The following is a 144,179-nucleotide window of genomic DNA, read 5'->3' on the forward strand; positions in this document are numbered from 1 at the left end:
CATCCACCCGAGTGCAGCCACACGCCTACAAATGAAAGCTACACAGCGTTCTCAGAAACTACATATGTAAATAAAAATTCGTCGTGGTAGTGGGATCGAACCCGGGGACCACCGCTTAACCGGAGCAGTCACTCTACCAACTCAGCTAACCGGGACGATCAAGCTCATGGCAGCTTTCGGGACGGCAAGCAATCTACTCTACCTTGGGGATCCCCCTAAAGCATTTGAGACTCTCCCCAAATATGTAGCGAGAAAACAACAGGCGACTGAGGAAATGCCTGGGGGATGGGGGCAGGAGGGGGATATAGTTACTCTGGAACCTCAACAACGAAAAAAGGATTAGGATTACACGCTGGCCCTGGGACACTCTGGCCAAAAATGTAGAGAAAAAAGAACAGGTGACAGAGGAAATGCAGGGTGGGGGGGATGTGGTTATTCTGGAACCTCACCAAAGAAAAAAGGATTCCAGGCTGGCCCTCGGACACTCACCCCAAAAATGTAGAGAGAAAAAAAGTGACAAAGAAAATGCGGGGGGGGGGGGGGGGGGCAGGGGGAGAGGGAGTGGATATGGTTACACAGGAACCTCACCAACGAAAAAAAGTTTACACGCTGCCACAGGGAAGCTCCCTCCCCTGTGGACGACATGTACGCGGAAAGAGGGCTGAGGCTGTCCTAGCAAGGCCGCCGCTGCATGAAAGCTTCGGATGTTCATGTGGAAGACGTCGAATCTCGGCTGTGGGTAAGTGAAATGGGCTCTTGAAATGTTTTCAATAATCTTGCTAGCGCAATTGTCTGATTACATGCTCCTGTTTCAGTAATTATTTCCGCACTTGTACCTGAAGAGCACGAGGAATCACCTGAACCAGCTTCTGGAATAATAATAATAATTGGTTTTTGGGGAAAGGAAATGGCGCAGTATCTGTCTCATATATCTTTGGACACCTGAACCGCGCCGTAAGGGAAGGGACAAAGGAGGGAGTGAAAGAAAGGAAGAATAGGTGCCGTAGTGGAGGGCTCCGGAATAATTTCTACCACCTGGGTATCTTTAACGTGCACTGACATCGCACAGCACACGGGCGCATTAGCGTTTTTCCTCCATAAAACGCAGTCGCCGCGGCCGGCTTCTGGAATGAACCTCTTTTTAACTAATGTCCTGCGCATGCGCATAGCCTCATCGCCATCAGCGACCCGCCGCGGTGGCTCACTGGTTAGGGCGCTCGACTACTGATCCGGTGTTCCCGGGTTCGAACCCGACCGCGGCGGCTGCGTTTTTATGGAGGAAAAACGCTAAGGCGCCCGTGTGCTCTGCGATGTCAGTGCTCGTTAAAGATCCCCAGTTGGTCGAAATTATTCTGGAGCCCTCCACTACGGCAACTCTTTCTTCCTTTCTTCTTTCCCTCCCTCCTTTATCCGTTCCCTTACAGCGCGGTTCAGGTGTCCACCGGAATATGAGACAGATACTGCGAAATTTCCTTTTCCCTAAAACCAATTATTAATATTTGCTGGGCATACTCTGCAAAACGTATATTAAGATTACTGCGCTAATGGTTTTCCGCGAATGATGTTGTCTCAACTAAAGATGCGATGGACTGCTGGGCGCGTTGCTCCAGCATCCACCCTGCCTCCAGCGAGAACACTCAATCGGTTTCTCAGGTACCATATGCTCTTGCGACTAGCTGCACTACAAGAAAAAAAGTCAATTTCAGTCATTTCCTTTTGCGTACACGTACACACTGGATATTTTCCAAAACACTCGATTTCCCACATCCTCAAAAATATTCGTAGTCAACACGTGCGTCGAATGTGATCATGGATTCTGTCGGGCACTTCATTGTCAATGTCATCATTGGCATTTAGATGCAAAACCGTCGCGAGGAGTAGCGATTTAGCAGCGCCCTTTAATCTATGCACACCCACAGCGAGACCAGCAAAACTCAGGGCGATGGAAGCTGCCTGTGAAAATGAAAATTGACCAAGGAGCCCGACAAAGATCCGGAGGGCTCATCATTGCATCTCTGCGGGGTGAGGCTACACCAGTCAGGCTACGTTACGTTGAAGGGACCGGAAGAAAGGCCACTAGAAATTAAGCCGCGAGGAAATAAATATGGAGGAGGCTTAAGCTTCGTCTTTATGAATGTGACGCGACAGCGTGTCGCAGCGTTGACGAGGTGTACGCGGAACTCCATCGCCCGTACGGCGCGACGCGTATTCCGTTGGACAATATAAGGAAAGCACGCCTGTCTCACATAACTCGGCAGACACCCGAACGGGGCCGTAAGGGTAGGAAAATTAAAGAATTGCTTTTAAGGAAAGGAATTGTCGCCTGTCTCACATTTCTCGCTGGACATTCGGATCGCGCCGTAAGGGAGCGAAAAATTGCTCAATCAATCAATCAATCAATCAATCAATCAATCAATCAATCAATCAATCAATCAATACTTGACGCTGTCGCGTTAAAATTTCTTCCCTTGCGGTGCGGCTCAGGTGCCCACCGAGATGTGCCATTTTTCGCTCACGGACAAAGACGCCGAAGCCGAAGACACTGGCTTTTCTGCGACACGAGCTCCTTAACGCTGTCGCGTTAAAATGAGAAATGAGAAGGACCCGTGTGCTAACAGGCACAGCAAACTTTTTTTTTGAGCGAATGTCAGTGTAAGCGGATGCGAATATATGCCACTTTGATTGAGCCGAGTTACCATGATTGGATGAGAGGAAATTGATAATTACTTACGTGAAAAAGGAGGTGGCATGGTGCTCGGTGGTGATCGACTCCGTGAGGACGCACAGATGTCGAAGAGTGGAAACGGTTGCGAGGCCCTCGGCGAACTCGTTCTGCCTTAGAGGGGTGTCGCGGGCCTCGATCGTCAGCTGCCTGAGCCTCGGGTTGGATCGCAGAAGTCGACTCAGGCTAAAAGGGAAGCCGGCAGCGTCCGTCGACTCCTGCTCGAGGCTGCGCAGGCTGAACTGTAGCTCGGTGACGCGACACTCATTCAGGAAAGTTAGCGATGACATCTTGGCCGTATCATCCAAACTCAGCCGGCGAAGCATGGTCGTCCCGTGCAGCTCCTTGAAGTCCGCTTCGCTGAAGCGGAGAGGTACCCTGCAGAATTCACACTGGCAAACGCGATTCGAATCACGCTCCGCACGGACATCTAGCTCCTCGAGGTGTCTGCATCCCCGGGCCAGCAATGTGAGGGAGTCGTCCTGGTTGACTCCACAGGGTGCGAGCGCCAGTGCCCGTAGATGAGGCAGCGCGGAGGCCACGATCTCGGACCCATTCGTGTTGTTGCAGTCGAAGTGAAACGACGCCATGTTTAATTCTATGATATTGGACACGCACGTATTGAAGAACAGCTTAGTTGCTTCGATGTGGCACCTACAGGCGGTCAAAGTTTCGAACGGCTCCTGACCACGCGGTGCTGTCAGGACAAGGCACAGGGACGAGACTTGACTCCAGAGCCCCGGCTTCGAGACGGCTTCGGGAAGTCGGCGATGGTCTGTGTGTTCGTTGCCTTGCATAACCGAGACTGCTTGCTTAACACCCCTTAGCTGCTCGTTCTGCGGTCCGTCCTCGAATGTGACCAGATTGCTTGAACACGCCGGCTTCAGCTGATAGCTCCTGTTGCCGATCATGACGTCTTCAGCATGAATAGGGTTCGGACTTCGTCGGCTAGGCCATTGTATTGCTTGGGGAGCCAGGATCCGTTCGCAGGTATATTTGAATGTTTTCAAGTTCGGCACTAGACGACTGAAGCGCGTGCACCGTTCGGCGAGCTCATTGCCTGAACCTTCTTTCTGAACGGAGTGGATATGCAGGTTTCGCAGCAGCCCACACTGCAGCAGGATTATCGTTAAAGTGCAAGTATTCTCTCGCGTTGCTACCAGCTCCATGTACATGCTTTCTAGTTGGAGCTGTACGTTTGGCGACCGGATGTAGGGGACCGGCCACGGGTCGTAGTACGAGCCATCGTGCAGCGACCATTCTAGCTTTCGAACTTTAGTCAGCTTGACAGCTAGCAATGCGAATAGCTCGGAAGGTCGAATGACGCAGTTGACGCAGTACAGTTCTTGCAATTGACTGCAGCTGGACACGCAGCCTAGCAGGGTTGCAGACGAAAGGCCAATGCAATTGTTGAAGTACAGTTTTTTCACATGGCTGAAAACGTTTGCTGCGTGAAAGACCTCTATGGTGCCCTCGTCGGCGTCATGCGCAAATCTGAGCTGTCGCACAACATACTCATGGAAGACGAAAGACTCGAGGTTGGGAAAAGCTTCGGCGAGTGCTGCCAGGGACCCCGCGTCCAGAAATGACAATATGGTCTCCCATGCTAGAAATGGTAAGGAATCAAGATACCTCAAGATGTCGGAAGGCGTCAGCATCGTGAAGAGTTTGTGGGAACGAAGATTTCCTCGCAGCACAGGACAGACGCAAATTCTTGAAACACAGGACCAATGCCTCCGCTACCAAAGTCGGGCAGCACAACAGGAAACCACTAGTGCACTTTGCAATCCTGGCGAACCCTAAAAGAGAAGGCACGCACGCAACAAGGAGACTTCAGTGAACGAACTGCTGATTTCACAGGCGGAGATCCCTTTTGTAGGCGGCAAGAGACGCACTCTGACAGGAGAGAGAAGGAAGGGCTTAGAGAAAGAAAAGTTTGGAGGACGCTCAAGCTTCGTCTTTAAAGCTGGAACCGCATGGCGCGTTTTCCGCGAGCGAAACACGCGACGCGTGGTGGAAGCCCGCGTTGCCGTCAACGCGCGAGCACCCGCACGAAAAAAAGGGGAGCGGCGCCTTCGCGGCGCGTTTTCCGGGTTGCCAGACAACGTAACTCCCAACGACATGAATTGTCCCTGCTACCGCATATGTAATATGCACCTAAACTTACACAACACTGTAATAGAAATAATCTTAGTGTAATTACATAACGCCATTTTTTTCCGAAGTATATTTATCAAGCTTAATTTCAAGCAGGAAGAGTGTGTGCGAAACTGCGACTATGTACTTTCTGCATGCCAAGAGGTCGCTGCTTGTTTACAACTCGACATAGAAAATGCAGTGTCGGGCGCTTACTACAGAGCAGAAGAGGCGATTGCTACTGTTAAGAGGGATGCTGATTCTGAAGCAAGACTGCTTTCTCCATTTTCGATGAACACGATGCGCGCACGAAACAGTAGCACGTGTTTTTCACGTGCGCGCCGGTTCTGCAGAGCGAAAAAAAAATGCGCCGAAGAGGCTCCGTCGAGATGCGCAGAGAGTAGGGCCATCTAGTGGCAAAACCAAAAACCAAAAATGCCACGTGACCAAATACCACGTGACTTACTTGAAATCTGATTGGCGGACGCGCCGCGCGAGGCGTTTATTTCTACTCCGAGCTAGGGTGGCTAGAGTGGGCAGGTGTGAAAACCGGCCGGGGAAGCATGGCCCCGCAGCGCGCCGATGCCATGTGGCGGCGCTGACAGCAGAGGCGCGGTAAGGCGCGCAGCCGAAATGAGCGCATCGCGCAGGCTAAATGTTTACCACTGAGGCGAAAATGAGGCCGTTTCGCTAATCCCGAGTTTTCTGCGAGTGTCAAAGAATGAATCTTTACCATAAAATAATGTTTCGTGAACTCGCATCATTATTCCCGTGAAATATGCTGCTTCAAAGCGCAGTTTGCGTTGCGCAGCTGGACTGAAGCGCGTATTGTGCGTGCTCATTTCGAGACGATGCCCAGGACGTGAGCGACGCCGTAGTGGAAGGTTTCGGAATGATTTCAACCACCTGGGTTTCTTTAATGTGCACTGACTCTGTGCGTTGCGCCGCTATCGAAACGCAGCCACTACGGCGAGAAGAGCACGTTGTACCGCGTGCCGTAGGACCTCGCAACTGCAGTCGCATTGGTTGAAAGCGCCCCAATAATAATAATAATAATAATAATAATAATAATAATAATAATAATAATAATAATAATAATAATAATAATAATAATAATAATAATAATAATAATAATAATAATAATAATAATAATAATAATTGGTTTTGGGGAAAGGAAATGGCGCAGTATCTGTCTCATATATCGTTGTACACCTGAACCGCACCGTAAGGGAAGGGATAAAGGATGGAGTGAAAGAACAAAGGAAGAGAGGTGCCGTAGTGGAGGGCTCCGCAATAGTTTCGACCACCTGGGGATCTTTAACGTGCACTGACATCGCACAGCACACGGGCGCCTTAGCGTTTTGCTTCCATAAAAACGCAGCCGCCGCGGTCGGGTTCGAACCCGGGAACTCCGGATCAGTATCCGAGCGCCGCCCGAACACACACAAACGAGTTTTTGTCGCCGCTTGCGAGCCTGTAGCATGTATGCCATCTTGACGCTCATGTAAGCTGTTAGCAATCTCCGACGATTCTAGACAGCGAAGCAACACATCTGGCCATGAAATTGTTGATTTACAACTGAAGGCCCCATTTCAACAAGCAGCAAACCAGAATTGGCTCTCTTCTAGGACCAGCAGACCCCAGCTCAAAACCAGATCGAAGGCTTCCTTCTGGGACCAGTAGATACAAGTAAAACACCATTCGGTGCCCTACAGGGACCATTTCAACCAGCAGCAAACCAGATCTACGGCTTCCTTCTGGGACCAGATGAAACCATTAGAAAGCAGAATCCTATTAACAAATTTTCACCTCGGGGGGGGGGGGGGGGGACTTTTGCAGAATTTGATCTACAACACACAAGGTTTCAGTGTTTTCCGTTTCTTCTCACTATCCTCATACCCTTAAGCAAGAGCTCAATACTTGTCAGGCAATAAAAACGTACACCTGATGCTGTCAGCGCAACAGAATGCTCAGAACAACCAATTTTTGGCACATCACCAATTGACTGTAGAATCTCTGCCGCAGCTTCGGCATGCAAGAGCGCTTGGCTGAACGCAAGTTTGTTTTCCAGGACGTTGACAAGATCGTAAAATGAGACTGACGAATGTAAAAGGCCCCCAGGGTCCAACTCGTTAGTTGCCTCAGCTGGAAGTTTTTTTGGGTAGGCTGCCTTTATCACAGAGACATGCTGTTCTGCTGGGACTGCGTTTTTTTTTTTTCGAGTGGTGGGCAGGTCTTCGAGTTTTTTAGTTGTTTGTCTGTTTATTCCATCTTTTATTTAAATCTTTAATTATTTTATTTCGTTTTTGTTAATATTATCATATTTCGCTGTCCAAAAGTATATTTGTAATGCATATAAAACCTGAATTGAAATGGGCAAGTTTACATATATATAAAAATGTACAGATGAGGAGTGATCGACTGCATTAAAAAAGTTTGTTCATACCTTTTCAATGCTAGTAGTCATGCTCATGAACAGAGCTCAGTCAATTAACCATTTCTGCTGGGACATGATTGGTTTAGGTTACTGATATTAAACGTTTTAAGGCTGGGTATGAAGCGAACGAGCTCAGCCTCACTGTTCTTTACATTTATGACATCCTGAAATTGAAGTATTTGTCAGAAATCGCATCTGAGTGCAAGAAGTTGGAGACGTGGGTGGGGGGGGGGGGCGCTGCCCCCTCTGGAGAAATGCTGGGGGGCAACCGTCCCCCCCCCCCCCCTCCTGTTCCGGAGTCCCTGGAGCTTCTGCAGGCTTCACAATGAGTTGTCAAAACACCCTTCTTAGCCACATAGCCTGCAATGTAATATATCAGCCGCGCACGCTTTGTCGCTCAACGTATAGCTGTGATGGCCTACAGCCACATCCACTTTTTCCGCAGCCACTTTTGCTGTTGAAGGCATCTCGCCCTCGCATAAAAAAATGCTGCTATAGACACTCCAATACAGGCGACGAAACGAACTGAACTGACTAAAACTGCAACGACGTGTGCAAAAACTGAAAGACTAAAACTGCAACGACGTGTGCAAGGCCGACGCGGCTGAGCGGCTGAGCTTACCGCGCCGCTAGCTGCAGCGCCGCATTCCCCCTGACGGCATCGGTGCGCAGAGGGGTCACGCGCGGCCGAGGGAAAGCGCCGCGATCTTCACACCTTCCCAGTCTAGCCACCCTATCCGAGCAGCAGCACGCGGCGGCGCGATTTCGTGCTGGGCACGCGTCAAAACGACGCGCGCGTCCCAGTATCCGCGCGTCAATCGCGCCTGAATCGCGCCATGCGGTTCCGCCTTTGTCCCGCCGCGGTGGCTCAGTGGTTAGGGCGCTCGACTACTGATCCGGAGTTCCCGGGTTCGAACCCGACCGCGGCGGCTGCGTTTTTATGGAGGAAAAACGCTAAGGCGCCCGTGTGCTGTGCGATGTCAGTGCACGTTAAAGATCCCCAGGTGGTCGAAATTATTCCGGAGCCCTCCACTACGGGACCTCATTCTTCCTTTCTTCTTTCACTCCCTCCTTTATCCCTTCCCTTACGGCGCGGTTCAGGTGTCCAAAGATATATGAGACACATACTGCACCATTTCCTTTCCCCGAAAACCAATTATTGTTCCGCCTTAAGAGTGCGACGCGACAGCGTGTTGCAGCGTTGCAAGGGGTCCACAAAATGCCAACGCCCGTTCGGCGTGACGGGTTGCCCAATGGACAATTTAAGGAAAGGACGCCCGTCTCAAATATCTCTGTGGACGGCTGAACCAGGCCGTGAGGGAAAGAAAATCAAATGAAAATATGTTTTAAGGAAAGGAAATGACGCTTGCCTCAGTTCTCGCTGGGCAGTCATATCGCGCCGTATGGGAAGGAAAATTCCTTCCCTTACGGCGCGGTTCAGGTGTCCACCGATATGTGACATATACTGCGGCATTTTTCGCTCAAGGCCAACGCTGCTGACGACAGCGGCTTTTCTGCGACACGGGGCCCTTAACGCTATCGAGTTAAAAGCGATGTTTCGACGAAAGTGCCCAAAGCGTCGCTTCCAGATGTTGTGCCACGTGAGTCTCCACTTCACCCGTGCTGTAAGGCGAGTTGGTTCAACATTTTCAACGAAATTCGCCAACAGGGAAAGAAGAAGAAACCCGCAAGATACCCGTGTCGGCGCGCTAACAACTGATAATTAATAATTGGTTTGTGGGGAAAGGAAATGGCGCAGTATCTGTCTCATATATATCGTTAATTTCGCGTTTGAGGAGAATATATTACTACGGCCAAGCCCCAGACATCCAAAAAAATCCTAAATTAAGGCACACAGAGGGGCACCTCCCCCTCCAACCCGCCAAAAAAGTAAAAAGCGATAGACATCTTTTTCCTTTAATTGATTTTCGTCCATGCACTGGCCCCGTGGCATGCCAGCTTCTTTGTCGATGAGATCTCAATTAATGCCTCTAATATCTCGCTCTTTTTTACCTTCAGCGCTGTCTAAAACGTCGGAATTTTTTGAGGGTTGTTGCTCATTACTGCTCCCTGCAGTGAATGCTCAGATGAATTCAAATCTAATTGGCCCACCACTTCTTCCCATTCTTATCTTTTCTACCTTAGCTCAGTACAGTGATGAGCAGCCCTGTCTAGAGCGCACCGACGGTGCTCTGCGGAGCAAGTCAGCGCCATCTAACGTTAGGATCTGGGCGTGAGTTATGCGTCCGTGCGCAAGCGCGAAAAAAACAGAGGGATGCCTGCTCGTTGCTTCCTTGTCCAACCCCCCCCATGCGAGTTCATTTCGTGCCGCCAAGGACGCGCTGCCTGCATTTGTGACGCTGTGATGGTGGCCAGGGCGTTGCCATGCCGCCGTGTCCCACGAGTGTAACCAAACGCCCAGGAAAGCAACCGCGAGTGATATAGCGGGTGATCGCGCGTTTCTGAATCCAAGTTCCTTGATCTGTACGGATGCCAAATGAAGCGTCCCTTGTAGCTCATAACGCAGCGCAGACACATGTTCTTCGGTTTCTATAGCCCGGCGCTGAAGTCGCTTGGTCGCATTTCATCGTTCATCACGGGCCGTCTTCAGTGAAGCAGGACTCGGGTCTCTCCTCCGGCTGCTGTCGCTGCTGCTAGCGGTCGAAACACCGGACGTTAAACGTGCCTGTCTCACGGCGGCATATTCACGGCGGCGTTTAGGCAGTCGTTCGGCGCGCTGTTCGTCTGTTCCCTGGGCGATTCGTTTCCTCTTCATCTCGTTTCGCTGTCGATTCCAGGCCTCCTCCAGCTTATCAAAATTGTCGCCGTCCATACTGTCGCCTCAACTGTGGTTGCGGCGCAGGCCAGCTCTCCTTTTCAATCCGGTGACATCTTATCACGCACGCGACGCAGCTGTCGAAGCGAGCGGAGGCGAGCGCAACGACGAGGAACGCGGTCTCACGTCCTACTAACGGCGGCGGTGGGGAGCGGTGCGGTGTGACGTCATGCCAGATGGCGCGGCGAGCGCGCGAAGCAGCTTCTGCAGCGAGACGCGCATTGTGACGTCACGTGCCTCGATGGAGTACCGCCAAGGCGAAATTGCGAGATTGCGGCCAATAATGCTGTTGCTTTAAATCACGAGAGATAATAAAGGCTTTGGAGATAACAAAGCACAGCGAAATGATTGACTGATTAGTTTTCCTATCCGCAAGGGCTTACCGCGAGTCCAGTGCATAAACGGAAAGGAAATAATAGAAAACAGTTACTATAGCGTCCATCTCAATTTTGTTTTGTGTATCATGCATGGCTACACAAATAGTGCAGATTTATTTATTTATTTATTTCGGTTTCCCTCATGGCTAGAGGTATTATAGAGGCGAGTGGTTACAGAAAAAAATAAAAAAATTAGAGTGGATTAGCTCAGCTAATCCAGGATATACAAAGCGAAAGATGCCGGCGCTCACTGTGTTCATTGGCGTCGGCGTTGGCAATGTTCTAGATGGCGATGGCTTTGAGGAAAGGAAGGGCGCATAACTGGCTCCCTGGATATGCGGACGCCTCATTCGTGCTTTGATACATGTGGCGGTGGTGAGAGAGAGATGTGGCCTGAATGCATTAGCGCTGACAGCGTTGTGGCTGGCATGTGACCCTGAAGCAATAGCTAGGCCGCAGCGTTTATTTCGTGACAATCTCCCGCGATCAACCATAACTGCAGGCCACCTCCCAGGGTGGCAGGGAGGGCGTGCTGCCTATCCGGTCTGCGGAACGCAATCAAAGCAGGCTTTTGCAGTTAGACACCAACGCCACGTACATGATAGCGAGATTGAGGTCTCCACTGACCCTCGAAGCCGGTTGTGCGCTTTTCCTTTCGTGAAAATGAACGGCCTTTGCAAAGTTGCAGACGCCAATGAAGTTTATGAACGCCGTCGGCTCCCTTGTTTTGTTTCAATTTTGAGGAAAGGAAATGGCACAGTAAATGTCTCACATATCTCGGTGGACACCCGAACTGCGCCGTAAAGGAGGGAGGGACAGAAGAAAGAGAAAAATGAAAAATTGAAAGTTTGATTTTGAGGAAAGGCGCGGCGCTGCGATGCGGCGGAACACCTGTGGCTCGGTGCTACTAGTGGCGCATGCGCAGTAGTGACTAGGGAGCGAGAGAGAGAGAGAGAGAGAGTGTGTCGTGGTGGTAGTGGTTTTTTAAATAAATAATAATTAGAAAGGAAGCATAAGATTTTTTCTAGCCTAGGCATCTGCCATCGATACTGAAGCACTTGAGCTGGGGCAACGGGAATAAAGGATAGCAGGCAGAATGGAGAAATGAAACCTCAATGAATTGACTGGATATATTTCTCTCCATAAGTCTACTTTCGATTTAATTGCTTTAAGTGAAACTTGGTTGAGGAAAAATGAGACCATTTCAATCCCCGGCTATAAATTATTGTCACTCCCACGGGAGTCGCATGCAAGAGGAGGTGGTGTAGCCTTATTCATTAAACAAAACATTGCATTTCGGGCCCTTTCTACAGCATCTGTTAGCGACGATTGTATAGAAGCTCTCTTTATCAAACTGGCAAATGGCATAATAGTTGGAGTGGTGTACCGCCCCCCAAGTTCATCACTGGGGTCTTTCACTGAAAGGTTTGAAACATCCCTTACTTCGTTATCGCGTGGGCCTAACGGTAGGATTATTATTGTTGGTGACCTTAACATTGATGCCACATCAGACACACAAAATGATTATACATTGTTGCTGGAATCCTTCAACTTACATAATCTAATAGCTGAACCTACCCGGATTACCACCACCACAAGTACACTGATTGACCATGTCCTTTGTAGCAGGGCTGACATTGTTTGTGCTGGTGTGTGCTCTGTTCCAATTTCTGACCATTTGCCTAGATTTGCTGCCCTGGAAAATAAGGCTCCAGAGGGTGTGAAGCATAATCACGCTAAATATCATAAAAAAATATATCATGGCTTACTTCGCAACTTACTGGAACAAACAGATTTCTCTGCTGCATGTGACGGTAATGTTAACACAGAATTTAACAATTTTATTGACGCCCTTCAAAGTATAATTGCACAATGTAGTGAGAAAACATGCATAAGAAACTACAAGAAACCTGTTTGCCCGTGGATGACAAAATCCATTCTTGATGATCTAAAGAAAAAATGGTACTGGTATAAAAAATGGAAACAGAATAAAAGAAATGAATACTACCTAACCCAATTTACGCTCCTTAGGAATTCCACAGTCTCCATGATGAGAAAAAGAAAAAAGGAATATTACTCCTTCCTTATTCAGCAAGCAAATGGAAATACAGCGAAAATGTGGAACATCGTAAAGGATGCTATTCGCTCCACCTCTAAGCAACAAGTACAACCTGATGTAATTGATCAGGATGTGGTGGACATATTTAACAATTACTTTGTAAATATCGGGCCTCTCTTAGCCCAGCAGCTGATCCCGATAACTGATCCTAGCAATCTTATAAACCCTGTTATAAATAGTTTTGTAATGAAAGAGCTCGAGCTGGGCGAAATCGTTAGTGTGGTAAGCACACTTCAAGTAAGCAAATCCCCGGGTCTGGACGCCATTCCAGTAAAAATAATCAAAGATAATATTGACATATTAGCCATGCACCTATTACACCTATTTACGCACTCTATAGAATTTTCAATATTTCCTGCAAGACTAAAAGTAGCTAAAGTCGTGCCTATCCATAAAGAAGGGGAACTGTCGGAACCGAGTAATTATAGGCCAATTTCAGTCCTTGGTGTCATCAATACAGTTTTTGAAAAAATACTATGTATACGCATAAAGAAATTTATAGGTAAGTTTAATATTATAGGCCCAAGTCAGCATGGCTTCACGCCGCATAGATCAACAGCATCCGCAGTCCTTGTCCTATCGCAAATGATAAATACTGCCCTCAACGATAATAAGATTGCCATAGTGGTGTATTTAGATATTAAAAAGGCATTCGATTCGGTTTATCATACAATCCTTGTTGATAAACTCAGTAAGTATGGCTTCCGAGGAAAAATGTTAGATTTTTTCAATAGTTACCTTACAAACCGCGTACTGCATGTTGTAATGAATAACGTGATTTCTGGGGCGCAGGTCGTGCTGACTGGGGTACCACAGGGCTCAGTTCTGGGACCAATGTTTTTCTCGCTTTATGTAAATGACCTCCCGTCTATACTAAAACATTCTCAAGCAGTGATGTACGCTGATGACACAGCTTTAATATTTATAGGAGACACAATCGATGAACTCAACAAAAAGATAAACGAAGAGATGGAAATGGTTCTTAACTGGTTTACTAACAACCACCTCTCCGTTAACATTCAGAAAACCAAATATACTAAATAAAAAATTAAACTACCAAAATGTTGCTTTGTATTTAAATAACCAGCCAATACAAGAAGTAAGCAGTTTTAAATATCTTGGCGTATATCTTGATTCTGATATGCACTGGAAGAATCCAGTAAAGCAAGTTTTCTCAAAGCTGGCATATGGTTGCCATATTTTATTACAAGCGCGAGAATGATTTAATTTCTCTATACTCCGAATACTCTACTTTGCCTTTATACAAAGCCAGCTAATCTACTGCATGGAGTCATGGGGTAACACATACCCCACATATCTCGAACCTGTAATCCGATTGCAGAAGAGAGCGATAAGAATAATTACTTATTCAAAATATACTCACTCTACTGAACCACTTTTCAAGTCCACCGGCATTCTACCTTTCCATTCCATGTATACATTAAAGATAGCCCAGACAATTCATAAAATACTACAGCTCAATGAACCGCTTCCCCATAGTATCTTTATAACTCCTAAAAGGGAGACTAGGGCTGCTAGTGCAAAACATTTCAATTTGCCCGCCTGTCACAATACTTACGGGCAAAGATTATTAGAAATCAATGGAGTTTTAATCTGGAATGGCATTCTAAATGAGGTTAAAACAGAAACAAATTTTGTACAATCCCTCAAAATGTTCCTGATGAATATGTGAAGTATATGGTATGAATTTTTTACTTTTTGTTTCGAAGAGAAATATGTTTTTTGTAAGCGTTTTGTTTGTATTCCTGTATTTTTTCTCCGCAAATCTTATAACGTGTTAATTTTCATTTTAGGAATAGAAATGTTCGTTTCCGCGTGCTGCAAATATGTTGTATTGTATTGTGTTGGACCCGAAACAAGCCCCTGGCTATGGGTCCAGTTATTATTGTACATATTGAATTTTGCTCAGTTTCATTTTCGAATAAAAAAAAAAAGAGGTGAGGGGGCAGGAAGAGAGGATAGAGAGAGAAATAGTATATAAAAACTATTTACAGAATAAGAAATGTGTGCAGGTTGTGCGCGTGATTTGTTCATATATATATAGAGAGAAATATCAGCGGCGAGGCGCGCGCTGTGAGGTCATGTGCCTCCTCGGAGCACCGCCACGGCAAAATCGCAAGTTCGCGGCCAGTAAAGCTCTCGCTTGAAAAGAAACAACATGCAAAGCAGCAAAGAAATTACCAATACAGAAATGATGGCTCCTAGTCATACAATATTATCTAATGGGATCTTGATGCGCTGATTAATAGAATATTGTCACCGATAAACGGTCGAAGGCCAGACCAGGTTTAACTAAATATTGATGTGCTGGGCGGGAAAGACAGCAGGGCCCTCCAGCGAGGAAGATGACAATACTCTAGCCCCTCGAATGCGCAAAGCATGGCAAGTGCAGGCTAAAACAGTTCGGACGCGGTATGGCGCCACTGAATGGATTGGTACTGTGGCATTACTCCCCCTCTCTGAAGGGCGACGACTCGGTGCCGCAGCAATGAGAAGCAGGAGGACAAGGGACGCCGCATGTGTCTGGCGGCTGGTGTAGACACGCCTGAAACGCTAGCGGGCGTGGTACGGCTTCATCCGTGCGACATGGACAGCTTCGGAGGTCGGCCGTCTAGAGGAGTGAACTGTTTGTTCCTGGGGAAGAACTTCATAGTTCAGCTCACTGACTTGGCGGAGTACATCGTAGGGGCCAAAATATCGGCGCAGAAGCTTTTCGAAGCGCGCACGCATGCGGATTGGGCTCCAAACCCAGTCTTATTCGCCGGGATAGTAACTAACAGGTCTGTGGCGGAGGTTGTAGCGGCGGGCGTAGTGGGCTTGCTGGTGCTGGATGCATGTCGGGCGAGTTGGCGGGCGGCCTCGGCGTGACGAACAAATTTTGCAGCCCCCATCACAGATGAGGTACTACTAGTCGGAAGGGTAATGGCGTCCAGAACGGTTGTGGCTTTGCGACCGCTCACTAAACTAAATGAAATGAAACGAGTTGTTTCTTGTTGAGCAGTATTATAGGAAATTGTGACGTAAGGGAGTACATATATGGCGTCCCAGTTCCGGTGGTCGACGTCAACATACATGGAAATCATGTCGGTGATCGTCTTGTTGACCCGTTCGGTGAGTCTGTTCGTTTGAGGGTGGTAAGAGGTTGTTTTGCAGTGACTTGTGCCGCCTGTGCAGGCTGTGCAGCCTGTATATAACTGATGTTATTTTAATTGGTCGGAAGTATTTTATGTTCGTCTTATCACCTTTCCCTTTATAAATCAAATTCATTTTTCAGTGTTTCCAGCTGTGCAAAATTTTCTTATTTGTCTCTAATGCTTTTATCAGCGTTTCCTTGGCTCTTGGGATAAGGCCATTATTAGCTTGATTGCAATTTCGTCTATCCCTGCGGATGTACATCTTGGAATATTTGCTTCCGCCTTTTTCTATTTAAGATTGGTCAGTTCTGCGTTGTTTTCTATTGCGCTGTCCTGCGTCGCTCCCTATTTGGGGTGATTACTCTATCGTCTTTCTTAAATGACGCAGCTATAACTGACGAAATGCAGTTCACAGCGTCATCCCCCTCTAAACATTTTCCCTCGGCATCATGAATCTGTTCCTGCTTTCTGTGATTCGCTTTGCCCCGCCAGCTTATATAGTTCCGTAATTTTCTTGGCCCCCCTTTAGTTGCATCGTGAACTTCATCCAGCCAGCGATCAGAGGACTGCTTTATTTTAGCTTGGAAGAGGGCCTGCACTTGCTGTTTCTTTTGTCGATAAGATACCCATTTCCGGCCTATTTCTTCTTCAGATAACTGCATCCTCTTTGCTTCTCTGTGTTCCCGTGATGCCAAGCGTCGTTGTTCGATGGCCTCCCCAATTTCCTTATTCCACCAACATCGTGGCTTCCTCATTCCTCTCCAGCGGTTTGCTCCTTTTTACCCCTTTTATTTTTGTACTAATGAACTGACTATAATCCCACTTTTCCATGGGATGTGTCTCTATTGCTTCCTCTATGCCGGCCGCTATTGGCGCTATTTGTTCGTCATTTAGTTTTGTGTAATATTTTTGACTCCCCTTCTTTTCTCTTTTGAGCAGGGCTTCCAACTGTAGACTAATACACTTATGATCACTACCGAGGCTGTACTTCCCCTCTTCGTCTATTTCCATTATTGCGAGCTTGCTATACATCCCCTGCGAGATTAAGCAGTAGTCAATGGTCGTTTGCCTGTTACGGGATTACCACGTGATTTGTCCCTCACACATTTCTCTATTTACAATAACTAGGTTGTGTCGCTCACAGAACTCTAGAATCAACTTTCCGTTACAATCCGTGTATCCATCCCGCACCTCTATATGGCCATTTAAGTCTGACAGCAGAATAATACCGGCGCCTTCTCCAAACTACTTTATATCGTCATTGAGACACTTAACTAGATCCGTGTTCTCTTGCCTGCATTTGTCCCCTGTCCCTAAATAGACTACTCCTAGCCATGTACTTTTACCGGCAGTTGTAACTGATAGCCAGGCATGCTCTTAGCAAGTTGACTTTATTCTTTGCCAATTTGTCCCTTGATGTATCAGCATACCTACTCCTCCTCCCTTCCTTTCCGTTGTTCTGTTGCTTCCTTGCCAGACATACCCATCAATAAATGGTGGTCTTCTAGATCCCTGAGATGTGTCTCAAATAGCGCGTATACACATACTTCTTCGTCCTTTAACTGCTGTTCTATCTCTAACCACTTCGGTCTCTTTCTACCGCCTTGCATGTTGATGTACCTGATCCTGGTGTTAAATTCCTTTTTTGTAGTTCTCTTCCTAGACCTTCTAGTTGCCATTTTATTGGCGTCAGCCTCCGTTGTTGCACTTTCTACTTTGCTTCTATCTACCCCTACGCCCTGAGCAGCAGTGGACCCCATAAGAAAGCTACTGCCCGGCCTGCCTGGCGCCACCCGATATCGGCTCCTAGCCTTCCATTAAAGTGGATGCCATCTCGTGTAAAGCCTTCGGCAAAGCCTGCTCTATGCACTTCCCTGCTTATGTCTGCCACTTCAAAGCCTTTCTCCTGGCTTGACTTCTTTATCTCCCGATTAACAGCCACAATGTCATTGGCAATTTCTCCGTATCGTCCTTGCACTTTTGGCACTGTGCACACCACGATCTGGACATGCTGTGCTATGGCCTTTAAGTCGTCAACTCCCTCCGCTAATCTTTCCACTACTTTTGCGGCTTCACCATTGAAGGCATAATTTAGCCATGCCGCTACCACTACCAAATTGCGCCCTGGAACATTCTTAGAAAGTTCGTTTTTTGTCTCTCTCAGTACTGCGTCTATTTTCCTGCCTGGGAATGCCCCGACTGCTACCTGCTTCTCACCATTTACTCGTTCCGTTATAGTTATTTCGCACCTACTCATATTTGAGTCACCACCGATAAGCACTAGGCTATTTCCTACCTCCATCCTAACTTCCGGATTATTATGCTGCCTCTTATCTGTGAATGTGACCTTATTCCTGGGAGTTAGCTTGTTCCTCTTCTCTCCATCTCCTCCAGGCATCCTAGCAGCCACGTGTGCGTAGCTGTTCCTGTCTGAACGTGCCTTACCTAATTCCTTATCGGTGTCCATGCGAGGGCAGGCGCCATCCACGTGGGTGGCGCTGGACTGTCCGCCAATGTGGCATCGCTTGGCGGTGTCAGCCATTTTTGTCTCCAACACTTGACTAAGCTGTTCTTGAAGTTTCCGCTTCTCTGCCCTCTCCACCTGTAGCTCTCTTTCTAGAACACCCACACATAACGCTAGGTTGATGTTCACTTTGTCAGCCCTGTAAAGACGTGCACCTAATACGCAGCATTTGCACATAAAATTCACGCCTTCAGCCTCCTCTACAGATTCGAACCGCGTTTCCTTGAAATTCACCGACGCCACACACTCCTTACATTTAAACTTCAGTTGCTTGACCATCTTAGCATCACTCTATTATTACTACCACAAAATGCAAGAAAAGAAAAAACCACGTGCAACCACGTGCTCAAATAAAACTTTGCTTACCGCAAAAGCCAATTACCTAGAAAGAAATACTAACTCCCTGTCTAAACCAATTAACTAACAAATGAGCCCTGCAAATCTATAGCTTCCGTCCGGAAAAGGCCCGGCCGTTAGGGCACTGGCCTGCTCTTTCGCCTGCATGGTTTATGGTTTATAGGGTTTAACGTCCCAATACAACTCAGGCAATGAGGTACGCCGCGGTGAAGGGGTCCGGGAATTTCGACAACCTGCGGTTCTTTAACCTGCACGGACATCGCACAGTACACGGACCTCTAGAATTTCGCCTCAATCGACATTCGACAGCCGCGGCCGGGATCGAACCCGCGTTTTTCGGGCCAGCAGCCGAGCGCCATAACGACTGAGCCACCGCCGCCTCCTTCGCAAGCACTTCACCTAACTAGTCTAGATCTACAACTAGCCTAAATTTAAGCTCTCAAAATATTAAAGGAAAGAACTCATCGATTTGTCGTAGTCACGGCGCTCTCGCAGTCGTCCGTCCATCAGGTCCCGGTCACCACGCGTAATCGGAAGAGCACCGAAACAAGCGTCCGCACCGCACGCTTGTCAATTGTCAACGGACAGATGGATGGATGGATACGGCTGAACCCTTTAAATCGGGCGGTGGCTCAAGCCACCAAGCCATGACATGAAAGTTTACTCTTCTCTTGATTTTAGCCACCAATCAGATAACCTTCTCTTGGTTACTTCTACCCGCTTAAAATCTACTTCCCCTTCACTGTTCTTAAGCCCCAATGCCTTAAATAAATCAGCCCCGCTGCTTTCCACTGTAGGGTGAAGCCTTTTACAGAAAAGTATCAAGTGTTTAGCCGTTTCCTTCTGCTCTCCGCACGCAACGCACAACGTGTCTGTCCCGTGGTACCTGGCTCTATATGTCTTTGTACTCAAAACTCCCGTCCTGGCCTCAAACAACAAAGTGCTTCCCTTACAATTATCATAGATATTTTCTGTGGAAACTTCCTGCTTAAAAATCCTTCATGTTCCCAGTGCTGATTTCGTCAGCATCCCTGTTTTCCGCAGAGCTCTCTCTGTTTCTTTTACCTTTTTCTTAACCGATAATTGCTGATTTGCATTCCTACTGCTGTCCAGATATTTGCTTGTCAATTTTCGTTAGTTCGCTTTCTCCATTTCGTATTAACATTCCTTATATACAGGCATCTGAAAACGTCCATCGTACAGCACGCCGCCTATCATTGAATTTACAAAACAGTCCCGGTCGCCTCGGCGAGCTCCGCTCAGACTTTTCGGATTGCCCGCTCGGACGAAGTGATTTCGCGCAGTTTGCTTTGCCAACGTTGTTTAGGATGGCTTGGTCATACCTAGCACGACGGAACTTTGTGCTCGCGCTGCTTGTGCGTCGTCTGCGGTGCAAGGGCTCCATGTACATTTGTCAAATTTTCACAGTTGTCCTTTCAGCGGCGAGTACCACTACATAGTGCAAGAGGTGCGGCACTCCAACCCGGAATACCACTTCACTTCAGGTAAATAAATCCATGCCTGCGGTGCGCGTTTCAATGACCAAACTTGTGGCAGTAGTGCAATGAGCACCAGGCGTCAGCGGCATTACATACTGAGCCAATCTTGCACTCTGGATTTGAAGTAGTGGGTTAATTGTTGTTAATGAAAAGAGTAATATATTGATCGAATGCTCCAGTTCTTCATCATTTGTTGATATTTTACGTACAGAATGACCAAATGATCCTTTGACAAGCTGCTGCAGTTGGTCTATACTACAGAATTCTTCGTGGACCAACCCGCAGGAGGCCTATCTACCTTTAGAGAGGCTGGCAGTTTCCCTGCGGTAAATAATTTACGTTGTTTCATTCATAAAAAAATTACAAATCATATGATTTAGCTCTCTTTACAAATTTTTTCTTTAACATTCTTTAGGTGCCATGTAAAAAATTTAAATCTGTAATATATTTAGTTACGAAGAGACTCTGAATAGAAGATGGAGCTCTTGATTTGCTTTTGAATGTTTACTGAGCCACCTGTCCTTTTATTTGCTTGCGGTTGTATAATACAACACTGGTATACCCTAAATGGTCGCCAGTAGGCATCCCAAACTAAGTTATCTTGCTTTGGGGCCATTAGTGAGTTACGTGCGCTGTATGCAACAGAACAATTAGTACTGCCGCATGCGAAGCATCATCATGTTGCCGTTAAAGTCTCAGTGCTGTTTTGTTTTTGCAGGTTCCTCGCTACAGGCGGATCTTTGCAGGACATAGCTATGAGCTACCGAATGCATGCGTCCACAGTGTCGCGCATCCTCAAAGAGACGTTGCACTCCTTATGGGACTGCCTTGCTCCGGTTGTTCTTAAGACTTCTTCGGCAGCCGAGTGACGAGCCATCAGGGAGAATTTTTCCTCATAATAGAACTTTCTAAACTGTGTGGGAAGCATAGATGGCAAATATTTTACCATAACATGACCAGAGGACAGTGGGTGCGATTGTTATAACTACGAAGGACATTATTCTTGATTAATGTTGGGCGTTGTAGATTCCAACTACCGCTTCATTATGGTAGACGTTGGGGTCCAACGCCAACTGTCCAACAGTTTTTTTTTTCACGAAAAGCACGATAAAATCCCGCACAGATGCTGGCGCGCTGAATGTCCCGTCAGGTGTATCAATTGGGCGAATTTTTTTTGTGGGAGACGTTACCTTACCCTTGAGAACGTATCTCATGCGGCCTTATCCTGGCCTCATGATTGGCCTAGCATTCTGGCTTATTTGCCTGTCTGGTTGGGTTTGAACACTTGTAATAAACTCTGCACTACTGCAACCAAAAACTTTAGTTTGAAATCCAACGTTTCGAAGCCGGCTCTGTTCCTTCATCAGGGGTTACTGGGGCCAGTAGCTAGGGTCTTTAGCATGTATGGAGGGGAGGAGGAGGTCAAAAGAACAACAGCTGTGATACGAAAGTCGTGGGGAAGGTTGGAGGAAGAGAGGATTAAGGCTGGGAGTGACGTTGTCGCACAGTGGGGAGGCGGTCAATGGCGACTTTTCTTCTTTGAGTTGCAGAGCACAGTCCCTGGGCATATACTGGGGGCAGGTTTCCTTTTGTGCGGTTGGTGCTGTTCGAGGTAGTTTGGATGTGCAGGATTCGAGTAGGAGCCTTTTCAGGTAATTTGTTTCGGTTTCGAGCACGCTGGTTTCGTCGAAGTTGAATCTGTGGCCTGAGTCTTCGGAATGGTCGGCTACAGGATTGCGCTTTGTTGCGAGGTTGCGGACGTTTCACTAAATAAAATAGTGGGGTTAAATAAATTTTGCGTGCCGAGGACGTTTCTTCTGCTGAAGTTGTGGCTTGTACGACATACCTCGCTGGAAGGTCGGTCAAATACCTCGGGTGAGAGGGAGTCAGGTGAGGCTTTTCGTCATTACCTGTCCCCTGAGCAGCACTGCTGTGTCGGGACCACCGTGGTCGGGACGGACGGTGGAAAAGGCTCTTTGTGGCATTGGCGCCTTTCGGTCGGACATCGCCTGTCAGCGCCTTTTCCTTCGCCTGTAGACGCCTATCCCTACCGAAGGAATTGTCTGCCCCTCCGGGAGCCAGTAGACGGCGCCTCACTGTCTCCTTTTTGTCGACGCGATGCGTGTATGATGACCCCAGTTCAAGGAAACCGCGATGAAAGCACGACCAAGTGAGGGAGCTAGACTGAATGAATAAAGCTTTTTTTATGAGGAAAAAAAAGTGAGTGGAGTCATTAGTCCAGGACTTCATTGGAGATGGCCGCCTGTTTCGCCTGTTGCACCAGTTCTTTTGTGGTCCTCAAGGCGTGAACTGGTCATCTCATCCAACTGCTCAGTTGTGGGGTTTCTGATGATAGCTAGCTCCGGTTTTTTTTTTAACGTACCCACACCATATGAAATAGATTCGAGTATTCTTCACAAAATGAACCTTTATGTGAATATAACGCAGGGTTAATCCTATGCAGAAGGCTGTGGTGTGGGTATGTATTAGTTTGTAGTTTGCATAACATTACTTCTTTCTCCTTAATGAGTTCTTTGTGATCCGGTGGGTATGTTTTCCTTTCCAGCCTATAATGCTGTAATAGCTCCTGGTAGGTGGTCAGTCTTTCCTTCTTCTCCTCACCGACCTTGGATAACGACCGACAAGCAAGTGCTCGGGCTGCGGCGTGGGCGCCAGAGTTACCTTGAGTCTCTGTTTGGGTCTCTGTCTGACCTCTTGGTGGATTCCCACCTGCTCGGGTGACGTCCGAGATTGCTTCCACCTCGCGACCAATTGAAGACCAATTATAATTTTCCCTTGTATTGAAGTGTCACGCATGGACAATGTTTTTGAGAGGTCCGAGAATCTGAACCTAGCATCCGGTTGACGCTTAGTGTTCGTTCGGGGAAATTCTGCTTAATTTGAGAATGATCTGAGAGGGATCTCTGCAGCGCAATAAGTTTTGATTTGGTGATGGTCTGGCGGGACAAGTGGGCTGCAGACGGCGCTTGCTTTTGTTGTGTGTGGCTTGGCGTTTGTGGTTTCGTTCGCCTCGCCTCGCAGAGAAACTCCCAGAGCTGGAGTTCAGACACCAGGATGCGAAAGGCCTGGAGGACTGTGGAACGATGGACCATTCTCGCACGTCCAGTCAGCCGAGCTGCGTAGGAGCAGCTAATGCTCCGGACGTATTGTCTGGCGGCGGGGGTGCTGTTATGAACGGCATGCACGCCCACCGAAGAAGATTAATGCGAAGATTCAATCGACCGGAATGATCACGCGTTAGCTGCAATTTCGGCAGGTCGTTTGACCCCACAAAGAACCCGATTCCGGAGAGACACCTGTCTCTTAAGACTCCCTTTTACTGAGAGGCACTCTCAGTTGCTCTCACTTGTACAGCATGTAAATAGCCTGTATAAAGTTTTCCTTTCTTTTTTTTTCGTAACCACGTCTCCGATTCTTATCGTCCCTTCTCCGGCCCGACCACGCTACCTGAGTTCCAACAACTGGTGGCAGCGGTGGGATGCTGCTACCTGAGTACCAACAGTGTCCATATTACGGTGACCAATTATCCTTTTGGAATCTTCCTTCAGGATTGTTGCCGCCTTCTTGGCAACTCTTCCTTTGACGAGGTTTCTGCAGGTGGCTTGCTAGTCTGTGAAGTGCATCAGTTATTGTACTAAAGGTAACCAAATTTTATATTTACCACTCTGTCAATTTATTTGGTATTGCCTCATAGTTTCATGTCCCACCTTCGCACATTAAGATGGTACTGAGCTTATAAAATGTAAATAACGAAAGCAACTTTTGCAGTTTTTTTTTCGAGTACAGTTATATTTGAACCCAGCAAAATACAAAGCGATATATCTGTTCGAAAACAAAACACTGTAATGAATAATAACATGAAATTATATTAATATTATACATCAAAGAAAAACAAACCTATTCATGAAATATTGAACAGAGTGACAAGAAAATAAATAAAAACTGCATGCTTCATAATTTTGTACATGAAAAAACACGGACAGCTGTTCATTCAACCTGGTCTTCATAATCTGCCAGTAGTTCCATTATTTTTGCTTTTTATCTACTCGCTATCTTCCTGAGCATCTTATCCAAACTCAGATCAAGTTATATCCCGAAAGCTTCATTTTCGCTAATTTGTTTCTGGTGATGGCCAATAAGCTCGTTCTGGAAGTAGTTTGCTTTTTTTTTCTTTTTGTGCCGTTTTTCTTGGTTGCGGTGCTGCTGGTGGTGATGCTGGTGCTGGTGCTGTTGACGGTAACGGGGTGATCTCTTGCAGCATATTCAGTGGGGCGCGGAAAGTCTGATGTCCCTTCTTGAATGCTATTGAACATCTCCGTACGTGTCCGCAGATGACTATGCAGCACCCTACCTGCATGCGGTTCTGCAGTGAAAAAAAAAATACAGATAGCACTTTGGTGATTTTAACGGCGCAAGCGAAAGCCTTTCTGCGCCCACTTTGGCTGCTTCTTTTATTTCTTAGTGTTTATTTTTATTATTTTTCTTGGGATTAATATTATTTTAATTTATTATTTTCAGTTTAGAAACTGACAAAAGGCATCACACCACGACCGTGACACAACTCTTTCGATCGCTAGTCAGCTAGTCTCCGCTAAAAACCGCCGATATGTGCGACCGTTCTCACTACGGACTGTGATTTTTACCTCCTGATATTTGAAGAGTGCTCCCGTTGAAAGTTACGCTATACCCAAACGTGAAATAACGATTTCAGAACAACGACGCGATTCGCATCTAGAATTCTCGGAGCCAAGGACACGGGACTAGAACAAGCTAGGTTAGCAATACATATTCAGCCGTTTGTAATTACAACCGGGAAATTCCCATAGCTAAGATCAGGTACAGGTTATATCATCAGTTTTTCTAACTAGCACACTGCAGTCCTTTTACATGTGTTTAATCGCCTTGATTTTGTAGCTTTTTCAGTAATCCATGCGCACAATTGATGTCATCTATAAATGTTGGTTGTCACCGTAATGTACACAGGCCATCTTGCTGTCTCCTCCATTAACTGTTTTTACAAAACACTTTTATCAATTGATTGATATAAGAATTGTGTGTCTGAATTACGCATGTATTAAAATTCTATATTTTAGCACACTGCTGTCGAATAGGAATTCAAATAGAAGACGACATTCCCAGTAATTTGGAATATGTAATATCAGTTGTAGCTGCAGCAGTGTGGATGTCTGATCCGTTAAGGCAACGGTTTGGACCAAAACGCTTTTCTCAAGCATATCGCCCATTAAGAGCTCAGCACCAGGCCGGGGGAGATTTTGTGTCCATTAAAAGACCGATGGGTACCTGGCGGCAAAGCTGATTTGAGCCCTGCACCTTGCGAATGCGAGGCGGATGCTCTACCACAAGGCCAAGCTTAATGGCACAGTGTAGTGACAATTAAAGGGGCCAAGCCATGTACCGCTGTGCTGAAATGCACGGCTTTGTTTTTTGCACAGTGACTGCATGCCACCAGTTTTATTTTAGCAGTCGTTCCTGAGCTCATATTGCAATGAGCATTGCACAAGCCGGAATGCAGCAGTGCAAACAAGCCTTGTGTGTTGTGCTGAGAGACGGTCAAAGTTGACACATGCAGAAACAAGCTGGCATGTTGCCTGTACAACTCCAAAAAATTCTAAAAGTGCCCATTGAATTAATACAAAGTGGTTGCTTAGCACTTAGTAAAAGGCGAGACATGCAACCTTCAGTGTAAACATAACATGATGTTGGAGTTGATATACTGGCTTACATCTCCTGGACGGCTCCTGGTTGAGGCTGGGAAAGAATACTTTGTATAATGAGAGAAACAGGATACACTGACGATGTATAATGCTTATCTCAAGCAGAATAAGTAGAAATATATTTACAGGGTGAAGTCTATGTTGTCGCAAAATACAACGAAATAAAAAAATAAGCATTTAAGTGTGTGTGGGGCATACATGCTTACGTCCTCTTGTATAGCTTTACAGTTTTTTTTCTGACGAGGAAAAAAAAAAGAAGGATCGTAACAGCGACTCTGCTTCCCAAAACAGCGGTAAAAGTGAGCATTGTCTGCACCTCTTGTCATATATAAACTCTTAGAGCGTGATATCTTACTTATTAGTAACACCTTCAGCAGAGTAAAGCTTATTTCATTGCCTGTTTGGTTTTGAAACTGCCAAAGTTCTCTAAGCATAACTTACATTAAAATGACTTTGTCGTTAACCTAAGTTGCTTCAAGACATTGGCCTATATGCTATGCCTACTTTTCTGCTTCATACCGGAAGTTTATGGGAATTTAAACCATGCTATAATGGCTGCATGTAATTATGCAGACAAATCTCTTGTTTTGTGGCCTCCTCTATAAAATGTATGGACCAAAATAATAATCCTTTAGTGCCTTAAATGAAAATTTGTGTTACTAATGTAAGGAAAACATCTGTATCCATTCAGGACAACAGAATTGTATGCGCAATTTCGCCTTATTCCAGAGGAGAAGGAGGCAATCTTTTATAAGCGCTGCAAATGCTGGTCCCATTGCATACCTGACTGGCCATTTGAGATGAGGATAAGGGTCAAATGACACACCCACACAAAAGTCACATGCGTAAACATATGCACATAGCATTTTAACCAGGTCGCATAATGGAAGTCTGCGTTACTGCTCTTTACACCGGGTTGGATAGAAGCAGGAACGAAATACTGACACATATCGACTCGTAGTAGAGGCGAGTATGGCTGACAGCAAAAACTGTTAGTGTAGGCCTATTTAAATTGGCAAATAGGCCAATTTCGACCACGCAGACGGTTGTTCTGGAGGGTTGGAATGTTGGTATCGATAGCAGGATTTCAGACCACATAGCTATCAATGAATACTAGTTAAATGAAACACTGAGAGGAAGGTCATTAAGGAATGTAAGAAATATAAGAAAAAGGGAAATCCCAACTACAATACCTTTGGGATTGCTTGAGATTAAAAAAAGGGGGCAGGGTGAGTAATGGTGAATTCCAATCGCATGCCCGAAACGTTCTGTGACAGAGCGCCTGAATGCGGCGCAGAGCGCGGGACCTGAAATTGCGATTGGAGTACATTTGCTCTGGCCAGAGCATGTAGGTGGCGCTCGCGAACTGCTGGAGGAAGTACCCGTCATTCCTTGCGCTTGCCCGCGCTTTTCGCGCGATTCACTTCTGAAGCTCACGGTCGAAGCTGATCGTCTGCTACGGAGCGCGGATTGGAGCCGGCGCGGCGGACGCGACAAGCCGCCGGAAATGGAGGGCGCCGCTAGCCTGTCTCCTGTCTCCGATTGGAAGACGCGATCCGTGGCTCAGATCTGCGTTGGGAATACAGTTGCTCCGAAAAGAGCAAGTGCTCCAACTCTGCGTTTGGAAGTCACCATAAGAGTTATAATATAGATGGGCCAACTGGGCAGACTGCCAGCAACGATCATTTAATCCAGCTCAGAAGAATAGGATGCAAGGCATTATTTTATAAATCATTTTGTAACATGGTTTCTCAATTAGACCAAGGGACAAGTGTATGGTACGAAGAATGACAAGTTGGCTATCACAGGAATGCTTTTTAAAAAGCATGCAGATTTGGATGGAACAATTAAATGTGCCACAACAATCTAGAAGTGTGAGAGCACATAATGTTTTTCTTGATTAGAAACACATGCTTGTCGTTGAAATGGGGCAATGGTTTGGTGCTTGTGACATTATCAGAACTAAAAAAATTAATACACTTCCCTATATGCAGCCATGCCTCATTCCAAGTGTTCCCGCCTCTAGCCATCTCTTTCAGCCGTTCCGACTGCCTTGCAAACACCTCTTTTGCATCTATTGTTTATGTATAGCTCTTGGATCATCATCATCAATCATCATCATCATCATCATTCATCACCATCATCATAATCATCATCATCATAATCATCACCACCAGCCCCAGCAGCCTGACTACGCCCACTGCACGGCTAAGGCCTCTCCCATGTCTCTCCAATTAACCCTGTTCTTGGTCAGCTGCGGCCACCGAATCATAGCAGTTGCGAATTCTCCACCTTGCCGACGCATAAAACTGGCGCTATCATTGATCACAAGCACGGAGATTAACTGAGCGTCCCACCAACTGCCGCAGGCACCAATATAAAATACAAACAAACAAACTTGCAGCGCGTCCAGAACAAAGCTTGCTGGAAGCGCCACCACACCCTAACCCCCAGAAAACGTTGACGGAGGCATGCTCGGGTTTGATTGCGAGTTCGATGACTGGAATACGATTTGAGAATTTTATGGATATGGGTGTACATTGGCAGTAAATAATGCCATCGAAGCCGTGCATGTGTATCTAACCGCGAACAACAAAAAGCCCCATCACTCTGAAAGCCCGCGATGATGACAATTTCTGCATCAGCGCGTGTCGCCACGTTCAGAAGAAGACTTCGCGAGCTCCGCGCGCGTTCTTGTCGTTTCGCCTGCTGTATGCGGTCGCCATTTTGCTCTTTCGTAATTCTTAGTACTGCGGGAACTACGGGAGGTACCACTTCGCTCCACCCTGTTAACAAGACTGCTGACCATGGACGAGGAGTCGCAGCGCGGGAAGGATGCAGGTGAGAATTAGGTTTGATGATTCTTAATGTCGTGTCCAACCGGAAGGTGTCTAACGTAAAACAAGACCTGATGTACGCCTTCTCGTATGCGGAACAGTCCCATTGTTGAGGCCGGGATACATGGAACCTTTTTCCGCGATCTGGACCCGCCAGTCTGTACCCCTCAGATATCTCATCCGCGGTTTCCGGTGAGACAGGCAGCGGCGGCCCCTCCGGCCCGGCCTGTTTGCATGTGCTTGCGCTTGCTGCCGCCAACATGGCCGCCATGGCCGATGAGCTAAGCTACGCTACGCAACGCAGTGAGTGTGGCACGGAAATGTCGTTTTCGTGAAAATAAGCTCTTAATCGGGCAATAAATGTTTTTTTTAGAACATGGCCTAATTATGGATCTAAATGCCTGTATTTGCATGTATGCCGGAAGCGAAAGATGTCGAGGAAAACCGCGCCGCTATGCGCGGCATTGCGGGCATATCCCAAGGTACGCGACTTTATGCATTTGAGAAGGCAAGTCCTTATAGGTACCTGTGCCCTGTACTTGTGCACGTGTGCTAAAGTTAGTACAGTGGTGTCGAAATGAAGAGAAGGTCAGCGTCGCCGCTCTTGAAGACCTCCTCGTTCAATGGTGTTTGCCACTTGATCACATTTGCTTTCGGGTATGGTGACACACGGTGGTACCCGCCTCTTCTTCGCTCCATGTGTCTCCGGACGGGCGCCGCGCCGCTGGGGCGCATTCCCCGCACGAACTTCGCCGGTGAAAAAAAAAGAAAACGCATGTACTCCGGCCTTGAACGGCAACTCTGATGTTTTTTACACCTCCTGAGATTTTGCTGAAATCTTCACGATACATTCCCCGCAGTTTTCTGGCCCTTTGCGCCGAATTTAGCAGCGGGTTGGGGAGTGTTTGTTGCGGCGCAAATGAATTTTGCAATTTCGCATTTCGTGGACTCAGTCAGAGATATTTCTGCGGGCGACCTTGCGTATGCGACGTCACTGGGCGTATGGCCGTTCATGTTCATTCATGTTCGTTCATGTTCATTCATGTTGTATCTGTGTTGCCTGAACGACAATATTTCGAGCTGGCTTTGATCATTTCAGACAGTGAACCGAGCTCTTACTTACATTCGCCAGTTTGGCTAATAAACGTGCACACGATAGATTTTGTAGGTTTTGTTACAGTATCCTCACCGTCATAAGAAGGTCTGTCGTTACATCATCGGTTGGTTGCAATGTAATTTCGGGTTTCACTTCCTGATTTTTGCTCTTTGTAAATACTTTACTACGTACTTAGAACAACGTTGTCTGTACCGGGCCGAAGGGACACTCTAGGATTCGGATTTGGACTCCAGATGGTGGCAACAGGAGTTGACTATTTCATTTCATTTCATTTATTTCATCCTTAAAGGACCGAAGGCATTACATAAGGATGGGCTTACAAATGATGTGTAAATGCACTCATGATGAAAACATAGGCACAATGAACTTAACACAGGAACTGTAAACACTAAACAAAACACTAAAAAATGAGGATCAAGCGGTTACAAAAAGGGTAAGCAAAAAAAAAGAGAAAAAAGCACGAAAATACAGGGAAAAATACAGAAAAAAGTACAGGGCAACTACAGGTTCACGTGTTCTGAAAATGACTACTGAGTTTCGCGCGAAATGTTTTGCGATAGTTGCAAGAAACTATGTCGTTTGACAGGGCATTCCAATGGGTTGTTGCGTGAGGAAAAAAGGAACTGCTCATTGCTGACGTACGGCTCTTTATGCTGGCTATGGGGTGGCTGTGGCTGAGGCGACTGGAAGTTCGGATCGGTGGTTTCAGCAGGGGGTGCTTTGACGTCGGATGGTGAAAAAAAAAAGCTGTGTAGTAGGCAAAGGCGTGAAATAATGCGGCGTGACTCAAGTGTAGGGAGGGAGATAGAACGGTTGAGAGCAGTGATGGTAATTTCTTTTGTGTATTCAGACGTGATAAAACGGGTCGCGCGGTTTTGGATGGCCTCAAGTTCGGCGGTGAGGTAGGATTGAGAGGAATGCCGGATGGATGATGCAAATTCAAGTTTCGGACGAACAAATGTTAGGTAAGCAAGTTTTTTTACTTCGGGAAATGCTGATTTGAGGTTACGTCGTAGATAACCTAAGACACGGGAGGCATCTGAACATATACTTTGGACATGGTTTACCCAAGATAGTGAAGATGTCAGATGCAATCCGATATACTTATATGACGTTGTTGGGACAATCGGGACTGAGTTTATAATGTATGAATGATGAATAACTGCGCGTTTGCGAGAGAACGACAACAGTTGGCATTTATCAAGGTTTAAAGGCTCTTATAGGTGATTGAGCTTGCAGCCATGCAGATCAGTCACGTGTCAGGTATGTGCCTTATTTGTGGACCATATTCAGCATGTAAGTTTCGCTACGGTGGGGCAGTTGCCGGCAGAATTCGCTGGGTTGACCTCGCCAGTGGCTGCAACAACCTCAACCTCGAGGGGACTGCAAGAAATTTAATGTGATTATGAACTCAGAATGTTCAAAACAAAATCCCTCGGAGTTGCGAAGGTACTGAAAGGGAAACATTTACCATGTTTTACAGTCGTATCGCGTCTGTTCTGATGCTTAGTATTCAGGACTAAGACGCGGCATGAAGGGAGGGAATGCAGACACGGACCAGTGTTTCAAGCTTTCATCGCGGCGCCTTTCGAGCGTAGGTGAGGGCCAAGTCGTCCCGGAGCCACTGCTTCGCTCCCAGTCCATCTGTTCGGTGAGAGGGTCGTACATCTCGACGGTCGAAGAGAATGACGAGTGCCACAGCCTGTCTCACCTGGGAGTCCTAATACCGCTCTACCTGCTGCCTCTTGTCTTCCTGGGCCTCCAGGTGCGTCGAGCGAGCTCACATAGCCCCTGTTTTATGTGTTCCTTAAAGCTTTTGCACAGCTGTGCTGTGTCTATTCACATCGCACAATCTCAGTAGTCGTAAATCTTTGCAGCGTTTCGCTTGCCTATCTGTATAATGCTTTGCTTTAATGGTGAGAGCCCTTAGTGTCAGCGCCCGCTTCTGTCAAAGTTTGAACTGAAGTCTTACACGCCACGTCAACGTAATGACCGCCAACAAGCGAAGTTATTTCCAGGGGTCGTTACCTTTTTTGAACATATGTGATAATTCATATTCCATGTAAACTGGGATATTACAATTGCCATGTGCTCGTTCATAATCAGTCCGTCTTCAACAAACGACACATTTATATTCCAGTTTATGTTTTTGCTATGTTACCACAAAATTTGTTGCCAATGGAGGCATGTCGACAGTCCCGGATGATGCGGTCGACAAAATAAGGCCGGTTTGTGTTACAATAAACTTTGATAGGGTGAACTCGTGCGCAGAAACAAATGAAAAATTGGGTAGCGGCGACAGCGACGACTTCACTTCGCGGCGTCTAAGATTAGAATAATCGCCGCTCCTGGCCGCACTCAATGTATGCAGTAAAGGTGTCAGAATTTTCAAGACAAAGTGCAGAAAACAGCGATAACAATTCTGAATGTCGTTGAAACTGTTGCCCACGACTACACGCCACGTCACGTCACGCCCCGCCACGTGTCACGCCACGTGCGACAAGTGATAAATCCTCGTGCCGGCGCTGAAGAAAAAAATCTGAAGCAATTCATAAGCATAATTCTTAAGATGAAAAAATTCATAACCAAATTCATAAGCAAGTGCAATAAGCAATTGTATTTTCTGTGAATTTTTCTTGCTTAAATATACGAACCGTTGTATCCTCTTGTGCGCTGAGCTCGCGCCACCCATCCTTTCTGGCTCGTATACAACAGACAGCGAAGAATCTTGAACGTGCCACAAATATGGAATAGAGATCATGCACGTATTATGACCCACAGTTCCTTTCTTGAAGAGCTGCTGCGGCAAATTGGTCTCCACCGTCTGCTCTGTATACCCTGCTCTTCTGTACAATGCGGTGAAAGCTATTTAGAAGAGTGCGGTGAGGGGCTAGTTGGTACGACCTTATGGAAAATATGAATAACTGCGCAAAAAGGACGGGACAAGAGAGAAGAAGGACAGAAACACACGAGACAAGCGCAGACTAACAACTGGTTTATTGCACCAACGCCTCCTTCCTTCGACAACAAAGCGAATGTGCACCAACTGCAAAGACAAAAGCCATAATCATCACGCCAAACCAAGAAACTCCAACTCCTTGCGGTACAGGTGTATGGAAGCCTCGCTAACACATTTGTCAGTCCCTAATCTCGCGATTTTCAAGGCTTCCATAACTTCACGTTCTTTCTTATCCCTGGCGCGACCGATAATCTTAGTCCTGCCGAAAAGTGGAGTGCAATCTTTATCGTCATGCTTGCAGATATTGCAATGGCTAGGCAGATGCTGCCCTCTGGAATCAGCTAAGGAATTGGCATGCTCTAATAATCTAATGTTGATGCAACGGCCAGTTTGCCCTACGTACAACTTACCACAGCTCAGCGGAATCTGATAGATTACATTCACTCTGCATTGCACAAACTTGTTCCTGTGGTTGGTGCTACACTCAATCTTCTTTTCCTTATCTGGTATGACCAAATTGCACAAACGCGACAGCTTGCAAGGTGCCGAAAAAAAGACCTCTACGCCGAATTTACCGGCGACACTCTTCATGCCGTGCGAGACCCTGTGAACATAGGGAATTACTTCATACTTCCGCCTCTCCTGTGCATCCGCCCCACGAGGCTTTGAGTTTGGGCGGAAAGACTTCAACAGGGACTCGGCAACACCCCGAAGGAGGGCCAGCGGAAAACCGGCGGACCGAAGGCGATCCACCTGTACATCAAAGCTAACCTTAACCATGTGAGGGCAGGACTTGGTTAAAGAAGCCCTTAGGCAAGTTGACGAAATACCCCACTTGACCAGCTTCGAATGGGACGAGTTGAAGGGCAGGAGTGCCTTTTTTGACCTAGGCATGTACGCCCAGCATAAGTGGTCAGGATTGTTAAAGAATAATCTTAAGTCTAAGAATTGCAAACAAGAATTTTCAGGAAGTTCAATGGTAAAATTAAAACTGGCAAAAGCAGACTTAAAGGATTCTAAAAGAAAGCTATTTACAAGAGAAAAATCCCTTAAATTCTTGTAACATAGTGCGTAAGTTAGAGAACCTGTCGTAAGAGCATAGCTGTGTGCTCATTCGGGAGCAGCATGCCACTCAATACCACCTCCCCAACTCCACTCATTGCATTGTGAACACGCACTCTCGCAGTTTGGGAGCTGCCTGTACTCCCTACTCCTCCCGCTGCTGCTGTGGACCTTCAACGCGGTGCCCAAGCCAGCCGCTGCCCTGGTGCACCTCGTCACCCTGCCGCTGCTGGGGCTCATGACACCGGAGCACGTCGCGTGCCATTACCTCGCGGTGTGTACCATGCGTTTGATGAGGCGAGGGTACAGGCCTTTTCGCAGTGCTCGTTAATTTCTTAATTAACCTACGTCGTTGAGGTCAGTTAGGGTAAAATCAATTATTACGCCTCACTAAATTCTTTTAGGAAAAGAGTTACGGAGTACGAATGCAAGTCAATGCACATCGGACGACGTATAGTGACATTTCAAGACCTTTCTATGAGGTGTCATTTGGCGTCCGCCTGGAAAAACCTGCTTGTGTAAACACATGAGTGGAACTTAGTCTATTTCTTCACACAGAGAGTATGGAGTGCTATTTGCTTTTTCAATTTCCTCTGGTACATCAGAAGTAAAATCGGCCGTATATCTCGACGTTGGCGCTACGAAAGCACAGAGTGACCTCGAGTGCATGAGAACATGTGAACATCGTGCGCAACCAGAGCCTAAAGATGGCACGCCTTGCGTATCTTCTAGTCAGGGTTCGAAGGGATTCATCTTTCACAGACGCGCGTCAGTACTGTATGAATGCGCTCCCATGGCAACAGAGTTATTAAACCGCTTTTCACCGCAATGTAAACTGAGTGCAAAACTTAACGACGACGAAGTCATCAGAATTTCCACGTAACCCCAGGTGGTCGAAATTTCCGGAGCCCTTCACTACGGCATCCCTCATAGCCTGAGTCACTTTGGGGCGTTAAACCCCATAAACCAAACCAGAAGTTCCGCGAGAGCAACTTACTGTTGAAGGCTTTGGGAACCTAACCACAATCTGCCCGTGCATAAATGAAAGCACTCATCTTCCACGTATGCGATAGGATTGACGTATTTTTTTTCTTGGAACGGCACTACAACTGAAAACGTTATCTATATTAGCACGGTGTTTCGGCGAGGTGAATTAGAGCTGCAGCCGCCCCGCAGGTTGAGGTGCTCACCGTGGTCCTGCTGCTGTTTCCGCTCGTGGTCATAGACGGATGGAGCGAGCTGGTTCGCAGCCTGGCGCAAGGAATCTGCGCCCGCTTCGGATTGCGACGCGGTCCGCTCTTCGCTGTCGTCTGCACGTGCGCATTCGTCAGCGCCTTCTTATTCTCGGGCATCGTGACCTCGGTGGCGATCCTCTACTTCGTGGACCGCGTGCTGTTCGCCATCTTCACCGAAGACATGGATCGAACTCCGGACGTCTTGCCGTACGGCATCCTGCGCTCCACGCAGCAGGAGACTGCTTCGATGCAGTCGGCGCACTTCGGCGACCAAGTTCTCTTCGACCGGCTCGCGCAGGTTGTGCTCACCATGAAGAAACCCCAGCGCCGTTTCATGCGGCGCAAGAAGAAAGCGGATGCCCCTGCTCCGCCTTTAGCTGCCCCATGCGCTACTCCTGCGCCGGACGTGAGTGTTAGTGTCCTTTTTGTAGCGATAGCTACATTGAAGTAGCTTTCGAGCCGGTAGCACGCTGTCACGTGGTGCGGAGCAGCTGCCGGGGCGCGGCCGATATCACGTGGTTCGTCATCGGGTTGGTCACGTGACAAGCCATGTGGTGCGGAACAGGTGCTGCTGCCGGTGGCGCGGTGCGCCGGCGAAACCGAAATGCCACAGCTGTGCGCACGCGTCGTGTGAAGTGAGACAAAGATTAAGAAGGAACGTTCAGCGAAACGGAGCGGCGAAAGACTGACTTTGCAATTCAACTGAGCAAGTTCCACTCGGCCAGCTGTAGCTATCGCGTCACTCCAGGTTTAATCAGAGCTAAACCACCGCCATTTTTTTTTTCATGTAGTGCCCTGCGGATGCGTGAAGCCTCGTCGTCCGCCTTTTTTGCCAGCCATGCCTGGTGATAATGGGCGACGAGTTTGGTGCAAGCGTTCTTCTAAGAAGGTGTTTTATCGGTAAACGATGCGATGAACTGCCGGAAATAATTAAGTACAGTGCTGGCATCTTCTATAGGCCCACGAAGTAGTGTGCGTGGCTCCCGCACGCACCGCCCTTAAAGGACTATAGACACCTAATTTTATTGCGTGTTTTCTTCTGTCAAACGATGTGTTAGACGTTAGAATACATTGATCACGGGGGGGGGGGGGGGGGGGTGGATTGCCTCCAGCCGCTAAATAATTTGATTGAATTTCTTCTATCATGTCGGTTTCGGTTTTATAGACCGAACGACGACTGTGACGTCAAGTTGACGTTTTGGTCACGTGATGCACTAGAAAAACTGATATAATCGCTGATATGTAGTTTAAATTCACTACGACATTTAATTCAGCCTGTTCCAAGTCCTGGAACGACAAATATTGGCCTGTCAGCGATTACATTTGTTTTTCTAAAGGATCACGTGACCAAACATCAATTTGACGTCACAGTCGTCGTTCGGTCAATGAAACCGAAACAGCGTCAAGAAGAAATTCAATTATAAATTATTTAGCGGTCGTACGCGAATACCAGAGTAGATTCCATGTATACGAATGTCTAACGCATCGTTTTAAAGATAAAAACACGCAAGCAAAAATTTGATGTCTACATTCCTTAAAGCGAGAAGACTCTGTCTGGCTCGCATGCATCCTTGAGTCATAAATTAAACAGAGAAAGTGCTTTGCGGAAGGTGGGTCTACATATAACTCACGCCTATAATCTTCATTTTGACGAAGCCAGCGCTGCTGTTCGTCTCATATACCAACGTTTATCAACTTGTAGCAGTCTGTAAACTTTGGGCAAAAAACTGGGTCCCGCAGTTTCCGAAACTCAAACCCCGCTTTCGTCGCGTTCCAGGCTAAGGAGCTTGCGACCGTCTCCGAGTACCCGAAGGAAGACGTCGAACGCACGGACGCCGAATCAACGATCAAGACGAAAGGGAAAGGCGGCCGACTCAGCCGATGGCGTCAGAAGTGGTTTAAAAAGCAAGCCACCGCCGATGCGCAGGTCAGCTATGTGAACGCATTGTCTTTCGTTCACCGCAGTAATGCCTGTAAACGCAAGCTTCATATTAAGGTTGACTAGTAATTGGTCGAAAGCACGGATAAATTTCTAAAAATATAGCTTTTATGGAGGGCATTAAATCTTTAAAATGATTCATAATTAGGATTCATGAGTTATGAACTACATTCTCAAATCCGTAGCGACATCAGTTCCGTTCAACATCAGCAGTATCGTTCGTCGCAAAGGAAATCGGTATACATTTAGTGAGCTCAGTAAGCGTGAGCATGGTGTCGTGTCATTGACTGCGCGCCAGGACCACAGCGAGGCCTTCAATGCTAATACCTGTTGCCTTCGATTTCGCGTTGGAAGTTAACACAAGCCTCGTTGTTATGTACGTTCGGCAATCTTGAAAGGTAGTGAGCAGGGTTTCATTCTTGAGCAGATGTGGTCGTTTTGCACTGTCTCCACGTAACTGCCGTAGCAGAGTGCACCACGATATGAAGAGAGTTTTCGCTGCCTGTTTTACGTAATATAAACCATAGTTTAATGAATAAGCGGAACACCTTGCCGTGTTCTGCTTATGGTTATATCACGAAACAACCGCCGCGCCATGTTCCGGTAGGCTTCATGACACCGTACAGCATCATAAACTTTTGCATTAATTTGGCCGAAAAAAGACCGTAGAAAAAGGACAATAAAAAGACCTCGCCTCTTTCTTGTTCTTATTTTAAGCGTTTTCTTTTTCGTTTTCACGATTCACTAACTAGCCCAACTTCAGACTGCTTTAATAATTGGTTTAATAATTGTTTTTTTTTGGGGGGGAAAGGAAATGGCGTAGTATCTGTCTCATATATCGTTGGCCACCTGAACCGCGCCGTAAGGGAAAGGTAAAGGAGAGAGTGAAAGAAGAAAGGAAGAGAGAGGTGCCGTAGTGGAGGGCTCCGGCATAATTTCGACCACCTGGGGATCTTTAACGTGCACTGACATCGCACAACTTCGTTTTTACGCATAAAAAAAGGCTACTTTTCGCGCGCTCTGATGCATAGCGTTGCCAATCTGGTAGAGGTAAGGTAGCAAGGCTACCGTGCTTGTCAGCTGCAGACGTACGTGACACACACTGTACCATCTAAGCACAAATTATTTCTGCTTTTTTGACTTGAACTAATTGCGGCATGACTTGCAGCCGACAACGCAAGTTCCCGCGAACCCCGAAGAAGGACTCCCAAACAAGGATGAAAAACTGCAAGAGGAGAGAGCGAAAGAGACGTACGACACTGCGCCGACACAGCCTGGACCATCTGCAGCTGTGCCCAGCGACCCGGCCTCTCATGTCGTCCTCGAAGGAGGACTTGTTCGTGTCATGCTCGGCAGCAAGGAAGGTAAGTGCCATAAGGAATGCCACCCTTTCGTCTATGGACTTCGGTTTCTTATGCGGTACATATATAGGGGCGCGTCTAGAGAACCCTCCAAGGCATGGGGGTTTTTTGTAGCGAGAGCTACACTAAGCCAGCTTTCCGAGCCTTGAGCGTGGCATCCCTGGGCTCCGTGGCCACCCCTTGTGTTCCGTGGCATCCCTCGAGCTCCGTGGCGGCGCCGTGGATGGTCACGTTGTTGGTCACGTGGTGTGGAGCAGCAAAACCGAGCTGCAACAGCTGTGCGCAAGCAAAGTACCAAGTAGGGGGGGGGGGTGAGTGGAGAGGGTGAGAGAGTGAATTCACGTCCAGGGACGAAGATGAAGGAACGCCCAAACAGAGCGGCGGAAGACAGACTTTGCAATTCGAATTAGCGAGTTTCACTCGACCTGATGTATAGCTCTCGAATCGCTCCAGTTTTAAGCAGAGCTAAACCACAGCCATTTTTTTCTTATAGAAGTTAGGATGCGGAGGCGAGCACGTGTTGTTCATTCTGAAGCATCGGAATCAGAAGCAGAAATTTCTACATGACAGCCTTGTTGCATTTGATCGTTCTTCATCCTGCATGATGAAGCAATTTAGTAGAGCTGAACGTTTGCCCTGGATATTGTACGCTTGCGCCATTTCTGCTTCTTAATGCGGTGTATCGTTTCTGAAAATACAGTTCCCAGTTTGCGCTCGTGTTTGTGTGCGTGTTGCTCCCCGCCCTCTTGTGTTAATCTGCGCAAAGTTTTCCTGAATATGAAGCAATTAGAGTGAAAAACTTATTGTGGTGGCGTCATGTTGCCCCTTTGCAGCAGAACCAATTGTCGGCTTCGTGATGGCTGTCTGGCACAGTTTATCATACAGCACTATGTGCAAAAATCTCGTTTTAGAAAAAAAAACTAATATGAGCTTTACTCTTATTCATCTTCCCAGACGCCTTGAACGTGATGAAACCAATTTCCCCGGCCAGCAAGGAAGGAGCCTTGAAAGCCCAGGAGACTAAGCATGTTCCACAGGATGCGTGTCTGGAAAATCAGCAGGAGCAGCAGCCAGGGTCGCTGGCGGGGTCGAATCTTGCTCTTTCCCAGCCATTTGCGCCCGCAATGAGTGTACAGTCCCCCACTGAGGCCTCTCTGACGAAGCAACATCAAGGCAAACTGATCGCCTCCTTCAACCTTTTCCCTTGGCGGCATGACCCAAACCGGGATATTAAAGCTGCCCAAAGCGCGACCAGTCCTACGGACAAGAAGGCGCGCCCCTCTTGGTTTCGCAGAATTAGTATTTTCTCTGGCAAAGTGGCTTACTCTCCGCTGGCCGCGAATCCAGCCGCAGTTATAGGTGAGCAGGTAGGAGCAGCTACTCAACTTCAGCCAGCCAACGACATATCCAGGGCGGTTGCAGCGACAGCTGCAGATCGCATCGAAAACACCGCAGAAACCGAAAGCAACCTTTATTCCGCGCGTTCAGTTCTTCCAGTGGAGGACGGTGTCGCTGAGGGCTCACTTTGTAAGTCTAAACGTTCAATCACTGCCGCCGATGCTCAAACAGCATTCATCCCTGATGATACCAGTTCTGAACTTCAACTAAAGACAGCCGACGCCAGCAGGTTGTCAGGGAGCCGGTCATCCGGTACTAGCTTCCTTACGGCCAAGCCAGATCTCGAGCCTAGTTTCAGCAAAGCTTCTACTAGGGATACTGATCTAGAAAGCGTAATCGGTAAACGAACTGCGCAGGAGATCACTTTCACTGGCGCAGAAGTCGACAGCCGAGTCAGCAAAGAAGCCGGCAGCAAAATCGACAAAAGTGGCAGGAAGCAGACCGGCAAGGTAGTCACCAAGGTCAACGCCATTGGCGTTTCGGATGAGGCCACGTTGGCTGACAATAATAAAGGCCAAAGTACCGAAGCCAGCAAAGTGTCGCGAAACAAGGCGCGGTCGGAGATGGACAGGAGAACGAGCAGCAGGAAGGGAAAACGCTCCGGTAATACGAGCGGCAGCACCGACAAGAAGTCGCCTCTCCAGGGCTCCTCTCATCCAAAGTGCGCCGCGGCTGTGTCTGACCAGCCGTCAGCCGATCCCTCGGACAAGGATGAGGAACAGCGCAAGGCCCAAGGTTTCGGCGTCGATGCTTCCGCGCCCGAAGGAGATGCGCGTCAGGTAACCTTAGGCCTCAATGTCCCTCAGCTTTTGCAAGGAGACCGATATGGAGCAAAAAATAATAACCCCAGCTTTCCTCCCGGCACTCAGCAACAGCAGAGCGCTGATGTGACTGATGATGGTCTTCGTGGCAGAAATGAGCGGATGGCCGAGGAGCTCTCGCCTTCGCATCCGGAAACTAGCAAGCCGGCAACTACAAAACCTGCGGAGCCAGAAGCCAAGCGTAAGAGGACACAAGGCAGCTCTCGCGACACAGATGAGCAGGGTCAGCCCCAAGTGTCCAGGATGCCCAGGGTGTCCAAGTCGTCAGTCAAGGGTGGTCGCAAATCAGGCCGTAAGTCTTCAAAAGGTCAGTCCGGAGAAGCCAAGAAAGCGGCGAAGGTTGAACTCAATAGTATACCACGTCCGGAGAGAAGTGGGGGGAGCCTGCCTACCCGGCAGGCACCAGCCAATAAGAAGAAGGCCTTGCGGCTTCCAGAATCCATAGCACCACTTGAAAGCACTACAGATGCACCCGAAAGCACGGAGGCACCTTCAACGGAGACGCCAACGGTGGTGCCGAGTACAGCTGAGAAGTCGACCACCAGTGAATCAGCGCAGCAAGCACAAGACCCGACAAGAAAAACCAACGCCCTGTCACGTCGCACTCTCGGGGACTCTCGGGGGAGCATGTCGCAAGCCAAGCGCAAGCAATCGGGGGTTTCCTTCGACGCGGGCGTCAAGAAACCGGAAGAGGACAAGCCACCGCCCGTGGAGCACGCTGTAAGTGTCGCAGGGCAGAGTACTTTTTGTTTATATTCGAAGAGCCACTTTCCAAACTGCGTGCTTTTTTCATCTCAGGACAAAGCCTTGGTGCCCTTGGAAGAGGTGTCTTCGAAATCCGCACAGAAGAGTCGCTTGTCGACAATCCTCAAGAGTTCCACCTCAGCGACTGCCCGCCGAGCTTCCACTGTTGACTTCGGTCCAGAAAAGTGCGCGTTCATCAGGTGTGCATATTAAAATTTTATCAGTTTTTAAGCACACCTAATATATCAAAGGACCTGCAAGTCCTCACAAAAGCTCTAGGAGACAGCGTATTCAATTAACGCCAGCTGATGAGGACCATGACATGAAACGCTGGATACCTGCTCAGAATACTTTCACATGTTTTTTCTTCTACCATCGTTTTCATTAAAATTGTGAAGCCCTTTGAAAGCTATACAGAAGGCGCCAGCGTATATAAGGGGTTCGTAAGTTAAAAAGGTGCTTTATATTTCACCACTGCGGCCACGCGGTGGCCTGTGACGATAACTATATCGAGCAATAAGGTATAGTCAAGGCAGCAGAAAAAAAGCTAATTTACCATGTGACAGACATCGCGGGTTTGACTCCTGCCAGCTCTTGCTTCCACAACTGTGCACGCCAGTTAAGCATGAAACAATATGGCTCGAAGGGTATAAATGAATGCGGCCGCTTTATGATTGCTTTCAGCGCCCATCGTTGCAGAGGTAATCGTATTCGCTTCACATGATATAACACCTAAGCGGACCAAGCGAAAAAGCAGTTTGTGGCTCTTGCGCGGTTGGTGAAGGAGAGGAGAGAAAATTTCACTTGAATAAGTGGCGGGTCGTTTTTTTTTATTTGCTTATCATCTAAAGAAATCATGCTATCGGATTCTGAAGTGAGAGCTTAATGGAGAGAGCTGCTTCCAGGGAACGGGTGCAAAACGGAATCCTTCGCTCGTCATCTTGACGGAGGTTTTTGGGGACGACAGTGGTGCATATTCTGTTTCATTTAGCGCAGAAGAAAAGATGACAGAAGCAGCGTTTACATGAACTAGACAGCGTTGGGTCGAGTCGTGGGATTGTGCTTAGTTGAGCACGGTCAGCCAGGTCAGTCCCACTCGAGGAGTGCCTGTTTACATGAACTCGATACGAGCGAGTCAACACTTGTGGTGCAGCCTGCGGGGCGCGATCTTACAAGTAGTAAACCACCTCTCGCTTCTGTTTTCCTATTAAGAAAATGCTTTTCCCAAGCCGCGGCTTGATTTGAGCGGCGGCCGCCGCCGCTTCAGTCCGGCCGTGCCCAAACGTGAAAGAGGATTGAAATTAATTTGCGGAGTGGTCTGCCAGTCAACCTACCGCTTGCGGCGAATTGTAACGCTCGAGTCCAGTCGACTCTCCGACCCGACACCACGGCGTTTTCATGAACACATTAACCAGTTTTCGACCCGACAACTCGACTCAACTCGGTCCCGTTGGGATAATGTAAACACGGCAAGCCGCTCCAAACTATATATATATACGGTATCCCGAAGCCAATATTCTTTCTAATTGGTAGGGGCGAGCGAATCTTCGAAACTTTGTAGCAGATTCGATTTTTCGATTATTCGGACGAATAAAATAGAAACTGTTGAAAATTATTCGAAGCGAATTGATTATGGTCTAAACTTGTAGAAAACTTTTCGAATAGCTGGCGCTCGATGGCTGAGTACGTAACCACGTGTTTTCTTTTTTTCTTTACGGGGATCAAATTGGTTGCTGGGCGGCAGTGTTATAGCGCGATTGCACTATTGAACGGGGTCCCACACCAGCTTAGAAATTTGTGCGAACATTGACACTGAGGGCCACCTGAGTGACCGGAGCTGGTTACTGGACATGCTGGTCGAAGCCGCCACGGGACATGGCACGCCAGCTCTCGCAATGCGTAATGGCGATAGCTAGCGTGGCGTTGTCGCCTCGCTCAGCATGTGCCGCCAGGTCTGCAGAAGCCTCCATACTGCAGGATTGCGCGAAGGTCCTCCAGTATGGTCCAAGCTCTGCAGGAAAGCTGCTTCTCGTATGGCAGGATCTACACCAAAGAGGCAGTTTGTAGGCACCCCTCTTTCTCCAGGTAGTGGCTATACATACTCCTCATTTGCGTAACAAAGCAAGCTGCGCTCAGCTCAACCATGGGTACGAGGCGCAATGAATTGGAACATTTGACGTCCGGGAGCATATACAGGAACACTAGCGCTGCCCTGCTCCCTGCGTCGCTCTGTTGGCGGAACAGTTGCAAGGACTCTTGTTCAAATCATTTCGATACAAGGCTAAGAATATGCTTTCGCGCGTCTACTCGGTTTGACTACGTCAAAAACCTGCCACTTTTCACGTAAGCGCCGATGGCCGCCAGTTTACATAGCGTGTTGATCGCTCGTGATGATGTTGCGTAATAAATTTCGGTTGAATCTGCACGGTGGTGCGCATTAGGTGTATCGCGACTTAGCGACGGCCAAACCGTCTAGATCAGGATAAACATTTTGATACTATATCGACGGATAAGGGAAACTCCCGTTACGCGGCCCTACGCATCACTGTGTTCTCTGTGCCTCTGCGGCAGCCCCTCGCAGACGGAAGCAAGCACGCGACCACCCCGGCGGCAGTCTGGACTCTCCGCGGGCAGCATCTCGTCGCAGGGAGAAAGCGACGCCTGGGAGCAGGCCAGGCGACCTTACTCGTTTCGCCGCCTTACGCGCTCCCGAAGCTACTTCGACGAGACTCTCTCGCGAAACTCCATCAGCGGCCGACCGTCTGTGATCGGTGAGCGCCTTGCGGCATCGGACAGCGTGCCGTTACACTCACATTCCGGCGTGGCGCCATAGTCGACACCTTTAGCATACCGTGTACCGTGTTACCGTTAGCGTTACCGATGTACCAGGAGCCCACCCACACCATGCGCAAGCGCAGATCGCTTTTGGAGGCGCCTCGTACCCGGAAGCTGTGGCACCTGCACGCGCGCCTCCAGGACTGGGACCAATCATTGCGTGCTCACTGGCAGTGGGCGGGCTCCCGGTACTCCTGTAACGCTAGCGGCAGCACGGTCCACGGCATGTGTCACATGCGTCGTGAGCCACTCGCATGCTGACGGCATCTTAAACAGGCAATCACTTCCGTCCACTTGTTGCGCCTTTCACGCCCGGGTTTTTGACACGTGGTGTATATAATGCTTTCTATCATTAGCAGACATGCTTCGCTCATGGTCATGCAATGGTCTGTTTCTCGCACTAATCAAAGCGCGGCACGGGAGGACTGCATTGCCCACTATTAGATTGAGCCTCTGCGAGTGTTTTCCTTTCTAATTTCCTGAAATTCCGTCATATTTAGAGATAGTAGATCTAAGTTTGATAGACTGGTTTGAGAAAGACAAAGAAAATGTGCACAGGTGACCTTACGATGCTATGGGACAAAACTGCATTAGTAGTATATTTAGTTTTACATTTTGCTTTTACATTGACCGCATTCACATCGCGTCTTTGAATTTTATTGCGCCCTCGCTCCTTTGTTTCGCGGTCGCGTGGGCTGCCGGTGGTGGTATCTTGGTAGCTTCTGGAGGTCGGTGTGTGGATTATGCAACAGTAGCAGATACATTTTTTCGAGCGGGTGGCCGGAAAGTGCCCCGATCCACTAGGGGCTATGAGGTTAACACACACACAAAGACGACGGCTTTTTCGCCGAAAGAGGAATATATTGCTAACGCGGCAAAAAAAAAAAAATACAGATCATTATGGCCCCTGCCACTAACACTTATACAAAGGGCGCTCCTAACATTCATTCATTAATTCACAGGCCGCGGCTTTGTTTTGTGCGGCGTTGTCTGGTTATGTGCTCATGTGGGTGACATCTTCTGGGTTCTGAATCTTATGAAATTGCTCTGTATTGTCGACCATATGTGTTCCTTACATTTCTTCTATTTCGGCTCCTTGGGAGCTTGGAGGCGTAGCCTGCACTTCAGCCTCCCGTTACCTCTTTTTTGATGGGAGTCTTGCGTTATGATCACTACTGAATGAAGATGTTATTTTTTTCCAGATCTAAGCCGGAGCTATGGCAATGAATGGAGTATAGTGTCGAATATTATAATTTGCCCGGACGCAGTACCAACCGCCTGTATTCTCAACATCCATGCAAGTCAAATGTACATGAAAGTTCGTTTTGCATTACCTGTGTCTTCTGAAATGCGGCCAGAGGCTGTCGAATACTTAACTCTGTTTGCTACTGTCGCTAACGCCGGATAGTTCATTAAAAAGATTGCACCAAAGTATTAGCGGTATACTGGCCGTGACCTTTTAACGCTTAATTAATATCTGGTTTGGTTTGCTTATAGATTTGCAATGTCACTTGGCTGCCTTTTGGTGCAGCAACAAATATTTTCCTCTCTCTTGCGTCTCTTTTTCTTCAGGCAGCCACATAGGAAGCCAGTGCGGGTCTATGACAAAGAAAACAAAGGCCAGGAGGTGAGCGCAATACTGCAATATACGCGCTAAGCCGGTTCGTGTTGCACCTATACTGCCACCATGTGTTCACAACAGGGACGTGCAAGATGGTGAGAAAGGGGAAGGTATTCATCTCGATACTGTCGCTATACGGTGAACGAGCTCAAATTGACCGCGTTCACAGCCGGAAAGGATTAAGAGGCATAGGATTACTCCCTCAACCATTGCTCAACCATTACTCCCTCTGACACTAATCACAAAATAATCGTCAGTCCTTTCCGAACGACGAACCGCTCGTCTCTAAGCCTAAGCGCGGCAGTTAGTCCTATTTTTGTAATTTTTGGCTTTGAGGGCTCGTGATGTGCCACACGTTACCATTGCTCCGTTGCAACGGTATGGCGTTCTCGGCGCATGGTCGAGGCGGGCGTATTTTTATGCTCACTTCTCATGCTGCCGGCTTTGCAGGGACGGCCATGAAGTGTGTCGTGTCCCTTAGTGTCGGCGAAATTCATTAGCGTTCCAGTGTAGTGCACGTCAAACCAGTGGCGTCCTGAAAGCACACTTTCATCCGGTGCTCTGCCCCCAACGGCGAAAATCTCCTCGCCTTCACAGTGCTCGCGAGGACGTCCACAGCGCCTTCCTGCTGGGGCCGTCGCTCATGTGTGTGCTGGGCGGCATCTGCAGCTTCCACGCCGGCGGTAACAAGAGGGCGCTGAGGGTCGTCTCCCACGCGTGAGTATAGCTTTGTATTGATCCTGTGTGGGAAAAGAAGTGCAAAACATCTTTTCTGCTTATTTGATACAAAGTATGGCGTGTTTCTATTACCGCTGTCTCGTTTCGTTAAGGCTGGTTCCAAGGATGTTTGTCTTCATTCTACGAAGATCGTAACGAGAGAGCGGTAGATCCCGCTTTAATTGGAATTTTACTGCTGCTTCGTATTCTCAAGTTCTTTATTCAGATTATAGATCCAGGTGGGTATACGTGTAAAAAGTGAAGGAAAATTACATGACGAATACTGGACTTCCTTTTACAAGGAACGAGCAGAAAATAAGAGAACATCGTCATATAGAATAAAAGAGTAGAATGTGTAAAAGATGCTGCATGATTACACAATTCATTCAGCGTTTTTTATGCATTCTCAGAAAATGTACTTCAAAAGTGTTCCATTCTTGCCTCAAGGGTGCTTACAGTAAAGAGGTACAAATTGCATGCGAAGTGCTTCTTCCAAAAATTGCTTCTCAGCAAGTAGATCATTTAACAAGCTGGCAAGCTTTTTCGCATAAGTCCAACTACCAGCGTGAATGCTTTCATCTAAACCGTTCGTTGAGCATCTGCAGCAACAGTGTTTAAGCATTGGTTTAGTGCCTACCACGATTAAGATGATCATTTGTTTGCGTAATCGTGTCTAAAAGCCTCGCACTTTGCAGCCAGCCAATTAAGAGAAGCTTGAACAACGGCCACGCTTTTTTTTCGTGAGACCAAGCCAAAATGATGCATACGCTACTCTGCATTGCTTGATGTGACGGTAAACGTAAGCTTCGAGACAAAATGTACTATTCGGCGAAATCAGGCAGGTCAGGGTACCAAGAATCATCTGCCTCATGAGGCAGGTGATTCTAAATGATGCAGATGAAAGGAAACGGAAACTAAAAAAAAAGAAATATCACCCTCTGCATTAAGAGCCCCAAAGACGTGGGAGGAGTACGGGCCTTAGTCATGCCTTAAAGTTCTTGTACAGAAATGACGTTTCTAATGTACCATTATATTTATTATTGTCAGTTGCTAGTGCCTTCAGGGCATACGCAGCTTTCGGCGAAATCGGCCATGCAATGCAGCGTAAAACGTTCACAGGGAGCTGCGCGCGGCCTTGGGATCCCAACGTCACTCATGCGTCATTTTTAACCTCTCGTCGACAGGGGCCGTTTGTAAACGCTATCGCTTGCAAGATGTTTGATGTCACTAGTGAAAAAATTTTGAAGCCAGTTCACCAGTAGCGGCCATCCACATGATGGCAGTATAGGTATAGTCAAGGCGACACCTAAGTTGCCCTCAGGACTGAATGCATGCTATATAAAGACATGAATAAGCGCGCTTCAAGATGCGGCAGCCTCTCACGAAGCGAGTAGGCGCGGTGTCGGTACTCAAGGGCCCACGCTTAACCATATCGCAGAGCGGACGTCACCTCTCCCCCGATGACCAGCGTCACATGGGCGATGGTGACATTACCCGGGGCCGTGTTGGCGCTCGTCTCCTGCAGCGCGGTCATTTGGCTTCTCTACGTGAGGCCGCAGTGAGTTTGCTTTCCTGCCTTGCCTCCACTGCGCAAGCGAAAAAAGGCGAATCGAGAAGTTGCCATTTTGGGGAATGGCGCACTCCCTGTGCAAAAGTAGGTAATAGGTTTAAGGCTAAATAACTGGGTAGATCACGCTCAGAGAGGTGCCACATTTCACATCGAAAATTTGGTCAAAATGTTTACCCCAATTCGCTTTTCGGCCTTAATCAAAGAAAATAATGAGTCCGTTAATTATAAGGACCCAAAGGGTTGCTAAGAATTGACAAAATTATCGGGTCATCTGTATAGCCAAGTGTGTGGGTAAGGTGGTAAACGCTGCCTGTCTGCAACGGCCAGCGTATTGTTCCGACTTCTAAAGGTGCGTTTATGAACGTTTTTCCGATTCATATCGATTTGGTGCAAGTGCAATCCACCCTCGGCGTTTCTTGCGTCGCAGTGATCCGGACCCGTTCTCACCGGAAAACCTCTCCGTCATGAGAGCTGCTCGGGAACGGCGAGCGGGTCGGCAAAGACAAAGGTCAGCCTCCCTCGCGTATTTTGCATACAGCGCGCTTTACAGCGCCTCACGATGAGCTCAAGCCTCGCATATTTTTAGGAGGCTTAGGTTAGGCGCGCTGCCAACCTCTCAACGCATGATGATGTTCGTATCACAGCAATTGCAGTTGACAGAAACCATCCACAAGGCGGAAAGAAATGCCTCTAAAATTCTTTCTGTTTCAAGACAGCTGCTCGCTGTCGGTAACGTCATGTGGTCAGTCACGTGATGGTGACGTGACGGTGGCATTTGTGTCATGCGGTGTCACATGACGCTCTACGTATACGACGCCGCTCTCGCCCTTTCCCGGATTGTGTGCTCCCTCTTTGTTTTTCAATCTTTAATTTTCGCGCTATGGTTGCGTGACCTTTTAACGCCATCACCCTCTTGACCTGGTCACGTCACCTAGTGTCACCTTGTGACATTGTAGCTGTCTCGCTGGAATCATGTGATCTTGTGACGTCATTGCCATCTCAGCATTACTTACATCGAATGATATGAAGTGTAATGTTGAGAGGGCAGTGACATCCGTCACAAGGATGTGATGTGAAGTCTAATGCTAAGATGACAGTGACGTCACAAGGCCATGTGACCCTGGCAAGAGTGCGATGGCGTCACAAGGTGTCACGCAATAATGATAAATCGATTACATACGAACAAGAAATGAGCTATACAGCACCCGCTGCTTAATTTGTGATTCGCCGCATGGCTGTTTGCTTGTTTGAAAGGAATGGACATCTTTTGTGGGCGCCTCCACTGCGCAGGGGCGTGGAGTTTGCCAGCGCTATGTACGTAGCCATCTTCAGCTTGGCGTACGCACCTTCGCTTCTGCTCGGCATCGATCCCCGGTGAGTCACGGCTATATGCATTACCTGCCACTCCTCCAGCCTATAACAAAGCAACGATAGTACACAACCTGATAGTATAGCGATTGTTCAGAAGTTTTAATGATAATGAAATCACAGGCAAGCCTCAGGCAATCATTTGGGTATGAGAGTTTCAACGGGTCTGCCGACACTGGTGTCAAGTATTAATGCTTCTCTGAAATGATATGGAAGAATGGGTGCCTCTCAGAACGGTTTGCCGTAAAATGACACGTTTATCTAAAAGAAAAAAGTTTGTACTACTGCCATGCTGATTTTATGCGATGCAACGTGTAGCAAAAACCTGTGCTTACATGCCGTAGTTATCAACTTCGTGACAAGTACGCCTCTCTGTTTGGCAAGAAGATTTAAGTAGATTGTCAGCACCTGAGCTCGTATCCTCCACAGCGACCGGGACATGCGATAGCTTTATGTTGACAAAACGACTCCAAAATAATGAGCCCTGCCTGCATCGAACAAAAGGTACGACGGCAGTTTTCTTTCTCACCCTTCTCCTTTTCTAGGACCTGATATCTCTCAGGCCTGTACCCGAAATAAAAGCTCGGGCTGCGCCATTGCATGCTTCACGGGCAGGTCTTTTCATCTATTGTATGCCCTACGTTCGGACACATTTCATAACGATTCGCCAGCTTCCACGGCTGCCGAACGACGTGCCTTATTGAATTGTCATCGCATGATTTAAAATTGCAAATATCTGTAACCATCGTTAAGAAATGTTTTTACGCTTCACTGTCTGAAGTGTTATACGCTCTGGGATCGACATCACCGGGGGCAGTTGGGAAGTGCGAACCTATTGAGGAATCTTCACGAAGCATCATCCCCGCCTTTTATATACCACCTTGCGTGCTTAGCACAGTTTATCGCGGAACTGGTGAGGCGTTGAGAGCATGACTCAGATGAGAACGTGCAGGATGGCTCTACTGGGGGCGCTGGCATCCATGATGCTGGCTACCAGCCTGCTGACGTCGTGCCTGCGGGCGGCTTTCGACTTCGTCCGGTCCATCTGGGAGCTGCTGCCCTGGGGAATCCTCCTGCTTCTCGGAGCCACGCAGGTCGCTTCCAGGCTGATGCAGGCACGCCACTGTGTATTCATTTGAGTGTAGCATTGCACTTTTAGCGTGACCACAAGGCCGCTTATTTAAAGGGGCTACGAAATGGGCTCCGAATAAAGTTGGGGTATGCCTAGGATATTAAAGGACGCTGCTACAAATATCCTCCAGAAAGAATTCTTTTTAACGCGTTTTGTGGAAGCTGAGTTATCTGTAGACAAAATTTGAATTTACGCGCCATCGCACTTTTCTCCTCTCGTCCCTTCTTGCACGCTGAAATGCTCGCGCACCGCCGGCCCCATCCACTCGGTCCCTCCGCCGGCTGCCGACGCGCGCGGGAGGAGGGGGAAGAGGGGCGGAGTGTCCAGCCGCTGCCAAGGCAGCTGCGTGACGTCAGAAAGAGACGTCATGGCGAACCAATGACAGCCCTCCGCTGCTTACGCAACGAGCGCTGCATGACACGTTGCGAGCGGATTCGGGCGAAAGCTCGGCACCGCAGGTCGCCGCGAGGCGTGGAAGCGAGAATTTTTAGAAATATATTGTAAATAATCGGTGCATTTTTGAGGCCCTGTACGGGGGCATGAACACTCGGTGGCCTATACGCTACATGATGCAAGCATATTATAGTCAACTGAATGCGTATCTCAAAGGTTTCTCAATGCGTATCTGTAAACCGTGTGTTATATAGCAGAATGACAGTTCTGCATGGCGTTCCCCAGGGATCCATTTTAGGACCATTGCTATTCCTGGTATACATTAATCATATAACGAAAATACCCGTTTCTCCCGAAGTAATAATGTATGCCGACGATACAAATGTTTTTTTCAAGGTCCAGACAAATGAATCCCTGGAGAAAGCAGTCAACACTTACCTTTCTAATCTCTCTACATGGCTGCGAATGAATCGGCTAGGTCTAAATACTAGTAAAACTAAATGCGTAATTTTTAAGCCAGTCAATAAAAAGCACTCATACGCAATGAATATAAAGATTGAAAACACCCTGCTCACCCAAGTAAGTGAACAAAAATTTCTGTGAATCTGCTTCTCTGAGGATCTTTCATGGACATGTTATGTTATTTCATCTTGACATGGGGTACGACGACATATTCTAACTACAAAAGGTTATTGGTCCTACAAAAAAGAATGTTAAGAATGTGCGAAAACTTCCACGGAAACATCAGAAACTTACCCTCACAATCGCTTTTCATAAAATATGCTATGCTCCGGGCCGGCCAGGTATACTATTTCATATTACTACTATGGATTCATAAACACTAACTTTATACTACGTCCCCAGGTAATTCATCTCGCTATTCAATCCGAAATCCTACACTTAGACTGCCAGCTATAAGAACAAACTACGGGCGACAAACGTTAAACATTCAAGCAATTAAGACGTTGAACAGAACAGATATCAATGTTGATTTCAAAAATCTCTTGTCTGTTTAAAAAAAAAATGCAAGAATGTTTTCATTTCTGGCAGTATTTTCTTTGCTTTGTGAAGACATTGTGTGATTTCGTGTGCGTGTAGTTTCCTATCAAGAAGCAAATGTTCATTTTGTACAACATACACTGAAGTGCATTTGCATGTGTTTTTCATGCGATTTCGTTTAATTTCTTTTTCTGATGAGCAAAATATTTCTTTGGCTCACAAGTGCAATGCCGCTTGCCGAATTATAGTAATTAAATTCTTGTGCTGAATTTGTATTGGGGGGGGGGGGGGGAGGGGCGGGGGGCGAGGCCCCTTCAGGCGTTGTTACGCCTGTATCTCCGGCCCCCCTTAGACTTCTTCTAAGAAACAAATAAAGGAAAAAAAAAACCTCAAACAGCCTCTTCAGGGACCTTTGAAGACCTGAACGCACAGAAAGGAGCTGTGTGTGTGTTCTCATCTCGGCGTCCCTTCCTGTGTTCTCGCTAATAGTGTCATTCAGTGCATAAGCAAGTCGCCCAAACCGCTATGCTTTTCTCTAGGAAATCTCTCAATGAAATCGCTTGGAGAGTCATGCGTTTTTGTTAAGGAGAGGTTACTCGTTCAGGCCGACACAGCTGCCTATATAACATATTGTACTTATAGCTGCCTACAGTATGGATATTGCTGTTCGCTTTAAATTCGCGGCAAACAAAAAAGATAGCATCAGCGAAACGAAGTCAAATGTGAGTCCTGTATTTCAACTCATTTTTTTTTCAATTCCTTCAAGGAACGTGTTCGCATATTTTCCGGCAACCATAACAGCTGTAGAAGGCAGGGAGCCAGTTGAGAAGGCGAGAGTGGGGCAAGACACGGGAACAATTTACAAATCATCGCCAATAATTTTTATTCTCAATATAAAAAAAAACAAATGTGCAGAATTATTCCCTACCGTGTTGGGATCTTGCTCACCAAATATGAAAAGGCCAGCTAAATACATTGAAATGTAAAGAAATTTAAAGCTTCAAAATGTCGCATTTTGTCCCACCCAAGGACGCAAAATGAGACAGTGTATCCGACTATAATCCTTGCAGAGAATATACACGGAGTTTGTTCCATGTCATGGACATCTGTGAATGTTTGCGAGCCTAATGACTGACAGTATAATTGGAGAGACGTGGGACAGGCTTTTGCCCTGCAGTTGGCGTAGTGAGATGATGACGACTATGATGTCTTCAGACCGAACCATGGATTTGTTCCATAGCCCACTATGTCTATGCAATTTTACCACCGGGCTCTGCGTGAAACATGACTACGTGACATTTCTGAATTTCCTGCCTTCATCGCAACTTTTTTTTCTGTTTTAATGTCAACAATCGTCGCTATTTCTCTCAGCCGAGTTGTATAGACATGCGATTTGATTCGATTCGCAGAGCGTGAACATGAAGTTTTTGATGTGATAGTAGTCTAACTGAGCAGAGCATGCTTCATTGAGAGAATTTGTGAAAAAGCTGTTCATGGCACCGTTCAGAATGCGTCGTTGAGACATTTTATACTGTTTCCACCTTTGATATCTTTTCTTTTCTTTTGCTATATATACTCAGGTGGGCGCCTTCATTAGCACCGAAACACTTAATGGTACCAGCGCTGCTTGCGTCTCTCTAGAGCTTACTTCACGTCTTTAGCGCGCTAGTAGACGTTAATTTTCTTTTTGAACATTTAGATTATCATACAGAGGGGAATAACACGGGTAGAGCTTTTCACCAAGGTATAAACCTCTTACATTTAATTCAACCCAGCCAGAACATCACAACGTCGCGTTTTGCCCCACCTGCAGCCTGCTGCTAAATTAAGTAATTACCCGAGGGTATGAAATAGTGAACTTCTCATACGCTAGGACTAATAACCAATTGTAATAACTGAACTCTTATTGTAATCGTAATAACTAAATTAACGTCACGTTTTTCCCCGTGTCGCGTTTTGCCCGACTCTCCAACAAATGTGAGAAAATTTGCTGGTGTGTATTTTAAAAGAAGGTTACTTTGAGATCAGTGGAAGAACCTTCTGCCCAACAGTGGACCTAACCTGGCTAATGCTGGTAATGACGGCGATTGGTAAGGTGATGATGACAATAGTGATAGCGGTGATACCTTCCGAATGCCTACCACTATATACACTGCCAACGTACACGACGGCGCTTAATTCGTGCCTTGTGTCTTCAGCTTTCAGCATCCCTTTCTTGCTATCCCCTTCTTTGCTGGTGAAAAGATCGGATGGCTGTCACAGTGCCTTGGAGGCCGAACTCGCGTAGCTGAGGAAGAAGCGGTTCAAGTGCATTTCGATATGTTGTGGTACTCACTGCTGACTCGGGAGCAACACTTCTGACATCTTCCCGCTTGCCCTAAAGATTACTAGGCAACCGCGGCAGTGATCGCAGCCATCGCAGGGCTGTTTGTCGGGGTACTTGCAGTTCTTAAAGAACTCTTACGCAGCAGTTATTGCTAGACGAAGTATCAGAGAGCTGGGAGTACTACACAACTTCAACAACTAGAGTTATACGTACGGTGACGTGCATAATTGACATTGTCGCTGTATTGTTAATCAGTAAGAACTACTCTGTTTAAGCTTGGTGTTTGATTTCAGTCTGTTAGAAGTTAACACTGGTCATCTGGGAAGGCCAAAATGTTTACAAGACATTGGACAACATACATCCACAGATACATATTGCCGCAAGCGAAATTTGAGCGGGATTTGATGGTTTTTTTTTTGCTGTTGGCAGGTGTACGACCTTCCACGCGAAGCATTCAAGATGGTGTCCCCCTCTTTCTGGAAGGAACGCAGTTCGATCGAGGTCCAGGCCATACTGGCCGTCGCCGCCTCGCTCATGGCTGAGACGGCGGACAAGCAGCTGCTGGTCGAGATGATGGCGCCTGTAGTAGTGCACATCGTGAGTGCGCAACGATCGCGAAGCGAAACGTCACTGCGTTGTCGTCGAGCATAGCGCAATGAAAGAAAGGGGACTCCAAGCATGGAGGTGTCCGACTGGAGTTTTTACTCACTCCTCCAGCCGCCATGTATTCATACGGAATGTTGCATCGTGTTAAAAAAGAAAAAAAGAATCACAGGCCGATTACGATACTCGGTAATGCGCTACTACAGCGCAGCTGTTATTTGTGAAATCCAGTTTCTACCCATGGAAGTGATAACGTTGTTAATGATGTTACATTGATTATGTTTTTAAGTTATTGCTCATTGTAAGGTCAGTGCCAAGGTTCTTGTTCTTGACTTATCGACGCTGAGATCAACAACGAATAACCTGGAAGAGGAACTGTCAACGCCGTGTTAGTTATAGCAGGTAGTCGCGAGACGTCACGGGCGCCATTTTGTTGTCCAAGGTGCAGCTTGTTGTCCAGAGTGACGCCAAAGTTGCCTACAGCAAACACATTACTGTCTCGTTTTCGTGTAGAAGAGGTATCTTGTTATCATTTACCCTACAGGGGGACATTTTTGACCTCTGGTTTCGTGCAGGCCGAGATGCAGGGCATGTACCCGACGTACTACGCAATCCCGGTGATCGTCGGTGCCTCGTCCAATGTCGTCATGCCGGCGTCGGCTCCGCTTGCCATCCTACACGACATGGCTCGGATCTCCTTCGGAAAGTTGGTGAGCAAAGGGCGCCATATTCATTTGCATGTCCTGGCAGTGGCGACTGACTGCGCATTACTGCAGGGATGCGAGTGTGTTCTCACGTTCCCATGGGTAAAGGAAGTAGGCACTTGGTCTACGCAGCTATTATTGTGTAGTGTTTCCACAACTGCTTGCACATCTGGTCACACTAGGTTCGCAAGCACGAGCCACTTCTGCGTAAGAAAACTGCTCACACCCCTCGAGATACCTAAATGAATCCGCACACCACATCGAATCGCCTGTTTTGGGCCGGGTTAGTTATGTCTGTTCTTTTATTCCAATAAAGTTTAAAATTTAAAATTTATAATATTAACCTAGTTTTTAATTGCCAGAGAGTCGCAGCGCGTGAAATAACCTCCCTCTCTCCCTATGCAATATTGGTAGGGGAAGTGAATAAATATGCAAATAATAATTAAATCACCAGAAGCCACCTATGTGCGTAATCTGAGCTCGAGCAAGCAATCAGTTTCTCTGAGCAACGCAACGACCTGGAATTTGACAGCAAAACTCAGTGTGTGCTTCCGACTCGTATACTTCAGTGTTACCTTTCACTTCATGCTACTAAAGCATTCTCTTTTATGCTGCCTCGACCTATATCATTCACGTAGCCTGAGAGAACATCGCCTTTTTTTTTCGCAGCTTCTGTTTGGCCTGTTCATCAAGATTATCGTCCTGAGCATGGCCATCATGACAGTCAACATAGCTGGCAAAGCCGACATGCTTGTCAGCGATGCGCCAGCCGAATGAGCCGCATCGTTTCTAGGCAGCAGTGCTCCCGTGTCCATAGCCGTGCCTTTAGAGCGCGAGCTAAGCACCAATCAGGACATGGTGTTTCTCGTGTTTGGACAGTTCGTTTGCCCGCAGTGCGATGATTTACGAACCCATCTCCGAAGCTTTTTAGTTTTATTTTCTTAAGTTTTCGATGTTTCGCGTTGTTGTATTGAATATGGTGCAAAAGCAAGGTATGAGCCAAAGCTCTCGCGTCATCTTTACCTTGCATCAGAGTTTAATAGTAAGGTTAGTTGTTTTATTAGTTGTTTTATACCACTGAACCGCATGACTACTGCCGACGTTTTGTTTCAGTTCTATATTCTAGCTTTGATATATGCGAATGAATGCTGTGATTGAAATGCCAGAACCACCGAGGTGAGGTGTGGATTCCACCTTAACCGCAGACAATGTTATGCACGTTCTTCTTTCAACTCCTGTGTTGTATATTCGGCTGCAGTGTGGACCATACTGTGGAAACAATCTTCCAGGGTTAACTGCATTGTAAAATGGAGTGAACACAAACGAAGGACGTAGCCGAAATCAAGGAAACGATACTGTTGCCTTTGTTTAAACTCTGCTGTAGAGAATGTGTACTTCGCCGCAACTTGTCCTTGAGTTCATTTGTGTACCTCTAGTTGACTGCTTGATGGTAATGCGAACACCCAAACATGTAGAAACGTATGCATGTTCGTGCGCCAGTTGCACGCAAATGGTTTGGAGAAGGCCAGGGTGTGGACTGCGTCATAGGTGCGTTTGTTAGTGCTTGACGCTTATGTAATTCCACAAAATTGCATTTATTCATACGTCGGGAAAACTAAATTGCTGGTTGCGAAAAGTGTAGCCTGTCGTTCGTCCTTCGTGACTGTTGATCTGCCAACCCAGGTGAAACCTGGGTTGGCAGATCAACAATTACTGTCAACAAGCCGGATTACTAATATTCTATTCTGCAACAAATGATAAAGGTCAAAAATACAGTTTATATAGTTATGCCTAAGTAAACCTTGGTGGGCAGCTAACTACTATCACCAATCCGGATTAGAATATTACCTTCCCAAATGATAGCAAATGATAATGACCAAAAATACAGTTTAGATCGTTATGATTCAGTTATTTAAACCCGAGAGTGGTGAGCATTAAAATGTGAGCGAAAGCTACATATTACGGCAACATTTCCTGTGTTTTCGGTACAACAATATCCGTGGACCGGCCGTTTCGGAAAAACCTTGATTTTTGCCTTTTGCCCTCTGCAGCAAGACACTGTGTTGTCTGAATTTCTTGAATGAAAAAAAACACTTCCACGTGTAACTGTGTGCAGGCACGAAATGCTTCTGAGCTGCTTTTATAGGGTGCACATTTTGGTCCATACCTTCATTACCCATGTAATCCTTTCAAGCTTGCCAGCGTCAAAGGCTTGCCGCAAGATACGGCCGTCATCTGGTACTATTTTAGAGCAGCGGCTCTGCTACTCTCTAGCAAAACCTCAAGGTCAGGTCGCTCCGAAGAATGTCCAAGCGGCGGAGCGAGGATGTGGCTGTGACGCTTACTTAGACCGCAAGACGCACTTGCCGATGTTTAGTGAAGAGCCAAGCCGGCGCTTTATCGATCATACGATCCGCCCGGCCCAGTGTGTGACCGTGACTAACCGATTTCAGAGACTTTACGGACAATCCATTTGACCACGTTTGTGCAGGGTGTGATAGAGCCTTCGCTCTCTAAACCTTTAGTTCAGCCGGGTTGAACCCCAACCCATTTTGTTCGGCTTATGTTGTTTGTGTAGTAGGAAAGCTATTAGCATACGGGTGGTATCGAGAGAAAGCAAGATATCCAACGACAGGAAACAGTCCGGCAGCCGTTGTCACTGTATTTCACTGGACCAGGCGCGCGATGAAGTGCAGCGTCGATTATGCTGGAATTGCAGAAGCCGGCGGCTTCAGGGAGCCGACATGTACCGAGCCTGCATGTGCCGCGCTATACATGTAGGCGTTCTAGGCGGCTTTGTTTCACTACGGCCCTTCTTGGAAGGTCCTGACGCTTTTGGAAAAATGGGTTCTGTTGACTTTTACCTTGCTAACCGGCCCGCTTCCGAGAGCCATCAATGAAGCTCAGTGTGGCGACAGTAGACTCGGAGGGGTTGACTCATGCAGACACTGCGCACGTGCATCGATGTGTTCTGTGTGAGCAGTGCCTGGTAGTACTTAGTTCTCTTCGAGGTTTCGTCAGGTGACATCGTCGCCTGCGCATCCGACGTTTTTCTTTCCATCCTGTGCACTAGGAGGAGGAGGAGGAAAAACTTTATATTTGATATTAAAATGTGTTATTAGCGGTCGCGGGCTGTCTTCATCTTCCGATGAGTTATTGCAGCCCGTCTTAACAGGGTTGGGGCCCCTGGTCCAGGGCTCCACTGAGGTATGCCGCCAGGTAGGCTCTCCGCACCAATCCGCGCTGGACGGCCGGGTCCTCGCTAGAGAGCATCCCCTCCCACTGTTCCGCACTCGAGTTTTTGTTTATTGCAGCTAGATCCTTGTTTTTCTGACACACCCACGTTATGTGCATTAACGTGGGTTTTTCTCCACACCACGGACATTTGCTGCTGTATTGCGTGGGGTAGATTTTACTTCAGGTATTTAGATTAGGGAAAGTCCCCGTTTGCAGCAGCCTCCAGCCTACTGCATCTTGTTGGTGTAGGCTGTTATGGGGTGGCGGATATTTGAGTCGCGTTCCCCTGTGATAGTTTAGAATGTCTGAGTAGCTCAGGGGTACCGGGTCTGCTGCTGGGTTGTCGAGGTCAGTTTGAGTGGAGGCTCGGAGGTGAGTGGGAGAGTTTCAGGCGAAATTGCCTAATGGCTCCTTCAGTGCATTAACGGCCAGTTTACTAGAGTCTGTGAAAAAAATCGTTCCGCTAAGGCACACTGGCTGTGTCTGAATCAAACCTACACTCTAAACAATACGGCGATGTAGCAGTAGAAAGGGGGTAAGCTGTCTTCTAGCGCACTACCCTTTATAAAAGGGAATGCGCTAGAGGACAGCTTACCCCCTTTTTACTCCTTTCTGTTTCTTTAGGGAGGGTGAGGGAACGCTCTTTTTAGGGAGACTCTAGGGAAGGTTGGTGAATAGGGGGCAGTGACGGCAGCGTTGCATCGGTGAATAATGCGTTTTTTTCTGCCGTGATCTAGGACAGTTGACACAGTGCGCTGAATCGTCATCTAATGTTGCAGAGCATTAGAGGAATGTCAGTATGAAGGTTGCGGAGAATGCATGTTTCTGCCGTCTCGAGAGAGGGATAGTGTTGAGGGACTTTGCCTGATGTTCTTGTAGTATTCGGCCATTTGATCTGTGGGCGTCGCGGCGTCTTCCGTTCTCGTTGGAGGGAAGAAATCTGCGCTTCCCTGAAGCACCAGGCGCCCGCAGTCTAGTGTAAGGACCCCATATTTTACCTTGCGCGCCTACAGCACCTGTATGAGGACATGGCTTATAACTACTTGCATCATTTCGCTTTATGCATGAGGCGCCATTTTTGGTTGTTCGGGCTCCACAATAGTCAGCAGACATTTTTCCTGAAATTATTTTATTGCATAGCATTAGAGGTCCCGTTCTTGAGTGTCGCAAAAAAGCAGGGGACGATGAGATTAATTCAAATAAATTCAATGCAGTTAACACCTGCCCATCCTGAGACTGCGCATCGGCTCATTGGGCGAGAGATAGGCAGCCTCCCGAAGAAATACATGCGCAAAAATGAGATTTACATGAGCTTGGAAAGGGCACCCCGTGTTTCACAATCTCCACCGGTGGCTGTGTTTGAAACAGCCACCGTGGTAACGCACCACTTAACCGCTGCGCCATTAGTGGTATGTGGATTTCCCGCGATCTATGAATATATGAAAGAAGGGAGTAGCAGAGAGGGAGGCCTCCGGCTCTAGTATAGATCCTGGTATCTATAATGCTGTCGCATTGTACTGTTAAGCGTAAGTTAAGCGTCGTCCAAGTTTTTCTTTTCCGCACTCAACAACATTGGAATGTGCCGCACTTCTCCCACGGTCGCCTTGTAAACTGATATGTAATACATTTGTTTCTGAATGAGTCGTACAATGGTGTCAGAATGTCGCCACGCCAACATTCTGCCGTTCTATGGTCGAAACGTCGAGAAACTGTTTCAAACGTTGGTCTACGTCTGTACCATAACTGACCGTGCCAAAAAGGCTTTCTTTTTGTTGAAATATATAATATGTATGTATTACGTTCATTGCATTCACAAACTCATTCCCTCAGATACCGAATATACAGAGGGTTTGAGCGGTAACAAGGACGAAGGCCTGGCAAGTCTGCACGTGCACCTGACGCTTGCTCAGTTTGCCAACGAAAAACACGACGAGGAAAAAGTCTGCTCTCTAGCCCTTCTTCCCTGGTTTCGGAGAGCTCGCCATGGGTAAGTTTAGCAAGTTCGCCTAAACTCGCCATTGACCGGAACAGTTCTGTACCGGAGAAGGACTACAGATGAGCCGAGACAGACCCGCCGCGGAGGCTCAGTGGTTAGGGCGCTCGAATACTGATCCGGAGTTTCCGGGTTCGAACCAGACTGCGGGGCTGCGTTTTTATGGAGGAAAAACGCTAAGGCGCCCGTGTGCTGTGCGATGTCAGTGCACGTTAGAGATCCCCCCGTGGTCGAAATTAATCCGGAGCCCTCCACTACGGCACCTCTTTCTTCTTTCACGCCCTCCTTTATCCCTTCCATTACGGCGCGGTTCAGCTGTCCAACGATATATGAGACAGAAACTGTTCCATTTCCTTTGCACAAAAACCAATTATTATTATTATTATTATTATTATTATTATTATTATTATTATTATTATTATTATTATTAATATTATTATTATTATTATTATTATTATTATTATTATTATTATTATTATTATTATTATTATTATTATTATGAGCCGAGACAGCTAAAGGCGATAGTTTTCGGCTCCTGGGGCTGTTTATGAGCAGTTCTTGCAAAGAAGTACCGTTCTTAACCAGGGGGGTGCCCACCGGCGTGGCCGGTGTGAACAGCTTCTTCTCTAAAGGAAAAGATGCAGTTCATAAATCTGCGAACGTATATGACGACAGTGCTGTAGTTGCGGGAGAGACATTCTACGTGGAGTTTGGAACAACGTGGTTTCGTCCGTTGACGGCGCTCTTCACTGCCTTAGTCATGCAGCTGCCCATAATTCATGGGTTGGACAGTGGCCACATATGCAGAACATAATCAAAGTAACCTTGTTTGCACCACAAGTGAAAGCGGTCGTCAAAGTGTCAGAGCTTTCGGGCCAGCAATCTACAGTTGCACAGTAAAGAGCGACTGCGTGGCGGCACGCTTACGGGTGGCACCGCGATCAGCTTGAGAGCTAGAGAAAAATTGAGGGTGTTATAACCGGGTGGCGTCGTGGAGCTAGATCCGCGTGGGCTGGGGCGAGAACGCGCTAATGAGAGTATTTCGTGATTTGATTGGTTATCGTCTGTGAGGCCATTGTTAGTGGGTAGCGAGACGGGCGGCGGCCAGTCATTACCCGGCCTTATATATGTAGGAGTGGAGACAGCCCTGCTGTTGTAATGTACGGTATCTGAACGTCCGACGGGGCACAGCTACGGTTGCATGTTTCCTTTGCGTTCAAGGCGTGTCTTCTTAATACTGAATTTGTTGGCCTCGTTCTCCCCCAAACACGTCACTCACACACGTATACCTAACCGCGTTTGAAAGCCACATGGCATGTATTTCCCCGCAGATTCTTCTGATAGCGACCGCACCGCCATGCTTGACCCTTCAGCCTCGGACACTACAGGCGAAGGTGGGCAGTTAACATTACCTGAGAAAGCTATCATACGTGGAGGCATATTGGCGTTGTGTTTGCGGTTAATTAGCTAATATATTCGCTTATTCTTCGTCTTGTCGTTATTATCTTTTTAGGCAGTCACCTCGTTTTGCTAAAGTAGCCCTTTTATGCACTCCATCTAAAAATTTCTTCAAGGCATTTTCGGTACCGCGGCCACGTAATTTATGGTTGAGAATGGTATATACATACCTGGGTGAGCGTGAAACGGCTTAAAATATGAGAGCATAACATAACATTAAAAAGAAATTAAAACAACAAAATTACCAACAAAAATAAGATTACTAGAGCAAATCAAGGGTACCGTTCGCTGGTATGTAGTTAGACGTGTTAGAAAACACCGTACAAAAATAAAAAGTAAAGCTAACGCTGAATCCTTTCTTTTGATACTGCTCTATTCGAACTCTCATCAATCATGTACAGCGTTGTTCAAAAGCATTCAAGCCACAGAGCTCGCGATTGAACCGAGTAGTTGCTGTCCACCCGAAGTTCAGAATCTCCGGACAAGGAGACAGACTATTTTCCCCACTTCTGCGAAGTTTTCGAGCTTGCGGCCAGAAGAATTTTGAACAAAGCTGTGCGTTTTGCGGTGCCAAGCTATCGCATACGACACTTGCTGCTATGTCGCTCGCTTATATGGCGAGCATTCTAACCTGCTTAATTTTATTTCTCAATTTTCGTCAAGACGATGGCCCTGGGACGTCCTCAATCGTCACTCCATTCAAGGGTAAGAAGATTACTTGAAAATACAAGGCTACTCACTACTCCAGGTTAATATCTAGCACCTAACGGCCTGCGCCAGAATCACCCTCATTTACTTCCTTTTAAATCCGCTCTTGTTTACAACGTGAAAGAGGAAGTTGTAAACTGTCCACGCATCATGTCCCGATGCTGCCTGCCCTTCTCGAGTTCACTGGACTCACACAAGACGCAACCGTGGGGGATCGGAAAGAATGGCGAATTCGTTTGCTAAGATGCATTGGTCAGTGTGAATAAGTACGAATGCAAAAAACACTTTCCCCTCTGTAATTTTTTTTCTGTATCGTGCATGGCACTGAGATTTTAAACAACAGTATATGAGGACCACTTGTTACACGAAATTCAGTGTGGAGCGCCGACTTTCTCCTATGCTATCCTTTCATTTTGCTTAATGAAGCAGCTGTAGCCGACTGCAGAGAAAAGCAGCGTTTTACGAATCGAGCGGTTGGGAAAAGTCGAAAGTGAACTTAATCACTGCGGAGTCTCTTTGGCCAACGCCGCAAAGCGAACTGCCCGTAGCAGTGAAAAAGTGCTGCACACAGGTGTTTGCAGTTCAAGAAAGCATGCCACTAGGCCAATTGGTGAATGCCTTCTCTGTCTTTTCTTCTGTCCCTCCTCCCTCATAGCCTGAGTAGCTATGGGACGTTAAACCCTGACGAACCGTAAAGCATAAACCATAAACCACCTTCTGCCCTTCGCCTATAGTAGTAGTAGTAGTAGTAGTAGTAGTAGTAGTAGTTTTCGTGCTGAGTTCTTCACAACAGGTGTTTGCATTTTTCAGAAAGGCCAGTAGCGCATGTGCGCCGGTCTCCCTCACCGTCGGACTCTCTGAAGAAAATTTTATCTTGAGGGAGATTTGGCGTGGCACTGCATTCAGGACGTGTGTTGGCAACGATGACGCTTTCGGCTGGTCATTGACGTGATGGTTAAATCCGATTTGGATGAGATGGTTAGCTGATCTGTCCCGCCAACCTTTGACAAAGAGCCCCGAATTCACATCACAACTTAGAAATTGAAGCACGGCAGCAAGCGAAAGTACCGTCGTGTAGCTGGTTAGGATAGAACTGCCATATTTGTTTGCGTTGTGCAGTGTTGCCAGACACGTAACTTTTTATGGCTTTGCGAGTACTAACGCATTTTACTGTAATACAGTCATGCCTTGTACCACGCTCTCTTACCTTTGTACAGTGGCCACATTGTAAGTACACAGAACTTAATAATTTTGTTGCCTCGGTAGCTTTCGCAGACGAGCATGAAAAAAATTATGAAGTGGCCTAGTGCATAACATGCATACGTGCTCAGGAGAAGCAAAGGAATTCTGCAAAACTACTAAGATGGATTGCATGGGGATATTTTAGCGTCAGAAAAATTGAATTCAATCGAACGGTTACATCTAATTTGAGTGGAATGAGGAAAAATGTGGATTTGAGTGTATTATCTGACACACGATTTGTGACGATTCACGCTTTTTGAAAAATCAGCACTGTAGGTGCTTTTGACGACTCACTGCTGTTTTGTGAACGTATTTCCTTTCGTTTATCGCACTAAGGGCTTCCGAAACACGCTGGGTCACTGAACTTTCTCCAATCATCTATCTGCAAAAATCGTTCGCACAACCATCAAGTTGTGCGAATTTTCTGGTCAGCGGTATATATGGAGCGCGGTATCGAATCCAAAGAATTGATGAAGTAAACTGCGATATTTCGAGTGGCCCCCTTTACTGAAGGAGTTTATTCGACTTCTTTAGAGCCTGGAAAAGAAACCTTACTGAAAACCCGGAGAGTTTCTGGCGTACTTCAGTTACTGATAGAATTTGTCCATCTCTTACATATTTTGTAACGTCATGCATCGCTTACCTGCTGCTTTTAGTGGGAGGAAAATCCTATATACGGTGCGCTATGGCGATCTTTCGCAGAGCAGCTTCCAATGAACTAATTCCGTTCTCTGTTTGCCTCCGCTATGCCAAAAATGTTGGCCAAAGAAGAGATCTATTTGACACCATTTCGGATACTCTCCACATGCTCCTGGTCACCGAGTTTTTCGTTGCGGCGCCGTCTGACTGATATTGGCCGTATAATTTCTGTAACTGCGCCCATAATGTCGTTCTACAGAGGTTCAAACTAGTAATTGGAACTTCAGTCGAATTGTTTTTAAAATTCTAACTAAAGAACAAAGTATACTCCAGGTAAAAAAGTCAGTAAAGCCTGTCAAAGAACGCAATTTTTTTACAAAACTTTCTTTAGAACGTCTATAAGCAGGCCGTAGACTGCTGTCTATAAAGTCTATACACTCTCTATTGGAACAGCCTAGAGAACAGCGCATAGGCAATACAAATCCTATAGACAGCTTATAGACAATCTATAGATTTATGGCCATACATGTTTAGCAGACTTATTTCTATAGCTATAGACTGCTTGGACTATGAATAGACAAAAAGAATTGTATATAGGAATGCAATAAAGTCTATAAGAAGTCTGCAGACTGTCTATAGACAGTCTAAAGTCAATAGTATATAGAGTTGAAATGAGACAACACGGCACATTCTTCAGCGTTGTCGCCTTTTGAGCTTTGTGTGGCCTTAAAAATAATCCTATACACGTACTGGTAGTCTCTACTGTCGGAGACATATGTTCTCAAAACCTCACGCTACCGTTTCTTCAGGCGTGCCACTGTCTGCACTCACAGTGCATTCATAGGTCGTTCCTTTTCCCCACCAGCTGCACACCGCCGCTGTTCTTCACCATCGCCGGCCTGCTGCTGCTGTTTCTCTTCGGGTCCAACCTGTTCATGTTCGTCAGCGGTAAACGCACTCACGCTATTGTAACACAAGCGCTATACAGCCCGACAGCAGACGCATTTTGAAGCCTGCAGAGTGGCACAGGTCGTAAATGGACCCACAATTGGCTTAGCTCATTGCTCATGCTCAGGGCTCCTGTGGGTTACACGGTGTCAGTGCTCAGCGTCCCTTTTAGCAACGTTCACATGAATGCCGACTACCATTCTACACGGGGGTTTTTAAGAATCCTTGGAGCTTGTCCTCCTTGCTTTTCCAGCCGCTCTGCTGGGATTTTTAGCAAGCAAGCAGTTACATGGACGAAGGTTGGGCGTTAACAGTGGGCGTTAACAGAAAAAAAAACTTGGTGTGACGATAGTGACAGACTTTTTACAGCCGCCACACACACAATGACAGCATGCGGCCCCTGGCTGCGCTACCTTGTCTGCGCATTTTTTTACTTGGCGTTCCTGAATAAATACTCTGCCATTTCGAGAGCGTCAGAGCGGACGCCTTGAGCGATCCAGTTAAGAGAAAACAACGCAAGGCTAAAGAAAGAGAAAAACATTACTTGAGGGGCAAATCTTGTGTGGTGAAATAGCAAGCTTTATCATAAAATTGCACGCGGACCATGTTTCTAAGTATCAAAACTCGCACCTGTTTTTTACATATTTTTATTTTTTATGATAAATTCGGCTTACGAAAAGCATTCTTTCACTGTGGGTTTCTAAACACTCGTTTTCGGTCACACGAATCGTCTAGTTACGTCATACTTTGTTAGTCATCAGTCACATAGTAATAAGGCGAGTTGTTAGTAGCGCTCCTCCCGTTATCTTCATTATCCGTGTTATTAGCTCCGCTGTGGCCATGTGCAGATTATAGGCCTGAAACCAATGTTCCTAGCAGCACATACTAATAAAGTCGTACGAAAGTTTGAAAGGAATAGAATGCCATTATTTTAAAAGAAATTCGGGGTATTAATGACGCGGTCAAACAGTCGCTCTGTTCAGCACCGGCGCCCCTTGGCATGTAGTACACGCGTCATGTAGTACATAGCAGCAACTACAAACTCTCGTTGGCTGCGACACCGCAGCGAACGTGGGAAACGCGCCCAGCTTGGAATTCACAGCCGAGCCCGAGGTGGCGGTGATCGTCACGGAGAACGGTGTGCCAAGCATCGCCGTACGAGCGGAGGAGGAGCCCGTAGAAGCAACCCGGGAGGCAGCAGCCACGAAGACGCGAGGTAGGTTTCTCGGCAAGCTTCTAGGAAAGTTGCTTCACAACGCCTACTTTGCGCAGCTGCACAAGGCTATGCGCCAGTTGGACGCCTTCTCTTTGGAAGCTTTTGAGCTTGAAGTGCGCATCGGAGGCACCAAGGTCGCAGGGTCGCGCATCTCCCTGGTAACTGGTGGTTAGGCACTAGAGGGAAAAACAAATCATTTATCGCTTGAAACGTGGAAAATCCAGCGGTAGAGTTACTAATTCAGACCAGCAAGCAAACGAATGCGCCATGTGAGCGTGTGGGATTGTGTGTCTACAAGACAAACACTGCGCGTGTGTTCGTGCGTGTCGGCACGAAAGAACTGAGCCGACAAGTTCCTGTCAGTGGGCAGGTCCAACGTAGTATTCACGAAAGCCTAGATGTTTTCTTGAAGCTCAAAAGAATTTTTTGTCGCAGCGAACCAGCCACCATACACTGCATTGGCTGTCGCCTGCTCGAAGACACCAACGGCAAAAACTGTCACTCTTTGATTCATTCCTCTCCTCTTGAAACGTGGCGTGGATGGATCTCTCTGCTTATAAGTGAACAAAGCGCGATATTCATATTATTCATATAACTTAACTTTTTCCAGTGTGTAATCCATTTCTATAATGCCAAGGCTGTTAAATCTTCCAGGCTAAGGCTTCTGGGTGCTTAGTGCTAAGAAATGCTAAGTACACAATCATGGATAAAACACACAGAAAGACTTGGGCGAAGGACACGCACACACATTGTCGCAAATTTCCATCACGTACTTGTGATGTGCGTGTGATGAGGCTTAATTTGTAACTTAATATTGTGATAAATTAGTGGAGTTACCTAAAGACGTTCTAATTAGTGATATACGGTTTAGAGTAACATTATCTGTGTATACTGCTGTGTGGAAGAGCTACCGACAAGAATGTGAAAACTGTTGTGGTAGTTGAGATAAAGGCACAAATTAAGAACAGAGGATATTGACTGTATGTGAAGAGAAACTGCTGAAGGGAGCCACTAATGTTGTCGCGCCACGCCTTTAAAGGCTTGGCTAAGATGTCCTCGTGATTTGTTAATGCGAAAGCTTAAGGCTCCCGCTGTGCAGAAAATCTGGCGTCGTCGGCGTTGGCGTTGTGAGCGAAAAATCCACGGACCTGGGTGGGCCACCCACGTGACATTGTGGTGTCATCACAAGCTGCCCACCGGATTGTGAGCAATGTGACCACCGTGGCAGTGGCATTTAAGATAATGACTGGTCGCAAGGGGTTTCTCTGGAAGAGCAATGTGGGTCTTATAGGCCCCACCGGTGGCAGCATGCACCTGCCATCTCAGGGCAGTGGCGCATGCTTAGCCGCTGCACTACTGCGCCGGGAGTGATATGAAGGCTCCCAGGGATCCATGAACGTAAAGTCGAGAATGGCCAATTACGCATATATAGTCATTAACCCATTAACGCTATCACGTCACACCCTTAAGATGGAGCTGGAGTGTACTCTCCAATTTTTCTTGGGAGTTTCAAAGCCAGGGCTACAGTTAACCCGTATTAGTGGGGTGCTCGTGGCACTCCCATAGTCTTGAGGTCTGAGCGCGGCACGAAGACTTCCCTTAGAAAACTGGTCTATAGACAGTGTGTAGGCTTCTTATAGACTCTATTGCCTTCCTAGAGATATTTATCTTCGTCTATTCACAGTCTATAGACTATAGACAAAATTTTACTGTAAATGTATGGGCATAAATCTATACATTATCTATAGACTTTCTATAGGGGTTGTATTGCCTATAGAATGTTTTCTATGAGTTATCTATAAAGGGTCTATAGACTTTTTGGACAGGGGTCTATAGACAGTCTATATAGACTGCCTAAAGAAGTTTTTGTAAGGATGGTCTAATGGTGAATTCCAATCGTAGGCCCAGAGCGGTCTGCACGCTCTGTGACAGAGCGCCTGAATCCGGCGCAGAGCGCGTGACCAGAAATTGCGATTGGAGTACACTAGCTCTGGCCAGAGCATGCAGGCCAGAGCACGTAGGGCGCCGCTAGCGCCGCTGAAAAAGAACGTCACACAAACTTCCGGCCGGATCCGCCGATTTCGGCGGAGCAGTCCCGACTGCTCCACGGAGCAATCTCGGCTCGGCAACCGCTCCCTGTCTACGATTGGAAGACGCGATCCGTGCCTCAGATCTGCGTTTGGAATACAGTTGCTCCGAAAAGAGCAGGAAACGTTGCTCCAGAAGTGCTCCAACTCTGCGATTTGAAGTCACCATAGCATTCGGTCTAGTATGTCTACAGAGTCCAGTGAATGCTCTCTGACGTTCCCCATGGTGCTTGGCGACTCCAGCCACGCTTACCTGCGCTCTGGCCTGGCAAATTCTGACCAAGACTGCATGGCTTTGCAGCAGCTCCCCAGGGTGACAGGGTGCGCGTCGACGGCCCGAAGCTGCTCCCCGGCCGGTCTCTGGTGTGCGTGCTGGGCGGTCGGGTCCAGGAGTACGGCGTGACGAGGCTGGACGGCCTCTGCGACGTGGTCTTCGTGCCCTTCTACGCACTGCCCAAGGGCGGCGACACTCTCCTGGACGACGGCCACAGGATCACGCAGGAGGTGCTGGAGGCGGCCGCCAAGTCGGTCACCACCACCTACGGCATCCACGTGCCACTCGGGTATGCGAGGATGCAATGTCGGTCTCTGCGACATGCGGAGGCCACCGAGAAAGACAAAGCCAGGAAGAAACTTAACGTCGCTGTTTTAATGGGGTTATAGAGGAGCTTTAAAGAGACGCTGGGGATGAATTGAAGTTGGCCTGCATCGATAAATTATCGCGTCCTTATGAAAAACGCTATAGTTTCACTGGAAGTGCAGCTTTCATAAGCTAGAAAAGATAAAAATAGAACACAGGAATCTCCACCACCGGCCGTATTGCAAACTTTCTGGGGGTGGCGTCTTGATAGATATTTTTTTGCGATGCGTATCCCCCAGCTGCAAACGCTTATTACGCAGTGTTTTCCGGGCCTGATATCACGGGCGTCATTCATTCACACGAAGCATGCGTTGAGAGGCAGATTGGCGTTCGGGTGGCCACACCTGGAGGAAGGTATCTCAACCTGGTAGGGAGAACCAATTTTTTTTATTTATTCATACTGTCAGCAGCTGCCAAGACAATAGTTGGTGAAATAATCAAAATATAGATGCAATACATTAGCAGATCACCGCCTAGGAAAAATACAAATAAAAAAAAACATTAAAGGACGGATTGAGACAAAATGACATGTGATATGGGTCAAAAACACACCAGTCAAACCAGTCACAAATACTTCGTGAGGGCGTTTTCAAAAGCCTTTAAATCCGAACATTGAACTACTTCTTTTGGTAATTTGTTTCGTTCGTCAATAGTGCGAACCAGAAAAGAGTATTTGAAAGAATCTGTTCTAAAATCAAGAGGTGTGATATGTTTGGAATGTTTTGTTCTGCTGCCAGAAGTATTCAGTTGTTTGTTGTATCGGTCTAGATAGAGCTTATAGCTACCTGTCAGCTCATGAAAAAAGAATATCAGCCTGTTAAGCTGCAGTTTATGCTTCACAGTTATCAGCCTGGCCCTGTTTCTAAGTTGAGACACTGATTGGGTTCTCGAGTACGAGTTGAAAATAAATCTTAGAGCTTTGTTTTGTACCCGTTCACATTTTGATATGTTTTGTTTAGTATACGGCTCCCAAACATGACTAGCGTAAGTCAGCACTGGAAGCACCGCCATCTTGTAAGCTAGTAGCTTTACCTCTACAGCGGCATCATGAAGTTTTCTTCGCAATAACCAGAGGTTCCCCGTGGCCTTATTGCAAACGTTGTCAATGTGCGCTGTCCAGTTTAGGCCTTGTTTAAGATGAATTCCTAGGTATTTGACATCGGTTACTTGAGTTAATGCTTCACCATTGATACTGTAAGGGAAGGTTAAGGGGTGTTAGTGAAGGGAATAGTGAAGGGAACGAATTCACTGGAAATTACCTTGCGAAGGCTGGTAGTGCATACGCCGATCTGCGAGCTCAGTTTGTCGATCGTAGATGTCATGTGGTGGCTTCGACTTGAATCGAACTGCAGTTACAACTTTGTGACGAGATTTTTAAAACTATGGTATTGAATGCATTTTAGCACTTGGAAGCCAAATGATATCTGTATTTTGTTGTATATATCTGCGTATACTTTGATTGCACGAGCGTATGCTGACATGAATATAGGCCGGTGACGTCACTTTTACAAACTAAATTTGATTTCTCCATGCTATATACAGGATGAATCGTTCAGCAAATGAAGTCAATTCTCGAGATTTCACAGAAGATCGGAGAATGGATTGGGCTTAAAACCCTGTGTAAATACAGCAGTCAAACTGATATATGCAACTGACAGATGTGTTTTGCAGAGCTACTAGAGTTTGGGTTGGTTACAATGTGGGGCACCATTAAATGCATTAAGTTTCCTTTTGAGGCTTTGGATTCCTTGGGCGCGAAATAAATCGATGCATGGCACCGTAACCTTACGCGCTGCGAATACTTGATTATGAGGTATCGATAAATAATATACGTATAATGCTTGAATTCATCTCGACGCCGCTACGTTTCTTGCCGGGCTTTGTTACTGTGCGTGTTGCAGAAAAGTTTCTCAAGTTATGAACGACCTGAAACGAAAGAGTGCCCTGCAGAGGATGAAAAACTACTGGATGAAAAACAACATTTACCACTACGGGGTGCTAGACCTGCACGTCGGGAAAAATGGCACCACGGCCTCCGACGCAGCCGGACGAGTCTTCGCCCTGCTCAAGGTAAGTTTCATAACCTTTAATAAGTCTCAGATTTTGCTATGCAGACCCTACTAACGCTGTTCGTCACTTAGCTCTGACATCGAGGCTTCTTACAGGATGAAAGCATAATTTTTGAATAAGACTAAAAAAAAAAAAACAGTTTCAGAGTTGTTTAGCTAACAAGGCAGTGGTATTCGGGTATCTACAATAGGTGCGAAGATCGAGAAAATTATACGCCTGCAGGTGTTTCAAGCTTCCTCTTTTGGGGGCATGACCTTAAGCTAAGATCTGTAGTAGCCGCATGCACACGATATTAATGCTCGCGTATGTTGTGTGGTATGTAGGATTTAGCATCCCAAAACTGCACTCGGATTATGATAGACACCTTAGTGGAAGACTCCGGATTAATTAAACCCCCGTTGGATTCCTTAACGTGCACAGGTCTTTACATTAAATTCTTATAGTTGATGTCTGAGCAATAGTCGGACATTCTCCCCGCACTTACTCATTTGATTTCTTATCTTGCTTACGTCTACTTTTTCCGCCACCTTAGGAATTTAGACATACACAGAACAATATCCGTCAGGAATCAGAAGTTGCCTCGAAACACCATAGAGCGGCATACGTCGTTTTGGGGGTCCGTTCGCTCTTGACAACCAACGGCCAGCTCTTCAAAACCCTCGAAGAGCACGCACGGTACGGAATGCTTGGGCACGTTGCAGTCATAATTTGCGAGTTTTAATAACTTAAGCAGGCAAACAATGCACTCTCACTTGCCCTGACTCGCTTAATTCAAAGTGCCCACTTTTCCTCATTCACGCCCTGGTCCAGTAAAAACCAAGTGTATAAAAAAGTCCATCTTAAAGGTGCACCAAAGTGGAATCTGAATTCTTCTTTTTACCTCGGGAACTCGATTTACACGTTGCGAGCATTCTTATTGTCATGTGTTGCCGATTTCCCTAATTTAAATCGGATTAAACGTCCGGGCTCTCGCGCTTTTTTTTTTTTAACCCAACGCTGAAGGTAGGAGGAGTCAACCAACGCACGGAGTGCCTTTAAGCCAGTCCCGTGGCGGCCTGCCGCTCTGCCTTGGGCGGAGTGGTACGTAAATCAGAGTCCATGCGTATTTTTATTTCCGTGGGCCTAATTTGCAGATATGTTCTCTGCGACTGAAGCTATATTTATTCACAGCAACCTAAAAAGCAAAATAAAAGCGGAAGCGAAGCCGCCAATGGAATGGAACTCCACGCGTTGGTTGACTCCTCCTACCTTCAGCGTTGAGTTCGAAAAAAGGCGGGAGCCGGGACGTTTATTCCGATTTAAATTACGGAAATCGGCCGCACAGTACAATAATTAGAAGTTTCTAACAATGCTGGGAACGTGTAGACCGAGTTCCCGCGGTAAAAAGACGAGCTCAGATTCCTGATTAGTGCACCTTTAAGAATGAACTCTGCATAATGTGAAGGGATTTTTGGTCCTCTTCGAGTTGAAATTGCTGACACCGCCCCCCTTACACAAATGTTCTATAGGCAGTCTGTTGACTTTATAACTTTTAGGCTCTTTTGCCTCCCTATAGATATTTTTGCCTATTCATAGTCTATATACTGTCTATAGACAAAAGTCTCCTAAAAATGTATGGCCATAAATCAATAGACTGTCTATAGCATTTGTATTGCCTATAGACTGCTCTCTCTAGGGAGTGTGTATAGAAAGTTTATAGACTTTATAATTTTTGTAAGGGCCTGTACTAAGGACTTTAAGAGTACATGCCTCACTTCTGGTGCCAACTTACGGTATGTGAGTGGTGTTGCTAATAACCCCATCGAAGAGAGAGTGTATAAATGGTGCCCTCTTTTGCCAATGAACAGGTCGTTTGTGGTCAGCGCTTTCATATTTCGCACACACATCAGCGACAGTGAAGCGTCGACGCCGCGGATGCAAGGTCAATGGCCCTGCACCGTACAAGATTAAGAACAGCAAGCATTTCATGGGAATGGTGAGGCTGCCGGCCTTAATGCCGTTTAGGCTGCACTCTCGACTGTGATGCCGAAAAAGAAATTTAATGTCCTTATCAGACAATGTTCAGTGCTTTCGATGGATGATACGGTGGTTCTCTTTAGTGTACTAACAAAATAGGCTCACATCGTTCATAAATAAAGGAAGCTGTTTTCATGTTTTTTTAAAGTCTCACTTCGGTTATAATAAAAGCAAGCTTTTCTTACGTGATCGTGCTTTTTTTTGTACGCTGCTAAACAGCTCACAGTCGGGTGCTTAATAGCAGCCGAGTCTTGATTCTGGGTAGTTTTCATAGAGACTGCAAGGTTTTCAGGTTATCTCTAACGGATGAATTGAATTTCAGTACGAGCATTCTAACCTTATTTTAATTTGCCTATTTTGCTTATTGATGAGGGATAGCTGTGCTGCCTTTAATAATGCGATAGCAGACAAAACAATCAGGCATAATAGATTCAACGACGTACTTCAATTTTTGTAACTATGAGAATCTCTGCTTCAGAAACTAAAAATCACGGCTGCTTGAAGCGAACTGTTATTGTAAAATTTTCGAGTGGGGCTAGATTGATTTGAGAAAGCGTTTCTTTTTCATGGTACATGATGCATATGAATGCATAAGAAAGAAATATCTGGGAAGAAAGTCGTTAGAAGGTTTAGCAGTCAAATGGGGAAATTAGAAAATAAATTTTAACACCCATTTCCATCAGGACAATACCTTACATCCTGCAGCATACAGCATTGTACCTGTGGCAACTCTCTGTCTGTTTTGCTTTCTTAATACGTTTGCCTTCGCACTATCACATTGTGCATATTTTGGACTTTGTAATTTCTTACTATGCGCGGTCTAACTTTCGCAATTTAATTTGTACTAAACGGCTAGGACCCTTGGGGTACATATATCTAGGATTTATATTTTGTTCCCAAAACAAACGTTGTCGCTTGTGATGCTAATTATCATCCTCGCACATTACTAGACATCGTCCTTGCCGCCATGAGGAAAAGCAAAAACAAGCACGCAAGTGACTCGTTTAAAAGTCGCCACGCCGTGGTGCTCCGTTGGGTTTCCCTTTCCTGCAGGCAGATGCGGTGTCCTATGCGAGGAAGTTCAGCTGGGCCAGAAACACAACCCTGGCTGTCTCGTTCACCCTTTGCACGCACCGCTACCGGCCACAGAAGGCGCTGCACATCGGCGCCGAATGCAGCAGGGACGCCAAGAGGAAGACGACAGCGATCACATCGTCGGCCGTGAGTAAAGCTGCGTGGAGAGCGGGAAGTGACATCCACGCAAGGCTGCCGAGTTATTCAAGCTCACGTATTCTCTACAAGTGCGCTTTAGACAATTATTCACCTGCCGCCATTTGAGGTTTATATAGTGAATCTGCGTGCGAAATGTACAACGCCCGTCTACTTGGGGGCATTTACCTGAGAATGGGATGAGAGACACCGTGGTAGCGGGCTCCAAATTATTTTATGCCGCAGTGGTTTTTCAACCTGTTCTCACATCGCGCAGAACAAGAGCGTTCAAGGACTACTGGGCCGTCAAAGTCGGGATTCGATCCCGTTACGTTGGGCCCAGCAGCTGAAAGCCAAAGCCAATGCTCCCCACGGTGGCAGGTCAATGCTTGTCAAATAACTCTCTCCAATAGAAATCGCTTGTTACTTCAGTTGGAATTGGAGAGACTTTTGCTCTGCAGTGGGCGTAGTCAGGATGATGGTGGTGATGACGACGACGATGACGACGATGTTGATGATGATGATGATGATGATGATAGGGTTAACGTCCCAAAGCGACTCTGGCTACGAGGGAGGCCGTAGTGGAGGATTCCGGATGATTTTGACTATGTGGGGTTTCTAAACGCACACTAACACCGCACAGCACACGGAACTCTATTGCATTCCTCCTCAATCGAAATGCGACCGTCGCGGCCGGGATCGAACCTGCGTGTTTCGGGTCAGCAGTCGAGGAGCATATCCACTGGACCTCCGTGGCGTTTTCTTCTGTTCAAGTGCCCACATTAATCAGATTTGGTCAACGGCAGAAAAAGAGCTGTAGTTCTTACCTCAAAAATTCACTCATCACATACGTGAGACCCTCGTTACAGTATGCCTAGTTTTATATGGGACACTTTTCTATTCGGGCGGATTCAAACGATAGAGAAAGTGCAACGCATAGAAGCCATGCCCATCTAAAAACATTCACGCGAGGATTCGGTCAAAGAAATGCTTAATTCACTGCAGTTGCCTTCTTTAGTATATCGCCGGATACCAGGCAGACTGAAGCTTCTTTTAATCATTCCTTAACTTCTTTACCTTTGGCTCGACACATTATCTAGTATAAACAGAATCAAATAATTTACGATGAAGGCGCGATTATAGTCACTGCTCTGTACAGTCATACATTAACGCATACACCCACTCGTTTTTACTCAGATTTACTGCACAACTAAACTGCTGACCAGCTGTGATGCCCGAATTCGGTACAGTATTATATTTTTAAGATACAAAGAGTATCTACAAGATGCATTTTATATATCTTGTATTGAGTACTCGTGACGTTATTGTTTTCTTTGTAGCGCTTTTTTTATCCAGGAAACTTCACATTTTGTTATGAAACAGTGTACGAATCCTTTCTGCCCTCCATCCTGTAACGCCCTTTACCAACGAATAATATTGTAAACTAAATAAATAAAAGACAGCATCTTTTTGCGCTTACATTCGGCAGCTGTGCAGTGAAAGGCCGGACTTCTACGCGAACCAGGCCATCGACAAGATCCAGCACACGGCCTACTCGTGGCGTAAACCGGACGTCGTGGCCACGTACGACACCGCGGATACGATGCGATGGAAGGCAAGCTCACGCTTCGCACCTTTTCAAATTTATCCTTTACGGTGCAGCCGTACATTTAGTTGTGTTGGGGCATTGACAGCAGCGCTCCAAATGGAGGATTTTACCCAGACAGCTTACTGCGCATGCGCAACACAGCCCAGAGAGCACCTGCGTTTGGTCGAACTGTGAAGAGTGAAAAGCGCAATGATGCTTCATGCTGCCAAATGACGTGGTCGGCCACTGCAAGCAACAATCTGAAAAGAAAAAACTTTTAGCATTTTTCACTCCCGCGGCACTAACAACTACAGTTCCACAGCTCTTCATGCCTCACTGATGCTCATGATATGAATACTATCAGATTATAATAGCATACGAATTTTTGCCTGCTAGTTCAGAGAGAACGCCTATTTTGCCCACCATACTGAAGATCTCAGGATTAATTTTGAGCACCTTCGGTTTTTAAATTGGACCGAGATCTTAGTACACGGGTGTTTTCTCACTTGGATTCTACCAAAATGCGACCGCCACAGGAAGGATTCGAACCCAAGACCTTAATACTGCTTAATAGATTAACACAATAGCCACTGAACTCTCACGACGACCTTATCCCATCACATGCTGCAACCTTGAACGAAGTTTTAACCCTAGCCACATGTGAACTCAGAAGCAAGCAATTGACTATGTCCCCCCCCCCCCCCCCCCCCCACCCCAAGGTATTCAGTTCAAGGCGCCATTTAAAGTTACCCTTCTTTCTCCGTTCTATAGGCTCGTTACTCATTTTCTTTTCGTTACTAAGCAGCAGCGAAAAAAATTGGCGGTGGTTTAGCTCTGGTTAAACCTGGAGTGACGCGATAGCTGCAGCTGGCCGAGTGGAACTTGCTGAGTTGAATTGCAAAGTCAGTCTTTCGCCGCTTCGTTTCCCTGGGCGTTCTTTTTTCATCTTCGTCCCACTTGACACGGCGCATGCGCACAGCTGTGGCAGCTCGGTTTCGCCGCCGCGCCGCGCCGCCGGCAGCAGCTGCTCCACACCACGTGGTTGGTCGCGTGACGAACCACGTGATCAGTCATGGGACGGCTGCGCCGACAGCTGCTCCACACCACGTGACCAACCACGTGACAGTGTGCCGGCGCCGCCACGCTGAAGGCTGGAAATGCTACCGTAATGTCGCTATCGCTACGAAAGTGACGGGCAGGAAAGAGGTCTCGTTTTTGTGCGCTGTTCCTACATTGTGATTCGTTAGCAACTTGCCCATCTGCCTATTCATATCGTGTCTCTCTTCTCCTCTCCAAACGACGCAGATATGTTCCCTGGAGAAGACCCACCGGCATCTCGAACTGAGCGTCGCACTGTTCGACGCGGAATGCGATGACTGGCGCGGCAAGTGCGCGCGACCCAGCACGTCGCACATGAGGGGCTCCGACAGGATGCGGAAACTGCATGCCTTTTTGCGCCAACTCTCTCGTCGGGGCAAAAACTCAAGCACGGCCTGCCCCTAAAGTCGCCATGCACCATGCGCGTTTCATGTATGCCATGCATCTGGTAGTTTACATATGGAAGCCGCACACTCCATGCGTGCCGCATAGATAACCATGTCGCCCAATAAATATCGATGACCGGATCGATTTACAACAACTCGATCAATACTTATTCATGCAGACGTGCGTACCTGCAACCATTGTAACAAAAATGTGTCGCATGCGCCGGCTTCTCCGCTAACCTCTTGCTGGCGTCGCTAGTTTTGAACATGTGGCACCTCGTTCTTGCCAGAGCTCTCTTCTTAGAAACTCTCCAGGCAATTGTCTAAGCTCTTGCACGTACTACTTTATTACTCTTACATGGAACAGAAAATAAAAAATTAAGTCAAAGGTAGCGCCGTTGTCTGCAGTACAAATACGATCCGCCAACGCCTCAGATAACACGAGCTGGTTCCTGATTGTCAGCAGGTTGGTATGCAGTATATAGAGGGTGCTCCAAGCAAAGGCCTTCCTGCCTTTATCGTGAACAATGCACACTTTTCAAAAGGAAGAACTTGAAGACAGGCGTAGGTAACGAAGACAAATTATTTGGGAACTAAAAAAATAAGAAAGAGTCCCTGCCCGTGCCACTGGGTACAACGGGCTAGGTAATGAAGATATAAATTATAATTGGACTATAAAAATAAAAAAATCCGAGTCGCTCCACCAAGTACTACGGGCTAGGTAATAAAGACAAAATTATGGTGGGAAGATAAAAAAACGAAAGATAAAGATAAATGCAGACAGACTGAACACAGGAGCAGATAATGAGCGTCTTCTCTCGCTGCATGGTGCTGAGAAGCTAGAGCAGAGAAGCGTTCGCCGTGTTCCCCGTTTGACTATTCCCCTCGTATGTCTCCGTTGTGCCGCAAATGTCTTTTGTTTGCTTCAAAAAGATATCGTCTCACATCCGGTATATTCCACTGATCTGCCAAGAATCAGACAGGGGTCAATAATGCAGGAAGGGTGGACTCACAATACGGGGCGGAAGTTTTGTCAGTTAGACAAGTAATTGAATAAGGTAATTATTTCAACTGACATTCACTTTTTTTTTGTTCTGCCTAACCACTGCTGGTTTGCTAAAGAAAATAGTTCTTCGACTACAAGAAAATGGTCGTGCAAATATTCAAACACTCACGATATAAAAAGCACTTTACTGGGGAATTTCGTAGCATTCAGCAGCACTTGAGCATTTGGGCAAAGACGAGCACCGCTCGCTGACTCATGGTTCGCCGAAGAGGAAGTGCAAGGCAGGGCGCGGGGTAGCACGTGCGCTCAGATTCTCGGCAGCGTTACTCGATTCTGGCATCCTGCCCAGCCACCACTGATTGGACTACGCCACTCTTGACTGTTCCTGCCGTTCCTCAGCTACCAGCATTGCCTACGATGGAGGAGAAACACGCATTTCCCAAGGAAGCAGGTGAGGGCGTTCGACGGTCAAAGGTACGGGGACATCTTGACGCAGTGACTACGGCGCAACGAAGCAGTCCTGTTCGAAGCCACCAGTGTACAAATGCGGCCCAATTAATTTGTTCGCTTCGGCCTCAGCATGTCGTTTTGTAGACTAAAATCGATTTTTTTTTTGTTATATCTGCTGCGCCACCTGCGCATTGATTTAGCGTTGACTGCGTGTCGGAAGCCGGCAGCGTACGATATTGCTAGAAAAAAGGCGAAACATGAGTACAGAGTTCAGCATGAGGCTTGTGTGTTATCGCATAAAACGCCTATGTGCTTTCCGATGTCAGCACACGTTATACTCCGGTGATTGAAATTGATACGACCATGCGGCGGTGGTTAAGACCTCCCACCTTTCCGTTCCTTTCCATGCACGTCAGATGAAGCATCACAACGCCCTTTTTGCAAATAGCGTTTGGAAGTTGATGAAAGTTGATGAAGACGACGATTTACAAAGCATTACGCGAGAGGCTTCCAGTTTAACACGTGTGGTGAATGGCTGCTCCGATGATTGGTGAGCGACAGGCGTAGCTGTTTGTTCGCGCCGCCCTGCGTTTGAATCCCGCTCGCGGCTGTTTATTTTTTTTAGGGGGGGGGGGGGGGGCTTGATAGACCCAGATTACTCTTCCCGTACACAACCTGCTACGGTTGGCAGGCGGCCGATGTGAGGCCGGACGGCGGTTGCCGAGTGATTGCTCCAACGAGGCTTCTATATGGTATCGCATAAAACGCCTGTGTGCTTTTCCCTGTCCGTGCACGTTAGCCTCCAGTGGTCGAAATTAATGCACAACTCTGGGAAGTAAAACTTTTCATGCATAATGAAACTAAAACTGAATAAGTCTCGGTATATATTGATGCCAGGATGCATGCAAATCTAGTTATCACACCCCCCATCACCAATGAATATGCTTCCTCCTAAGCGCCAACCTCTCTTAGCAGCATTTTTTTTCCAGGCTTCAGATATACTATACACAGCCGCAACAACACTTTCTTCAATGGAATCAGTGGAAACCTTAAAGGTGGATTAGAGTTCGGTTATCAAGTAATTATCAAGTAAATGCAGCGATGGCGTAGAAAAAATGCAGCGATGGCGTAGAGGTAGAACATCCGCCTCGCGTGCAAGAGGACCGGGGTTCAAATCCTGGTGCCGCGCAATTCTCCACCGGGTTTAAAAAAAAAAACCGCGTGTCGATGGAATTGCATAACCAGGCCTGGAGTGCGGCCTTATCTCGGTGACCAGAACCGACAACGCACTCTCTCACCAGAGCAGGATTTGGCCACCCTGGTGTAGTACTTGGCCACAACCTTCTATGATCAAACCAATTAACCCTCGGCCCTCAGTACCCAGCGGCTGCAGAGCAACTGACCACGGCGGCGGTCAGACCTGTGACGCAGCGGAGGGTGCTAAGAATCTCTGGCTCCGGACAGGCCGCCATTGGAATCTGAACCTGGCAACGTTTAACGCTAGAACTTTAACAAGTGAGGCTAGCCTAGCAGTGCTGTTTGAGGAACTAGCGGGAATTAAATGGGATGTGATAGGGCTTAGCGAAGTTAGGAGGACAGGTGAGGCGTATACAGCACTAAAGGACGGACACATACTGTGCTATCGCGGGTTAGAGGATAGACGAGAACTAGGTGTGGGTTTCCTCATTAATAAGGATATAGCTGGCAACGTAGAGGAGTTCTACAGTATTAACGAGAGGGTAGCAGCTATAGTAATTAGGCTGAATAGGAGGTACAAGCTGAAAGTGGTGCAGGCCTACGCACCCACATCCAGCCATGATGACCAGACCGTTGAAAGCTTCTATGAGGACATAGAATCAGCAATGAATAAAGTAGAATCTCAGTACACTGTACTGATGGGCGACTTCAATGCGAAGGTGGGCAAGAAGCAGGCGGACGACCACGCGGTAGGTGACTATGGGATAGGCTCTAGAAATTGCAGGGGAGAGTTATTAGTCGAATTCGCGGATAGAAATAATTTACGGATCATGAATACCTTCTTCCGCAAACGAGAAAACAGAAAGTGGACCTGGAAGAGCCCCAATGGTGAGATTAAAAATGAAATCGACTTCATACTATGCGCTAAACCTGGCATCATTCAGGATGTGGCCGTCCTCGGAAGGGTGTGTTGCAGCGACCATAGAATGGTAAGGTCTAGAATTAGTTTAGACTTGAAGAGGGAACGGAAGAAGCTAGCGAAGAAGAAGACCATTAACGAGTTGGCCGCAAGAGGGAAAGCACAGGAGTTAAGGATAGCGCTGCAAAACAGATTTTCGGCTTTAACTGAGGAAGATTATCTTGATGTTCATTCAATGCACGATAACCTGACATTAATAATTAAGGAGTGCGCAGTAGAAGTAGGCGCTAGGACAGTTCGAAAAGATACCGGGAAGCTATCTCAGGTGACGAGAGATCTAATTAAGAAGCGCCAAAACATGAAGGCATCTAACACTACCGATAGAATAGAACTAACGGAGCTATCAAAGTTAATAAATAAGCGCAAGGTAGCCGACATAAGGAAGTTTAATACGGAGAGAATCGAGCATCCTATAAAGAACGGAAGTAGCCTAAAAACAGTGAAGAGTGAACTAGGCATAGGTAAAAAACCAGATGTATGCATTAAGACACAAGCAGGGCAATGTCATTAGCAATATGGATAAGATAGCAAACGTAGCCGAAGAGTTCTACACAAACCTGTACAGTAGCCAATGTAATCACAGCGCTAATGAGAAAGACAGCAGTGCACAGCAATGCGTCATCCCGCCAGTAACGAAAGATGAAGTAAAGAAAGCCTTAGAAGCAATGAAAAGGGGAAAAGCAGCTGGGGAGGATCAGGTAACAGCAGATCTGTTGAAGGATGGAGGGGACATCGTGCTAGAAAAACTAGCCACCCTGTATACGCAATGCCTTATGACCTCGACTGTACCAGAAGCTTTGAAGAATGCAAACATTATCTTAATTCATAAGAAGGGAGACGCCAAGGACTTGAAAAATTACAGGCCGATCAGCTTACTATCCGTTGCCTACAAAGTATTTACTAAGGTAATCGCTAATAGAGTCAGGGCAACGTTAGACTTTAATCAACCAAATGATCAAGCAGGCTTTCGTAGAGGATATTCCACAATAGATCACATTCACACTATCAATCAGGTGATAGAGAAATGCGCAGAATACAACCAACCTCTATATATAGCTTTCATTGATTACGAGAAAGCATTCGACTCAGTGGAAACCTCAGCAGTCATACAGGCATTGCGTAATCAGGGGGTAGAAGAGCCTTATGTCAAAATACTGGATGATATATATAGCAACTGCACAGCTACTATAGTCCTCCATAAAGTCAGCAACAAAATTCCAATAAGGAAGGGCGTCAGGCAAGGAGACACGATCTCGCCAATGCTGTTCACCGCATGTTTGCAGGAGGTATTTCGAGGCCTGAATTGGGAAGAGTTGGGAATAAGAATAAATGGAGAATACCTAAATAATCTGAGATTTGCTGATGACATTGCCTTGCTGAGTCACTCAGGAGGTGAACTGCAAATCATGATCAACAAGTTAGACAGGCAGAGCAGATCGATGGGTCTAAAAATTAACATGCAGAAAACCAAGGTAATGTTCAACAGACTAGCAAGGGAACAACAGTTCACAATTGGCAGCGAGAGCCTAGAAATTCCGCCGGAATACGTCTACTTAGGGCAAGTAGTGACAGCTGATCCGGATCATGAGAGGGAGATAACTAGAAGGATAAGAATGGGGTAGAGCGCATATGGCAAATTATCGCAGATCATGAGTGGCAGTTTACCAATTTCCCTCAAGAGGAAAGTGTACAACAGCATAATCTTACCGGTACTCACCTACGGGGCAGAAACGTGGAGGCTAACTAAAAGAGTTCAGCTTAAGTTAAGGACAACGCAGCGAGCCATGGAAAGAAGAATGATAGGTGTAACGTTAAGAGATCGGAAGCGGGCAGAGTGGGTGAGGGAACAAACACGGGTTAATGACATCCTAGTCGAAATCAAGAGAAAGAAATGGGCTTGGGCAGGGCATGTAATGCGAAGGCAAGATAACCGCTGGTCCTTAAGGGTAACGGAGTGGGTTCCAAGAGAAAGTAAGCGTAGCAGGGGGCGGCAGAAGGTTAGGTGGGCGGATGAGATTAAGAAGTTTGCAGGCAAAGGGTGGATGCAGCTGGCAAAGGATAGGGTTAATTGGAGAGACATGGGAGAGGCCTTTGCCCTGCAGTGGGTGTAGTAAGGCTGATGATGATGATGATGATGATCAAGTAATTACTCATCAGTATCCACCTGAATGTAACCTTACGGTTACAAAGGAAAGGAAAACTTTCCCTTGCAGCCGTTCGGCTGCCCTAATGAGCACTGTTGAATAATTACTCCCTAACTGGCATCAGCTTCTATATTGAGAACCGTCGAGCAAAGGCCTTCGCTTGGAAGAGATGACAGTGTATCATAAACACCTAACCTACTTGAACCATCCCCTTCCGCTTCCGTGCGTGCACAGGCGAGCGACATGCGGAACCCGGCACACCGCACTCCCACAGCGCGCACTGGAGGCAGCGTGCATCGTCCATCTTGGTGGCCGATGAGCGCCGGCAGGGGTCTCGCAGCGTCTCCCATCTGGGGATCCTCATGCCGCTCTATCTGCTGCCCCTTCTCTTCATCGGCTCCGAGGTTCGTCACACGAGCTCCTTTGCCCTCTGTCGCTCTTCCGCTGCGTCATCATCTCCTGCACGCGTGGGGCGGAGCATTTCCCGTTCACACTCACCGGATGCGTGCTCCTTTCGCAGTACGGCGGCCTTCTGTACTGCGTCTGCTTGCCTCTGCTGCTGTGGACCTTCAACGCGCTGCCCAAGCCCGTCACAGCGCTGGTGCACCTCGTCACCTTGCCGCTGCTGGGACTCATAGCACCGGAGAACGTCGCCAGCCAATACCTCGCTGTGCGTAGAAGGCTGCGAGGAAGGTGCAAGGGAAGGGTGGCTGGTGCTAATCACATCATTCCCATTACACCTATAAAACCTGGAAAATGGCTGCGACATTCCTTACCTTAACGGCTGAGAGTTCTGTGGGGAAGTCTCGATTGGTCTGGTTTGAGATTTGATGAATGGCTACGGAATAAAATGCATAAATATACTTATTGTGCTGAAATTGAGCAGCTCCAAAAAGAGGAATAAAGGGCTAGTTACGGTATACGTATAAAGTAAGCAAAGAGCTATTGAAACCGAGTAAAGTACTGGGGAGCACGTTTTTTTAAATGACGATGCCGATTAGAGTAGAAAATCAGGTGCGACATCAATTTGGATTCGAGATAACTTTACAGAAAGCAGGGGCATTAAGGTTGTTACAAGTACCCGCTGACCTCAGAAGGTCGCCGTCAGTGCTGGATGCGATATTATACTTTGCATTGCTGTTCCAGTGGTTCCTGTTCGGGTTCCTCCGTACTTGAGCGTTTTAGACAAAGAAACCTACGCACCACCTATAGGCTTTCGGTGATGCCCCATTAGTGTAAAGCTCGAGATGTGCACTGACAAACCACGGAGGCAAAGGAAGCAGAAGACACACCTGTCTCCTATCGTTTCGGCATTTAGTGTAGAAAAAAAGGTTGTCCCTCGAGTTATATGCGTTCGAGTCCACATTTTCCGACACGGCGCACGCAGGGCAATGTACAGTCTTTGCCAAAAGTACACAGCCCAAGGCGTCCGCTTCTGAGCCCTTCAGCGCGGCTCCTCTTGCATACTCAGGGACCCTAATGTTACGAAGCCGGGAGGAACTTCACTCCTCAACCCTCACAAGCTTAGGACTGTTAAATATGCTAAATAGCCCCGCTACAAGGCTCAGAAGAGAACCCCTTGGGCTGTATATTTTTGACAAAGACTGTACACGCCTCTGGGAACTACAAGTATACTCAGATGCTTGCCGTGTTTAATGTATTCGGCTTGGCAACGTGTTTTGGCTGCCTCACAGGTCGATGTTCTGATCGTCGCGCTGCTGCTATTCCTGGTCGTGGTCGTCGACGCCTGGAGCGAACTGGTGAGGAGCCTGGCCCAGGGCGTGTGCGCACGCTTCGGTCTGCGGCGCCGCACGCTCTTCGTCGGCGTGTGCCTGTGCTCCTTCGTAAGCGCGTGGCTCTTCTCGGCCGCCGTGGCATCGGTGGCGTTGCTGTACTTGCTGGACCGCATATGCGTGACCATCTTCAAGAAGAACATGGACCGGCCCCCGGACGTCGCCCGCTGCTCGCTTAGGCGCCCGTCGCAGCTGGAGTGGAGCTCTGAACGCCCAGTCCGCGCCGACGACGAGGCCCTCTTTGACCGGCTGGCGCAGGTCGTGCTCAGCATGAAGAAGCCCAAGCGTTCGGAGCACCGCCTTAAGACAGGGACCGAGTCTGAGGACAAGGACGCGGTCGTGAACCAGGGTTCCTCTGCCGCCGCCTTGACCCCCGTATCTATCGTCAATACTTCTCCCGAGGTACGTGTTCGGATGAAGTCTTGACTAAAGGTGTCTTATTAAGGTCGCATCAGGCGTTGATTTCGTCGTTGTAGGCAAGGCTAGGGCCGATTAGCAAGCTTATGTGAGCCTCTACGAGAAGAGGGCGATTACGAGTTAGTATCTCAGAGCGTGAACACCGACGCGTCCTCTACTGATGAGGTCCTTTTTGAAGTCATTGTGATACCTGTAAACAGTATCTGCTATTAAACATATAAAGACTCAGACGTGCGGAGGAGTCTCACAGACAACAGCGATATATTGGTTTAATTGAAGTGACATAGACGAAGGCAAACTCTGAACTCGGATACGCCTCAGAAACTGAGCCACGCAGATGAGGGCTTACGAAGCGTACGCAATGAAACTGCGATGTTGCATGATTTGACTGATTCCACAGTGTCTGTCACAACTTTAACTGCATTCCATGTTCAATGCCTGGTGTCTCATGTACTTTGTTACTCTAAGGTACCTTTACGTGAGCCGTTACTGCTGGTTTAGTTCAACTTTTTTAGGGGCCTAAATACGCGCCCCATCTGTGCAGGTACATCGACAAATCCCTGAGGCAACTTCTTCGAGTGACGATGTGGAACTTACGGACGCCGGCAAGCCGCAGAGAAACGGCAAGAACAAAAAAGCGCGTTTTGGTCTGTGGCGCCTGCAGTGGTCCAAAAAGCGTGCACCAGTCAACCCACAGGTCAGTTACTGAGTAGCATCAATTAATACCCAAATAAATATGAAAGGAAATATTTGTTCATAATCATTTCAGGGGGAACAGCAAAGAAAGCGACGCTCAAAAAATCGTAGTTTTTTTTTTCTTGTAAGTCCTGCAGTGCGACTCGTGTGGCATTCCCAGATCTGCAGATATTGCATGAATAAATTTCCTCCCCAACCCTCATTGCTTCAAAATGCTAGAGGTGCAACTGAACCTTTCGTGCGGTGCCCCGCATAAAGACTGCGCGATCTTGAGAATTTTGAAAATGATACCTAAAAAAAAAAAAACTGAGCGACTTCTCTGAAACCTACAACAAATGCTTTTGTCATTATTTCTCTTTACTATACACTGTCTTCACTGCAGTCGGAAGTAAGGTAATCATTGGTCCCTTCTATAAAAAGCAACGGTTGCTGCAGTGTTAAAGCAAGGCGCATTCAGCTCAAGCTTTTGTCATGGGACTGAAAGCGGGCGAAATCAGGGCACCTGCGATTCGGTGCCCTCGTTTAGTTGAAATGCAAACGATACACCTGTTTTGATCGTAACGCAGGAGCGTCGGGAAGCTCCGGCGGGCTCTGCTGCTGACTCGGGAGCGGATAGGCGACCCCAGGGGGACAAAGCGATGGAAGGCGATGACGTAGACCGCCGAGCAACCTTGACGCCACCTGGACCGTCAAGCGCAATGTCTAGCAGGGAAATAAGTACCAGCCATCCCCGCAACGTGGCGCAAGGTACCTTTTGAGGGGGCATATATTTCAAGCGCCTTTCTGTCACAATAGACACCTATTTATCTCCGCCATTGTAGAGATGTTTACCGCCTGCCAATAGGACATAAACTCAGGCCTCATTTGAAATTCTGTGGAATGAGAATGGCTGTGGCAGTCGCGTACATCATCAGCCTGACTACTCCCGCTGCAGAGCAGAGGCCTCTGCCATGTCTCTTCAATTAACACTGTTCTTTGTCAGCTGCGCCCACCGTATCCCCGCAAACTTTTTAATCTCATCCGCCCTCCTAACCCTCTGCCGCCCCCTGCTACGCTTGCCTTCTCTTGGAATCCACTCAGTTACCCTTAAGGACTAGCGATTATCTTGCCTTCGCATTACATGCCCTGCCCAAGCCCATTTCTTCCTCTTGATTTCAACTGGGATGTCGTTAACCCGCGTTTGTTCCCTCACCCACTCTGTCCGCTTCCGGTCTCTTAAAGGAATCATATTCTTAGCAGTAAGAAACAGACACAACACCAAGCTACACACACACAGGACACCCGCTAAGAATATGATTCCTTTAAGCCGTTACCAACTAGCCCAACTTAATGTTTTAACGGTCTCTTAACGTTACACCTATGATTTTTTTTTCCATGGCTCGCTGCGTTGTCCTTAACTTAAGCTGAACCCTTTTCGTTAGCCTCCACGTCGATGTGGGAGCACGCGCAAACACTTATGGTACCCGAGAAAGAATAATTCGTAATGTGAATAAATCAGTTCTTCCGCTTAGATTTAGACTGCATGCCTAATCGCATAAAGGCCCGCAGTGCCTGCGAACAACTGACGCCTAAGACTCATTGCCAAAACCCAAGGTACGCCTAGAATTAGACAAAACATGTATTCCAAAAGGGCTGATTGCACACAATAAGTGCATAGGGGATCATACGAGGTGATCTGACTAATCTGCGTTTGTGGCATTGGTTATATATTTCGCTGCTACATTGATCACCTCCCCGTTACGGCATAACAATGAAAACGACGGGGCGTGTACAATGACGTTAACCCGAATGTAGCAGCAGTCTCTTTTGCATGTTCTCGAACAATTCAAAATATAGGCTGTTTTGAAAAGCACCTTACCTTAAAAAGCAAGAGTGAATTCCTATGATTTTCTGGGGTTAGGGGGGAGCTGCAACTGCTTTGCGTTATTAAAGTTTGGCGAATCACTCACATGCTGAACATAGACGATACATTCAGAGTAGGGAGATCTAGGAAAAAATGCGTCACAACTTTGCTAAACGTCTCCATACTTCTATTTTCCACAAAAAAGGCAGTATTGTTTGCTTCATGTTTTGGATACACGCTCAATAGAAATGAGGAGACCAGCTGAAACGGAACATAGGAAAAAAAAATTTAATTTCAAAATTTCAAAATGTCGCATTTCTCCCCGACTGCGCGGCGAAATGAGCCAGGGCATGGGGCAAAAGTGGACGCCCCTGCAGAGTAAACGCATTAGTCGGTCTTGCAGAAAATGCACAAGAAATTTTCTCCATAGGCTCCAGCACAGACTTATTCTTGTTGGCTTTCGTACTCTTTTTGGGGACATGCAGAAACCGTTTCTTAAGTATTTAATCCATTAGACAGCTTATTGTAAGCAATGCCTGCTTATTGTAAGCAATGCCTATTCTATTCGCACAGAACACTTCAGCCAAACAAGCCCACTTGCTACTGTGATGAAGAAAAAGCCGCGTAGGAGACAGCGGAAAGACCAGCGACTACAACAGCCGGAACAAGCGAAATCACAGAAGGCTATTCAGTCCCAGTTTGCCTCACGGCCAAAGGTACTCGTGAGCGAAGTCGACAATCCGAAGACGATGCCGCCGCCCATGGACGATGATCCCTCGAAATTTTCTAAGGGCACTCGCCAATCAGTTTTTATCGACATGGGGCAACATTCCCATCAAAACCAAGAACAAAACAACAGGAAAACTGAAAACATGAAAGCGCGGCCTTTGAGCAGCCCACGCTTCAAGTGGCTCCGTAAGTTCAATATCTTCGCGCGCATGCTGCGTCGCGAGCTTCCACCCACCTCTCAGCCCGACCCGGATGCGGAACATGCTGCTCCCGAAAACTCCGTCGCGGCCGTGTCAGCTGCGGAGCTCTGGCGGTCTGACAACTTCGTCGAGGCCCAGGCTGACGTATGTGCGCTCAGGCTTGCTTCGATCGAATACAGTGAGAGCCCCAGAAATGATATCGCGACGCCAGTTCGTGTGGCACTGCCAGGTACTGCCATCGCGGACAGGACGACCCCAAACCCTACCGTTCTCGACGCACTGGCCGACCAGTTTGACGTTGCAGCTAAGGCCGTTGTGTCTGCCGCCAGCAGAGTCACCGATCTTGCCCCGCAAACCGCTCCCTTTCGTACTGCGGAGAGTCGCGAAATTCAGTCAGAACCGGCGTACCTCCAAACACCGACGGACAACCGCGAACCGACCGGTGTGATTGAGGACACAAGACCTGTTCTCGAAAAATCTCGCAAGGCTGTTCCCGTTACCGCAGCGGCGATGGACGAGCCTCTCGGGACTAAGGAATACCTTGACGATGAAACCACCAGCAGGACACACTTTTCAACAACCCGGTCCCAAACCAACAGAAGCGCTGCAAGGAAGAGGAGAAAAAGCTCTGGAAGTAGCAGCCACTCCTCAGGAAGATCATCTGGCCGTGCCACTCCAAAATCCAAGAAAGGGGAGCTTTTAGACCAGAAACGAAGAGAGTCCGTTTCCGACAGAAAAAAAGACCAGCTGGAAAGTACTAAACATTCCGAGACCAGTCGTTCCTCAATGGAAGATGAACGCCACACAGCCAAAGGTGTCAAGCCTGCTCAGGCCCCAAAGGAAGACCACCAGGGCGCAGACAACAGTCACAAAGCCGTTCCTCTTCAATCGAAGCAACTCCAAAGAACCACAGCAGAGGCATCCCGTTTAGGCACTTCAGACCAGGAGAACGCGGCACGTGAACATTTGCCCCCTGCCCCGTCTGTTGAGAAGCCTAAACCAACATCGGCAGCCGCGACTCATTCCTGCAACAAGATAGACGACAAAAAGCGCCCAGATGATGAGGGAAACTCCGACAAGGCAAGCCAGCTGTCGAAGTCTTCAATTAAGAGCAAGACCTCTTTCGACCGCCTGAAGGAGACCAGTAGCAGGAAGAAAACAGTGAAAGCGGTGAAGATAAGACCCGACATTAAACAGTGTGTGAGGAAAGCGACGAACAATGAAGAATCGCGTCCGCCGCCAGCACACTCTGAGAAAGCTCAGCAGGAGCAGCAACCTGAAATTGCAACGACGGCTAGAAAGATCAGCCTACCCGATGCCCTGAAGCCATACGGTACGCAAGACGTAACCAAAAAGACGAAGCCAGTTGCGGAGGAAGCGGTACTCAACAGGTCTGACTCTGAATGCACTCCGAGCAATGCTCCGACAGCTGGTCAGACAAAAGGCGCTTCGACCGACGTTAATGTCAAGATGTCCGTACCTACTCGCGCGTCTGAAGCGGGTTTGACATCCAGGCGGAGCATGCCGTCCGGAGTGTCTTTCGGTATGGACGTGAAAGAACTTAACCGAGATGCACCGTCATCATCGGACAAGGTAAGGCATAGTGGAACGCTGTGCGTTTGGTCGAGAGTTCGCGCACACGCTTCAGAGGCGCCCTCCCTGATTATTAATGCGAATGCAATTCTCGGCTATGTCGACGGGGTCGTGTGACCAAAGCGTGTCACCAAAACGTGTCCGCAGCGATTGTGACGTTCGCAGAAAAGGAAGTTTGAAAGGAATGGTTGTGATAGATAGAGAACGATGTGAGGATGATGCGCAAAAAAAATTGATGTCAACAGGATGATTAGTTAGAGCCAATAATGTCAAAAAACGTTGAAATAGCTTGGACGTCGATATAGTGAGTGTACGGGAAAACAGTCGTGGACGGCAGAATAGTGGGAAAATAGTCAAAGAAGTGAAAATAAAGTTTGAAATCAATTGAACTGTGTTTGATGAGTGATAATTAATCGAGCAATAAAGTTTGACATAGATTAATTAATCAGTCTGAAGCAAACGTCAATGGACTCAAAGAGGGGCAAAGAGATGCGACGAGTGTCGTGGGGGCGTCAAAGCTTTCGCATTCCTCCAATGCAGGCAGCCGCAGTGATCTCTAACGTTTTTTTCACAGCCCTCGCCCCTGGCGCACCTTGTCGAACTGGCACCTCAGACAGCGCGCAGACGACGACGCTCCTCAGCTTTTCCCTCGACTTCTGGTTCGTCAACGTCTAGGACTCGAAGGGCATCATCGGTGGACTTTGGCCCGGCGCAATTCGCTCTAATCAGGTGTGTATGAAAACAGCGCCAATCTTCACGATCGGTCATTAGCTAACTGCCTCGGTGCTACAGCTATCAACTGCATACACCTGCACCCATACACGTGCCCCCAAAATAAAATGGTTTACCTCAGTACCATAAAAAATTCCGCGTGTTTTTGCTCTTGTTAAGACTAACTTCAGGCTACATATCTTTGTCGCAGAAATGAGCAGCTGTGAAACGGCATGTTCACAGACAACCTAACTGTCGGCTGACGAGCCGCAATATATAAGTTGGGGAACGTCGTAGTGGCGCTAGATCGGGGTATCACGTGAGCTGTGCCCACAGCCTCAAGGGTCAATCTACCTCTCCCGATACACCTTCGCTTATCCTGTGCACAAGGGCACATGCGGGAACACCGAACATCATTGCATAACCGGCCAGAGTCCCTTGTAAGTGTGAGTGTTCTAATAGACAATGGAGGGGCAACGCATCTAACATGCGTGACTCTCTTTCGGGTGTACGCGCTCCGCACCGGTGGCCTAATGGTTTGAGCGTCCGCCTCGCATGCGGGAGGTGCGCGGCTCAATCCCCAGTGCCGCCGGGTACCCACCGGTTATACAATGGGCACAAGCTTCCCCTGCCTGGTGCTCGGCTTCTTTAGGATGAAATGCGTGGGAAATGAGTCCTTGACATCACCTTGAGAAAACGAAAACCCTTGTGTCATGGCATTTTTTGGCCACAGATGCCCTTGCGCCATAAAAATTCAAAATCTCTCTATTCGAGAGGATTGATCCTCCGCACAGCGTTGTCTTGTTTCCGTTCTCGACGTATGAGCAGGACTCTCCGTGTATGGCTATAGTTGACTCAGAAACTGAAGGGACATGCATTTCGTTGCTGAGAACTGCTTCAGGCGCCAACAAGTTACGGGTGTTTTGCTGCCGCGCGTAGCCCCGTGCAGGAGCATGGCGTCGTCGCGCAGCCGCTCAGTCTGCGGCGGCTGTCCGCTGCGGGCACCAGGCAGCGGCGTTCATCCGCAGCCAGTCTATCGTCGGTGGCTGACAGCGGTGCGCTGGACATGAGCCGACGACTCTCGACCCCTGTGCGCTATGTGGCTCGTTTCGAAGAGACGCCCACGAAAAGCCCATTTTATGGCCATTCACCTTTCAGCGGTGAGTGGAGGTCACGTCACGCGTCGGGTGGTGGCGGGAACGGGGGGAAGCAATAGTTTGCAGCTGACTTGCCGTCAATTCATTTCATTTCATTCATTTACCTTAAAGGCCCCTTTCGGGCTATTACATAAGGCGTGGGGTAATCAAAATCCTTGTTACATTTTGTCACGATGATATGGGAATTACAATGTTGGCGTTGAAGGATAATGGGGAGGTGATAGCAGCAACAGAGTGGGAGATGCCGTTCTAGTCTGACGCTGCTCGTGGAAAGGAGGAGGTGCACACCAGCGCACACGTGTGATGTCGAAGAGGGAAGTATCATGAGCCGTCAAAATAGTCAGCACAAGACGGTCGTTTAGGCAACATCGTTTACTGCGAGCACGTATACGCCTGTGCCAGCTCGTCGATATGCATAAGAAGAGAACTGCTCTTAACGGATGCCTGTTTAAGCGTCGCATGCGAGTTCCTCCGAAATTTCTGGCCCGCTTTAAAATTTGCCTTTCACTTGAAGAGGAAAACAAACTTGAGCAACTTGAAAAACTTGAGCAAAAATGGGCGAGTAAAAACTATAAAACCATGGAAGCTAGACACTTGATAAATTTGAAACGTAAGAGACCACAGGACATAAGAGCGAAGAAAACAATAACAAAACTAAAAGGCAAAAAAAACAGAACAAGAACCCGCAAGCTAATAATTATCGCTGACGTGATTACACTGATTTCCGGTCATCACGTGGCAACATACCAGTTTTCTACGAATTCCTGCTTCCTGTTCCTGTTGAGTGTACAACTCGCTATAGTGTTTCTCCAGTCCATGCCTTTATGTTACTATTGTTATTATGATTATTACTATATATTGTCACTGCTGGCCACTGTGCTGCCAAACACAACATATATGATGGTGAGCATCGTCAAGCCACTGTTTCTCCCTTCACCTGAAGAATGTACAGTCTTTGTCAAAAGTGTACAGCCCAAGGGGTCTGCTTCTGAGCCCTGCAGCGCTGCTCCTCCTCCATATTTACGGACCCTATAGTCTCAACAAAGCGAGAGGAACTTAGGTCCTCATCTCTCCCAAGCTTAGGTTTATCAAATCTGCTTAAGAGCGCCGCTTTACGGTTTGGGAGCGAACTACTTCGGCTCTATATTTTTACAAAGACTGTACATGTGTGCTTTGTTCGGAATAAATATTCTACTTCAAAATTCTTGCCCCGGAATAAACTTCTAGTTGGTAGTCAGCACTCATGTAGTCGCATTATCGCTGTTTGTTCCTTGTGCTCTATCGTTCTTTACGCCTAGGCTGTGTGCGCGTTATAACCACCTTAGCGTGACAGTGTCTGTTATGCGTAATTGTGAATTTTGTGTGCCGGAAACTCAAATGTGCCTTGATTTGTTTTTTGTTCCCAGTAATACAGGTAGGAAGCCAGCTCGGACTGACGACGGAGGCGGCGAAGGCGAGGAGGTGAGAGATCCCTCCTCGAGGAAAGGGAGAAGCGTGCTGTCGCCGGCATTACTCGAATCCGCTTTGGCAGAGGAGCGCCTCGGATTTGTAAACGTAACCTAAAGCATAACACAGCCCATGCACGCTGGCTTTCTTGTTCCATTCTATGCAAAGCAGTAGTTTATGACGGAATATCATTAAGGGTTCCGTTCCGCAGAAAACCCGGCGTCATCGGCGTTGTGTGCGAAAAACCCTTTGAGAAGCTAGAGTAGGTGGCCCACCTATGTCACATGACCTTGTGGCGTCATCACAACCTGTCCACCGGATTGTGAGCCAACTGACCACCGTGGCAGGTGGCAGCTGAATTAAAAATGACTGTTCGCGAGAGGTTGCTCAACAAGAGTAACCTGTGTCGCAGAAGCCCCTCCGGTGGCAGCACCTGGCATCGCAGGGCAGTAGTGCATCGCTTAACCGCTGCACCACTGAGCCAGGCCCGTGTACATTGCGATGTCAGTGCGCGTTAAAGAACCCCAGGTGGTTGAAATTTCCGGAGTCCTTCACTACGGCGTCCCTCATAGCCTGAGTCGCTTTGGGACGTTAAATTCACGTAAACACAAAAGAAGCACGAGTGGTGTGAGTACTACCAGGGCTCTATGAATGTGAAGGAGCCGCCGCGATGGCTCCGTGGTTATAGTGCTGGGCTGCTGACCTGAAAGACGCGGGTTCGGCCTGGGCCGCGGCGGTCTAATTGGGATTGAGGCGAAATGCTAGAGACCAGTGTACATACGGACTATTTCTTCGTACCAGTGTTCTAAATGACAGCGCTGAGTCATGGCGCCACGCGCTTAACTCGTTTTCAAAGCCCCTTATTGTTCGCTATCGTATTCGTGGAATGTCTACGCCGGCCGTCGTACTCCTGGCACCAATGACACAAAGCAAAGCACCATCACACGCCATGCCTTTTTTCTGCTCTATTAGCGATTCTTTCGACGCTCGTACATTTACTGCCGCGTGGTGTGAATGACGTGAAACCCCGTCATGCGCGATATCTGTTCCAAATCAGCCATTTCATCCTGTTCGCCCACCGGGTGTCCGAAATCAATGCAGAATCATCCGCTGCTCTTGCCTCGTAGACAAGAACACAGTAAATAAAGTTATAACAACTTTATTCTTTTTTATGTGAATGGCAACACAACTCTGCTTGCCGTGTCTTAACACATCTGCTCATGTGAACCGGAGACACTACAGCGATCTTTTTCATGCAGCGCCCGCCTGGACGTTCACAACGCCTTCCTGCTGGGTCCGTCACTGATGTGCGTGCTAGGAGGAATCTGCGGCTTCCACACTGGCGGCAACAAGAGGGCGCTGAGGGTCGTCTTGCTCGCGTAAGCTCATTGACCCCATTCACTAGTGTCCCGTCCGCGGAGGTGTCCTCTACGGATGAAGGCATCGGCTGTGGCCGTGTTTTCATGCCGGTGCAGTTGGTTAAACTTAGCACGAGGTGTTATTACTTATTCCCAAAGAAAGACGGTGAAAACTTTCGGAACTTTCCTCTGTCTTCTTTCATCCTCGTACTAAGTCTCGTTATAATGAAACCGTTTATAACGAAATAATCGATACAACAATGCGATGATGATTTTCCTTGGAATCTCGGTCAACACGCGCTATAACGAAACTACGGCTATAACGAAGTAATCGCCGGGCTTCTTCAACTTCATGGTAACGAAGTTTAAGTCGTGTCTTCACTTGATCGTTAGGTCACAAGATGGCGGCACCATTTTGATGGTTCACCCTCTCGATGTTAACTGCATTTGTCCATGCTCGGACAGAAAACATGTAGGAGAAACACTCTCTGACGACGAGGTGGTCTCGTCGCAGTGCGGAAGTGAAGGACACTCCTGTGAATGCCGTCACCTGGGCGGCCATGACGTTCCCCGGAGCAGCGCTAGCGCTGTTCACGTGCAGCGCGGTCATCTGGATGCTCTACCTGAAACCGCAGTAAGGCACGTTCATAACCTCGTGTGCACTGCGCACGCCACTATGGTGTCTCTCTGGCAAGTTAAGAGGCACTCTATCGTAAGTCGCCCTCCTATTCTTCGAACTCATATTGACTTGAAACAACGAAAAGAAAAACGAAGACGAAGCTTGAAATTTCAAGTAGATCTTAAATCACAACACTGCCTTTTGGTTCTAGGCCTGCAAATTGCTTGGTACCCTAAATGAGCGCAGTGAGAACCTCTTAAAAATGCCGGTGATAATATCAAATGATCACATTTTGTACCGGCTGTTGCACACTTGGAGGGAACCGGGGGCGCGTGACCACCGCACTTCGCGAAGCGTTGCCGTTGACAGCCGGAAAGAATGCGCGCCAGCGCGCGCATGCGCGGAAAAAGCAGCCTGCCATGCTTATTACGCATGCACATTTGTCATCGATTCTCCCCGGCTTTCGGCGGTCGCGCTTCGCGAAGGGCGGTGGTCACCTGACCTCGGTACCCTCTAAGTGTGCAACAGCCTGTACATGAGCTGTCCCTCAGACTGGCAGTGCTGAATTATCGCTACGATTTGAGGAAGCGGAAGGAGTATATGAGGGTCTCCAGACGAGAAAGGCTCATGCGTATAGAACAAAAAAATATACCGGTGTTTTAGCGTATGACAACGCATCATGACAGTAGCTTGTAAGTATGCTGCCGTGCTTTTGATAGCGACTTCCCTATAGAGCGCGCACGGAAACGTGACTCAGACGTTCTTTCGCAGTGAGCCGGAGCCAATGTCGCCTCAGAACTTGGCCGTCATCAAAGCTGCAGAAGTGGGAGGGGCAAGTGGACGAAATCACAGGTAAGATATTTCTGGCCGTCCTCGTGGTACTGCTTATCTGTTCCTCACGGCAAGTTATAGCGTGACTGTGATGCGCGAAGTATCAATATACTAAGAATGGTATAGTAGTATCATATAACGATAGGACATACTTTTATGAAAGCTGCTGAGTAGACATACGCAGGGAAACTAGGGACACGTAATGACATACATATGAAAGAAGCCAACATTCGCCGGAAGCAAAAGGTATAGGAGAGTCTTTATCTTTTTTAAATTTGTGGTGTTGATCAATGGAAAATTATATGTGTAGTTATTTTATCGCTGAAAAGTAACTGATTAAAGAAAAAGCAACACATGCCGCCAAAGAGATCCAAACCCACGACCTCTGAATTTCACTTCCGGTACTCTAGGAACTGAGCTTTTCTTCTACTTCCTTGTCTATTATTTTTATGCGATAAAAATTACGCTAATAAATTCCCATTTCATTAAACCACATATTAAAGGGAAAAAAATGTCAGCCGGTTAAGCATGTTTATAGCCCAAATGCCAATTAGGTGCTCTAGCTCTTCGGTCTTCCCTCCGGTATTGATTAAAGGCTCAGTTTTCATGGTGAAGCAGGGTTCAGACAAAGATCGGCGAAATTGAACTTAAGCTCCGCCTTGAAAGTATGGCACGATTGCGGTAAATGATTAATGCCTATATGCGCGGAACTGGTCGTTGTCTATTTTACATTCATAGATAGATCGCTGGGAGTCCTCATACCATCCCTGGTGCAGTGGTGTGCGCCACTTCCCTGCGATGGCAGTTGCTGCCACTGGTGGGGATCGTGAGGCCCAGGTTGTTCTTGCCGAGCAACGTACCTTTCGTGACCACTCACTAGTTGAACAGCCACCTGCCACAGTGGGCAGCCAGCTCATAGTCCGGCGGGCAGGTTGCGATGTCGTCACAAGGTCGCGTGGCCGAGCTGACCCACCTGCCACCTAGGGGGGCCACCCAGAGGCTTCGGACAAACAAATATCGGCAAAATCTAAGATTGGTGATTGTAGTGGTAGCGCAGTAAAAGAGAAACGCTCCCTTATCCTCCTTGCTTTCGATGACTTCATATGTTTGTTATAAAAGCTGAAGACTGGTGATGTGGGCGGTTTGTCACATGCGTAGTTTTTATCACGAGTGTACAGGGAAAGTATACATACGGAACAAGCGAGAAAGACAGACAGCGCCACTTGTGGGTCACTAACTGTATCATTCTTATGCGCTTCATTGCTATCAACACTGCTAGAAGCAGCTGCTGCTGTTTTAGCAGTTTTGTTTACTTACGAGCGCACTCGCCGAAAGCCTTTTAATTTTTTGATGGAAACGTTACTATGTTGCTGTTCAAGAAAGCAAATGCGTTTTTTTCCCTCCCTTCTCTGTAGGGGTGTGAAGTACGCCGGTGTCGCATATGCGGCCATCTTCAGTTTGACTTACGCCCCTTCGCTTCTTCTTGGCATGGATCACCGGTGAGTCAAGACAGAGGGGACTCCTACTCATATTTCGAGGGAGGCAATTTTATTTATTTTTCTTAATTCCCCCACAGTATATGTGACTCCCGGTCAAAGTCGGTCGCCGTATACCTCCGCGACTCGTCTGTGTGAATCTGTCCTAACTGACTGCATGTTGTGTGATGTGGTGCAGTGTTGTTTGTTGAGGACACCTGGTGGCGCTGTGTGTGCCCAGGGTGGCTCTGCTGAGAGCGTTGGCATCGATGATGCTGGCGACGAGTCTGCTCACGTCGTGCTTGCGGGTGGCCTTCGACTTCATCCGCAACGTCTGGCAGACGGTGCCTTGGGGCGCTGTCTTAGTTCTCGGCGCTACGCAGGTCGCCTCCAGTCTGCTTCAGGTATGCACCCCGCATGCGCTGAGAAGAGTCCATACTTTGCTGACGAGATGCTGTCTCAAGGAATGCCTTACTGGAGAAGATAATTCTACCAACCCCTGTCATGTTTGACAAACGATCGCTTAATAAGAACTGAAGTGTAGGGAAATGTCTTCATAACATTAGCTTGAGCTATACCTCGTAAGCTGAGATAGCCGAAATATCTCGAATGTATTCTTGAGGCCCTACTTGAAGTCAGCGACAATTTTAACACGTTTCTCAAGTCGGGGTGTTCCTATGAGTTTACACAAAACATTTCCCACCTCTATGTCCAACAGTTCTTCCTCAATTAGTTTTCTTCATGCTCCCTGATACGGGCTTCCGTGCCTACAAAAGCGTGCAGCAACGTCTTCCCACGTATATTTAATTAGGTATATGCAGGAAAGAACGCGTATTAAAAATTAGTCTAATTATTCCATGGTAAAGCAGGAGGAATTTGGGAGCTGTTTGTCCCCTATAGGAACAAAAAGGTGATATACACAAAACAACCAACTTGGAAGGCTGGTCAAAGCCTATGTACTGAATGTCTTCCAATAGCACTTAGGCTGCAAAAATAATCTGTTTTTTTTTTTTAAAAGACACACAAGATGAATCTGCATAACAATGAACACGCGGTACGACCAAGATAGATAGAAGGCCAGACAGGTGGCTCCTGAGATGGCAGATGGTGCGGAAGAGAGCGAGGCGCCTTTGTCTTTGACCGTGCGCAGAATTACGACGTTCCCCACGAGGTTTTCAAGGCTGCGTCCAGCGCGTTCTGGCATCGGCGGAGCTCGCTCGAAGTGCAGGCCATGCTGGCGGTCGTCACTTCGCTCCTGGCCGAGACCACGGAGAAGCAGGTGCTCGTCGAGATGATGGCGCCGGTCGTAGCGCACATAGTGAGTGCGCAGCGACGACCAGACAGAGCGGGTACCAAATGAGCCAAATGACGCGCGAAGAGCTAGGCATTTGTAAAGCCTACGGTTACATTCAGTTGTCACGTCGACTTCGGTCGTAGAAACAGCAGCCGCTTCAGCGTTAATAACCATTTATTACTTCCTGCTCAGTTAAATTGTCAGTGAGACTCGTTGCTGTTAAATTTATGAATTACACATGCAACTTCCAAATAAAATAAAGATGCGACAGATTTCTGCATTACCTGACCCAGGCCTAGCTTTTACAAAAAGATTACTGCATCAGCAATGGGCATGACGCGCACGCTTGACTGGCAAAAGCAGAACGAATTCCCACCGCACTATGTCGGTCGGAGGCTTTAATTCTTTCCATATCAGAGAAGAGCACATCTTCTCTATGACAAAAACCTTGACGCCACTTGTGGAATAGCCGGCCAGGGTCATGTTACCACCGGCAACCTCTCCTCCTTTCCTCTTATCATTCTTCTCTGTCTCTCTCTGGCACCCTTAGCTATATATTCGGGTTCTCGAAACATATTTGGCGCTATATTACCCCAAGCGCCACATCACGAGTTAGACCTGCACGACACAGTAGCATCAACAGCGGGATCTGCTGGAACCTTTGACAAGCGTACGACGCTTGTTCCTGACCTCTTCGCCGAGTGAGACTCGCTGAAAACTCGGGCTGTGTCTTCGGAGCACGATGTTCCCGGTCTGAAGGGCGCTGAGCTATCTGGGTCACATGGCAATATATCGCGCGTTCCCACTGCCAATCATTGAACGTTCACCCCGTCGTGTACACCAGAGAAAGTTCCATTAGCAGCTACAGTTGTTATGTAACTTGGCTTTCTACTGTGTATGCTGTGCTGTAGGCTCTGTAGATGCGGTTGCCGCACTGGTGATTTTGCTTTTGCGCACTATCGTCGTCTTGATGCAGGCCGATATGAAGCACATGCACCCGGTGTACCTGGCGACCCCTGTGATTGTGTGCGCTTCGAGCGGCGTCATAATGCCGACGTCGGCTCCCTTAGCTCTGCTCCACGACATGGCGCACGTGTCCTTCTGGAGGCTGGTGAGTGCTCTACGCCAGTGTTCGCACGTTGACGCTGTTGCACCAGCGTTGGCTACGCGGACTTGTCGATTGGCCACAGCGTAAAACAATGAGAGTGGCAATAACATTAGGCATAACATAATAGCGGCATGTAAAGAAGTTAAGCCGGGCGCTTGAACGCTTGTTTGAATGTTCATGCGCAGGAGCGTGCGTCGCTCAGTCTGAGTTCCATAAATACGCGAATCCGGCCTCTGGGTCACAGACTTGCAACTCCAAAACTCGAACAAAATGTCTCCCCTCGCTCTCTCGCTAAGCAAAGGATGCGATAAAAATGATTCTTTGATGTCCACCCTTTAACGCTTTCATACTTGTGGCTAAGCCCCTCTCTTGATTTCTGTTTCGCCGATGGTACAGCATTAACAGCGAAAGTTAAGAAAATGATGGCCTTTTTTTCATGATTGTGGAAGAAAACAAAAAATCACAGGGTGGTTACAAATATCTGACGAATAATCCACTGTTCATGAATCATTCGTGATCGTCAAGGAATGAATCATCGTCATCATCATCATCATCCTCATCATCATCATCAGCCTGGCTACGCCCGCTGCTGGGCAAAGGCCTCTCCCATGTTTCTCCAATTAGCCATGTCCTTTCCCAGCTGCGCCCACCCTATGCTTGCGAACTTCTTAATCTGATCCGCCCACCTAACCAATATTAATATTATGGTTCGTATATCAAAGCATTAGCCTCGTGCGCAGGAGGGAGGTGCCGGGTGGCATATGCTGGGCTTATAGGTGGGAGATGCATTTTTACCAGGGTGGTGGTGGGCTTGTGGACGCTGACAACGGGGAAAAACTGAGATAAGAGCTAAGAACCATTAACGCTGAAAAACGAACTGGAAGAATTCTAGACTCGTCGCTCCTTTTATCCTATGGTTTAGAGCGAGCTGCATATTTAATTCCAGAGTCCCCCCTTGCGAGCTCAGTGACGCGGCTGTTCCCTTGTTTTCTGTTTCTCCAGTTTATCATTGGCCTTATCGCCAAGGTCGTCGTCGTGGTCATGGTCATCATGACAGTCAACGCAGCTGGCAAGATCGGCCTGCTCGACGCCCACACGACTCCTAGGGAATGAACCGCCGCCATTCCTGGAATGGAAGCTGAGGACCAGCGGGTTGGAGAAAAGGGGTGGAAAGGGGAGGGGGAGGCGTTTGAGCTACAGACATTTTTGCGGCTGATTTTTTCGCTAACAGCATGTTATTTTGTGCGCACGACATTCTGCATGCAGCCACGACTTATTTTTAAAGCGCCTCCATTCTGTCGCATTAGTATAGGACTTACTGCAGGCGCCCGTTGCGCTCTGTGTCTTGACTGACCTTAAGGCGTTCGTTCCCGTGTCCGAACAGTGCGTGTAATATCGTAAGGACGCTGTTTAGTTTTCGGTTACTTTTCTTCAGTTTTCGCTTACTAGCGATTTTTTTTTGTGCCACTTAGTTACCTCGAGTTCCGCGCGCGTCGAAGCATTGTTCAATCACAGCAATTTAATGATGGGCACTAGACAAGAAACATGTGTATTAGCAGAATCTTTGTTTAATTTACTGTGCTTGGCAGCTCAAGCTGAGTGCGCGCGGATGTGAGGCGAGTGCACACGCTGTGCTGTGCGCAGGGGTGGTGATATGTTTTCTAACGCCAGTTGTGTGGGTGGAGAACGAGATTTAGAAGTTTGCTAAGTGCCAGCAGAGGATCGGAGCAAGCAAATCTCTCGCCGTGTTTAGGTCATACATGTGCAGTGATGTGGCCACATCACGCGAGTGTGCTTTGAAACGGCTGTGCTTTGATTGCTTACAGCCAATGCAAGGATGATCGGTTTCTTGGTTTCAAGGAAGTCTGAGTTTCCTAAAGTGCCCCGCTATTCCTTTTTGCGTTGCGATATCGTGTAGCCTGCAGTGCAAAATTTCCTGGCTTGTAGATATGCCGTGCCTTGCGTCAAAATGGCTGCATCTGGCGGACGTTATTACCATGGCTCGTAAAGGAGGCCGTAGCGCATCTGGGAGAAGATTAACAATGCGGAGAGATGTACTTTTATGCTACTTGTGAGCCACTAGGAGAGACGATGAAATGCTACACCGGAACCAGGGTTCTTGGTGTTTTGATGTGCGCAAGGTTTCAGTAGGATGTTAGACAGTGCACCGCCATATCTATACGCGCCATTAACTCATCGTATGGAGGTAGCCTTGCACATACAATAAAATGTCGGCGTTGAGTACCGCTATCACAGCTGTGATCATCTCTGGATAAGCATTTCTTTCATTATATTGGATTAAGTCGTTACAACCCTGTCACACGGGCACAGCTGCACTCCTTTCAACTTCCTTCAGCCAAGCTAGCTTTTATCTCTAGGGAGATAAGTTTAAAGAAGGGCCTATCGAAAGGATATCGTTCATCTTCCGCGACTGGTGAGGGGAGTACTTTAGTTCCCAATGTGCCTTGCTTCCGAGTAAGTAGATAACGTTTCTCTTCAATATTCTCATCTTTACTTTTAATTGCATCAGTTTCGATCGTGTCAAATCAATATTCCAGCTCGACTGGTTATGTTTAATTTTATTGCCTGCACGATATACTCTCGAACTAAGCACTTGACGGCGGCTTTCCTTGGCTACGCCGTTAGGTTCGTTTTCATCTGCCAGACACATGCTCGCAACTCGAACGTGTATCCGTATAGCATTCACTCAGGCCCTGTAGCGCGTTTCGATGGATGACGCATTGGCGCAACTTGCACAACCTCTGCTAGCGGAGCGTCAGAGCGGAAAATTCGCAGAGTCGCCATTAAGTGCGGCCGCAATCCCTTGCACAGACATTGCAGAACGCCGCGTATGGTTTCCAGCAGAGCGGACAAAAGCGCTGTGCTGAGACCTTGGTAGCTGCAAAAAAGGTTTTTTTTTTGTTATGTGACAACTGTATTTTATGAGAAAAAAAAGTGTAGAAAATTCGAATTGTTTCGAAGGTTGTTCTTTTGTGTTTCTACTGAAACCAACCGTGCCTAATGGGCCCCTTGCGGATCCTCTGAAAAGTTTGTTAGAGGCCGTGTGGTTACAAATTCTTTGAGGCTAAACTACCTTGCGCTCCATTAGGTGAAGGGAGTTCAAGTGAGCTCTCAGTCGGCCGTGTGACAGGGGTATTAGCTAGCGCTGCGCTTGCCTTGCCTCGTTCTTCGTCTAAGTCTTTCGCGCTGTTACAGTATCGCAAAATCAAATCCTTTTTTTCCTGCGTTTACAGTGCACAGCTGATCAGACAAATAGGTGTTTTTATTGTGTTTGACGCATCATAGCCTTAGTTGCTTTTGTGCCATTGAACTCAATATAACTAGCTTATATTGACTTTTTCGTGGGCCCCTTATTTAGAGCTTGGACCGCGATCTGCTATCCAATCAAATAAGTCATCCATGGGAGTGATTAATATGTGGAAGGAACGGAGAAAAACCGTCCAAGTTTACAAATTATCAACGTGCTTTTGTTGTTAAGCGATTTAAGAAGCATATGTCGTTGCCATTTAACTTAAGTGCATTATATTCATGCTTGTACTTTTTTTCTATTGACATCATACCATGTATCAGGCAGTATAACGTTGAACTTTAAGCAGAAAGAATTACAGCAATGCGCTCGAGTCATGGCTGTTGTGAACAAAGTGTGTGTTGAAACAAAAAAACTAACGTATGTTAACTTCAAATTGTTTAGATACTTCGAATGAGCTAAGTGTAAGGAAAATTTGCTTTGCTTAATAGGCCAACGTGCGCGAAAGTTTCCTGCTTCGTATCACTGTCTGAGATGGATGTTACACTAGGCACGTACGATGCTTTGATCCTTGTAGCAGGCAAGAGTGGTCCGAAAATACGCGTGTTCACAGGTTAAAAACACAAAAAACTCAACGTTGAAATTGCGCAACTGAAGTATACATGGATAGGGTGCCATAGTGCATAAAATCCAGACAGGATTTGAAGAATTCCTGATATACATTGATGCAATGTGACACAGTCGTTGCGAGCTAAGGCACAACGCTGACTGCTAACAGTTTTGTTAATCAGTTATGTAACTGACCACTGACCAACAACGTGTCATGAGAGTACGGCGATAATGAAAAGATCGTGCCCCATATTGTAAGAATTTACCCTGCAATATCAAACAAATGAGGATTTATAATTTTAATTTGGCAATGAAAACCACATAAATGGTCATCTTGCGGTGAAATCCACCATTATTAGTGTAGCCCACCACGTGGCCACATCTCGGTAAAATATCGCTTGTTTCTTTTAAGTGCACACTTTTTTTCCTTCACGGTTGTTCGCGGTGTTTTATTGAAGTGTGCACTCTCTCCAGCACGCCCTTCGGTGAAAAACAATGCTCCCTTTGCGTCGACCATGTGCTTTTAGTATTGTCACTAGATGGCGCCACAGTGTTTTCAGTATTGTCACTAGATGGCGCCACAGTGTTTTCAACTCTCAATTTCTTGGACGGAGCGGCAACCACGGTCCGCTAAAAGTTTTGACGACGAGGCATACAATACTGTGTCGTAACAGTTTTGATTGCGGAAAATAAAACGGACTCTACTCTATACTAAAGATATCTTATTACTGTATGCCAGGTGAGATTTATATTAGTTTTTGGCACAGCACTTTTGCCGACGTGCAATCGCCATCGCACTTGCTGATCACGGTTTCCAGCATCGGGATAGATTAAAACAAGTGCATGCACTGATTTAAAAATTCTCGGCAAAAAACATCTACAGTGTTTCCAACTAAACCGCTGCGGAATCGAGCGCCTTCAGCAGCAAGCTTTGCTTTGTGCCGAAAAAATTGGGGGCTTCAAATTCAGTGCTCTGTCACTTTAAAGGGCGTTTTGCAAAAAGCGTCACTTGCAGGTCATGGTTGTCGCGATGTTGTGGCGTGCAAACACGACGCAACGAGCAAGTCGTATATTGCGAGAGTTTGGCATGTGTTTGCTACAGTACGCGCTGCTTAACGTGTCCGCGTGGCCTAATGGATAAGGCGTCTGACTTCGGATCAGAAGATTGCAGGTTCGAGTCCTGTCGCGGACGTCATCAATTTTTTTTAAAGTGTCTGCTCGGCATGAAAATATGCCCAGGCGTTTGTTCATTTAGGTTTAGCATGCACAAGCAGGCAAGAGCGTTCGTCTTCTACTCTTTTTTTTTTGTGCTTCCGGACAAGTGCGTTTCTAGGCACTATCTACGAAATCAACTTCGAAGTCGCGCATGTCAACAAAGAATGAGCTACACCGTACACCTTCGTTTATACAGGGCGTTTAACTAGAGGTGTGCGTATATCCCGAATTTTCGGGTGGCGAATCGAATATACTTCTAATCAATTTCGCTGAGCGCATCAAACACTGCATGTTTGAAATTATTCACAACGAATCGAATCCGGTCTGAAGTAATGCGAAGACGAAATAACCGCTAATCCTTAAGGGTAACGGAGTGGATACCAAGAGAAGGCAAGCGTAGCAGGGGGCAGCAGAAAGGTGGGTGGATGAAATTAGGAAGTTTGCGGGCATACGGTGGGCGCACCTGGCAAAGGACAGGGTTGATTGGAGAGACATGGGAGAGGCCTTTGCCCTGCAGTGGGCGTAGTCAGGCTGATGATGATGATGATGGGGATGACACGTTTGTCAAGGACGCGTCTGTCTGCAGTGAATGTAAAATTGGCCAAAACAGTAACCACGTGACCACACTGTATTACAGAACAACAGTGGGCGCGTAGCGCCTCAATTTATAAATACACTTTCGGTCCTTTATATATATGCCAGTATAGTGGCCATCGAAGTAGGTCCCCGCCGATACCGCCTTTTGCATTAAATTTAGGGGCCACTCTTTTGACGCGAATGCTTGAACTGGTGTCAAATGACTTGTCATGTTCCTGAGGATAAAATTACTAATTGAGGTGCCCAAAATATATGTGAGATTCAGTGTATGTTAAAGATCCCCAGGTGGTCGAAATTATTCCGGAGCCCTCTAATAAGGCACTTCTTTCTTCCTTTCTTCTGCATCTCCCTCATTTATCCATTCCCCTATGGCGGGACAGCGTCGTTACGGGGGCGTATGACGCGGTCTGAGGGCGCCTTCACAAACTCGTTGCACTGAATAGCTGTGGTGCGACTAACATGACCTAATCAGTGAGGTGGTCAAACACATACGCTTGTTTGTCCATTCGAAGTTTATCAAATGCCATTTTATGGGCCTGGGATTGTGATTTAGCAAAGTTGGTAAACATGATTGCAGCTTCACAAGTTGTAGCGGAAAAATCCTCATGGATGGCAAAACTGGAGTCTTTCAGTCAGTGGCAATTTGCAAGGATGTTCTGTTTGTAAAGAAGGTCATCTTTGCAATGATCGGCCTGTGCTTATCAGACTTTATTCCGGAGCCGTTCACTACAGCAACTCTCTGTTCCTTTCTTCTTTCACTCCCTCCTTTATCCCTTCTCTTACGGCGCGGTTCGGTTACCCACCGAGATACGTCAGACAGCTGCTGCGTCATTTCTTTTCCTTAAAAACCAATTTTCATTTCCTTCTGAGACACAAGCAGCGCTATCTACCAAATGGATTTTGCACTAATATGGCGATTAATAGCCACCTTAGCTATATCCGGTATGTTTTCTCGATATATCAATTAATAAATTTGATAAACGTGCGCATCACAATACGACGAATCGTTTGACGTCATCCGGAACCCCCTGCGACAAACGGTTCGCCGAATGGCCGTCTGAAGGTCCTCGGAATGCATGGTTTGGGGGCGGAAAGGTCGTCGTTGCCAATAACATATTTAGGGCTTCATCTCAATCAGTAATTTTATCCTAAGGAACTTGCCAAGTCATTAGACACCACTTGGAGCATTCTGCGTCAAATGGGTGGCCCCATATTTCATGCAAGTGGTGGTCTCAGGGGGGTCCCACTTCGATAGCCGCTATAATGGCATATATGCATGTAACGGATCGATAGTATAGGTACCAAATGAGTACATAGCTATGCGCCCATTGTTGCCATGTGATATAATGCGGTCACGTGGTTACTGTTTTGGTCAATATGACCTTCCTTTCCTACAGACGCGTCCTTGGCAAACGTAAGTATTAAGAGCTGACGCTCTTAAAAAATTGGCTGCGGTTTAACTACTGCTGTGCCTGGTTAGAGGGCGATAGCTGTTGTGCACCGGGCAAGTAGACGTGGCTTGGCGTCTGTAACGTTGAGTGCATTCCGCGCACTGTATAGGCAGCGTGCTCACCCTGACACCCTGGCAGGTGGCAGTTGAATATGAACGCCGCGGCCTATTGCTTCAGTGCCGCATGTCTGTCACAACGTTGTCAGCGCTAATGCATGCAGCCTACATCTCTCTCTCTCTCTCACCATTTCCGCGTACCTCAAAGAGCGATGGATGCGTCCACTGAGCCAGGGAGCCGGTTATGTGCCCTTCCATTCCTCAATATCACCGGAGTCTCGAACGTTATAAACACCTACGCCAATGAACGCCGACGGCCTATAGAAACATAGGCGAGCGATCGGTGTTGGCGGCAGCGGCGGCGTAGTGACATCATAGCTGTCACGTGGTTTCTCCTCGGCTCAAGGTAAAACTCGCGCATGCACGAAGAAGAAGCTGCGGAGGGGAGTACTAAAGCTTTCGTTTTAAAATAACAGTAGCCACAACACAGCACATAAAAAAACAAGAATAACCAAAGAAAAATAAACGCACAATATTCAACTTAATTGTGCGAAAAAATTTCAAGATACACTGGTAAATACAGGTAAACCGCTAAAAAGAAACAAATGCATGACAACAATATTTTAGGGTGCATAATATATCATCACAACAGGCGCATCTTCATATCGGAAAAAAAAATATTGAAAGAAAGGGTGGCACCTTTAGGACTGAGAGTTAAGTTACATGTCATTCAAGCCATGGATTAGCTCTTGAAATTTACTTGTGTCAGACTCGGTAGCGATATTTCACGGCAAATGATCCCATTCGATGATCGCACGTGGAATGCGTGACTTCGCGAAAAGGGATGTGCGGCATCTGGCGTGTTGCAAGGATGATCAAGGCGTGGAAAATTGGCGGCGGGTTCCTGAAAGAGAGCATCATAGAGCGATGCGTGATGATAAAGCTATGAAAAAGTGAAAGACGCGAAAGTCTGCGGCGGGAAACAATTCCGGTAACTGAGTAACTGAAAAATCTAGGCGCTTCGAACAAAACGCAGTGATCTTCCCTTCAGAATCTGCCCAGCTTTCGTCTTCTACACCGTCTATGCCAAAGAAAAGAAATCTATTTTCGGCATCATCACAACTTGAGTAAATGTTAGAAAGCTGGGAAGAATGTTTAGCATTGCATTGTCAGCAACGAAAGAATCAGGCCTACTAAGTGAGGCTGTCGTTGTTTCAAGAGCTGCCACTCTGAACGTCAGCTGCTGGCCTTTTTTATCGGCAGCGCACTGCCTTTATTTAACACCTTTGATTTCATTAAGGAGTTTAGCGTGGCCAGTTGCGATTCTTTGGACAGTCAGAAAGAGGGTTTCCAATATTACTCTTTCATTTGCATTTTTTGGCACAGGATTTCTTTCGACGTCACCCGACAGTGAGAGTATAGCATGTCGTAAAAAATAGGTGAAGGCGAAATGACACAAACAATACAAGCTCCACAGCACCAATACACTCTGCAGGGCACGGCACCGCAAATAGGCAATGGTCATGCTCTTCACACAGGTAGCGCCTTCAAAATAACTAACCTGCAAAATCCGTAGCGGTAAAACTTCCGTGGCGGTCATCGTGTCGTGTCCGAGGCGGGTGGTTCCAGGCTTGCTTTTACATGCGTCGCCGATGTCGGAGATAGTAACGGAAGTACAGCTGAAGATCAAGTTGCCAGATGAAAAAAAAAGTGCTGTGGCTTAACTCGGCTATGCCAGGATATACGTAGCGAAAGCGAAGGCATAGCGTGGTTAGCGTTGGTTAATCTTCATTGCAAGTCCAGGTTAGTCTGGTTGTCTGGCTAGTTGTTGTCACGTGGTTCGTCACGCGGTTGGTCCCGTGACCAGTCACGTGTTTGATCACGTTGTGCGGTGCGACCACGATAGGAATGCGAGCACTGCGAGTTCATGGCCAATGTATACCTGTCGCTACAAGACTGTCGTCTACCAGGTTTGGCCAAGAAGCAGGCGGAAACGAAGGTCGCTCAGCGGCGCCGGATGGCAATGAAACAGTAGGATCCGGAAAACAGGAGCAACCACATTGGAACGCGGCCTGCAAAATCCGCAGCGGTAAGATTTCCATGGCGATCACGGTGCCGTGCCCGTGACCAACTGCCATCCGTGAACAATGGATCTGAACACCAGAACCGAAGTGAAAGGCGAACAGCCAGCTCGCCTAATTCGCACATGGCCATACTACGCAAAACAACCATGATTTTTTTTTATTTCAGTCGTTGCTGAAATGGACGATAATGTGCAATAAGGCAGTATGCGGTAGCATCAATATATTTGTAGCGCAAAAAGGTGAGGAGACAAGAAAAGAAGTAAGGATTTTTTTTATGACTGCAGGAATGGTCGAGAGAACATTGGAATTGAAACTGCATGGGACTCGTACGCCCAATGCTCGCAACTGTAAAAAAAAAAGATATTGTGTGGCAGGGTACCAAAACGGCAACTATAGCGTTAGCGTGTGGTAAAAACCGGCGCAATTAACATCACTAACGCGTGGATTTTATCGTTATGCTGACGCAAAATCTTTCTGCAACACACTGCGCTGTGACAGTATGCTGGGCAGCGTTTTCCAGCACCGGAAGGGTGTAAATAGCTTGTGTCACACAGGCTCGGCCGCGGAGCTACCGCAGCCCCTGTAGTCCCCAAAGAAAATGCGCGGCGCGGCGCGGCGCGGCGCGCCAGTCTGTGGAAAATCGGCGCGCTCGAGAACGGCTCTGAGGTTTTCGCCAACCCGCAGCCACCGCCAGCAGTGAAGTGCTACGCGTGACGCTGTGAAGAGACCCAGGATTTGCGGCAGCTCGTGTGGGAGTGCAAGGGGTTTCCGACAATGCGGGACAAGCATCGTCCCACAACAGTGACGTCTTAAGAGAACTGTATTGGGCCGCAGTCTGCGGCGGAAGAGACACTTGACTCACTGCAGCGCTTCGTTTGTGAGGCTTCCATGGTGAGTCACACCTAGCCCCACCGTACTTTCCTTATCTCCTTAGGCCTCGAGCCAACCATTTTTTTTTTCATTAAGGACATCACTCTCTGTCTTTCTCTGAATTCTAGTCCACAAATAAGAAAGGTACGCTTCGCCCACGTAACGTGGGTCCGGAGCAGAGCTATCTGGAGTCAGCCAGCGTTCACCGCGCCCCTGGACTCTAGCTCCAAGAGGAGGAAGGCGCACTTAATTCAGAACACAAATGTTTATTGCACAGCAAGCTGCATTGTAAATGAACACTGCACTAATCTCCAGATCTCTGTACAGCTCGTAGTCCTGCTGTAGCACATGTAAATGGGCCCGCGGAGCTGAGTCGTTCGCTGACTGTACACCCAACTAGAGGGCTAAATCGCGCGAAGCAAAACGTATAGGAGGCCGAGAAATGTGCGGATAACTTCTTTATGGCACAGGTCGCAGATTGATGACCATCGCGCGCCGCCATGACTGACAGCAATGGGCGACGGGCGGGGAGGGAGAACCAGCCATATCAGGCACTCCCGACTCGGTGACATCAGCGCCGCATAGGCGGGCGATAGATCTCCGTTCTGGACGCGACTCGAGCAAACATACAACGAGAAGAGAGGAGAGACTTTAATGAATACAGGAGATGCCTGCCTGGTTGTTAGCCTAGCATGCTACAAAAGGTAAGGGTGAAAGAACAGAAGATAAGAGAAAAATAGGGTGAAAAAGAGAGAAGAGAGCAAAAAGAAAGGTTGAAAAGAAGCATTCTCAACGCTCGCGCACTCACAAACACACATGATTATCAAAGGGTGCCCACCAAACACGTGTCTCAAAGAAAAACTAATAATGCTTTTGTCACTCGAGCACCCGAAGCCGCATCACTCCAGCGTCCAAGGACATGATCCAGGTGCACGGGGCTGTCCTGACGGAGTCCTAAAGCACTTAACAGTGCCTTGCGATGGTTATTAATGATTTGGCAGCGGCATATCAAGTGTTGAAGATCCTCAGGCACACCACGTGTGGGGCACAGAGGGCTACTTGACGCACCAATGTTATGAAGATACGATTTAGTGAAAACATACAAGGTGCATGCGTTTCACCAGCTGCGTTCACGATCCCCGCCAGAAGTCAGGGAATCCAGGGGAAAACTCTGCGCAACTTACTGCTGAACGTTCGGTGGCTGTCTCCCCCTTCATTTCTCGCTCGCGACCGGTCGCCGAAAAAATGCTCCAAACGTCACTCGAATTAATCCAAATGGGACCCGAGGTCGGAAAGACAAGAGCGATAGGGAGGGTGATTAGCAGCGGTTATCAGAAGAGCTCTTCTTCGAAAGGGCACACGCTGCGTCACCTCCCGCGTTCCGCTCGCGGAGACGGCGTGAGGTCCCCCCCCCCCCCCTCCCTCCCCCAATGAGCGAGACGTTACGAGAGGCCGGGCGCTCGGGCCACTCAAGAAGCACAACTCCTGCATCTTTCAGATGTAGGTCACTGGTGTACTCCACATACACACTTGCGCTTTCAGAGCGTGATTAAGCGCAAGGTCTGAGATACCATTTCCACGTGTCGGGTCAAATACGATGTGTGTCAGGTGATAAAAATATAACGAGGCAAGAAATGCTCCAAGTTCGTTCATACGTCCCCCAAGCGTCAAGAGGCAGCTTATCCGGCCTAAATGTTTTTTTTTTTTTTGGGGGGGGGGGGGGGGGCAAAAATATTATACGGCAAAAGGGGCAAATTCGCATGCTCGTTTTGACATGTGATACCGAGTCACGTAGTTTATCGGTAGAGTACCCGGGATGAATTCTTAGTGGCTAGCGGACGCCTACGACGAGCTTTACGGCCGGAATTAGGTGCAACTCAGCCCACTTGCCAGGTCGATAAAACCCTGACAATACTGTGTCGGTGCCTTTTTTTATCCTCGTTGGTAGCGGCGAGGTTCTCACTTGGACCTTTATAAGAACAAGTACATGATCTTTTTTTCTTGGTTATCCATTCTAAAGAAGGAAAACTCCCTTTGAAATTTATACACCAGATGTAACCAGGCTTGTGTGCGTGCAACAGCATCAGCAGTTGAACTTGGTTTGAAAGTTGTCATTTCCTTTGCGTTGTTCATACTCCTTCGCAGTGTTTTTAAGACCAATGAGGACAGAGGTTTTATACCACAGTATTGAGAAGTTTTATGCCACTGCGTCGGCTCTCCCTACAGTGTCACCTGTCGAGCTCAACCACTAGCTGAATCAGAACAGTATTGCTTTTTTTCTCAACGGAAGTTATCGATAGACAGTTGTATTGATTTATACTCTTTGAAATTTTCACATGTAAAATCGTGGAGCTGTTTTCTTGAAAACTGAGGAGGGGGTGACAACTTCTGCTCTTTAATGCACCTTGACAACTACGACTCTCTTTAGTAATTTCAATAAAACTAACTCCTGGGCTAGTAAGTAGGACATACTGTAAGTGTAAAATAGTACACTGCAAACGACCTCAGGAGGACAAAAACATGACATGGCACCGATCAACGCTACTGAAAACTTGTTTAGCTGGTAAAAAAAAGAAACAATTGTCACTAGCGTTGTAAGTGTGAGCGTTTTCGCCGTCCTGTGGTCATTTCTGTCGCGATAATCTACTTTTCAAGCACATTTTTTAGACTTAAAGCATTTGTTAACATAGAAAGGGTAGGAGGCGGTATAGCGCGAAATTTTATGAGTATGACTTGGCAATATCACCATCAATACTGTTGCCCCGGTCGCCGACGCTTCCTTGAATTCAGCAAAGACGACAGTGTTGTGCATCTTGTGACATCACTTACACCTTGTCCAATCACTAAGCATTACAAGAATAGCGCCTTGCAAATTGGGCGAGGCAGGTCACCCCGACGAACACTTCACCTCAGCTTCTATGCTATGCAGTTCAGCAACACGTCTGCGATGATCAAGGGCATAACAGTATAGCGTCGGGACGGGAATACGCGCTTGCTGACGAATGTCCGACATTCCTGAAAATACTTCAGAAGCCGCCCGATGTGGATTGCTATCCACTTTATTTTATTTATTTTATTTGAAAACTGATATAAGTACAACGAAACTATGTACAATAGTAGCCAGCGGCCGCTGCTACATGCACCAGCCGGGGCCAGAGAACCACAAGCCATTGGCCAATGACGGGTGCGGTGCGGAACGTTTATTGACCGAAGCATGTACACCACATACGAGCCAGATGGGACGTGCAACATCGAACAAATCTGTCGAGCTCAGACTGATCGCAGCGTCGTCACTTCCCATTGTATGTCTGAAAGAAAAAAAACAGCAGGCAGTCACTGCTGTCGTGTGACGTTCGTATGGTGACAAGGGTGTTCTAATATGAAATGATACAATGACTGAGTGACATACGGCGAGTAGCTGAGCACCGCTTCGCTATATACTCCTGTGCAGCGTCCCGCTCTAATTTTCTCCGCTTATAATAGAGAGGGATGAGTCGACCATGAAGTATTGCATCGCATGCGCTTCCCTAACGCCTGCTAGCCCAGGAGCTGCCGTATGATATACAGGTCACGTGATCGTTATCGTGAGCCGAACACAAGGGGCGCAGTCCAAGTTCTTTGCCACGGAAAAAGTTTTTCGAAGGACCGCTGTCGCTTTATAGGCGCCACCCTTGGATGGATGGATAAGGATGGATGGGTGGATAAGGCTGAACCCTTTAAATCGGGCGCTGGTTCAAGCCACCTAGCCATGACTTGTGAAATTTTACTCTTGTCTCGATTTTAGCCACCCTTGGTAGGGTCATGCGTGCCGCCACCTGGTGTTGGCAACAGTAATTATTTTACCGTACTCTGGAAGATCTTTCCGCACTTTTCTACTTACCTGCCTTCCCAGAGCCGTAAAGCTAGAACACTGCACAACTTTGAAATCAACGCCGGTGACATCGCGAATCGGTATTCAGAAGAAACTAAGGCAGAATTTTAAACGCAAGTTTGGTCATCTGTATGAGCTGTACGGGGCGGTTTAGAGGCGTTAAAACGCCACTGAAAACGTCGAAAGTTACTAGAAATGCTAGTGTGCCTTACGCTGGTAACATTAGACGGCAACAGCAACAAATCTGCCAAGGCAGGAGGCGCTCTTGTCGTTCACTCACTGAGCCTTTGTAATCATGTTGGAATGTCACGTCAGAACACTTCGTGTTTGTGTGTGTGCGTATTCAGTCATTACAGTCTTCCGGCGTCTCCACAATTAAAATGCAGTAAGGCCCTCCGGCGGAGAAGATTCTCACTCTATACACCGCCGGTGCACGACACTTAACATTAAGGAGCGACAAAAGGAGGGTTTCTGAGGCGCGGGAAGGCAGCACAATGCCGTCCTAGTAGTCGCCGCCATATGTCGATTGTCACCACCTTAGGCCAACACAAGAGGCCACGCACAATATGGTGAACTGCTCCTGAGCGATTCATCCACAGTTTTTCGGGTGAGGTTCACGCCAGGATGTTGCCTGATGCAAGCCTTTAAGCACATTTCGCATCGCTTCACACCAGCTTGTCAGGGAAAGGAAGTTTCCTGGGTCGATGTGTTCAGCTTGAACGATCGGCTTCGAGACCTTTCGAGCAAACGAAGAAAGAGCCAGGCGAGGCCGACGACGATTAGCACGACGCCCGTGGCTCGCAGCATGTTGTCGTAGCTCCCAATGTTGTCTCGAAAAAAGCCTGCGACGATGGAAAAGTGAACACATGTAACCTTGGAAACTAATAATATTTCCAAAACTCGTAGCGCTTGAACCACAAGGACGGAAAGAGGAGAACCGGAAAAACAGTGTAGTTGCCCAACGCCGGACAGGGTCGGGCAACATGGCGGCGTCTCTCGCCGCTCCACGGATTCGTCTTTGCCGCTTCACTGCGCATCGCGTTCGCGAGTAATGAATGGCGTGCGAATGTTTTTATTAATGCGTTATCAATAGAAAGGTCTGTGCAAGGAGACATGGCGACCGCAGTCATACGTGAGCGTGCGAGCCCTGTGACGTCATCACAGCCTATCCACCATGTCAGGTGGCAGTTAAATTAATGATTGGTCGCGAGAGGTCACTCGGTAAGAGCAACCTGGGTCTCACGAGCCCCACCGGGAAGCGGGGCAATCAACTAGGCTGTATTTAAACCACCACCTACGCAGTTTACCTTCGTTTTAAACAAAATAATTCATATCCAGAAACGCAAATTCCTCCGAGGTTTCTTACATTGGCGACTGCAAGTTTTCTATATCAATCCCTGTTGCCACCGTCATTTCTTACGCTGCTTTATGAAATGCAAGTCGTCTGCAGCGTTATTGGTTGTACAGAATGGAAGATTATTTACCCGAATACTTCTGACAGTGATACACTATGAAGATATGGCAGGAAGATTAGATTAATAACAACACAAAGCAAATTCTACATGGGATGAATGGGAGCTTCATTTCGATAGCCAAAATTTCGGCAGACGCTGTCTTCGTTCGGGGAATGCGTTCTTCACTGGCAGAGGTTAAACAAAGCCGTCTCTCCCAGGGGGGGAAGCACCGGTGAAGGGAAGGAGGGTGCAATGGGGGAAGGATAGAAACACGGGGAACGCGGATTTGAAAAGGCTGGGCTGGATCCAGGCATGGAAGCTGCCGCCATCTCACCATCCTTCCCACATCACGCCCTCCCTCCTGCCCCCACCGGTACTTCCTCTTCGAAGCGAAGACCCCATTTAACCCCTGCCAATGATGAACGCTTTGCCCAGACAAATGCAGTTCTCTTGTCGGAATGTTGGCTAGCGGAATAAAGCCGGCACTCAACCCTCGTTCATTTTGCTTCATATTGTCAATGATCAAATCTCCCTGCCCTCTTTTTAACTGTGGATCACTGTCCGAGGCAGTGATGCAAACCATATTCAATCATGTACAACCAGTAACGATGCAGACGCTTTGAATTTCATAACGTTGCGTAAGAAACGATGGTGCGGGCACTAGATAGTTAGGTAGGCAGACTGGCTAAAATGACGGAAGCCTAACCTGGCCATACATTAGCAAACTACACAAGGTGTGGTATGTGACAGAAAAAAATGATCTAAACAAGCCAAGCGATAACAGACAACAGAAAATAGAACGCCTCAACTTGCTGCTCAAAGCAACTGTCTCAGTGTCACCTCATTGAGCAGGGACTACATAGGGGGGAGTTCAGAGCCGATTTGGTATCTTTTCCTCTGTTTTGTGAATTCAGTTTGATTTCTAGATTGGTAATCAGGGAGCTTAATTTAGTCTAAAATTGAGCCTATGATATAAATGTTTATATATGTACCACCGAACCCAAATTTACGAACTAATTGAATATGCTAGAAAGATTGAGAGAAAAATTGTGGAAGAAAGCATCGATCCAGGCCGCGCAAGGAAGGCAGAAGTCCGAAAGAAAGGTGAGAAATTTATAACATCGTAAAAATCGGGAGTAATGTATCATGCGTTTAGGAATGCAGCGATTGGTATTCACAAAATACCTCTTACATAAAGGTTGTGCATACATAGGTAGGACTTCTTTCTATTCAGGACGGACAAAGCTACATTCACTGCCCCTTTGCGATTCAACATAAATAAATTTTTTCGCTGTTCCTGCTGTCAGATAACCTACACGAAGAGTCAAATTTCAAAGCGTCAGATACGGAATTTTCTGAAGGTTGCACTCCAAAATCTAGGGAAAACCAAGATAATGAAAGTGTGTTATTCCACTCCTATTTAATTTTATTTTTCTTCACTGGTTTCGACGCCACCTATGCTTTCTTATCGCGAGGATCAGTCACTCGGCGCAGTGGATGATAAATATAAAGTGGAATCGAGTGAAGAGAAATATGTTATGCCGACCCAGGTAATAGAATCGTACGTTAGACACGAGAACAGCTCAGAAGGATAAATAAGATACTTCTTTGTTGGAGATTAAAAATTTGGCCTCACGCCTGCTTGTTTACTTTTTTAAAGAATTTATCGACATTGGGATTCATGATGGGATCAGAGTGCACTTTGAAAACAAAAATGGATTTCAGCTTCCTCTCATCTCAATGAGTTCAAGATTAATAACATCTTTGGGCGCCTACATTAAGTAAGTAAAGAGCTCGGTTCTCACCAATGAGGGCAGGTCTGCCAAAGGCCGTAAGACCAGAGAAGAAAGTTATCACTCCCATGGCGGCGGGAATGCGCTTCACGCCAACGCCCTCGCCAAGTATCACACTGAACAGCACTACGCTGTTGCCGACGCCGTAGCCAGTTGAAATACAGGCACACATGAGCCCGATGTATTCCGTGCAGAAAGGGATCACCTGAAAGAGAAGAAAAAGATCACGGTGGCATGGTAGCGACGCTCCCGCTTTCTTCACGCACTGCCAAAAATGCAGCAACGTTAATCAATATGGTGTGGCACTGTAATAAGTTGGAACACTTGTTTTATGTCGCGTGGTATCACCCTCACAGAAATGGTCTATAGGCAGTCCACAGACTTCTTATAGACTCTATTGCCTTTCTATAGTTATTTCTTTTTGTCTTATCAGAGTCTATAGACTGTCTATATAGACAAAAGTCTACTAAAAGTGTATGGTCATAAATCTATAGATTTTGTATAGACTGTCCGTAGGATTTGTATTGCCTGTAGACTGTTCTCTAGGGTTCGTTTTAGAGAGTCTATATAGAATCTATAGGATTTATAGACCAAAAGTCTTCGGACAGACTTTAGACTGTCTAAAGAAATTTTTGTAAGGTACAGGTCGTGCTAAGTACACTAAATCGCTCTCAGTAGAGCACTCAGCAGAATCAAAGGAAACGCTAACGGTGTTGAGGTGCAGCTTACCTGCATGACCAAGCCGAACATGGCGCAGGACAGGCCTAGGATCGTCTTCTTCTCAACAAGACCCGTGTCGGCGACCCAGCCGCAACTCAGGCGCCCCGCAATGTCTGCAGCGGCGAACGCTGAGAGCAGGTAGACAGCTTCGTCGAGGACGATACCCCGGTCTCTGGCGAAATCCATCACCACCGTCATGAACAACATGTTGGCGTTCGTGACGAAAACGTACGTGATGGTCACCATGACGAGTATGACGCCGAAAAGCCGTTTCTTTTCTTCCTGTCTCCCGGTCGGCGTCGGCGATTCGTCGGCCCCTGACTCTGTCTCGTCGTTGCTCTCCGACTCCGGTATGCTGGTAATGGCGTTGCTGTGAGCGGCTGGTTCGTAAATGCAGTAAAAGTTTGACAACGACGACGCGCTCGACGAGGATCGGCGCACCCTATGTCGCGGGCCGGAAAGCTGGGAAATGTCCGGCGAGGCTGGGTGATGTAGCTGGTCTACATCTGGTGAGATGACGGCGGGGTCATTTTTACTTTGTCTGCAGACGTCTCCTCGACAATCGCTGTAGTCTTGGCTTACGCTTCTCTGTAGCGCCGGCGCTGGTGATTTGCCCCTGGGGTAGTCGTTTACGAAGTCGCTCCATCCACAGTTTTCCGCTGAACGATCTGATAAGCCCGTGAACTGCGCATTCTCTTTGCAGGGCTGAATATTCACCTGAAACAATCACGGTATAAGCAGAGTAAGGTCACCGTTTTGCGGTGGTAGTTTGTTCGCGACTACTAGGCCGTGGTATTTGTATTCAACGTACCCGTGTTTTTCGACTATGCTGTGTACCACTGACTTCAAGTTGTTGCATGTTAATGTGCTCCGATTTCTTGTCATCGACACTCCAGTCGAATGCTCTATTCTCTCTGCCGCTATCAGAGCCTGTCGTGGCCTCGGGAAGCGCTGTGTGCTCGTTTCGTTTGTTCAGCGATGTATTTTTTTCAGCCTGCTTTCTCCTGGCCTTGAGTCTCTTCTCCCTCCACACCCAGGGCGGCGACCGCACAAATAGGGAGCACACTGTGGAGTGCATCATCACGGCGCCAAAAATGAGGAAACACCCTCGGATGCCGTAAATGTCGTTGCAGTACTTGAACAGGACTGGGAAAACGAAAGATCCCAAGGTGGCTCCTGCGTAGATGATGCCACTTGCGCGGACTTTTTTTTCCTCGAACCACTCGTTGAGGCAGACGGCGTTCGGTGTTATGGTCATGCCCGTGCCCATACCTGCGCATACCATGCAGTGGAATGACAAGAGTGTTACCCTGCATTAGCCGAAAACGGTACGAAGCTAATAAGCCTCCTAGACACGTTTCCGAGCAAATCAGTTTCCCCTACAAGATATATTTCAGTACAATTGTACACTGAGTTGCTGAACTTACAAAAATGCTATTCGAGGAAACAATGCCTCATTCGGCTGTAAACTTCTCTGAGGGGATTTTTAGACACGCTTCAGGTAAACATACACGAGAATCAAACACGCGCTCGTAGCAATACACTTATAAGACAAACATTTCCCATGCACATGAAGTAACACTACTTGAACGGTAGCTACCGAACACTTATAGATACACTTATAAATTAACCTCTTGTAAAAAATGTCAGAAAGCACTGCCCAAATTATTTCAAATGATCAGAAATCACGACATTGAATGCTGAATTTAATAGTTTCAAATAAAAGTATAAAAGTTTTATGAAAATCGAGAAAATAATAAAAACTTCGTCTGAGGAAAATGAAAACATGCCACTTACGGCAACATATATAAATGCATAAAAATGTGGCCAATAGAAATATACACAGCATCATGAAAACGATGCAAGCCTTCGAATTCAAAGTGTCGCTATAAAGCCCGGAGTGCTCACCAGTAGCTGTTCATCGAAACCAGAAATGTGCTGAAGCATTCGCTCGACAACGAACACATCACTTTTATTGGCATTTTGGCTCACGTGCGGTATCATTGCTACCAACATCGCCGAGGAACCTGCGTAGTCAGCTGCTGTCGCTGCGTAGACTGTTCACTTCACATTTTAGAGAACTCGCACTGCTAGTCAGCTTTGTCTCTTGCTCAAAGTATTACGTTGACCGAATAGACTTATTCACGCGAGCCGGCTTGTAGCTTCTGTACTCGTGAAACCTTTTTTTCACTGCCGTTTATCCCTGTTGGCTGCATTTACAACTGCAAATTCTTATTTCACTATAATGGCAAACAGCCTTGTGTGGGACACCTCCAGACTTGAAGATACGATCACTCTCACTTTTTGTATCTGTCCTTGTTTTCGCGCCATAAAACTCGGCATTACTGGAGGCCTTAAGGTAGCTTGTCACGAAATCTCTTCTCGGAGCCAAAGATACTTGGACCGTGGCCCAGGATGCCATTAGACTGCTGCTACTGTGACTTAGGAACAGATGCCTCTTGAACTGACGCAGGAGACCAGGAGACCCAGGAGAAACAAAAAAATAAGGGTACAGTGAACTTTGAGAGGATTCTCCACGGTTGGTTATTTTTCACTTGGCGAAAATAACAAAAAAATTGCGGAATGGAACAGGACAGAGAAACACATAGCTGCAGCCCTTAAGTAGGAATAGTCATCGACTCTATGAAAGACTCCACCTATGTGTTTCTCTGTCCTGTTACATTTGCCAATCTTTTTTGTTATTTTCGTCCAGTGAAGAATAACCAACAACGGAGATGCCTTTCGAAGTTCAATTTCCTCTCTTTTTTTTGTCTCTCCTGGGTCTCACACAGGGTTATCAGGGATATATCAATGGTCTGTTAAATATTTCTCGAGGAGCGGTTATATTGGGCTTCGTCGATTTCCAAGAGTTTCAATTAATCATACGAATGAAATCGCATTAGCTTCGTAGTTGCCGTTGTTGAGCTCCGAACTAGGCGACAGGGAAGCAGGTTGAGTAGAGAAAGCTATACACTGTGTCAGAATATTTGCGCCTGGTTCTCTTCATGAGGAAACTTGTGGCAAATAGAGCAAAAATAGCAGTAATCGTAGTCTTTTCATTGTCTTGTCTATGTTGATACGACGCTGTCGTTGTTGATGGCGCTGTTGTCTATGTTGTCGAATTTTTGCTATCAGTGTGGCTATGTTGTAGTTAACCCTGAAAAAGCGGAAATACGGCATAAGAATCATGTTAATTTTATCAAGAATGTAACTTTGGCAAGTCAGAAAGTAACGTAAAAGCAAAAGAGTGGTAGCGACAGCACTGTTTACTCGCCATAGTTGGGTGGGCCGAGGTGCATTATTTCGCCGCAAAAAAATGGCCGAGGCTTCCGGATTTTTTTCTCAGAGACCTGTTTTATCAAGTACTTCTCCACCGTTATACGACCACCAATCATTGTAGTAACAGGAGGAACATAGTGCGACGAGCGTTCTTCCATTTTTATATAATGCAGATTAAGTGTTCGCGATCTAGAATGCTGGATTACGCTTTGGATTGACATTGGATCAGTTATTTTGCCAAAAAACACACAGCAACCTCATCTTCAATCAAGATTACGCTCAGTGCAAAATCCAGGCGGTCAAAACGCTAAGCACAACGTCGGCCCTAAATACCTGGCCAAGACTCGCTAGAGGTCGACTGCTAAGCTTGGCTCAACCTTGAGTATCGAGGCTGACCCAATATTTTCAGAATCTAAGCCGCTTTGAAAGCGCGAAAATGATGACCCGCTTTGCTAAATGCGCATTAGTGGTAGTCCATAGGCGCATAGGTAAAAATTTGCAGCTTTGAGTCCGCTATACGCCCCATTCAAGACAAAATCCGGACCCTCGATAGAGCGCGAGCAGTAGCGCCAACAGGCATGTGTCCAAGGGGGTGGCGCGAGGGGGCCTACACTAACCTGAAATCAAGTTCACCCTCTCCTCTCCTATATAGTTTACTTGGCAGCAGTCCTTCTGGCCATGTACCGCCCATCACAGCACTGCACCCCTGCTTGATACAAAAAGTCATCTTGGGCTGCATGATTTCAGATGCACGATTTCGGATGTAATCTAGCCAGCATCGCCACAATAAGTGTTGCAGAGCGGCTGCAACAGTCTGAGGACACAAGAAAGCAGAATTCCGGCTACTTACAGCAAAGAGTCTGCACCCACTCGGAAAAGATGTGAATCATTTGTCAAAAATATTCAGTCCACAGGGTTTCCTTACGGGTCCTGCACGGTGTTTCGCTTTGCATTGGAAATATTCAATTTTTCTCGAGGGAGGGGGAACCCCTATAAACTTTACGACTTTCAGGGCAACTCGGGAGCCCTACTGCACAGTTTAGAAGCAAACCTCTTGGGTTTCATACTTTTAACGGCTGCTGTTCATTTTGGCATAATACAGGAAACAGCCCCTTGTCCTGATTTTGGACAGTGCAAAGGAACAGAGGTGTGATTGAAACTTTGGGCTCTACATCCACTCGTGTTGTCTCCAAGTTACCTTGAACCTTGAAAACGCCCAAATTATCCAGTATTTATTACGTAGGGTGCCTTTTTGTGGAATTCATAGGGGCAGTTTGAATATTCTTCATTTTCAAACAAATATGCTGAAGTTACACGTACTTCTGTTCTTAGGATGCTGATTTCTTCTTTCTGCTGCTGAAACTGTACCTATCGCTCGCTACAACAGGCAATAGCCTCACATTACGTTGTCCTAAATTGCAATAACATGCCATCACTATGGGTATATGTAACTCAGAGACCGACCACAATAATTTCTGCCAAAGTTCTTTGTTCAAAAGGTGCTGTCTACCACTCATATGAGCAGCCGGAATCGCTTCCTGGCGTATAGGTACAAGCACACAGTGGAGACCATCACCAGTTGTGGTCCAGTTCGGGGTCGATAAGGCACTTGGGAAGTCGGGAAGCCTCCCTCCGAAAAATCTGGTTCCGCCGCGAGAAGAAGGTGTCTTCCACGCGTGACACCCATCTCCAGTCTGCTGGGCGCTTGCGGCTCTTTCCTGTGACATGCTACACTTCATTGTGCAGTGGTAAGGTTTCCTTGCCCCTTTGTGCCACAAAGCAACTTCGGATTGCATTATCACTCTCCTCTGCCCCCGGGTCTACTGGTGGCGATACTATGCGTCAGCAGTGCTGTGCACGTTGCTGCTTGTCACAAGTTTCTGGTCGCAATGAGCGCTAGCCATCTGTAATCATGTCATCCAAGTGTTAATATTTTTTTTTCTACGATTATAAAGTTTCCTACTTGCTGGAACTTCGTCGCTCTGGCCGCTCGAGCCGCCGGGGATGCCCCAAAGAGGTTTTTGCGCCACGGTGGAAAAAATCGCGATCGTTTTCGTTTGCGTGTGAAACATCCTTAAGGATAGCTAACTGCCCTGGTGTTAAAAACACCGCCGCTGTGCTCAGGATGCATCTTATCGTGCAGTAAAATTAATAGTAGTGAAGAGCATTACACGAAGTTTCGCGGCAACCATGATTCTGGTCGTGGTCCCTAGTCAAAAAGTATTTTAAAATAATGTTTTTTGACTGACCATTTAACTATTCCGTGGTCGGGCAGAAAGGCCTTTCCGCAGAATTCGTTTAGTGCGAATAATTTGTGCCTGAACTGACGCATCGATGTCTCGAAGACCGTTCTGAGTAGAAAGATGACTGTCGTGATGAAAAAAAAAATTAAATTAACAGGGAAGGTCGAATGCGAGCGCCGCTGTCCGCATCTGTGTCCGCCGCGGTGAAAGGAGAGAAGCGAACAGGAAGTGGTACACCATGCGGCTTTCGCAATGCGTCCTCTTTAGCCGCATTCCTCAGAGAGACATTCAGACTGCCACAACTACGTGGCCTTCTTTTTTCTTTTGTCCGGTGTTTATTTTCTCTAGCTTTTATACAGGTAGATGACTCCAGGAATAATGAATAAATGGAACGAACATGCTGCAATGACAACCAAATGCATGATTTATTCTCACCGTGGAACACGCCCAGGAGTAATGTGAGGACCAGGACGTTGGGTGCAAAGAAGCACAGCATGACGGCCACTGAAGACATGACTGTACCAAAGATCGCAACCGGTCGAACACCGAATCTTCTGACTGCGAGTGCGACGATGGGACCTAATAAAGAAAAAAAAAACGCTGCAAACGGCACACTACAATAATAAATGAAATATGTAAAGCGTTTAAACGAGCGATTAACCCTGATTTGTTTCAGTGGGGAGACTCAGCTTGAGAGCTACGTTGAAAGTGACACTTCGAGCAGAAGGAGAACGAAGAGGAGAAGGAAAGACAAGGAGGTTAACAAGAAAAAAAAAACGGTTTGCTTTCATGGACTGCGGAAGGAATGAGGGGATATAAAGTACAAGGAGAAAAGAGAGTAAGAGGAAAATGAAGTCGTTAATCTTGAGCCGGGAGAATATCCTGAAGCATAAAAACAACGTTAAAGGTCAAACGCATGACTGATTAACCTATTGTAAAGTGCACCCGATTTTCCACCTCACTAAAAATGAAAACGCAAAAGAGGCAACTTAAAACGTAAGGAACGAAAAAAGCATATCAAAGCAGTCAAGCGCTAACGACTTTAGCAAATCCGAAACGCCAACCTAAGAAGGTTCAACCGTCGCCTTGTGGCGGCAAAAACGCTGCTGGAGCTCTTAGCATAATCTCAGTATCCGATTGTACTTGGCAGCGCAAAAAAACGAGGACAAACGCGAACGAGGAGACACAACACAAGCGCATGAACACAGCACAATGTATGAATCCACACCAACTAGCCCAACTTTCTGTTCTTATTATCCGATTGTAATGCGCACGCTGTTTTCAGGCTCAGTTCACAAAAAAAAGTGCGCGTTGGACCAGGAGAATACAGTAAAATGTATGCGGTTTAATGTCATCACGAGCTTGTCATCACATTAACGTTAGAACGAATTGAGTTATAAGAAAAAGTTGTTGTTGTTGTTGTATGGGGTTTTATGGCGCATAAGCAACTATGGCTATCATGCGCCAAACACAAGGTTAGATGATGCTATGTCAAGTGTACAGAGGTTACATTATAATAGATTTAAAACACTGGCTTTCTTTAGAAACTTACAAACAAGTGAAAATTCGACGAGTGTTTTCTCGCCTAAAAGCAATGCGGGATGAAATGGAATGTGTTCATTGTAAAATACCGTAAAAACTTTTTGTCTGAGTTCTTCGAGATGCGAACAAGAAATTAAAATGTGATTTACTGTGAGCTCTTCACCACACATTTCACACGCAGGTTTGTCTTTTTTTGTTAATAAGAAGTTATGGGTGATGTGTGTGTGACCTATGCGTAAACGACATAAAATTACTTCGATAAAACGCTCTTTATGGTGGCATGATTTCCATTCTTTTATAATGGGCTTTATGGTATGCAGCTTGTTGTGTCCTTCATTTTCCCAAGAAGCTTGCCATTTGTCTCTTAGTCTGCTATGCACTAACTTCATGTAATCCCTAGGAGGCAAATTCACACGTTTTATTTCCATGGTTCTGGTTTGTGCAGCACACATGTCGGCTCTCTCATTGTCCTGAATGCCAACGTGACTGGGAACCCAGCACAATTTTATAACATGTTTTTGTGTTGTGACCTTTACTATATTATGTATGATGCTTCCAATCAGTGGCTCCGTGGCATTTTTAGAGTTTAATGCTGTAAGGACGCTCAGTGAATCTGTATAGATGATGCTGTTTTTGATGTTTTCATTTGTTATTTTCTGCACCGCAACACTAATAGCATAACACTCCGCGGTGAAAACTGTAGCACATGAGGGAAGTCGTACTGCATTTTCATTTTTTCCTTGTATTACTGCGCTTCCTACATGAGCATGAGTTTTTGACCCGTCAGTATAAAATGGAGTGTAATTTCTGTATTTTTCTTGTAGTGCTAGATATTCTTGTATTATCTGGTCGTGTGGTGTACAAGTTTTCCTGAGGCGTGTTAGTGTGACGTCACACACTGTGGGAAGAGTGTACCACGGTGGTAGCGCTTCGCATCTTGGGGCAATATTTTTAATTTCATTTAGTATGTTTAGTGCTTGGCATTTTTCTTCGAAGCGCCAGAGCAACGGCTTAATTGCGTGAGGCTTGTTGTTGAAGAGTATTCTGGATGGGCATTTCGTGACGATTGAGTAACAGAGATGTTTGGGGTGAGAAAGGATTTTGAGGATGTATGTACAAGTTAGTGCAGTTCTTCGATCTTCTAAGGAAGGTTCATTCGTTTCCACATACAGACTTGCTATTGGTGAAGTTCTGTAAGCACCAGAAGACAACCTTAAACCAAGATTGTGGATAGGATCTAGTCGTTTTATGTAGGACGGTCTTGCTGAGCCATATACTATGCACCCATAGTCTAACTTAGAGCGAACCAGAGAACGATATATATGTAATAGGCATGCCCTATCAGATCCCCAGCGTTTTCTTGACAGTAGTTTTAGCACATTGAGGGCTTGGGAAGCTTTTTTCTTTAAGGTGTTTATATGTGGCAAGAAAGTGAGCTTTTTATCGAAAGTTATCCCTAGAAATTTATGCTCTTGTTTGACAGGTAATTGGGTTTGGTTTAGATATATTGTGGGGTTGGCCTGTAGGCCTCGTCTCAAAGAGAACAGAACCGCTACTGTTTTCTGAGGGGAAAATCTAAATCCGTTTCTATCTGCCCAGGTAGCCAGTTTATTTATTGTTATTTGTATCTGTCGCTCACAGGTGGGTATGCTGGATGACGTGCATGCTATTTGGAGGTCGTCTACGTAAACAGAGTACATTATGGATTTTGGGATTACTTTTCCTATTGAGTTCATTTTGATGATGAATAAGGTCGTGCTGAGGATGCACCCCTGGGGTACGCCAGTTTCTTGTGTAAAAGTGTTGGAGAAGGTTGCACCTAGGCGGACTCGGAACGTGCGGTTGGTTAGGAAGTCATTCAAACAGCTCAGCATCCTGCCGCGGATACCTAGGTCCGCTAGGTCATGGAGGATACCGAACCTCCACGTGGTATCGTAAGCCTTCTCCATGTCGAAGAAGACCCCGATACAGTGCTGGTTGTGGATTAACGCTTCCCGAACTGTGTTCTCAAAGCGAACGATGTGATCGGTTGTGGAACATGTCTTTTTAAAACCGCACTGGTGTATATCTAAAAGTTGCCGGGACTGAAGTATGAAGGTTAGTCTGATGTTTAGAATGCTTTCGAATGATTTTGCTATACAGCTAGTGAGTGCTATTGGCCTGTAACTGGTGGGAGTAGTTGGTGGCTTGCCAGGTTTTAGGAAGGGTACTATGATTGCTTCTTTCCATGCTTGGGGGATTTCTCCACTCATCCATATTTTATTGAAAAATTTTAGGAGAGCCTCTATGGCAGTCTCAGAGAGGTGAGCAAGCATGGCATAATGTATATTGTCTGGGCCTGGTGCTGTCATTTTACCGGATGTTAGTACTGTGTTTAGTTCCTGCATTGTAATAACCTGATTGTAGTCTTCGTGTATGCATGTTCCAAAGGGAAGTTTTTGTTTTTCTACTATTGTTTTGTGCTTTTGAAATGTTTGTGTATAGTTGGATGAGCTTGAAACTGTGGAAAAATGCTCACCCAATATGTTGGCCTGTTCTTCTAATGTTGTTTGAGTACCGGGTGTTGTTAGCATTGGAAATGTGAATGGAGTAAAATTTCCAGTGAATTTCCGCACCTGCTCCCACATTTTCTTGGATGTTATTGAGCTGTTTATGGAGGATATGTACTGTTGCCATGATGCCCTTTCTGTGTTGCGTCTGATGTATCGTGCTTTGGCTCTAGCCCTTTTGAAGATGAGCAAGTTTCCTGCAGTGGGATATCTGCGAAGGTTGCCCCAAGCCTTGTTTTGCTGCTTTTTAGCCGATGAGCATTCGTTTGACCACCAAACTTTATGTGTTTTTCGTGCAATTTCAGACGTTTGTGGGATGGCTTCTATTGCTGCAGATATTAAGCATGTGACAAATTTTTCATTTAGTTCTTCTATAGTAAGGGTTTCGGCATATTTTTTTTCTAGTGTGGCCTTCGTTCTGAAAAGTGCCCAATCGGCGAGGTGAATTTTCCATCGCCGTGGCTTCGTAGGGATGATGGATGTAGCTGATGTTAGCTTTAAAACAGTAGGTAAGTGATCACTTCCCCGAGGGTCGTCTAAAACATCCCAAATAAAATCATTAAAAACCGATGGTGATGCAAACGCTAAATCTAGGCAGGTCATTTTTCCAGAGCTGGGGCAGCAGTACGTTGCTTTTCCAGTGTTCATTAAACATATGCTATTTGAAAGAATAAATCCTCGATGAGCTGACCCCTGGAATCAGTATGCTCACTTCCCCAGAATGAGGAGTGTGCGTTAAAATCCCCAATTATGACATATGGCTCAGGCAACTGTCCCAGAAGTTCTTCTAGGTCATGCATAGTAATTGTGTTGTGTGGTGGTATGTACACAGAACATATTGTTATTGTTTTATGGCTAATGATGTTTACTGCGACCGCTTCTAAGTTCGTCTTTAATGATACCTCTCTTGCGGGGACATCGCTTTGCGTAATGATAGCTACGCCTCCTGAGAGTCGGCTAGCTTGTTCTCGGTCTTTCCGGAAAATATTATATTTTTTTAAGATGTTTGTGTGCTGTGGCCCAAGGTTCGTTTCTTGCAGGCACACAGCTGTAGGTGCCATTGTTTTGAGCATATCGGTTATGTCTGTGTAGTTTCTGTGTAGACCTCTACAGTTCCATTGTATTAGATATGCCATTGTGATAAGTTGGGGATTGGGGAAAGTCACTTATTTTCAGGAGCAGTGATTCGTGGTTTCCCTTTTTTCTCTAGAGAGTCTCGCCGCCGCTGCAGCGGTGGCGAACTAGGAGTTGTATCCATCGCCACTTTCGTGGCGCCGGATTTCTGCGGAGATTCTGCGGATGCGTGTATTTTAGATGTCCGCGGACTTTCGCTGACATCCATCTCCTCCACGGTGGACGTGGAGGATGCTTCTTGGTTGCGATGGCCCGTGGCCTTCGCATTCGTCTTTTTTGCTGGCACCGCTGAACCAGGCCCTGCTCCAGCTGCAGAGTCTTTTGGGCCAGTAGTTGCCTTCTTATAGGGGTGGGGCGACAGGTCCAGTTCAGCATAGCTGTTCTGGGTGTCTATCGCCGAGGATGCCACTGCTGAAAGTAGGGCCTGAGGGCCTCCGGCGAGGATCGCGTGGTCTTCCCGCGAAATTTTCAGCCCTGTGGACTGTGTCATTGACTTCTGTGGTGGGGACTTGGTTGTCGACCCCAGGTCCTTCGGATCGACCTGTGTGCCGACAGAAACCGAAGGCGGCGGTGGTCCCCGGTTCACCGCTTCGGAGTATGTCCCTTTCTGTTGGAAAGAGACGCGTTTTTTTGCTTCAAAGTAGGACAGGTTTTCTGTGGTCTTCAAAGTTATGATTTGTTTTTCTGTTTTCCAAACTGGGCACGACCTGGAGTACGCGCCATGTGCGCCATTGCAGTTGATGCATTTTGGAGTGCGTTCGCATCTTTCTTCTGTATGTGCGTCTTCTGCGCATGTGACACACGTGGGTTTGCCCCGGCAAGCCAACATGCTGTGTCCAAAGCGCTGGCACTTGAAACATCGTCTCGGATTTGGTATGTATGGGCGGACTTTACAATGGAGGTATGCGGCGTGGATGGAATCAGGGAGAGTTGTACTATTGAAAGTTAGGACGATGTGTTTTGTCTTGATTTCAGCATTATTTCTCCGGATGGTTATTCGTCGGGCTGCTATTACTCCTTGTTTAGCTAGTTCTTCTTCCATTTCCGCATCCGTACTCTGTAGGAGTTCATATTCAGATATGACGCCCTTTGAGTGGTTCAGGGTGCGGTGCGGGGTTACCTGTACGCTCATTTCTCCAAGATTCTGTAAAGACATCAGTTTCGCGCTCTGTTCTTTTGTGTTTATTTCTACAAGGAGATCTCCGGTTCGCTGCTTTTTTGCTTTGTAGTTTTTGCCTACACAGCTTTTTAGGTTGTTGGCGATGACAAATGCAGACAGGTTGGCTACCGGTTCATCAGTGTTTGAGTGAACCATGAAAAACTTCGGAAACGTTTCTGGTTTCTGTGGCATCAATTGTTTCGCATCGGTGCGACTCCTTTTTGGGAGCCGATCAGATTTTTTTGAAAATTTTTCCATACGGCATGTACTGGCTAAGGGTTCCAAATACTTTGTCGCCTCTGATTCACCCTTATACACAGAGGAAGGTCCCGGGACTCCCCCCCTGGTAGACAGACGAGGAGCCCATCGGCCGAGGATTGACCACTTCCTCGACCGCCACCGTTCAAGGTTTCTTTCCTCCACCTTTCAACCTATCGCCACGGTACGGATGACAGCTTCGGTATGGGGGCTAAGGGTCCGTGGTGGCGCCAAGCACCAACACCTCGTTACACAAGGTGCCCTTGCGGGGAGTTATAAGAAAAAGAATAGTTGCATTATTAGATAGAGCATCAAAAATTCTCGCAGGGGAAACCATGAGGCGAATGTGGGGTAATTCATTAAATAATTAGCGCCAAAAGTGTCCAAAAAGTGGGAGGTGCCGGAGCAAAAGTGGTGCCAAGTTTTAAAACACTGGAAGTGGGCGGAGCTAATAGGCGGCGCCAAATTTGAAAACGAAGCGTGACGCCAAGTTTCAAAAACTCAAAATGGGCAATGATGGAACTTGATTAATTTAGGCAAAGAGGGGCGAGGAGGCGTCAATGCTTACGCTTTCCTACAATGTGAGTGCCGCAGTGATCTCATGATTTTTTAATACGCAAGGAACAACAGATGCCACTTTATGGACTGACTGCATGTGCAGGAAATGTAGTTGGAGTTAATGACCCTGGTGAGAGCCGTTCGTCGCGAGTACTGAGTGAGGTAGTTGGCCTCATATCACTCTTTTTTGACACAATGTCCCCGGCGCTAGGACGCACCCTCTTACCGATAAGATTGGCGCTCGCCGGAACCACGGAGATAGGCCAGGCCGCTTCTTGCCTGCTGACGTTGAAGTACTCGACAACATTGACGTAGACGACGCCGGCAGAGCGGATCATCACCACCGAGAAGAAGTTCATGCAAGAACAGGCCACCGCCACCACCCAGCTCCAGGGACCGTCTGGCTTCATTGGCGGCCGGTCTCCGGCCTCGCGGCCTTTTGACTTGCTCGCGCAGGCCGCGTCTTTGTCGTCGCTCTGTACTTTGTTCACCTGAAAAACGAGAAAATATAAGACAAATGGAATGAACAAAAACCATGAAAACAGTCGCATGTTCCTCACTACTCGTCTCAGGTAAAAAAGTTTGGTGAAATCTTGTGTATGAATGAATGGTCACGTAGTCTTCGTACCCCTCGAGTCCAGAGCGCTCGAACAATGCGCACCAGATAATAAAAATTCGCAGGGACATATAACTGCAATATGAGTTGGCAATGAGATATCATTGAAAGGTGTTGAAGCCTTTACCGGATGTTTCTTGCTGGTGACGTCACTGACGCCCAGCCAATGGGAATTATCCTGTCTAGTGATGTCACTTCAGTCCAGCTAATAGGAATTATCCGGTCTGGTGACGTCATTTCTGTCCAGCCAATGGGCTTAAAGCTTACAAGATGTCCTTTTTCGGATGACGCTCCTGATGCCATCGAATTTAAAACTGAGATTGTGAACAGCCCCTGGCTCCCAGGTAAAGTGCACGTGCCCACGTTGTTTTTAAGTCTTCGCCGCTCTAGCTCACGTCAACCGTTGCGTCAGAATCTTGCAAATGCGGCAAACTTGCTTTGCTTGCAGGCAAGTGCACCGCTCGAACGTTCTGCACATGGGTGACGCAGACTGTACAACGCAAACAGCGCATATGTGTCGGCGTGCAAATAGCTCTCGTAGGTGGGATACTAAAGGGTTAGAGGCTTTTTTGGCGAGATAAGCGGGTGCGTGTTTGCTGCGAGGTTTCCCGTATTTTGCTGCCTACGGTAGCAGAGTGGCAAGTATATGTCCGTCATAATATTCTTGAAAGCTTGCATCCAAGTGATAAGAAAAGGAATGGAGGGGACACGTAAGCTCCGTCTTAATGGCATGACGCAAGAGCCTAATGGGTTAATTCTCATATGCGATGCAATGGCAGGGGCTCCCAGGTGGGCGTTGTGCGGCCAAGGTTGGTTCTCCCGAGTTACCATGCAATCATTCATTTATCTGCCACTTGTCACGATGTACAGTTTGCTCGCTATCAATTGGGCGGGCTGTAATGACGCCGCAGGTCACGTGACCTAGGTGGCCCACTTGCCTACTTGGTTGCTTCCCTTGGGACAACCTGCCAGAGCCGCGCCCTTCATTTTTCGCTCACTACGCCGACGCCGGCAGCGCCGGCACCGTATTTTCTGGTGAACGGGGCCTTTAACGTTATCGGGTTAAAAAAAAAGTAGTTGTTCTTGCCGCAGCAGCCACTGCTGGCCGTATCCGCAGCAATGGGGGCTCGTTCACTCGGCTTAATATGGCTGCTGAACTCTCTTTATTGCGAACAAATTGTTATAGCAGTAAGGAGACGAGCTTGTTACATGTAAACTCTAGGCCTATCTCAACGAAATAATCGTGATGCGTGCGAAATTCGATTGTAACTAGGACACTGCGCGCCGAAAAAAAAAATAAAACCCCAAAACACCGAAGAAAGGATTCGAATCAACGAGGCTTCCGGGCCAGAAGCAGTGGAGTGTGAATATACTTGGTGTTACAAGGAAGACTTTAAGTAATGTTAAGCATAGTATTCTTGAGGCAAAAATATGACTTTTGTGGCATGGTATTGCTAGGGTTGGAGGACGCCATAAAACCGGTGAACAACCTCAACTAGTAAGATGGTTAACTAATTTCAAATAATTAATTTTTAACTATTAAAGCTAGGCATGTAGTTTGCAATTAGAGATTTGTAGCCGGTCGTTAGTAATAGCCATATCAGTTTTCGGAATTTCGAAAACGCGATTACTCTCGCCGCTGTGGCTGGATAAAATTTTGCTGCATCGCGGCTGCATCGTGCGGACAGCCGAAAAGCCGGACTAGCCCATGACAGCAGTGATACTCTGAATCGGTTCTGACGAAGGACCTTAGTGTTGAACGTGACGCTGGTTAGAGCGTAGAAGCCTTGAGTCGAGCTCGTCACTTGGGAGTGAAACACGAACCACCTTTGCAGGCCGAGTTGTTCGAAACTGGGTTTGCCCCCGAAGGGGCGCAGCGGGGTTTGCGGAGCCTACTCCAAGCACACAGCCCTGAAGAAGCCGGGCGCCGGGCCGGGGGTGGCTTGTACCCATTAGTGACTTTGTTTTTCGCTTTATTGAATTTTCAATTTTTGTGGTTGTTTTGGATCATCCTCTATTCCTACAGTAGGGGTCCGTCGCGGCAACGTTGCAGACGAAACTGATTAACCAACCATAGTACAGAGTCGATCACACTTGTCTAGAGCGCTTGAGCTATGCCATCCGCGGGAAATAAGGAGACATTCTAAAGCAGACATTGACTTTAACTGATAACGCTTGCACTGTAGAGCAGCCGAATAGACCAGTGAACCGCACTGGCATCAGCGCCTTAACGCTAGCAAAGCAGTTGAGAAAATATTTAACTTCATTTGCTCCGCAGCACATCGCCCGAGTGCTCTAGACAAGTGTGATCGACTCTGTACGCGAAGAATTCACCTGAACAGAATTCGTGGGGTGTGCCTCGGTGTGCCTTTTACGTTAACACAATCTTTTGGCTCATCCAAGTTCTGTTCAACGTAAAAATATCTTTTTAAAGTCCCTTTGCAGGGCCCTTTCATGTGTGCAGCCAAGACGCTTCCCATTCTGTCACTGCTTCTCTCGAGATATGTCCGGCATTTTAAGGCGCTTTAGGTTAAAAGAAGAGGGAATGGTGCAAGGCTACCTTTGATTCCACTGCTGCATTAGTCATCTTGGCACCCACGCAGAAACCGATTTGCTGTCGCTAAACGAGGACTAACACAAATAAAACACAAGAATGTACTGTTAGTATAGGATGAGAGCACACACTTACAATATCACCAGAGCAGGGTCAGATATCGCCAACACTGCTGTAGCGACCTCTTTAGTGTACGCCTTTATCTCGCTAACCCACTTTTATTCTCTTCTCTGACCTTGTCCGGTTTCTGCGTATCTGGCACACGTCGGCTTCCTATTTGCTCATTTCTAAACGTTTCCAGGCACGCCCTATCACTTTTTATTGTTTGTTTAATCGTTGTATTTGCCGTCCACTTGTTCATTGTGACGTATGTGCTAGTCGGGTAAGAACTTTCTTCAGTAAAGTTTCAAACTGCAGCTCTGCCCAGTTGTAATAGTTTTTTTTCCTGTGTCGTTGTTTCTTGAACGCGTTTTTTTTTTCTTAGAATATTGAGACAACTAGCCTGCAGGAAAGACTTGTATGGGTTTTGACTACAGCTGCTGGCAAGCTTTCAGTGTCAGGCAGTTGGTGTGCGTAGCCGCGCCATGCTTTTTTAGTGTCGCGGTTTGTTCGCAGACTTGTATATTCTGGGCCTGAAAGTTTTGCTGAGATAAGTGAACAGCTCACATCCATAATATCTACCATCGTCTGGGGGAGGTGGCAGTGGAATTCGGAAAAGATGCCTTTTCTGCATGTGAACGTTTTCGCATCTGTGCTAAGATGTGATTTTCAGCAGGAATTATTCACAAAAATGCGTAACCAAACAGCATGAACGTTTTTTTGTGTGTATGTACAAGCGGCGTGGTCTGCGAAATTAAAACTCTCCAATGAGACAATTTTACTTCATTCAGACAGCACAATGCTAAAACGAGAGTGAATGTAAACCGTTATAATGCGAAGACATTTTTCTATTACTTTTGCTTTATAGGATTTCTTTGTGCAAGCTGTCGGTGTCCACAGAGCTGACGAAAAACAGTGTAATGGCACGAGGAACCTGCAATAGGTGACAAGAGAAGGTGATAGAGGCCAACGACGGTGACGGTGGTGACGAATGTGTTACCGGTCTTTTCGATTGCCACCCTGATAGAGGACTCAAGTGTTTACCCAGACAGGACACCGCGGGTGGAAAGACAAGCCGTGTTTGCACAACATATGGCACGTGCCTTGAAATCGTTTTGTTTTTCTGTTTTTTGCTTCGTATTACTGCCTTTTTTCTATGATTATTCTAGAGGGAGAAAGAGAGAGACAGAAGTCGTAGAGGAAAGGTAGGGAGGTTAACCAGAAGACTGTTCCGGTTGACTACCCTGCACTGGGGGCGTTAAGATTAAGAAGTAGAGCAATGTGGTCTGTATCTAGCACGACAGTGACTAGCTCACTGAAAGTCACAGGCCGCCGCAGCAGTAGCCTGCACACCTTCAGGGATACCCAACACTGCGACCTGAGCAGAACAGACGTAACATCACAGAGTCCAATGGAAACAGTTTGGTTTGGTTCGGCAAAAAAAAAAGAAGATCGAAATATTCCGCGGTCCCGGGAGCTGGATGACGAAAGTAGGGGATGCGCGCAGTAAGTTTCTGCGCCCCCAAAGCAACTCAGGCTATGAGGCACGCCGTAGTGAAGGACTCCGGAAATTTCGTCCACCTGGGGATCTTTAAACGCGCACTGACACCGCACAGTACGCAGGCCTCTATAATAATAATAATAATAATTAATAATAATTGGTTTTTTGGGGAAAGGAAATGGCGCAGTATCTGTCTCATATATTGTTGGACACCAGAACCGCGCCGTAAGGGAAGGGATAAAGGAGGGAGTGAAAGAATAAAGGAAGAATAGGTGCCATAGTGAAGGGCTCCGGAATAATTTCGACCACCTGGGGATTTTTAACGTGTACTGACATCGCACAGCACACGGGCGCCTTATCGTTTTTCCTCCATAAAAACGCAGCCGCCGCGGTCGGGTTCGAACCCGGGAACTCCGGATCAGTAGTCGAGCGCCTAACCACTGACCCACCGCGGCGGGGCACTCTAGAATTTCGGCCGAATCGAAATTCGACCGCCGCGGCCGGGATCGAACCCGCGTCTTTCGGGACAGCAGCCGAGCGCCATAACCAATGAGCCACCGCGGCGGCCCCGAAGGAAACGTTTTAGAGGCTGTTTGTATTGGGACAGCTGACACTATTGTCTGGCAACACTGTGGCTGCGAGCAAAGGGTCGGAAGCTTACTGCGCGCACCTCCCAGTTTCGTCATCCAGCTCCCGGGACTGCGGACTATTTCGACCTTTTTCTGCTGCTAAAGTCTTGGGACACCGGCCTTAGCGGTAATCGGCACATAAATATAGGTGCCTGCTGGTACAATGCTTAAATGGTCCCTGAGACCACATACTTTAATTACGTGCAAGCACTATTTGCTGTTCAAGCCATATACCTATTTCTTATATCTGTCTCTATCTTTCATGCCCATTTCTTCATCATCCGCCAGTGTAAAATGATAAACCAGGCCTGGGTCCGGTTACATCGCTGGCCTTGCCTCATAAGCTTTCTTCCTTCACCTCTCAATACGGTAAGTTCCAGTTTTGATCAAATGAGCATTGAGTACAACTCTATCCTAATTTGATTCTTAGCAAAAACCGATTTAGTGAAACTCTGGGCAGATTACAGCCGTCGAGACTCCGCAAGATTGAGAAGACATTTTCTCATATTCGCGGGCGCATTGAACGGCTACACATCAGAGTTACGCAAGGGTTTGGCCCCTTCAGAGAGTGCGGCGGCGCGAAGCGGTGTAAAGACACTCTGGCGCCATTGTGTTAGAATTGTGCTTCAAAGTGGCACTTCAAAGGCTCGCTTTTGACGGAAAGTACTAATGAAATATAGTGTGTATCCTCTGCGGGTAATAATTTTATTCTAATACCCAGCAGGCACAAAACCACAAAATCGACTGAAATTGCACTGAGCTACGCATTACGCGTATCTATGTCCTACGAAGAAAAAATGCACCGTATCTAGAGAGCAGCTACCCTGAATCAAATCAGAATTCCTGCCCGACCGCGTTTGACCACAGTGCACCTTAACACTGCACGGTTTTTTCCTGTCATGCTAGTGTTTGTAGGCTGGAAAAAAAAGGCCGCTTCACAGATTACAAAGGCTTTAAGCGCTGTAAAGACACTCTAACGAAATTTGATGAGAATGGCGCTTTAAAGTGGAGTTTTAAAGCTTCACTTTTGACATCAAGCACCAGTGAAAGATGGTGTGTATCTTGAGTTAACGATCCATTGGGCTAATTTGTCGCATTCTTGTATCATAACTGCAGTAATGCTGCAGTAATGATGCAACGATAGTGCGTATACTATGCGGGTAATATCTTGAATTCTATCACCCGGTAGTCTCAACACCATAAAATCTACCTAAATTGCACTGAGCTACACATTCCGTGTATCTATACCCAGAAAGAATACGCGCAGAACGACTAGAAACAACATCTTACTGTGCATCCAGCCAGAAGTTTATTCCTGGCTGATCGCGTTTGACCGCACAGTACACCTCAGCATTGCGCGGTTTTTCTTGTCATGCTAGTGTTTGCAGGCCGCACAAAACAAGGCGTCTTCGCAAATACTCGTGTGTCCAAGACAAAGTGTAAAGAAGAGATTTCAGACGGAAGCGGGTAGAAGTTATCGGAGCTTGTCTCTTCAACTTATGCGTAATGTGATGCGTAGCGCATATTCAATCTTCTAATGCAACCGCACAGCATGGTTAGCACAGAGGAAGCTGCACGTAAGCTCAGATCAGCATAATAAATTATTAGCAATTGCAGGGCCAAAATAAAGCAATTTCGTTTGTCTTTCACAAAGTCGAGACATTCAAACGACTTAGAATTTTATGGAGTTTAGGACATCTTTGCGACTTCAGTTACCGCAGTACGCCTTTGCCGCGCTGAATGAACACTGCTGTGGGGAACGGTGGGTTTCCTATTACACCTGTGTTACGAGATAATTCGAGCATTATTTTTTTTAATTAAATGAGCTGCCTCTTCACCGTGTGAGCACTCCAGATGCGAAACAACAATTGAGCACGTGCTCGACCACAGTCACCGCTTAGGCACGAGTGTATCCTGGCGGAACTCCGCCAATTAGATTGTCATGTATTTATTAACTTGGGCCAATATTTCAAGGCCGTAGCCTGGATTTTTATCAGAACGAAGGCCACCAAATCGCTAATGCGTCATTTTGAACCTACATACTTGAAAGCGTACTTACTAAAAAGTTCCTGGGTATCAGTAATCACGAAAATGAGATGAAAAAAACAATGCGCAGCGTAAATAATTAATTACAGACGATTTTGTACGAGCAGTTCTGGTCTCGCGTGGCGCCAGCACTGATATGCGCCTTGACGTCACCCTCGACTGGCCAACCTGGACTAACTCAATACTGATGACGTCGGTGGCGCCGGCAAGCACTGGTTGTTCCTGAGAACAACCGCTGTGTTCGTTGACGTCACAGTAATTGGGGTAAGTGCACGTTGACGTCACTGGATTCGGATGAAAACGACTAGCGGCTCCTCAGACAATGTTGGAAATCACATTAAATTACGTTCCACTCAAGGCCTGTCACTGAAACTTGCTAGAAAGCATCTCTTTACACCAGTGAAACAAATCACACTCTTTGTTAGCGCTCGAAAATTTCTGTCTGCGCCTCTTTATGCGGTCGCCCATAGACGCACTGTGGCCGTTTTCTCTTATTAGACTCGACACTCTTCTCTCTGTTCTCCGGAACTCCATTTATGCGTTTCTTCATTTGGAAGCCAGCCAACCAGGCTTTATATGTGCCTTGTTAACCTGCATTTCATTGCTTTCTTCTGCCTTTTCGCATTATACTTTCGTTTAGTGAAGCTTCCAGTTATCTTTTACAGTGGTTCATGAACTTCACACGATAATCCACGCCGATAAGACCCCTAGTTAATTACACAGAGCATCAATCAAGAAATAAAGCGACCATTTAATTATGCGCGCATTCTTAATCAAATGTGCCCGGCACGCGACTCACCTTGCTGTCCATTGTCTTGAGGCTTTTCGGCAGAGAAATCTCTGCGGGAGAATTACGCGGTAGAAAGATGAACGTTGTTTCTTGCAGTCCAGCCTCCCGTCTTGCTCAGCGCAAGCAGTCGCCACGACGTTGTGCCTCGAACAAAGCTGGGTCACTCTAATTGCTGATACCATTTATGCTGGTCATATCGGAGCCACGGTCAAGCTCGAGATAAGGCGCTTCCACGACCTGCTGACGCAAACCACCTCTCGCCGTCAGCGCGGGAATCAGTGAGTGATAGCGCCGCGTTATATAATAGGAGCACGTCATTTCCTGCGGTGTGACGTACTGTCTGTGGAAATTCAGAATAACAATCGCTACTTGAGATCACGTGCAGACAGAAATAGAAAATTGGGCCTGACGTTCCGTCCAGCTGATCCGGTGGCTGTGAAACTCGAGCAGCGTTGAAGAACCTGGGTCTTCCCTACATGTTATTAATTGCTAATTATAGATCCCTGACTTGGCGGGCGTTTTGCGACTGCTGCTATTGACCGTGTTTACAAGTGACAGTTTAGACAGTGGTGTCTCAAGCAAATGTCTGCAGAGGTTTGTATTTCCAGCCTCCGATTCATGAGTGTGAAAGGACTGTGCAATTCTCCAAATATGAAGGCTTTCATCACTTTGGGCAACGGGCCAGTTTTATGGAAGTGTCACGTTAGGAAAAATAAATTGTCCAAAAAAAATTTGAGCGGACACTTAAGCTCCTTCACCTTTAGAGTATGACGTGGTAGCGTTAGTGGGTTAATGGCCGTATATGTGGAAGTGGTCATCCTCTAATTTACATTCATAAATCGCTGGGAGTCCTCATACCGTTCCTGGCGCAGTTAAGCGATGAACCACTTCGCTGCGGTGGCAAGTGCTGCCACAGGTGGGGCTTGTGAGAACCAGGTTGCTCTTCTTGGGCAACCTCTTTCGACCAGTCATTAATATAGCTGCCATCTGCCACGATGGGCAGTTTGCTAACACAATCCGGTGGGCACATTGTGGTGACGCCACAAGGTTCCGTTACCAGGATGGTCCACCTGCCACGTAGGCTGCCCACCTAGGTTGCCTTTCTGGGCATTTTTCGCTCAAGGTCAATGACGCCGACGCCGTCTTTTCTGCAGCATGGTCTCCTTAATGCTATCGCGTTAAAATACGGTTTCGCCTGAGAAGCCGAAAGGCTGGATCCTTCGTCAAAAAATGTGAGAGGGCGCACAGTCTGAATCCAACATTGACACCGCGCTTGCTGATATGAATTGAAACTGGGACGTTTCTATGCGTAGACCAAAAAAAGAAAAGAAATTCACAGGGAAATTGCACGTGTTGGCAATGCGATAGTATCGGAACATGTGAAGAGTGACGTCACTTCAGGTCTGGTGGCGTCTCTTCCTTCTAACCCAGGGGGCGAATTTTATGACCGATGACGCATTTTGTCTCCGCGAGCCTTCTAATGATGCCGCATTAAATTAAAACGACAAAGCATAGAAAAAGTTATCCATTTCGAGTATTATTAATATGAAGAGTACGAAACTAAGTTTCCAGCTCAGGAAAATGAAATCAAACGACTAAAGAAAAGAGCGAACTAGGGGAGAAAGATGATACCAATCATGAAATTGAGTCACAGCTGCAAGGGTTGGATTTGTGATGTCCAGTACCGATGCTGGCTGTTTAAATTCGAAATACATTGCACCCCGGCAAGTACTGCTGTGAACCTGCTTGCGGTAGGGAATGACGGTGCCGGTGAACTTAAGCCTAGAAGAGCTATGCCTTGCTTCTGTGAACAGCATACTTGCCAGAATGCCCTCCCCGTTTATTTGCAGCCATATAAACTCCCACCTTCATACCGGTTGCAGAAAATGAGCTAGGATTATTATGCAACGATGCTGTAGGCAAAGAACGCTACCGCTAAATGCGCCTCTAGCGGTTTAGAATCACCTCTCGCGTTTGTAGCGGCTCAAGAGGCTGATGGCAGAAGCTTTTAGACACCCAGTGGAACAATTTCAGCGCCATATAGCGAGTGCCGGTTGCGCATGCGCTATAGCTTGTAAGTCGATCCCCCTTTTTTTTTCAATACAAGGAAGCGAAAAGACCGAACGCCAGTCGATCTCTAACCAAGTACATCCCACGGAGAACAAATGCGAGCACGTGGGCGATGCACAGCTCAATAAGAAAAAGCTCTCTACAAGAGGATAATTAAATTCGTTTCCAGTGCAGAGAGCTTTGACGCACGTCAGTGAAATTCGATAAAATGCTTGAGAGCGCGCTGACGCCGGTATTATTTTATGAGAGGTTGAGGTTGATGCGAGCTGCAGGTTGGATTCTGTCTTCTCGTCCCTTTTACAGCGAGAACTGTTATTAAAAAATTAAAATGAAATGAAAATTGGTTTCTGAGGACAGGAAATGGCGCAGTAACTGTCTCACATATCTCGGTAGACACCCGAACCGCGCCGTAAGAGAAGGGATAGAGGAGGGAGTGAAAGAATAAAAGAAATAGGTGCCTTAGTGGAGTGCTCTTTCAATCGCGGTTTCCACTCTGCCTATCATCCCCCCTGTACCCTAATGTTTGGTGGACGAGGATCAGCTGCTCGATGTAAATGCAGCACTTTCTCCTAACAGCTCCGATACTTTTTTTTTGTATGGCTGCTGCAAAGCCGCTGCAATCACCATCACGTAAGAACACCTTATCTCATATTCAAGAAAGAGAAAAGCTAATTAAGGCAGCGCTGAAGGTTTGCCCTCAGAGCAGTCCTTCAACCAGAGCCGGGGAAGCTTCTACAATTGCCGCTGTTTTTCGAAGGCATGTAAAGCCGTGCCATGCGAACTTGACTTGGGATCTTTTCGCAAGTGCGTCATTTCTCTCACGGACGGCAAGGTTGTAATTCTAGTTACGAGGCCTGGGCTTCCACGTGCATTGATGATGAATGAACGCCACATTTCGAAATGATTTATGTGCTTGTTTGCCAATGCAATGTTCATTGTTGGTTGCGATAGTATCATTTTTTCTTTATTTAAGTCGCGATAGAGATGGTGATTGTGACCCCAATTTGTGCCGACTCATATGCGGGAGTTTGTGACGAATGCGATTGCTTCCAGCTTTACTCCCACCTCTAACAACTCAATAGAAAGCGAGCTAAGATGCCTTGCCTGTGTGAAGAAGAAAACTTGCGAAATCCTTCACTTTGTGCAGATTTCACAGGGCTGTTAATGTCTTAATTCGAGCAAAAGCAGACAGGAAATTCTTGCTATCTTTGTTAGAGCTGTTGTTACGACCATTTAGCCTACACCTTCTAAAGCTGATATTATATAATAATATTTCAATGATAATGTGCCACTCTACATCGTCTCTGAATAATATAGACCAATTAAATAAAAACACAGAAACAGTGTTATGCACCAGTGTTGCACCCAAGGTACACTTGTGCGAAGCATAAGCTTCACTTGCAGCTTTTGAATGGGACATCTCACGTCACCTGATGATCCAAAGCTCCGACGGGGACGGATAGAGGGTTCTCCTCTTCTTTCAGTCCACTTGAGCCTCACGGTGCTGGTTATTACGTCCTATAACCTGTCTTAAACGTAAACCCTAGTGACTGGAGACTTTCGATTAAGGCGTCACATACGCGCGCCTTGTTCGAACAACAGAAAAAAACACATGGAGGTAGGCTTGAGCAGCACAAAGTTCACGAAGCTGATATGACGCGCGATTTCTTTGGAATGCAGAGAGAACAAAAGGTGTGCTGATACGATTATGCTCGCTAATGAAAATTTCGCATGCTTCGTGCATTGACAAGAGGCTGAAACAAAGCTAGTCAGTCTCTTGCGTCCTTCGTACTTCTGGTCAATGTCTTCAAATAACTGAAGCTTCAATAAAGTTTGTACTTGTTACTATAGCCTTGTGTCTTGCGGTTTTGTCCTTTCTGTGTTGTTGTGCCCTTTCGGTTGTTCGAAAGAATATGGTTTCGTA

General features: G+C 47.1%; 3 protein-coding genes and 1 non-coding gene across 5 annotated transcripts; 2 read left to right on the top strand and 2 right to left on the bottom strand.

Annotated features, from left to right (window-relative positions):
• Positions 1-24,363: 24,363 nt before the first annotated feature.
• LOC144119538 (uncharacterized) lies at positions 24,364-69,784 on the bottom strand. The gene is made up of 2 exons (XM_077652123.1): positions 69,441-69,784; positions 24,364-24,546 (listed from the first exon to the last, which is right to left on the bottom strand). The coding sequence occupies exons 1-2, from the start codon at positions 69,782-69,784 to the stop codon at positions 24,531-24,533; spliced, it is 360 nt and encodes a 119-aa protein (XP_077508249.1). The 3' UTR covers positions 24,364-24,530.
• On the top strand, positions 46,472-56,957 carry LOC144118342 (uncharacterized). Its single transcript, XM_077651292.1, has 8 exons — positions 46,472-46,564; positions 48,003-48,122; positions 48,562-48,642; positions 49,425-49,508; positions 50,455-50,617; positions 54,782-54,949; positions 55,531-55,665; positions 56,329-56,957. Exons 1-8 carry the CDS (start codon positions 46,491-46,493, stop codon positions 56,434-56,436), a joined length of 933 nt encoding a protein of 310 aa, XP_077507418.1. The 5' UTR covers positions 46,472-46,490; the 3' UTR covers positions 56,437-56,957.
• Positions 69,785-106,236: 36,452 nt separating the features above from the next.
• TRNAR-UCG (transfer RNA arginine (anticodon UCG)) lies at positions 106,237-106,309 on the top strand. Its single transcript has one exon. It is a non-coding gene; the product is annotated as a tRNA-Arg (tRNA).
• Positions 106,310-114,568: 8,259 nt separating this feature from the next.
• Positions 114,569-140,337, bottom strand: LOC144120583 (uncharacterized). Of its 2 annotated transcripts, none has more exons than XM_077653150.1 (7): positions 140,195-140,337; positions 132,177-132,441; positions 125,186-125,329; positions 120,040-120,500; positions 119,238-119,945; positions 118,521-118,713; positions 114,569-116,103 (listed from the first exon to the last, which is right to left on the bottom strand). In XM_077653150.1, the coding sequence occupies exons 1-7, from the start codon at positions 140,204-140,206 to the stop codon at positions 115,940-115,942; spliced, it is 1,947 nt and encodes a 648-aa protein (XP_077509276.1). In that variant the 5' UTR covers positions 140,207-140,337; the 3' UTR covers positions 114,569-115,939. The 2 variants fall into 2 exon arrangements, with proteins under 2 accessions (XP_077509276.1, XP_077509277.1); XM_077653151.1 differs by lacking the exon at positions 140,195-140,337 and adding an exon at positions 132,694-132,815 and having other exon boundaries at positions 115,790-116,103.
• Between the last annotated feature and the right edge of the window lie 3,842 nt (positions 140,338-144,179).

This window comes from Amblyomma americanum, chromosome 2 (assembly GCF_052857255.1).
Source record: "Amblyomma americanum isolate KBUSLIRL-KWMA chromosome 2, ASM5285725v1, whole genome shotgun sequence".
Classification (NCBI taxonomy): Eukaryota; Metazoa; Arthropoda; class Arachnida; order Ixodida; family Ixodidae; genus Amblyomma; species Amblyomma americanum.

What these genes read in the sequence shown, in the direction of transcription:
- LOC144118342 (XM_077651292.1), top strand. Translation starts at nt 46,491, where the DNA reads ATGTGTGTGCTGGGCGGCATCTGCAGCTTCCACGCCGGCGGTAACAAG. An exon ending in CTGAGGGTCGTCTCCCACGC is followed by an intron (nt 46,565 to 48,002) that starts GTGAGTATAGCT and finishes ACCATATCGCAG; the next exon opens with AGCGGACGTCACCTCTCCCC. An exon ending in CTGCTCGGCATCGATCCCCG is followed by an intron (nt 49,509 to 50,454) that starts GTGAGTCACGGC and finishes GAGAACGTGCAG; the next exon opens with GATGGCTCTACTGGGGGCGC.
- LOC144119538 (XM_077652123.1), bottom strand. Translation starts at nt 69,784, where the DNA reads ATGTCGCAGAGACCGACATTGCATCCTCGCATACCCGAGTGGCACGTG.
- LOC144120583 (XM_077653150.1), bottom strand. An exon ending in GGCGAGCGCCAATCTTATCG is followed by an intron (nt 125,330 to 132,176) that starts GTAAGAGGGTGC and finishes TTTCTTTATTAG; the next exon opens with GTCCCATCGTCGCACTCGCA. An exon ending in AGCATAGTCGAAAAACACGG is followed by an intron (nt 119,946 to 120,039) that starts GTACGTTGAATA and finishes TGATTGTTTCAG; the next exon opens with GTGAATATTCAGCCCTGCAA.